This window comes from Manacus candei, unplaced genomic scaffold (assembly GCF_025592945.1).
Source record: "Manacus candei isolate 608988 ecotype Guabito, Panama unplaced genomic scaffold, ASM2559294v1 h1tg000005l, whole genome shotgun sequence".
NCBI lineage: Eukaryota > Metazoa > Chordata > Aves > Passeriformes > Pipridae > Manacus > Manacus candei.
Window position 1 is genome coordinate 2,596,133 of NW_026138053.1, and position 121,896 is coordinate 2,718,028.

The 121,896-nt window shown below is 44.6% G+C and overlaps 2 protein-coding genes across 8 annotated transcripts; both read right to left on the reverse strand.

Annotated features, from left to right (window-relative positions):
* Positions 1-54,899: 54,899 nt before the first annotated feature.
* On the reverse strand, positions 54,900-91,368 carry TMEM275 (transmembrane protein 275). 4 transcript variants are annotated; one of them, XM_051796147.1, is made up of 3 exons: positions 88,784-91,368; positions 77,687-77,800; positions 54,900-58,591 (listed from the first exon to the last, which is right to left on the reverse strand). In XM_051796147.1, the coding sequence occupies exon 3, from the start codon at positions 58,498-58,500 to the stop codon at positions 57,952-57,954; it is 549 nt and encodes a 182-aa protein (XP_051652107.1). In that variant the 5' UTR covers positions 58,501-58,591; positions 77,687-77,800; positions 88,784-91,368; the 3' UTR covers positions 54,900-57,951. The 4 variants fall into 4 exon arrangements, with proteins under 4 accessions (XP_051652107.1, XP_051652111.1, XP_051652093.1 ...); XM_051796151.1 differs by lacking the exons at positions 77,687-77,800; positions 88,784-91,368 and adding an exon at positions 63,960-64,131; XM_051796133.1 differs by lacking the exons at positions 77,687-77,800; positions 88,784-91,368 and adding an exon at positions 62,489-62,954.
* Positions 91,369-93,291: 1,923 nt separating this feature from the next.
* MKNK1 (MAPK interacting serine/threonine kinase 1) lies at positions 93,292-115,250 on the reverse strand. 4 transcript variants are annotated; one of them, XM_051795947.1, is made up of 14 exons: positions 114,925-115,244; positions 112,298-112,402; positions 111,980-112,041; positions 108,919-109,017; positions 107,984-108,081; positions 106,442-106,521; positions 104,925-104,998; positions 102,284-102,388; positions 99,267-99,322; positions 98,616-98,711; positions 97,462-97,656; positions 96,714-96,878; positions 96,055-96,098; positions 93,292-95,138 (listed from the first exon to the last, which is right to left on the reverse strand). In XM_051795947.1, the coding sequence occupies exons 4-14, from the start codon at positions 109,013-109,015 to the stop codon at positions 94,910-94,912; spliced, it is 1,239 nt and encodes a 412-aa protein (XP_051651907.1). In that variant the 5' UTR covers positions 109,016-109,017; positions 111,980-112,041; positions 112,298-112,402; positions 114,925-115,244; the 3' UTR covers positions 93,292-94,909. The 4 variants fall into 4 exon arrangements, with proteins under 4 accessions (XP_051651907.1, XP_051651915.1, XP_051651897.1 ...); XM_051795955.1 differs by lacking the exon at positions 111,980-112,041 and having other exon boundaries at positions 96,055-96,095; positions 114,925-115,250; XM_051795937.1 differs by lacking the exon at positions 111,980-112,041 and having other exon boundaries at positions 108,919-109,165.
* Between the last annotated feature and the right edge of the window lie 6,646 nt (positions 115,251-121,896).

Sequence of the window (121,896 nt, forward strand, 5' to 3'; positions counted from 1 at the left end):
CATGCCTTGGCTGAGCAGCTCAGTGCCCCTTCAAAGGACTCCCAAAGCCCCAAACAAAACACAACAGTGATGGTGCTGGTAGGGATCAGAGGGGGTGGTAGAAGACCTCATGGCTAGAACCTTTTATCCCCTTTATTTGTGTGTATGTCTTTCCTATGTCCCAGTGAATTCATAAACTGTTTTTAAAAGACCTGTAGGATGGAATAGAATGGAATAGAATAGAATAGAATAGAATTTTGGTTGAAAGGGAGCTACAATGATCATCTAGTCCAACTGCCCGACCACCTCAGGACTGACTAAAATTTAAAGCAAATCCTAGAGTTAAGGTTATCCTAGAGCTGAACATGTGGGTGCCTGTGGGTGGGAGACATTGGGTCAAATCCCCTCAGACAGGGGTGTAAATAAATACCTTGAGGGAGTGTAACAAGGCATGTGATGTTGTGTGATCAACCTTAGGGTTCTGAAATATTTACTGTAAAGCTTAATATTTTTTTCTTACAAAACATCAAGCTTTGGGCTTTTTTTGTTTGTGTGAGGTTGTTTTGGTTTGGGGTTTTTTTTGTTTGTTTGTTTGATTTAGTTTGTTGTTTCTTTTAAGAAGGAAAGCAGGACATTTTGTTAATGTGAGCGTCTCAGACTGCAGACTTCTGAGGGGAAAAGCAGATCAGGCAAATGCACATCTCAGCCTCTCTGTATCTCAGTTTCTTTACCTGTGAAAGGGGCACAAGATTGCTTAGACTGCCTCTTCCAACATGCCTCTGCACTGTAGGCTCCAACATGGATATAAAAGGTGTAAATTAAGACTCAGGTGTCTTATCCCTATGCAGCGGTATCAAAAATACTGTTCTGAGTGAGAAAAAATTGTACCACTGTAAGGAAAGTTTTATTTAGGACACTGCAGATCTGGATTTGCTGCCAGCAGCCTAAAACTAAGGAGAACTTGAAGCCAAAAAAAAAAAAAAATCCTTTCTGGTTTTATATCTCAATCAAGAAGAACTGTCCTTTTTAATTCAAACGCTGGGGTCTAGAGTTGTTTTCCCTGCAGATGCTGTGTTGTATTGGGAATATCAGGAGCTGCCAATTGCAATAACAGTTTCTAATTCCAAATTAATTCAGTGTAAATGAACTGTCAAGAGAAGATTGATTTGTTTTGGTAATTGCCCTGATGCAGGCTGCTGGGTGACAGCGGGAAAGAGCAAAGAAGGGAGCTTTGGCAGGTCTGGCTGAGCCTAAGGGTGGATTGAGGAGATGGAGACCTAGCTGCAAATATCATCTGTCAGGACCACTGCTGAGCCCGATGCTTTTTTCCAGCCTTCAACCATGTCTTCAGGAATGAAGCCGACTGCAAAATGCTCCTTGAGTTAAAGACAGTGGTGTGTTAAGCAATTAGGAAGGAGGGAAAAAACCAAGAGTCCCCCTCCACTGGAAGGGCTGCTCTTGCTTCAGCCTCCACCTCTGCTCCCCTGTTGTGCTGGTGGGCCACCAGCCCTCACCTCCTCCAGGGTGGCCAAGTGACAATCTCACTCTGCCTCATGGCTGGGAAGGGCTGAAAACGGGGGACTCGGTGCCATCTGAGGCACAGGGCTCCTGCTAGGGGCATGTCGTGCCACATGGGACGTTTCATTCTGCCCGAGACACATGGAGGAGGTTTGATTCCCTGAGTAGCTCCATGTGGATGTGTCCAGCCCCTTCCCAAGGGCTTCATCTGCAGCCGCAGCACGTGGAGTCCATCGGGACACAAACCAGCATCAGCACCACCCCAAGGCCATGCCAATGCTGTGGGGTCCACAGCACGAGCATCAGCTCCGGGTATAACCCAAAAAAATAATTTTAGCAGGAAAGTCAGTGTTACATTTCCGTCAGTGAGGGAAAAGGCTGAACAACCGCGGACATCAGGAAGCAACACTGTAGCTCAGAAGCAGACTTTGGAGGGTAGATGTATGGCATTAGCTAGTTCAGCAATGTGTAGGTGCTTTATAAGAAGCAATGATCATATGATTTTTAATTCGTATTACAGATAAATATATAAACTTTGTTAAAATTACTCCACAGATACAGCATTCAGGCTATTGCTACAGTCTGTAAAACAGCAAGGCAGGAAAACTCCCAGAGCAAATGACACAGTAAACTTCCAAATGTTAATGAAGTTGCTTGCTAAAGCACTGCCAAACAAACTAGCTTTTGCTTGCTGTATTTTTGGGGGTTGTTTTTGTGCTTAAATTCCCTGATCAATACAGGTGCTGTGTGACTGAATTGCTAATGGAGTCTGTAGATTAGTTTATCAATAGCATTTAAATACTTTTCACAGTTGCAGTAGATTTTGAATTATTTATTTGTTTCTGGTCAATTGCTTATGATCTCATTAGCATTTGTCTGTAAAGTGATACTAGACATGCTGGAATACTTTAAAGATTTCATGGCTCTGCAACTTTTTATGGGAGAAGGAGGTTTCAGAGCTTAAACTCACAAAATCCTACAAGAGTCCTTTTTAAGGTAGGGGATCTGCTAGCAGGAGGGGAGAACTCAATCTGCTTTTTGGGGAAAGGATGGATATAGGCTTGTGGATAGACACAGAACCTTTCATGGGTATACCTGGGATCCCACAGAAAGCCTAGAGACAAACTAGAACATGAACTGAAGCCTCTTGAATCCATTTCTCTAGTCTTCATAACAAATCCATCCATCTTCCAAATTAAAAGAGTCACAAATACACTAAACAATCTCATTTCATGTTATGTTATTCTGATTTGATGGAGGAGGGGCTACATTGTCCTGACAGACATTACATTTGTCTTTTAGTCTTTTGCTATGTCATGTGTGGACTCCACACAAAACTCATAACTAGCTGAATACATCTCAAAAGGAGAAGGGTTGTGCCTTAAAAACATACGAAGGATATAATTTTTAAGTATTATCAATGTACTTTGGGAAGGAGAGAGCATATTAAATGTGAAGCCAGGATAGACACCAATAGGAAGAGACAGTAGAAATGTCAATTGAAGAAGGTTGTGGAAGGAGGAGACTATTTAATCCTCAGTAGTGGCCTGTGATATCCCAGTATACATTCAGAAACAAGAAGAAAGCTGTTAGGAAGCTGTGGAACAAACCCAGGACTTTCTACCATGGGATGAAAGAGTAGCATATTACCCAGAAAGCCTGAAGCAAGACTGGGGAAAAAAAATCTCCTTCTGGGAATCACCCATGCCATGACTGCTCTCAGGTGGACAGTGGACTCTCACCACTCATCTCATGAGCCTGTTGAAATGAGAGAGCAGCTAAGGAGGTGTCATACTGTGAAGTGTAATGTACTGTGTTGTTTTACCATCCTCAGGCTTTGCTCTGTGTCTACTCCACTGCTCTGTGCAGGGGCAGATGTACTGCTCTTTCCCCAGATCTCCTCCCTTGCTTCTTTGACTTGGTGACAATTGACTGCAGCCAGGTCGTGTTATGAATCAAAGGTTCAAAAACCTCAAAGATCTTCCTCACCTCTTACAGACTCATCCACAGGACTTTTTCTGCTGGATTTACTGTCAGTCCCCTCACTTTCAGGTCTCATCACCTTGCTAACCCAGATGCAGTTTGGTGGCAACCAGTGACACCTCACAAAAATGAGGGCAGGGAGTCCCACTGAACCCGATGGGGAAGGGCTGGTGGAGCAGTCACAAGTAACTTGAATACTGTATGAGAAGTATGCTGTTGTTTTTGGCAGATACACACATTCTCCCCCCGAAAGGCTCTGGACACTGACTCAGCTGGATCTTATATATAACACTTTTTCCTTTCTTTCCTCTTTTGTCTTCTTTTCTTTCCCTTCTCTTTCTTTTTCTTTTTCAGTTCAGCCTAAATAATGATCTAGGACAGCACTGTCTCTTTAAAGGTGGCCTTTTTAAGTGCAACCTAATCTTCTTCTATCCACTTGGACCTTGGATTTAAAAAATTTCACCAATCCGGATTTCCAAATCCTTGCAGATTCTGAGGGGGCTTGTTTATGGAAGTATCCTTTAGAAAACGGCTTAGACTTTAAGATGAGGAAACGCAGGGAGCTAATGTGAAGATTTAGGACTTTCTAGGAAGCTTGCAGTGCCTAAGCCCTGCTTGCTTGAGCAGTCTGAAGGTCCTTTTGCAGACTAAGAGGGATTAATACCCCTTTAACCAGCAGGGCTATGCACACATTCATAAATATACCATCTCTCTCTAATCGCTTCGCTCCCTAATCCACAATGATTTCTTAGGAATTATCATTTTATCTCAGCTAAATAAGCACATTCCTTGTGCTTTCCTGTAGAAAAATAAAATCTTTCTGAAGCTTTTATTTTCAAAAGTGGTGCCATGAAAATCAAGCTTTTATTTAAGACCTTGAGTAAATAAAGGAAACTTTGTTTATTTGCTTCTCGAGCGAAGGGCAATCAGTCACATCCACCGAGCATCTGCCCGCTGATCCACCCACTCCCGGTCCAAATGACACCTCTGGAGTCAGGATCAGGCTTATTTGTTTGCCCAACATCTCATGAAGTGACAACACCTCTCTGAACGCACAAGAGTCAGGTGAAAAAGGTTTTTGCAAATTCCTGCTAATACCAATGTGGTGATCATTGGAAGAGACCATTTTTGAGAATCCCGTATAGTTTTTCATTTTTTTTATAGCTTTACATTGTTTTAATTTTTGCATTTAACTTGCCCAAGCTCAGCTACCTTACACAAGACTATCAGTCTTGATTTTAGGGAATGTCACCCTTTTTTTTGCAACATACTGCTCCCTGGGTTGTCATGCAGCAATATCCTGCTGGCTGTAAGCACAGCTGGTTGCATGGGGTTGATCTTGGGGCAGGGAGGAACTACAAGTAATAAGGAATCTGACTTCTAAAGGCATTTTAAACAAGAAAAGAAAATAGTTCTTTTTATTGCTAAGAATATTGCACAGAAGTGAGTATTTCTTTGGTAAATCATTCCCCACTTAGGCTTTGGTTTCTAAGATCACTTTCAAATCCAGAAATGAGTTCAGGCAAATTCCAGCTGAAGTGAAACACTCAGCTCTGGGAAAGGCTTTGAGTTTAATATAAAAAAAGCCTCTGAATTTCTTCTATTTCTAATTCTTACTCATTTTAGTTGAATTCTTGCCTTCTATCACAAAAAATACACATAACCTTGAGAATCAGTACAGCTGTGCTGCATGGGGAGCTCCAGCACCGATAGGTTTTAATGTTCACAGGTCAAAAGCATTGTAACAAAATATTTATTCTGGAGGATTTTACTTTTTAAATAGAATTAAGAGGGACAACATGAAAGATAGTTGTAGAAAAATGGAACTGTTTTGGAGCACTTCTGTTTGTTTAACGTAAATATTTAAAAAATAATTTGGGATGCGAATTAAAGAATACATCTCTTGCCTTAGTAGATCTAATAATGAAGAATTAGAGCTATCTCCAAGTATTTCCAGAGTTCAGAGGTATTTGAATCTGTGTTTTCTTTTATGACCCTCTCTACTGAGACCATTCAATTTAATAAGAAATGAAGTAGTGTGACAAATCTGCTGCAGCCTTTTATTACTTCCAGTCCCTATGGGTTTTATATTTTTTCTTGTTCCTTGCCCCCTCCCCATGCACTCAGTGGCCAGAATAGAAATACAGAAGCCATAACATGGAAGTATAGATGTCCTGCACTGAAATCTTTGTCCCACGGGGTGTGTTTGTAGTGAGCACCCCAGGCTGCTGTCCATGCTCCCCTCAGGGTGCTGAGGACTGACCCTGACCCACATCCTCCTGCATGGATGTGGAAGAGCCCCATTCCCTCTCTTTGTGCCAGGAGATCCTTCAGTATTTGCTGTGCCTGCAGCTGGGCTCAGTGTAGATCCACCTTTTGTCCACCCTTGCCTGCACATGGGGACCTGGATTTGTAGCTCATGTGAGCTCAGGGATGGGACTGGTTGAACTGAAACATTTTTGTGAATGAGTGTGACAGATACCAAATGAAATCTCCTCTCATCTCCTAACAAGCCCATCTTTTGTGGAGAGGTGCCTCCAGTTGCTTTTGGAGGGTGTTTTCTGAGCCATAGCTCTGCTGCCATGGCATCTGCCACTTTCTTTTACTGTAGCTGGCAGGTCTTCAAAGCAGCCAGACCTGCTGATATTCCTGGCTCTGGTTTTTAACCTGTGCTTGCCTACTGATCAGAGTGGGTTCCCCCACAGTATTAAAGGACTTGGAGCTCTTCTGCCACGAGGGTGTTTCCAGTGTTGTTTCCTGAAGTCTTCTCGCAACAACAAAAATATCCCCCGTGATCCAAAGGCTCAGTTAAACCTGACACTGATCCGACTTAAAGGAGATTTCTACCTGGCCAAGGCCCAGGCTTCACATCTTTCCATACAGTGCTCTGCTCTGATGCTCACTGAAAGCTTGAAAGTGGCTGGGAGGATTAGCTAATGGGTAATTTAAATGGGTCATTTCGTAAGAGATGGGTATGATAGGCAAGCTTGAAGCCTTGCTTAAACCCTGTGGCTTTGTCTTGTCTCTGTGTGTCTCTTTGTGCCCCTGCCATATGTCTCTTGGCTACTTTTTCTGTTCTCATCTTCCACCCCATCAATTGCAGAGCTCTCTTTCTTTGTATTCCCAGCCAGTCTCAGCTAAAGCCCATTTTTGTCAATGGAAGTCATAGACTAGGCCTTCAAACTCCATCTGACAATGAATCTGCCCCACATGGAAACAGAAAAAAGATAAGGCTAGGGAAAGGAGCTTTATATGTGCCTGGACATACATGCACAGATTTATTCTTTCTTTTCTTATCTTTGTGTTTCTCTTTTAGACTGAAAGATCTAAAGGGTAGGAAATTTGTGATAGCAAGCCTAGAAAAGTATATATAAAGGCTGCTAATGACAAGCATAGTTACTGCATACCCTTGACTCAATAATCCTCATTAGAGCTGGAAAACAAACATATTATGCCTTAAACTGTAAGAATGCCTTCTAATGGAATTTGAGGAATTAAAACACGGAACCAGGGTTTATCAGCCTGTTGCTAGGAGAGCCATGGTCTGTGTTTGCTTAGGGAATCATCATCAATAATCCCTTAATCTAATCGCAAAATATAGAAAGCTGCTGCACCAGACTGACCCTATTGGATGCAAGCAGTAAGCAACAGAAGAGAGTGACGGGGTTACCCAATAGCAGCTGTAGAGTTATGACTGTATCCAGGAGAAGGCCGTGTGTGCAAACACCTTGGCAGCGTACGAGGAGGTTTTTGTGTCAACGAATGGACCAAAGGGACCTCAACAGAACAACCAACCAAGCTGTAGTGTTTCCCTGGGAACAAAAGGATCTAAATACATGAGAATGGCCAAACGTCTGCTGGCAACAGTACTGATCCTATTTCTGGAAGTGACCAAGGGGGAGGGTACGGGGGAGAATGGGGGACACTTTTCCAGAATAGTCTCTAGCCTGTGGCACTTTGCTGTTTAGACCTAGAGAGCCAGCAGTGGTGTCTTGGAATGAAAACGTCTCCATTTTTGTTCATGAATTTGTTCAGTTGCCTTTTGAAGTAACACAAAATCTTAACATCCAAAGCATCACGTATTGAGGAGTTTCATAATGTATTTACAAGCTCTAATTGTGTTTAGCTGGGATCACCATTTGTTAGTGTCATTAGATTTTGTCTACATCTTGTACTGGAAGAGACAACAAACAAACATCCTTTGTTTACTGTCTCCCAGCTTCTTGCCACTTTGTAGAGGTACAAGTGCAGTTTCAGATGCCTTCCCAGGGGTACATGAGCACAAGGAACACAAAGAATTTCCCTGAATCTTACATAATTTTGTTTCCATCTCTTTGAAAGGCTTAAATAAAAAATGATGTAAAAATGGTGCAGTCATTTGAATTCACATTTGCAATAGTGCAAACCTTGGTGCATTTTGGTGTGTGGATGCAGTGCTGTTTGTGTGTGTGTGAAAGGAGAGGTAGCGGGGTGAAGCAGTAAATTGCCATTCAACCCATTCAACAGTTGACAGTGTTTTTTGGGCAGCCACAAAAAAGCCAAAGAGAACCTCCAAAACTTGCTGCACCAGTCAACAAACATTTCTGATAACCCCTTTTTGCTGATGAAGTCCTCTGAGGAACCATTCTGACAGCAAAGCTGGAGACTTCAGTTTCTTTTCGTATGCTGACAATCCAGAAAGGTGAAGGTTCTATTTCAAGGTGAGCACACTGGCCCTGGGTCAAATCTCTCATAAATCACTGTCTAACTCTTGTATCTCCCATCCAGTGCCTAGGATGAGCATTGTGATTTACTGCTTGACTCAGAACTCGATCCAAAGTCAATTGAAGTCAGGAGGTTGATGCCAAGAAGTTCAGCCCCTAAGGCTATTTAAGCAGGACTTATTGAAGGAGGGACTTTCAGACATGAACCTTCTGTTGCCTTTTTTCCCACTATTTTTTATTTTAGTCAGTGTCTCTATGTTTCTCACTTCCATCCCACCTCCTGGATTTCTGATCTCTACCATGACTCCAAAGTCTGCAAAGCAGTCAATGTCGAAGTTTTCCTTGTCCCATGAGAGAGAGGACAGTCTGGCAGGAAATGCCCACAGGAACAGGTGAAGCAGACATAGGGGCTATTCTCCTGTTGCTGAGGCTGACTTGAGCTGAATCTGGCCTAAGGAAGATCCAAGATTTCAATTTATATATTACATCCTGGATGCCTACATTTCCTACCAGGGTGAGGGAACTCATTATAGCCGTTGTCTTAAATATCCATCCTTCTCCCCACTGAGAGGTGATAAGGCCCACCCAGTCTCAGCCTACCACAGCCATACCTGTTACTGGGGTAATTCAAAATCCATTCTTCCATCTTGGGCCTGAGCCCAGACCCTCCAAGCCTCTGGGCTATAAATAAGACCTCAGCACTTCAGTGCCCTAGACAGCACTGGGAGATCATCCTGAGTGGGACAGCCATAGCAACAAAGACCTGGGAGCCTTTGATGATGTCCTTGGATAAAGCCAAACTGGTTTTCAAAGAATAGCCAGGATAAGTATGCAGAAAGGTATTGTCACCATGAAGGATTTGATGTTCTTTCTCAATGCCTTCAGCAACATCCTTGGCTTTAAGGAGAACCATGCATTTTGGTCCTACCAAAGGGTTGTGGTAGACCAGCAGTCTTGCTTCTTCCAGGGGAGAGACCTGGATGGGGTTTTAGGAATCTACCTGGATCTAATAGTCCTGGGAACCCCTGTTGCACTGAGAACTGTGAAGCTTGTTTAGAAGGTGAGATCACTGACTTGCCACTCACCTGTGTGGGGTCTGGGGTGTTTAATAATGTCTCAGCCTCTCTCCTGCAAGAGCTGCCAAACTCTTCCTGCTCTATCAGGCTACCTGTTTTCCAGAAACTTCCCAGCTGTCTAGGAAGAGGACCTCTTGGAGACCTCTGTTCAATGTGGTTGATGTTCCCAATGGATTCAGAAGAGATTTTGGGAAGGAAAAGCAGGAAGGAGCTGAGAAGAAGACAGATGGTTACACGCACACATACATTGGCTGATGGTATCGATCTCTTTTTTAGGAAATCGTGGAAAGTTGTGACTACAGCAACGCAAGAGGGCATCCATGGGCATCCCTCAAAACCCTCTGCACAGGCTGGTCCATGGCAGAAGGAGAGCTGGGGCAGGGATGAGCCCTGGTGGCCTCTGTTCTGGCCATATGGTTACAGCACTCCTGAATCTTGTCTAACAGTGATTTTCCTTAAATGCAATCCTTTAAGGTGTTAAATCTAGCTTTAACTTATTTGGCTGATCCAACTTAGATCAGATTATGTTTGTATTTATTGGGATTTATGGATGTATGATTGCCTCTGAGCCCATATGGACAGCTAATTTGTCAATTAGAGCAATGCTGATCATTGTGGAGGCATGGCAGAGGCTGTTAAGCACCATTATCGGTTTCAACCAGGTCTGACCTTGAGACACACATTTATTTTGTCTGACAACCTTTTATTCTCACTGCCGGATTACAGATGTGTAAATTGGGCTAAACCCTTGAATATTCATCTTAGGTATGTCAAAAAAAAAATAAAAAGAATTCAGAACTTGTTGGAGATGAAGGATATGACAGGGAGAGCTGTTGAGCTGCATGCAGAGAATGGGATCTGCTTAGATCTTTCTTTGTATTGTACTTATGGCACTTGGAAGGGTTTGGGACCAGCATGTCAGGATAGTGCCCTGGGAGTCTAATTAAAAACAATGGCCATTTTCCAAGCAGAAGGAGGTCAGCTCTGATTGCTAATTAAATGCCATTATTCCTATTTTATAGTAGCTATAGCAAGGGCAATTTTCCCCTAAATCAGAGGTAAAGGGTGTAGGTTGGTGATTTCAGCACCTGACAGAAACAGTGAATACCATTATGCCAGTGGCAGGTAGAAAGGCTGGGACAGTCCTGTCATTCTGGGAGGTGAGAATGCACTGTTGGCTCATGACCAGCCTTTCATCCATGAGAACCCCCAGGTCTTTCTCTGCAGGGCTGCTCTCAGTGACTCCTTCTCCCAGTCCATACTCATGCCTGGGATTGCCCAGAACCAGGGGCAGCACCTTACACTTGGAATTGTTGGACTTCATGAGATTCCCATGGGCCCACTTGTCAAGTTTGTCCAGGTGCCCCTGGGTGACATCCCATCCTTCAGGTGTGTCAACCACGCTGCTCAGCTGCTGAGGGTGCACTTAATCTCACTGTCTGTGTCATTGATAAAGATATCAAAGAGCCCTGGTGCCAATGCACAGCCCTGAGGGGCACCACTCATCACCAGCCTCCACCTGGACACAGAGCCATTGTCCTTCCTGATGCTGGGCTGGCTCTCTCAGAAGATGGGGCTGGCCTCAGGGGTGTGGTTAGAAGGCTGGGTGAGAGGAAAAGAAATTCCTGGTGTGAAGTCAGCCCTGCTCTTCTCCTGTCCCACCAGGCTGTTCAGATATACCGTGGTATAAGCTGAGTTGCATGTAAATGTGAATGTCAGATGTCTTGGGGCCAGCTGATCTATGTAGGTTAAATGGGTACTTGGGGTTTCGCCTCACCTAGCTATTTAGAAGTCTTGTGTCTAGGCATCTCCCATGACTGTGGGATAGGGTATCTGTTGGTGATAATGCCTGACAGAAGAGGAATGAATCATCATCTGCAGCTTCCGATATCCCCGTGAATTGAGAAGGAACTTTGACTACTGGCTTAAATGAAATGCCTAAACTGTAAACAGCTACCATCAAGTGAGATGAATGCTACTGTGGGTATGGGATGCAAATGTGGGCCTAGAGAGGGAAGCTAAGTGCTTCTTAACCAGCTTCCTTGCCTTCCTGTCAGGCTCCCACGACCACATTAGTCAGATACTTCATAAATCATGTGTCTGAAAGAGCAATTGTTCCACACACGTCTCAGTGATTCTGCACTTGTCACCTTGACCCTGGTGTTTTACAGAGAACAAAAATTATACCCACAGCTGTTAAAGGACAAGACAGGCACTAAGGAATAGGAATGCTTTAGCAATATGCCCACAGCCTTATTGGTTATAAGGGACTTCATCCTGTAGATGATTCAGAGGACTGAATTTGTCAATTTGCCATCAATACTGAATTATTTCTATTGCAATAATCAAGTCTAGAATCTAAATCGAGAGAGGTATTGTTTGTTGGCTGCTTTTTTTCTCTAAGAAAGTATAGATTTGGAGCGACCTGAGAAGTAGGAAATCATATCAGTTTTGCCAAACTGGTTAATAAACTGGAAAAAAGGGGAAGGCAGGAACATTTCACTTCAATCATTTGCAACTGGCCATTGTTCTCAATGAAACTCTTTTGTTTCTCTCTAACAGAGAAAGGGAAATGTCACTGATGCTGCTTTGCCTTGGGAGATCCATTGGATAGAGTCCCACAGCATGAACATCTTGGGTGGAAAAATTCAGTTCTAAAAATAGTAAGCATGAAAAATATTAACTCTTCAGAGTCAATGGTGTAGTTGCTTGTTTATCAAATGGGACGTGTAAACCCATTACGTAAAGTGTCTTTCATGGCCCATATGCTTTCTAAACTAATCAGCTTTGAATCCTGCTAAATCCCAGATTCAGATAACAAATGAAGAGCTCAGCTCACTGGAAGAAAGGCAGCCTCTCTCTGTTGGGTATTACAAAGAGTCAAAGGTCACCTATTCCCCATGTGGATCACCCAAAAAAAGAGATCATACTGATAACACCTATGCTTTTGCGTGCTAAGTAAGTATTAGTGAGAGAAATTCATGTCAAACACAACTAGAGGGCAAAGTTTTAGATTAAAACTCACATGGTGGCTTTGCACAGGATGGAAGATCATATCCTAAAAGAAGCTTTTGCCTTCCCAATCGTATTGTGATGGTATTTACAAGGCAGGGATGAGGATGCTATTGGCTGACATGCCAAACCAGCACAAACAACAGGCTTTTGGCTCTGACCAACTTTCTCCCGGCCTGCATTTGGGATGGGCATTCTGCTGGTCATCACAAAGTACAAGGCATTGCTCCCTTCCATGAGATGTGGATCCATGGGGAGGACATAGTGATTTGGAGAGGAGCTGGGGTTGCTCACAGCATTCCTGCTGTGCAGGCAGTGCCAGATGGGCCGTCCAGGAGACCTTTCTTGGTGCAGCTGCAAGTTGGCAGTGGGTTCAGTGGGAGTGGGATTGTTTGGACAGGCATTTTTGTAACTTTGACTCTGTTATGTTTCTGTTGTATTCCTACTGAAGTTAAGCCAAACCTGACCTTCAAATACAGGTTCTACAAACAATATTTGCCCCCCCCTGTAGATAGGTGTAAAGTTTGGTGAACAAGAGTGTGTTTGGGGCTATCTAACAGTGCAAGAAATCCTTCCTACCATCATTACATGGGCTACTGATGAAGTGGGTACAGAAGATAAGACAAGGTAAACTGGGATATTCCTCCAAAAAGTAGGCAAAAGAGACACTGAGACCTCCACACTCACTGGCTTTGTTAACACCTCTAGGAAATAGTGCTATCCCTAAAACAGACCTCTGCAAGAGGGTACAGTTCATTCCAATGGAAAAATGTCAGGGGTTATCTCCTTTCTAGCCCATGCTTTGTGCCCTCACAAAATTTGTCAGGTGTTGAGCCCATATGATCTGAAATTTCTGTAAGTGTCAAATAACTTTTTATCCCAGCTATTTCTCTCCCAAAATGCCTCTTTTGGATCACCACTCACCACTTACCTTCTTTTTTTTTTTTTTTCATTTCAAATCTGAAATGCTTACCTTCCTTTTTTGATTTTTATTCTTACTGTAAAAACTTTGCTTCTTTGCTGGCTGTCAATTCCTTAAAAAAATGCGAGTGTAAGCACAAAATTTTTAGTAACTGCAAAAATTGTTGATTGATCAACAGTTTTCACAGAGGATGGATCTATGCTTTTCCATAAGGCTGTCAAATTTATACTGACAAGGGTTCTGAAAGGTCTTTCCATGAAAATCTGTATCAGCAGATTGCTTGTCAGGAGTTAAAGAAAATCCAGCTAAGTTGCTTTCTCATGTTTGCTGTCCTATTGTCCAGTGTTTATCAAATCATTTGAAGTTTCACTATTTTTTTAAGGAGCTGAGCACAGGGTATCTCCTGGGGTGCTTGGATACCGGGTACCAAGCCCTGTCTTGTCTTAGTTCCTCCAGATCTCGTAAGCAAGAGCACCTCAGCTGTGCTGTATCTGGGCTCCTCCACCCCACAAAGATGGAATTAACCCATCAGCGAGGAAAACAGCCTGTAAAAGGAAATTAAAAGTCCAAGAAAAAAAAAAAAAGAAGAGGAAATCAGAAAAGATTTGATGTTTGAACCAATACTGAAGATAAGAAATTTTTACTTTCATTTATTTTTTATTCTAGGGAAGCGTCACATTGGATGAAAAAGAGGGTGGGTGAAAAGATATTTTTGACATTTCACTTTTTGGGGCTTTTCAATAATATGCAATAAATTGAAGAATAGAAGGCAGAAAAAAAGCCATCCCACCAAACTCTGTAACTACTTTTAGACTTCAGAATAAAACCAAATTAAAAATATTTAGGAGCTTGTGTTAAGGCATTTTTTTATTGGTGATGCTGTGAACCTTAATCTGTTTGGCTATTGAATTTTTAGTTTAGGGAAGGTCTGTTTTTAACTTTCCTAAATCATCCGGTAAACAAGGTGATGAGATGAAGACAATAAATTTAAAAACAAGAAAAGATTTAGTTAGGACACCTAATTAGGATTTCTAATCAGGAGTCATCAAGACCTATAATTAGCAGGGTTGTTCAGACTCATTGCTTTCTCTTTAATGGCCATAGGACATCCAAATGGTTTTAAATTATGTACCATGGGCTCCTAATCAGTTTATTGAACATCATAAATTGTTAAAAGGAGTTAATAGCTTGTGTTTCTTGGTAGAAAGTGCTAATACTCGAGGCAGAGAACTCATCAAAAGGACCTCGTTAGAGAGGGGAGGAGGGAGATTGCGTCTCAGTGTCTCATTTTGTTTTAGTAATTAGCTTTTACTGGATTATCCGATCCAAATCTTTATTCAGTTTACTCTGTCAAATCTAGTTTGCATTTTAAATGGAAAATTGACACGTAGAACAATTTGTCTCCTGACTGGGTTAACGGGTCCAGCTGGCAGGAGGCTGCTGCAGAGAGGGGGTTATTGCCCGTGGGGGGACCAGCCAGGGGCTTTCCCCAACAGTTGATGTCCTCCAGCCTTTGCCCTCCTCTCCTGCCCCAGCAGCTGAAAGGCATCCAGGTGTGAAATTACCACGATCCAGTCCCAGCTTACCCCTGAGAGCAGTCAGGGACCAGTGGCACAGGGAGCACACCAGCGTAAAGGCGTCATCTGGGAGCAGATCAGCTGGTTCTGAGCAGGTTTTTGTCTCTGACTGTGGGCCAGCACAAGCTGCTTTAGTAGAAGTTATAAGAGAGCTCCCAGTGGACAATAACAAAACATTCTCCCTGCAGGGAGAGCATTTCCTAAATTAACAGCAGGTCCCTGGTCCCTGGTGTGTGGGCATTAACATCCACCTTATCGGCTGTGACAGGATGCATTAAAATGCAGAGATTCCTACTGTATTCCTGGCTGTTGGTGTGGTTTCTGTGCACATGGTTTTGGCTGCCACAAGGTTTAAGGGTTCGGTGCAAAACATTAACTTCTAAATGTCATCATCATAAAGATGCTGCTGTGAGTCCAGTCCAGTTGATTCAGCACCAAGGAATAGTTCTTCCCTACAAAGGAATGAAAAGACACAAGTAGAAGCTTCAGATGTCAAAGCAAAGCCTCCCATTGCCACCCCAATGCACATTACATCACATAGTAGGGGTTCCAACTAATAACTACTTGACTAAAAGCTGGAGGAACAACCACTGCATTATTTCAATTTTCAGGAGTCCATTCCTGGGACTCTGATGGGTTTTGCCTTTCTCTTTTAACATTCCATGACAGCTTTACGACGTTTGATAAACCAGTGACTGACTTCCTTAGGCTAAGTGTGTATGACGTGGAGGCTGATGCTGGAATGACCAAGGTTTACAGTGCAAATTAATCAGGTTTACCTCCCCTGACTACTAGTGTTATTATTCACTTGTACGGAACAGGTCTGCAGCAGGGAAAACGAGACCCTGTGACTCCAGTGGGCCAAAGCCCCCTGTCCTGGCCTGAGTGGGGATCCTCTTAGTGCCCCTTCACTGAGTGGCAGCCACCTGGGGAGTTGTCTCAGCCCTGGTGAGGACTCGGTGACATAGCCAAAGTCACTTGGGGAAACCTCTGGCAGAGCAGGGACCCACGGCTTGCTTGTGTCTTACAGTGCCACCTTCTCCCACTGTGCTCCCTGCTTCCAGAGAGTAGGTCGGCTGCATTCCACAGGACACATGTCCCTGGCTCAGACATTGCTCCCCCTGCCAGCTTTAAGGAAGGCTACAGAGTCACCTGGGAATGAGACTGCAGCAAACACCATATCTCTTGCAAGCCTCTCTGAACCCATGGAACAAGACAAAAGATATTCATCCCCCTCTTCCTGCTCGAGAAGAAGGGCTGGGAAAGCGAGTCTTTCCATGCTAATGTCACACAATTACTTCTTAACTGCCAAAACAAATGGCAGAAACGGGGAAAGTGACACCAAATCAAAAATGTCACAGGTGATCGATTCATGTCATCTACCGTCGCCGCAGCCAAGGCTGGCGAGAGAGACACAGTGATAACACAACACTAATATTATATTACAGCCTTCACGGCGCCGGATGCCAAGTGATGAATATGTGTCACTTTATGTGTCGCTCACTCTCCGGGCCTGGGCGGGCGAGCATGGAAAATGGAGTGCTCAGGATTAATGATATCGAAAATGATAGAGAGGAGATTGAAAATTCCTTCCTTCCTGAACCATGCAGATTGAAATGTACCTCAGAGCTATCTCTTGCTGCCCTCCTCCTCCGCCCACTTTTTAAAGGTCTTTTCTGCGGCGTTTTGAAGAAGAAAGGAAAAAGGAAAAAAAAAATAAAGGAAAAAAAAAAGAAGAGAAAAGAAAACAAGAGACAAAAAGACAAGGGATGAAAAAGAAAAGACAGGAGATGAGAGAAGAAAAAAAAAGAAAAATGAAGAAAAGAAAAAATAAAACAGGAGAAGAAAAAAGAGAAGAGAAGAGAAGAGAAGAGAAGAGAAGAGAAGAGAAGAGAAGAGAAGAGAAGAGAAGAGAAGAGAAGAGAAGAGAAGAGAAGAGAAGAGAAGAGAAGAGAAGAGAAGAGAAGAGAAGAGAAGAGAAGAGAAGAGAAGAGAAGAGAAGAGAAGAGAAGAGAAGAGAAGAGAAGAGAAGAGAAGAGAAGAGAAGAGAAGAGAAAAAAGAAAAGAAGAAAAGAAAAGAAAAGAAAAGAAAAGAAAAGAAAAGAAAAGAAAAGAAAAGAAAAGAAAAGAAAAGAAAAGAAAAGAAAAGAAAAGAAAAGAAAAGAAAAGAAAAGAAAAGAAAAGAAAAGAAAAGAAAAGAAAAGAAAAGAGAAAAAAGAAAAAAGAAACATGAACAAGAATATAAATGAGAAGAGGAGAACTTTTTATAAAGCATGTTTTACTTGGAAATTTCTTCTTCTGCTCCTTATGGTTTTATTTGTGATCAAGATTCCATCTTCAGGTCTATGTCTATTCTCTCACATACAGATACAGCATGGAATATGTCCATGATTTTAGCCCAGGACCACCACTTCTCAGTTAAAGACTTGATGTAGGCAGAAGGTTGTGACTGGATGGAGGCCCTTGAATGATGTGCTGTGATTAGCAAGTAATCTTACTGAGCACTCTCAACAAAAACCCAGAGCATTCTAATGCTCATAACTTCTGTTCTGCAGCCTTCAGAAATTTCAGGTGAAAATCAGAGTCCCACAGTGCTGGTAATTTTCCACATCTAATGAGAAGAACTGATAACTGAGAAGATGGATCACAGCTTTAGGGATGAAGTGACCTGTCCAATGTCACAGGCAGAGCTGAGCTGACACTTGGCTCCTCCATTCATATTCACACGCTGTTTATGCATGAATGCTGCAAGGTGACCCATTCCCAAGGGCCCAGGGACTGCAGGCACTTCAGTGAGGCTGGAGAAGGTTACAGATGTAATCAGGATTAAACTCTGTCAGCCCGTGGAGGGATGGTTTCATGCAGACGCTCCCTTATCCTGGTCTCTGGCTGATGCTGGTTCTCTGAGCTGCAAGGCCACGTTGCAGTGCCTGGAGTTGTTAAATGAGGTGTTTGCAAGATTTGGCCAGAACCTGGCAAGATGTGGGGCCTGGAGGGAAGTTAACCAGGGACAATTCACCCTCTGTGTCGGATGGTGGCTGCTTGTAACCATCCTGGTTTTGAGGATTAAATTTACCTCCTCATGACTGTAGCCATACCAGCCCTGGAGCTTCGTTTTGGATTTATCCTGGATTTTGGCAAGCTTTGCTATAGAAGGCAAAGGAAGAAAAGAAAGTTTTTAACATCTTTTTTCGCTATACTTTTTCCTTTAACATTTTTTTTTTTTTAGCTCTCAGATACTTTTAATTGGGTCACCTCCCCAGGTGGGATGAGGGCTTATTCTTTCCTTCTAGCAACAGTGGAACCCATCTACTGCCTTACTGTGCCCTCACTTGATATTACACATGCTGCTCTTCCCGTGGAGCTTGGAGCTTTCTGTCTTTGAGGCATGGTTAATGGGGACAGAGCCTGTTTTGTTAAGCAACTGATGCCACAAAATGGAACAGCCTTTTTTTTTTCTTCCCCTTTCTTTCTTCTTAACCCATTACGACTCCTGAGGAAAATGTGTTTCACACAGAAAAGGGAATTAAAGCAAATAACAGACAGCTGAAATGGGATGCTGAATTTCTTAAGAGCATCATGTTAAAAAAATGCTGGGGTGGCTTCCTGCCACTGACTGCCAAACACCCGCCTGACTTTGTCATCAGCCTCTGCTGAAGAATGAGCACTAATAGCGAGTGATCTTGAGCACTCACAGCCACTACTTTCACACAGCAGAAGGCTGAGATTGGAGGAAGAAACGCAGAATCAACTGAGAGTACCTAATTAATTGGATTATAATTACATTTGGAAAGCAAAAAAGGTAATAGATCTGTTTGAATTATGATCATCACAGGCTCTTCGGGGACAGACTGTGTGGTGTGAATCACTTGTATGTGATCACCAGAGACACGAAGAATTAAGTGACTGCAAATATTTTAAATAAGAACATGTGCTCACTAGTGGGAATGTTGGCTGCCAGGCTTGGCTGGCACGAACATGTTTGCTTTGAGGTGGCAGTCACTGTTCTGTTATATTCTAATTTTTTTAAAGGACACCTGAGCCAAAAATTTTGCCTTTGGTGTGGTTCATCTGTGGAAGAAGGATCAAGCCCTGAAGACAAATGAAGGCCTGGAGATAAAAATGACATGTGGGTGCCTTCCTAAATTGTAACTCAAAGAGTCCACACACCATCATTGGACATGTATTTCTGTTTGTCTTTCCTGACTCTTTTGTCTTTTTATTGTTTCCGTGAGCTTGCAGTTCTGATTTCCCCAGCCTTGAATATACTTTTTCTGCACAAATCCTTCTGATAAAAACAAAAAAAAGGAAAATGGAAGAGAAAGAAAAGAGGCATTTCAGAGATACAGAGCAATAACAAAAGCCTGTAGAATTCCAGCAGAGAGTAACAGGGTGGTGGAAGTATTCGATAAGAGCCATAAATCTAATGAGATTGTAATGATATGCAAATTAACAGCACCATGAGCTAAATGGGTAAAGTTTCTTTATGGAGCATATTAAGAGGCATTTTGCCTAAGTGGAATGGTTGGGTGAACAATAAATGGTGAGCCACAATCTGCAAGTATTGGTTGACAACAATAATAAGAGAAATAAAACCAGACGAAGACAAGTATTATTCCTCCATTTAAAAGGACAGATGCTGCAAATGAAACTGTACTGCCCTCCTACAGAGGGAAACTGCAGCTATGCAGCCTTCATGAAATACCAGGGATTTCTGATTGCTCTTGTTCAAATTAATACTCACAGGAAACTTTTTGAAAACACAGTTTTGAGCCAGCATTTTTATATATACAGGAATGGACAAGAAAATGTGGAACTCCAGGCCAAATTGTTTTCTAGTGTAAATTAGGCAACCCCCATTAGCTCTACCAGTTTATGCTAGCTTTGGATCTGGATCCCAAACTGTACCTGCCAGCATCTGACTCTTGATAAATATTGAGTGGTCTCACTATGACATTTTAATTATAGCACTATGGATTTCAGGAGGAGGGGGGGCAAAAGAAGAGAAAGCGTTTATTTTTGGGTTTAAACTTAAAGGAAATAAAAATAAAAACAAAAACACAAAGGAAGAAAATAGCAGCTCCCCAGATCCCACAGGGATTTGGTGGAGATCAGCTAAATCTCCATCCAACTTTAACTGCCTTGCCATGTGCACTTACTCTGCAATTTTCTCATGGGATGGCTTGACATCTCTTAGCTCTGTCACTGGCCATACCAGAGCACGAAGTAATAGCCAAGGCTGTGCTAACAGGAAAGTCTCACAAGGGAGCTTTCTGCTTTCACAGCCATGAAGCAAAGAGTGGCCAAACCAGCACCAACCAGCGGCGCAGAGCTGGCTCAGTGTCTGAGAGGATGCAATGTCTGGCAGGGACATCAGCTCTGCATACCCCTCCAGGCAAGCCTGTCTGCCTACTAGAGGGTTGCACTGCTTACTGAGTCGGTTCTCCTCCTTGTCAGGTGGATGGATGCTCACCTGCAGGCAGAAGGCCGATTGCTGGTTTCATTTGTGACTATGCCAAGGTTAAATCCAAACTTCTTAAGTGACACAGGCCTTTTGAATGAACTTGTGAAAATCCTGCATATATCAAATGCTGCCTAACATACAGTTTTCCCAAACTTTCTCTCCGTTTGCAAACATAGATGTTTCACCAAAGCCTCCAGGACCTGGATCATCTCTCGATTCTAAATCTTAGCATTTACCTGTGATCCAAGAAAGACAACAAGATTGAAGTGTTTGAGGAATGTAGTTCAAAAGATCCATTTCAATCTAGGAGTTAAGCAACATGGTTTCTGCTCCTTGGTGCAATTTCTTTATAAAGCCCTTTCAGATCTATGGACGAAAAATAAGACTCATAGAAGCTAAAGCCAGAAGTGTTATAGCAGTGTAAATGTGGGTGCATGGCATTTCCCCTTCAGAGCTTACTAATAAAATAACCATCTCCATCTGTGGTCAAGTTTAATATCTGGCAAAATCCATTCTGTTCACCTCTATTTCACCATCTGGACTGCCCTGTCAATTATTAGCATTGTGCTCAATGGAGCTGCCACACAGCTCATTTTTGTGCTTACTAGCTTAGTAAATAAATGTGTCACACTAAACATCATGACTTCTAAGGGAGTTCGAAAATAAACGGACAAGCTAATAGGTGCAAAACTACATTAAAGCTACTGACCTCATCCCTCACAGACTGCAAAGCTGGTTGTTCTGTGAGGGACAGAAGGGATGGAGCCTCTTCCTCTGCCCCTCCCCATCTGAATGTTGGGGTCCCCCCTACCCTGAACTCAGTCCCTGTATCTCTAATGGTAGCCCCAAATCCTTTGTGTGCTGGCCCAGCACAAAGCTGCAGGTTATTTAGGAGTTGCTGGAGCCTTTGACTGCAGGATGTTTCATCCCAGCTGCTGAAGAGGATACTGAGCAGAGTGGCTGAGAGCTGAACTCGCTCTGAATTTCTCTCAGCAGCACTGGCTGGCTTTTGCTCTGCTAGAGGTCTCTGCACAGTGGTGGAATGTTTGCACCATCAAAATGGCCAGGGGCATCGAAGAGAGGCAGTGCAAGATGGATCAATACTGTGCTCATCCCATGGAGTAAGGTTAGGAGTCAAGTAGAAAGAGGGTCAGTTCTATGTGTCTTCTAAAATATTTTGAATTTGAGGAAGGGCCAGTGGTGAAGATGGGGCTGATGGGTTTGGGGTTTGTCGGCTGTTGGTTTTGATATTTTTTATCAGATGAATGAATCAGTCTTGTATAAGGGATACCCAGGCTGCCCATTCAGTGCATGGCCAGCATAGCCTGTAACTGCTGTATTTATTTGCACAATATCTGCTGGGCTCATTGTGTTGTGTGCAATAGAGTCACTGAGGAATAAAAGGGCCAAACCAGGAGCTCAGTATGCTCAATGCTTTGCTGAAGTGGGTTTTGTTAGTGAACATCTCCTACTTGATCATCTCCAAAGAGAAGATTGAACCAGTTGCACCAGAAGACAAGCACTGGGCTGTTGCACAACCCAAATATCCTTTATAATGCATGGAGTACCTTGCCTGTGGTTGGTCCCTGGTGCTCAGGGACGAGATAAGATCTGGCTCCATTCTCCTTCTCTGTTTTTGGGATGAAGGGAATGAGGTTAGTCCCTGATAGAGAAGCAAATCCAGTATACTTTTGTCCTACCCATTTATTCCTCTTTCCAGCCTTGGATTGAGGCAGTTTAATTCAAACAAATCAGAGAAATGTCACATGAGACTGGCTTGCAGAATGAGGGCAGCCTGTTTATGAGCTCAGCTGAGATTGCTGAAGAAAATAACTCCTTATCAGGCAGACAAAGTTAAAATTTGTACAATAAAAGATGCTACCTCTACCTGCAAGCCTCACCTTCTCTTTCTGCCTTCTTCACCAACACTCCACATTACACTCACACCCATGAATGCAGCAAGGGCAGCTTCATCTCTCAAAACCCAAAGATCTTCACAGTTAAATCCTCATGTCCCCTGAGCCCTTTTATGGCACCTGAGGTGGAGATCCCCCCATACAGATTTACCTCTCCATGCTGAGCCAGCATGAAGCCAATTCAGTGCTAAGTGCAATGTTTCCCCCATATGTTCTTGCAGATAGAGCAATATTATCCTGTATTAGGGAAATGGCTGACTATGTTGCTTGCAACATGCCAAAAGCCATAAGACTATATTGGTTTTCAGACCCCTGCTGTGTTGGCTTGGGCATTTTCTGTTCTCTTCTATCGGAGCACTCTGTTTTCGGCGGCGATGTCAGGACGTCAATGAGCCAATGAAAGAAATCTCCTTGGCATTTATCCTTTAGTATTTTTAGGCCCTTAATCTTGGGATGGGAAATCTAGTGCTGGAAAAGGGAAGTTAAAAAGATGGTTGACTGTCTTTATTCTTTTCCTGAGAATGTATGTGTGGTGTTTTTATGGACAGTGGCACTGACTGCAACTTAGGTCTTGTACAATCAATTAAAATGTCAGTGTGATGGGATCTCAGCTTGGGTATTTCTTGTACTCACTTTCAGCAGCATGTGATACGGGAGATGAATAGGGAAAAAACAAAAGCTGAATAACACTTACTCCTGAAGGTCCTTGGTAAAAAAGTTTTGGTCTTGTGTAAGTTTGCTGAGCTGGTGGGTAGCAGAAAACAGAGCCAGAGCCAGAGCCAGAGCAGGAGTCAAAGGTGAATTTACAGACAAATCACTACCTTGGCACTAGCAGGAAAATCAGACTTCCTCAGCAAGTCATTCATCAACAGGGAATATTCTGAATAAGCCAGATCTGGCCCTTGTTTGTGCTGAAATAACTCCAGGGTAGTGTCCTGACATCAGTGGAGTGATTCCAACTTCAAGATGTAACAAGCATTTCAGTGAAGTCAGGGAGCCAATTGCTTCAGGGTGAATTTAGGCAACTGAGACTTATTGCATGAAGGTCTGAAGCATTACCTGAGCTGGGTATTCCAACCCATAAGACCCCTCACACTGCTGATGTGGGCCATCCAGGGAACACTGCTGGGCTTACTGGTCTGCTAAAAGAGAACAAAGACTGGGAGGTGAACTCTAGCAGTATCTTGAATAATCGCTCCAGACAGGAACCCTCAAAGTCTCAGAAGTCTTCCAGAGACCATCCAGCCCAGGGTCCTGTCCAGAAACTAGACATTCACAGCAGGGACCCAGCAGGTTTTCCATCTCTCTGGTTCCTGCCATTCATGTCCAACTAATTAGTCCCAAAGGCAATACTTTCTTTAAGCCCACCCTATTTTATGGGTTCTGGGTTTATTCTCCACAAGTTGCAACATGCAACTCTTCCTTCCAGAGCTGACTTTAGCAATCCAGTCCATAGGAGCTGCCTAAGGACTTGTGCACACCAAACATGTGCAGCATCTGCCATTCCCTGTGGGACCCTCATAACCCGCTTTTACTTCTAGGATCAGCCAATTCCCCCCAAAATTTCAGCCACCAGTTCCCAGCGCTGTGTGACTTCTGCTCTGGTCTGTGATAGTTGCTATGAGAACATGGCCCAAAGAAAACAGACCTTTTCTCGCTTTGCAACCATGGTATTGCTTTTTTTCTTTTTGAATTTCATTTTGCATTTCCACTGACCTATACTTAAATAACTGTAGCTGGATAAAAACCCAGTGTGAAACACATTTTACTTCAGTGGGGGGATCGGTTCTCAGAAACTCCGTAACTTTTGAACAGCTACCCACCTGTCCCCTTCTTCTAAGTTTTCCCAACACGCTGCACTTTGTCATTTCCACAGTGTGAAAGCTTTTTCCCCATTCTTCCTGTTCTTGCTGGGTTTGGGGACTAGGTACAAATGCTTGTAAATGCTGCCTCCCACCTGAGATGAGGCATCAAAAAAATATTTAACATGTTCTACCAGCAACCCTGAGACACACAGGTGTCCTCTGCTCTATTTATTTCTCCCAAATTCCACCCTTTTTTGTCATTCACAAACAAAAATGTACACACCAAATCCCATCCTTCAGCATATCAACTCCTGAACACTGGAAAGCTTAGGTGAGATGCTGGGACAGAAAGTGAAATGACTTGTCTTCTTTATGTGCCCTCAAGGGAGGGGATAGGATTGGGAGGGACCATCCCAAAGGGTGAAATACAGAGGAAGGTGTTAGAAGAAAAAAAAATGAAGAGGAAAAACATAAAGAAGAAGAAAATAAGTCTTCTTGGTGGAACACAAATGGAGTTCTAGCTAGGTATCATTTGCTGAGGAAATTGCATTTCTATTTGGGAATAAATGAGTGTAAAACTTGTTTGAGGCCCAGGTAATAATAGAACAGGGGAGGAGGAAATTGAAATTTATGACTTTGCAAATGACTCCTGTAGAAAAGAGAGACGCACATCAGAGATGTCTTTTTATCCGACCCCCCCCCTTCCCTCCCTCCTTGTTTTCTCTTCTTCCCGCAGATGAGGAGGACAGGTCTGCAATAAAACAGGTCTAAGCTCTGCCGGCCCGGAGATGCTGCGGGGAGGGGGGTGGGAGGCGGAGGGGGGAGCGGGGGCGAGGGGACATTAGCACTTGCTGTAACATTGTCAGTGCCGATGTAAATGGACGTGCTACATAGTCAACAAGACACACTTGGCTGCCTGCAAGTGGGAAGTACTTAAATCTTGGCACTGATAAATGAAATATTTTTAAGGGAGCTAATCAGTGAAAATGGGGTTTCATCAGGCACTGACATGTCTCGCTTGCTTCAGCGAGTCCAAGAGAGAAAAATGATTGTGTGGCGCGGGCCGGAGCCAGCCGGAGATGGGGAGCGAGGGGAAGGGGGGTGAGAGGCGGCAGCTGAGGATGCTCGCGGGGCACAAGCCGTGGGGACCGGGCCCGGTGGCAACCCCGCCTCCGTGCACCCCCGGCCCCTGCCGGCCCCCCGGGCCGCACACCCCGCGCTCCACGCCGGCTCCGCTTCGCCCGGGCGTGATGGATGGCCTGGCACAGAACGGGCTCCGTGCAAATCCCCAATCTGCAGCCTGCTGGGCTCAGTTGGATCAGCAGCAGGCTAGCTGGTATTTCTGGATAAACACTAATAAATCTTCCTTTTCTCCGTGGCAAGTGGTGCTTCCTCTGCCTCCCCAGCCCCCCATCTTTCCTCTTCTCGCGCTGGTGTGAGGGGAGAGGGAGGAGAGGTGAATTCAGGGTGCAGGGATGGAAGCCAAGCCCTGAGATGGGCAGAGATCTGGCTGGGGAAAACCTCTGAAAGCCTCCCACAACCCCTGCTGCCTCCAGGTTTGCTGCTGGCTAGTGGGTAAGTGGGGCCTCGGTTTCACTGATAGATGTCATGATGGTCATCCATTTCCCAAAGTCTGAGTGAGCTGTGGGTGCAAAGAGGCTCCCGGGAATTTGGGTTTGGCCCTTAGTCTCTGGGGAGGGAGGGGGAACATGATACAGGGCTTGTGTTCAGCATTTTCAGCTCAGAGCTTCACAGTAGCTCTTGTCTTTGGTTCCATGGGTGTGCTGGGACTAGATGAGAGCCACATGGGCCAGTGTCTTGGGCAACAGAGAAATTAAATAATCTGAGAAAAGTGGCTCTGACCTGGCTCCTGAGCCAAACCCTGGTGTACACAACTCCATGGAGGTTCCCATGGGACTCAGCAGGTGACCACAGACATCCTATCAGGACAAGGAAGACTTTTCACCTATGTCAGCCAAAATCCAGATGCTGAAGCTGTCCCTGTTACCAAACTGCCTGTAAGTGCCCCCAAAATCCCCTGTGAACCAAGACACAATCAGTAAAAGTGGCAACTCCTACCATGTCCTCACTCTGTACCAGTAAGGGACATACCAGGATTTGTTCTCCTCTGAAAGGAAAGGTCCCTGCATGTGAAAATTATCACTGAATGAAATTGTTTCAGCAGACTAGCAGAGGGAAGATGGAGATAAAAAAAGATGGAGGAAAAAAAATAAAAAAAGAAAGAAAGCCTGGTGCTTACATCCTTTAGTCATAAAGATTCAAAGAAGGATTCCCTCAGTAATCAGGAAATGAAAATGTCCTTCAATTATGGAGCATTTTAAGACATGATTATTTCATGTGCATGCTATTAAGAAAATGACAGTGGAAAATTCATCATGAAATAAATTAATACTTAAACATTTTTGAAAGGTTCCCTGGTGTATTCTTACCCTCCTCCCCTTCTGACACAATAATGTGTTGTTTCTAAAGAAAATTTTGTTGGACTAGAGATGATAAAATACACAATGAAAAATACATTTGGGAAGCAAATTCATAACTACTTTTTTTTAAAGGATGCAGCTTAGCTGAAAATACGCAAAAATCAGAAAGACAATTTATTATTTTCTACTAGGGGAAAAGAGACTTTATTTTTTTTCCTACCCAAAGTCAACCATGCTGGTGTTTGAATAATGGCCTCCCAAACTTGCACAAACCCAACAATTTTGCCTATACTTGTCTTTTTTTTTTAATTCTACATCTCTCCACCCTGCCAATGCAGCAAATGCTAGACATCACATTACAGCATGAATTTATAATGACCATGGCTAAAGCTGATGCTCACTGGAAAATGCAGATAGCTGTAAAGAAGTGTTGGATTTGATCTGATTACAAGTGAATTGGTGCTGGGGAGAGATACAACAGTGTGGCATCAGATACTTCAGCTCTCCAAATATGTCTGTTCCAGAATCTGCTGAAGCCAATACAATTTTTTTTGTGTGGATTTCAATGGAGTTTGGCTTAGAGGGTGCCTTGTGGGAGCCACGTGGTACTGCACATATTTACCTCTTGGCTGAGCCTTGCTGGGATGGTTGGAGATTGCCCTACCCAAATGCCCACCCCAGCCAGCAGCAGAATGACATCTGTACCCACACACCAGATCATCAACCAGAGCTTGGTGTCTGGTCCAAGCTGGCAAAATAAGGTTGAACTGAGGTTCAGGAGCTTTAAGTTGAGATGGGAACCTCATAGAGGCTCTGTAGATAAGCCAAGAAGAAACTGAAGTTGCAATCTGAAAGTGGAGAATGTAGGAGGCCCAACTGTGCAACCTGCCCTTGTTGGTCTTCGGTGCAAATGGGATGTTCTGAGCTTGTGGGTGCAGCCAACAGGGCAAGCTGATATTTGTTCCTGTAATGGGAATATCATTTTCAGGAGACCTTGTCAAAGCTAAATGCTGGGCCGGACAAACCTTGCAGCTCCTTAGGACGTGGGGAAATTGTTTGAGGACTCCCAGGAAATATGAACTTCTCCTGTATGAACTACTCCCTGACACCCCAGCAGCATGCAGAGTCCTGCACAGCCAGAACACATTTTTGCAGGACAGCATGCGACATCCTACCTTGAATTTTATCTTAGCCGGTAGTCAGCTGAAAATACGAAACAATACAAATCCAGCAGTGAAATAAGTAGTGTTGCCCAGATCTGCTCCTGCTTAGAGCAAGCAGGTGGGGGGATCACCTTGTTTTGAACAGACAAGTACGTTTGCTGGACTTGATGGGAATTGGACTTGATGATCCTTAGGGGTCCCTTCCAGCCTGAGATATTCGATGATTCTATGATTATAAGCCTGTTCTGCCACCGTGCTTTTGTATTTGACTCGTATTACATGGTTGTGGAGTATCTATTTTTCTGTTCTATGGCTCATATTTTGAGGAAGGACCATAATTCATGAGGGGTGCCTGCCTAGATAACTCACAAGTGGGATATACATGGCTGTCTCTTACTAAACTACATTTTGCTGCTAACATGTATTATATTTGTATCATGCCAGAGGGGGTGTCTGCAGGTCTAAAAATGTTGGTTATAACAGCTACTCATGCTATTAGTATAGTTGTAGATATTATATGATTTATTGATGTGTTTTTATTTCCCACTGGTATGGTATAAATATATTTATTTCACAAAAGTGGCCAATAAATTTCCCTTATGAATCCTGTTATCTGCACCATTAACCATTGATCATTTTTATGAGGTCACAATTTAAGGTGTACATGAATTTACACCTTAATTTGTGACCCTTTCCAAAATAATACATAGCCACTTCTGAACTATTCACCTCACAAGAAGCACTGCTCATTTTGCTGCTTCCTACTGCACTCAATATTTGTTTCTCATCAGATAGTGTCCACGCATTGTGTGCCATTCAACTGTTTCATCCTCTCAACACACACAGGGAAGTGGATAAAACACCAATGAGATGAAACTTTCCTGTACCTAGCTCACTCTTTATGGCATTCTGGAATTCAACAGGACAGAATAAGGTGACAAAAAACAACACCTAACCCAAAGGCACACTTTAATCTTCCTGCTATAAAGATGGAGATTTCCTAACAGCGTCCGAAGAACAACAGGAATGCCAGAAATGCAGATGTTCCCAAGTAACCCTCTCTATTTTCTTGCTTTTCATTGTCTTATAAACAATCTTTAGGATGTTGGGCAGCATGGAACAATTGTCTCCTTGTGTCCTTCATCAGTTTGCTCTTCAATTAGTAAAAAGCATTGAAGCCAGGAGTATTGCATCTTTATTTGTTATCTCATTCCCATGTGCTCGTGTTTTAGAGTGAGAGTGCAGTTTGAACCTCTGGGTTAGATGAACCTCTGGGTTAGCAGAACCCCTCTGTTCTGCTGGTGACCTTCACTGCTGGTGTCCTTCTCTTCCTTCACTTCTTCACAGAGTGACTCAGTGCTTGCTTCACATACACTTAGTGGCCGTCTCCCAAGTGTTTTATTTTCAGGTCTGCTGTTCAACTCTGATCTGCCATTGGTGGGTCTTGTTTGTTCACTCCTCTCTGTGGGAATGCCTAGTCACAGCATTTGGGATGTTTTCCTGCTGCTACATGCCCAGTATGGCCAGAGTAGCACTCCCTGTCTCACCTCCAGAGCCGAGCTCTCAGCAAGCTCCTTTCTGAGTTACAGTGACTAATTCTTCGTAAGTCAAGAAAATTCTCTTTCTCCTTCCTTCCTTCCTTTTGTTTAACCCCTCCTCATCCCTGGAGCTGTGCTTCCTGATCTATGCCCAGCCATCCCCTTGCCTTGATGCATGTCCATTTTGTTTTTAGTTAATGCCTCTTCATCTCCTTCACAGTAGCTGAGCAGGGTCTCACGTAGGCTTGGCAAGTCCATCCCTTCTACTAGAAGTTGCCTGGACAGAATATTTAAATTGTTTGCTTGACCAGGCTGTGGGCACTGTACTAACAAGCAGTCCCAAATAAGCTCCAGAGTTCGAGCATGTTCCTGGGGTTGTACACTGGTGATCACACTTTGTGTGAAGGCAGCTGTGTAAAGCACGTGTTTATAGATAAGTCAGGCACAGTGTCCTCAATCAGTGTCAATGCAGCCCTTAGTGGCCTGGGTTGGAGAGAGGTGACAGCTTCAGATCTTGCCTCCACTATGTGTTGCCCTCTTTTCAGCCAACCTGTTTGTCCGTGTCCCACTTGGGGCCCAACTTGCCCACGGACATTTCATCAAACACTGCAGCAAAGAGTGTGACATTCTTCAACCAGCAATGGACATGGCATGCAAGATGTTGCCCCATGTCATGTGTCACTGTCAGAGAGGAAATATGGGAAAGCTTTCACATCCCATAGGTCCTGACTGTGATGCCAAGTGATCAGGAGTCCCACAGCCTTTTGAAATTGTAGGTGGGAGAGAACCTGAAAATGTTTGAGGGCAAATGTGTGCTGCAGCAGAGAGATTAGTCCTAGGTTTTAAACAACAGGTACAGCATGAGCCAGAGGCCTCCTTCCCCACGCCCCCTCCATAGCTCTCTTCTCACCCGGAGTTTGGCTGCACAGACTTTTTATTTGCACACAGTTGTCCTTAAAAATAATAAGTGACTATTTGCCTGTTCAAAGCCAGAAACAAGTTGACCAATTGCTGCTGTGTTTTACTTCAGGGTATCCATCTAAAGGCAGAGAGAGAATCAGTCTATAATGGTTTGCCTGGCTTGAAAACTCCATTTTGGGCCACGGAGAGTCATATTTCAGAGAGTATTGATCACAGTGCAGTTTGTGTTTCCTCACGTCCATGATCCTGTTTGCAGCCCTGTAAAATAATAACAGTACTCATGTCAGTAAGGTAATTACCATTGATCTAACACACTGTGACAAATTTTTCAGTCATGCCACTTGATTCATACTTAAAGTTATGGCACTGCTGACTGCTCCTTAAATAATTGAAGGATGCCTTTTGTAAATCAGCACACTCTTGCCAAAAAGTGGCAGTTTCTTCTTTGTTCCGGGCCTTGTTTCTTAGCTTCATCAGGGATTTTGAAATTAAACAGACAGCTTTCCACAGCCCACATAGTTCACACTTGGAGCAAATATCATCTGAGCTGGCAAATCACTTATGACACCTTTGTTCGAAAAAAGTGCAAAAAAAATAAGAAGAAAAAGGTTAAACTACAGGGAAGATCAGGGTCTCTCTGGTTGGGGGGGGGGGTTGCTAGCAGGTGGTAACAGCAAGAGAGACAAAGCCAAATTTGGTTGATTCAAAGCACCCACGAAAGCACTCGTCATCCTCCTGTGGCTGGGATTACCAAAGGCTGAAGAAGAGCAGGAGCAGGGCCATGTCAGCAGTGAAGTCAGTCCTGGTCTCCTGCTCCCAGATCCACTGACTGCCCATGCAGGAGAACTTTGCAGCCTCTCTTCTGAGGAAATTTGTTAGGGATCTGCACCTCCTCCAACCAACCTCCAACATGCTGAGGGGGGCACCACGTCTTCTTGGCCTGGGCTCTCCAGGCTGGTGTGCCCAGAAAATGTTTGAGCCTTTGACCTGCTTGTACTGTGGATATTAAACTCCTGCCTCTTGAGCTGCATTTGGGACATGGTAGCACTACTAGGCAAGTAATCAGAGTATGGTTCTGGGTGGTGGGAGCCATTGGCAGGTAACCATAAACCAGTTTTCCCCCTAGTGAAGTGTGGACACTCTTCAAGGTGAGCTTGGATCAGCTCACCACAGTTTTCATCAAACCATCCTCCTCCATTGTTAAGGAAGCCTTGGAATTAGTTTAAACTGGACGTCGAACACCATGAAGGAGGCATTTCTCACTGACAGTGATGCATAGATGTTTCCTTTGGCTCTGAAGTACCTTCTGGAAGAGCCTCTCTCACTTTCAAAAAAATATGAAGACGATTGAGGGAGATCATCTAGTTGCTTTCCAAAACTATTCCTCAGCAGGGCAATCCATAATGGACAAGTTTGCCTGTGGAGTAATCAATAAAATCTTCATGTCCCAGCAGACTGGCCCCAGCTACTAGACACTTTCCTCTCAGCCCTCCTATTTAGAGACCCTCCTTTGCAATGTGTAGAGGACTTTGCAGTTGACACAGGGGTTTGCAGCTCAGGTTCAAAACCAAACAAGGGAAGACTGAATTGTATCTCTGTCATTGCCACGGCTCAACTGCTGCTCCCTTTGCTTCCACTGATTAGGAAGAAATCCTTGACTGTGAGAGTGCTGAGGCCCTGGCACAGGTTTCCCAGAGAAGCTGTGGAAATGCTTCCCATGCCTGGAAGTGTTCAAGGCCAGGCTGGATGGGGCTCTGAGCAACCTGGTCTAGTGGAAGGTGTCCCTGCCCATGGCAGGGAGGTTGGAACGAGATCATCTGTAAGGTCCCTTTCAACCCAAACCATTCCATGACTCCATGAGTCTTGGTGGATTTGTGAGCCCTTTCACAGGACTCCTGTGTTCAGGGAGTGTGCAGATCTGCAGCAGCAATCATGGCATTACAGCCTTTGGAGAACAAATTGAATGAGCTGTCCTTCAAGAGAGCCTCGAGCCTGCCCCTTCGGCATTGTTGGGACACACAAAGCAATGATTCTGGCTTTGATCCACTCTGCTACCTGTAAAGTGTCCTCTTTTGTAAGCATTCTTGTACCTGCTTGAGATGAGGCCAGAACAAACAGAAAGCACCTTAAAGGAGCTTACTAAATAAGTCTGGGATTGAGCAAACAGCATATTCGAGGGGTCAAATTTAATTCCTTCCTTCCTTTTGTATTCAGATTAGAGGCCAAGGTAGATTTGTGGAAGCCAGGACTCCTCAGCTAATGCTGCTTTTGCACTTAACCTGCAATTTACCTGTCAGTAACAAATACATAAAAGGCCAGCTAAGCTCTTCAAACTTCCAAACAATTTACTGCACCATCAGATGGGCTCTTCAGCATCCAAGAGCACAACAGTCTGTTCACGTCTAAGAAAAACATCTGCTGCCTAAAAAAAGTCCTCCTCAAAAATGCATCTGGTGAAATAAATGTGCATATTTAAAGGAGTGGCATGTTTTAAGTCAGTCAAACCCCTCAAAAATAATAATAAAAAGCCTTCCAAAGAGACTACTTGCCAATGATGTATTGGCTTGGTTAAGAAGGGCTGTGTTTTCAGAGCGTCCTAAATTCCTCAACTCAAGTGCTGAGTGGAGGTTTATTAAGTGACCTGTCTGGATGTATATCAGCCTTGTCCCTAGTGGGGGTCCTGTGTTAAATTCCATCATTAAAACCTATTACCAAGCTATCAAAACCCGCTGTAATTCCATCTAATGACCTCATTTCCCTAAGCATAACTCCACACAAGGTTTGCTGATGCGGTGTTACCTCTTGGTGGGCCACAGCCCCTCAGCAGAGCAGGGGGTGGGGAGGGAGAGAGGGAGAAATCAATGTCTGCGGAGATGACAAGGCACACGGCCAGTGACTGGGGACCAAGAAACTATCCAATATCCCATTTCCTATCCAGTCTATTAGCAGCTGAAGTCAACCAGGGCTCCGGGTTTGATTGAAGGCTTAGCTGTGACCAGATAGAGGAGGAGAAGCCCAGGCAACATGGCCACCAGGCGAGGCTCCTTTCCAGCCAGCTGGAATCACTCCTAAAAGTCAGAGTGTATAAAAATGGATTATTGCATTAAAAGTTCAAAATGTTCTTTTTATTTCATTTTAATTTTTTTTCTCGGGGTGGACACAAGGAAAAAAAAGGGGAAAAAAAAAGCCTTTCCTTTCTTCCCCCCCCCTCAATCCCCCCTTCCACACACACCTCTACTTGCCATGAAATCATTTCGTAAATACAAAAAAGGCCCCTCAGGCTATTGGTGCCCAGACACTCATTTTTAGAGTGGATAATTGACTCCTTTCAGTTGATAATTCATAGCTTGCATATGCCAGCTAATACATCAGTGCCCAGAGACTCAGCGAGAGCCCCAAGCACAAATGGGAGAGGGGGAAAGGAAAAGAGGAAAAAAAAAAAAGAAAAAAAAAAAGAAATATTTCAGATGATAGATGAGTGCATTACGGCTTTATGAATGAATTATGTCCTGCAAATACCTTGAGCAGGAGAGACTGTCGGCCTGTATCTATACTAATCTGGGAGGAATTATGACGATTTTCACATTAAAAAGGGAAAAGGGAAAGAATTAATTGAGCAATTGGGCCATTAAAAATGTATGTCAGCATGTTCTGTATGTCCATTTTCCAATTTATCATATGCTAGGAAGCTTCCTCCCAGGGTGACTGCCATTTTTCTTCTCTTTCTTACGTTTGATCTTTTTTTTTTATTTATTGTGGGTTCCTGTCAAATGAAACTGGGTCAGAATAATTTTGACAAGATAAAGTTTGGGTATTTTTTGCAGGGAGGAGTCGTCTTTGTGCTCCGTGTCAAAGAAGAGGGGTGAGGGGACCCTGATGAACTTCTTTGCACCCCACAGCTCCGACAGACTGTGTTTCTGACTTAACAAAAAAGAAATTAATTCACCCTGTTTGTAGATTTTTATTCCTTTTCCACCTGAGAAAGTTTGAGATGAAGTTTGGCCATAGGTGGGCAGATGAACTTTTTATTTAAAAGGCTGTAGTTTGCCAGTGCTGGCTCACCTAAAAGCAGTAAGGGTAAGTGCCAGCACGTGCAAACACCTGCTCTGCTCACATGTGTGAAATGCCACACACCACTGCTCGAAAAATTCACCGACACAAACGATGCCCAGCTCCGGCATTTATCTGTGGATCATATCCATCGTTGGCCAAAAATGTGTTCTGGCTGGTTATAGTGTTCATATTCCACGTAAGCACCCTGTAGAAAGTGTTAATTATTTTCAGATCTGAGAAATAATTTAGTAGATAAAAAGAGTTTGCCAGTGGGGCAACATTTTTAGAATGAAATCAATATTAGGAACTTTTTTTCAACTCTGTGATTAGTAAGGTTGTTTAAATAGCTGAAATAAGAACAAAATTTTTTTTTCTGCTTTCGAATACGTAATATATTCCACTACATTGGCTCGAAATTTTAGTACCCTTAAAAAACAGATCTTAGAGACTAGCAAAAAAAAAAAAATCAGTAATTCGATGTTTAAAAAAAAAAAAAAAATCCTGTTTAAGACCTGCCAGCAAATTTCAAGCAGCCTGACCAACACATATTGTTTAACCTGTGTCTTCAATTTTCTAATCCAGGAATTATGCTTCACCTGAACTTCCTCTAATACAATTAGCGTGGTGTGTTTGCTGAAACATAATGCCTTTACAGAATAATGTTTTATGCTGCAAAGCATATCTTATCTCTTCACGCAAGCCACTCTACAGCAAATCATTTTATAATATGCAGAAAATTTTTGATGTTGTTTACATTCTCGTGTTTATGAGGTCTTTAATTGATTGTAAGCTGCTCTTTAAGTACTTAAAGGTGGTTCTTTAAATCCTGTTAATTTTTCTTGTCTTTGGGTGTTCTTTTTTCAGACTTGTTAAATATTTGTTCGTGCGATGGCTGAAACATGAGAGTGCTGGAGGAGAATTTCAGCAAATTATTGTGTTTGTATACAGGACCTTTATGAAGGATGTGTAGGTTTATTGTCTTACTTGAGGTGCAGCAGGCCCCTAAATTCCCCTTGATCACCATGTACCTGGGACTGGGAATTTTGCTGTGGGTTTGATTTACTTATTCTCTGCTCTTGTACACAGTGAAGAGGTAAGCACATCTCAGTGTAAATGTCACCCTCCTGGATATCAGAGCTTTTTTAGCAGCTGCTCCACTGTTCAGAAACTTTTGGGAGGTCTTAAACAGCCCCTGAGAGAAGACAGAGATGTATATAAAAGGAACGTGAAACAGATTTCTGCCTCTGCAAATCTTTCTGAGCCTTGAAAGATACCTGTGTTCCCTGAGACTCTGCACGTTTATACAGGGGGAAAAAGCAGGGACACCCACTGAGCAGCACCCAACAATCCTGTGCTCAGGGCACCGTGACAGAATCATCATCAGCTCTTGGTGCCACCTGATGAAGTGCCCAGTGCTCTCAGGCAGCCCCCAACTGCATTTATTCCACTCCTTGCATTCAGGTGGGAGCCCTCTTCTCCATCAGGGATGGTCCTGAAGAGCACGTATCCCTGTGGACAGTTTTGTCTTCAGCAAAATGGCTCTTTTTCCTCCAAAAAACATCCACAGCATTTTGGCCCTCAATCAAGGCTCAGAAAGAAACTAGGAGGGAGGATCAAAAGTTACACGTGTCCCCCCTGAGCCTAGGGCAGAAGACTCAGCACCGTGGCTGAATGTGAGATTTGGAATCCTACGTGGATGCAACCTGGAGGGGACCACTTGAATGACTGCTGGGAGAGGCAGGACACTTCTTGTGCCTCTGGGTTCCCTCCAGCACCATTCAGTCCAGCTTGGAGAGCTGAACTGCTCTAGGGACATGAGGCTAAACCACAGGGCAGGAGAGGGTTTGCACCCTTCTCTGAGAGGCTGGGGCCCTCCTGAGACAATGGGCTACAGCACAGGATCAGCAATGAGCCAGAGATACATTGCCCTCTACACACTTTGCCCGGCTCTTCTTGTCCTGGCCACTCCTGTCCTGCAGCACAGGAAGAATTTCACTGTGGTTTTTGCCCATTAGGGGGAAAATACCCAATAACATTCACTTCTTACTTCTGAGGATCTTCATTTTCTAAAAACTACATATCAGAAATTAATCACACAATGGGTCATCTCCACATTTTACCACTAAAGTGCTCTGAGGCCTGTTGCAGCACAGAATTTTTGGCCAGTCACCTTACCTTTCCATGCCTCTGTCCCCCAGCCAAAGGATGTGGGAACATGCTGCCTTCCCCACAAAACCTCTCTGAGCTGGTGATGGCTCCTTGCTCTGGCTCTGCAGAGTGAATTAACCCAGAAGGCCCTTCCACACCATGGCAACTGAACATAGTTCACCCAAAAACCAGCACATCAGTCTTGCTGATTGCACATGCCTTCTTCTGGAAACACACATCTCAGTAAAGGATTAATGACAGCCAGAATCCCATTAAGAAAGAAACACAAGTTCCCCAGCTTACTTAATATCAGGTTTCTTGCACCTGGGTCACTGAAGCAGGACATAACCTGCAGAATATAAAATGTCCTGTTATTGCCTTTGCCACTGACATGCACAGAGAGGTGTTGTGAAGAACAGACATTTATAATCCAGCCTCCCTCAGACGTGCTAAGGCACGCACAGACCTGAAGGTTGTACATAACCTTTGCAGCAAGGTTGCTGTTATGTTCTCCCTATGACTTAACAGCTCATGTTTCGGATGGAGATACAGAAATACGGATTTTTTTTCTTGATATTTCCCACTAAAAGACAGGAATGAGTATTTTGCTGGGCAACTCCATGAAAACCTTGCTCTTGAAGGTTGAAACATTGAAAACACCAATGCTGGTAAAGGTGTGAGCATGCAAGTGCAGGTGTGTGGCAGGGACTGTGCCATGCCCAAACAAACACGGAGCTCGAGGTGTGCTGAAGGCCATTTGTCTACGAAGGTTTAATGATTTTGACAATGTTTGTATTTTAGATAAAAGGAAAGTCATGACCTGTCCTACCTACAGAGAAACCCCGGGTGCCAGACAATCCCGTGGTTTTCAGCATCTTGCAGTGGGATTTGTGTGCCTCTAACCTCAAAGCTATTTCAGAGCAGACCAGGCATTGCTGAAAATGTTCCCCAAAATGCAGCCTGAGTAGGGGACAAGGGAGCGCCCTTCGGAGTCAAAGAGACTTGTCCCTGTCCTGCTTCCTGGAGGTGTTTACTTGGGAAAAATTCCCCTTCAGAGTAACTTAGTTTAGTATCAGATGATTTTATGCCTTTTGTCTGATGTATTTATCATTCTATGGTTACACCAAGCAAGAGAAAGGCTAAGTAAATATGGAGAAATAAGTCAATATGCTATCAGAATAGTAGTCTATTTCTTTTTTCCCCCCTGAGATTTAGAGATTAGAGTTTAGTAACAGACTGAAAAAATAGAAGCTACATGTTGCCTTTTGTTTTATTTAAAAACAACTTTTTTTGCTTAAAAAAGAAATCCTCTAATGTCACATTTTAAAGAGTATCTATAAGTAGTTTTAACTCTTGTCTCCCAGAAATATAGGATAGACTCTTTTAACCTACGTTGTAGAAACACAGAAATGACTGCACTTCCTGAGGAAAAAAGGTGGAAATTAAATAAAAGGTAGGATTTCTGGAGAAACACTTGCAATAGGAACAGCTTCTTGATGGAGTCAATAGCTACACCCTGACTCAAGTGAATCTGGGTCTTGCTGTTTCAATACCTGAGATGAATCCATCCAGCCACACAGTCCATCCAGCCACTCAGCAGGATTAAGAATCAATCAGACATTATTTGCTTACTTTTGGTCAAACCTCTATCACTAGCAGTGCCTCCTATTGCATTTCCATGGTGCTGCCACTGGGACAGAGCAGCAGCCTCAGTGTCCGTGTCGTGCTGAGGTGTTCAGAAGACTCCTGCATGCAGCTGTAAGAAAATGGGTCAGGGATGTGGCACCTCTCTGGAGCCAAGTCACCACTGAAAACCACCAGAAAAGCACCCGAATCCAATGCCATTTTCTCCACAGAGCTTTATATTGGGTCCTTTCTGTGGTGAGATTTTTTTTTTTTTTTTGAGAGAAGGATTTGTTATTATTAGTGATAATGAAATCAGCCATGCCCTTTTCTCCACCTGCCTTCCCCCAGATCTCTCTGTTTGGTTACCTGCCACTTCAGGGATCCCACACTCAAACTGTGCCGATAACTCGGGGGTGGGACCTTTCTTATTGAACAAGGAGGGAAAAGCAGCTTCCAGTGTCAGGAATTTCTTCCAGACGTTCAGCATCTGTATTTAAATTAAGAGGCTTAAAGCTCTCCTGAACTTTTCCAGGTTTTTAATTTTAGTTTAACTTCAGGAGTGAAGTTTTAAACCCAGAATATCATATCCGGAGTGCCATCTACCGCGTCTTCCAGGGACTGCCACGAAATCGTGTCTGGAGCTTGGAGGAGCACAGCTGTCGGGAGCAGTTTGCCTGGAATTCTGGATGCAGATGTTTGTGCGTAGGTAGGGATGGGAGAAACTCGAGTACCCCAGCGGGAAGCTCAGCCCCACACAACCAGTTGCTCACTCCCCCACAGTGGGATGGGAGAGAGAATGGGAAGGGTAGAAGTGAGAAAACTCATGTGTTGAGATAAAGACAGTTTAATAGCAAAAACTATCTGTGCAGGTAAAGCAAGACAAGGAATTAATTTGATACTTCCCACGTTCAGGCAGGTGTTCAGCCATCCCCAGGACAGCAGGGCTCCATGGCATGTAACGGTGACTTGGGAAGACAAACATCATCACTCCAAACATCCCCTCTTTCCTCCTTCTTCCCCCAGCTCTTATTGCTGAGCACAACATTGTGTGATCTGGGTTATCCCTGTGGTCAGCTGGGGTCAGCTGTCCTGTCTGTGTCCCCTCCCAACTCCTGGTGCACCCTCAGGCTCCTCACTGGTGAGTTGGTATGAGAAGCAGAGAAGTTCTTGTCTCTGTGTGAGCCCTGCTCAGTAAGAGCTAAAACATCCCCATAATCACCACAGTTTTGGTCACAAATCTACAACATGGCACCATACAAACCACTAGGAAGAAAATTGATTCTATCTGAGACAAAACCATCCCAGCTGAAGAGAAAAAAAAAAAAGTTTGTTCTTCTTGCATCTTGAAGTTAATGCAAATGTGTGGGGAAAAGTTATATTAGAAAAGCCTTTCAAAGTACTGAAAGATAAAATAACAGATTAACTTATCCTCAAGCCATTTTATTATGACCTGACACACAAAAAGTTATTAGATTGTTCCTGTCCTTTGCACATGTCTCTGTGGAGAGCAGCCCCCTTCAAAACTCCAGTGTTGGTGAAGTGAGATCATGTCTAAGGGGGAAGGCCAGGGCTCCTCCAGGCACTGCTGAATCTGTCACTCGTGGCCACAGCTTTCCTGTCCTCAAGAGGTGTCCAGGACACCACAGTGCTTCTGTCACAGTGACATCTTCATTCCCTCCCATAGAAAGCAGCTGTGAGACACCTCAGTGGGACCCTTTGGAGCTCAGGTTTTAACCTGCAGAGCCCAAGTTTGTCATTTGGGTCAGGTATTTCGGTAGCCAAATCTCGAGGTCTAGCCTTGGGGGATGCTCAGTGGGGCAGGAACTCTCTGGTATGTTATGTTAGGAGGCAGCACGACCACATTGCAAGATACATGATTGTATGATAAAAATGAAGACGGTCATGAATTCTATTACTGCTGAGAGATGCAGCAGATGTTGCACACCTGCCCCAGCCGTGGGTGAGCTGGCAGCCCTCAGCTCGCCAGGGTACAGGGCACGCACAACTTCAGGGAAGGCAAATCCCAGCTCCAGGTGAGGAAATGTGAGGAACTGTTCATACCAGCGGAACGAGCTCCACCTGCTGCCCAAATCCCTGCAAGCGGCAGGCAGAGCTGCAGCCTTTTGCCCGATTCCTCTCCAAAAGCAAAATCCTGTTGATTGGGGAGCAGAACCCGCTGCATCCCACAGCCTTTCTACAAAGAGGCTCCTGTAGCTTAATCCCAGCTTAATTCCTGGGCCAGACTGTGGTAACTGGGAGCCTATTGCCACCAGCATCCTCTGTCCCAGCCCCTGCTGACCCCAGCATCCTCCCAGGGGAGCCAGGGGTACACGACTCAGCCTGGCTTGGGCATAGCACTCCCTAGATTTTGACCTGGTGAGGGGTCACAGCACACTGGAATCATAACATGCTGGGGCCACAGCATGTCTGTCCACCTGCAGTCAAGTGAAATGTTTACCCTGTCTTCTTGTTGTTGTTCCCAACCAGAATTAATTGCAGCAGAAGGGCAAATTGCCTGTCTTTTGAATGATTTCTTGCTGTCAGATGCAGGCAGATCACATGGGCCTGTGTAGCTATGTGGGTCTCTGGCTTTGGCTAAAGGATTGGTGTAATCCCCATAAATTCATTAGCATTTATCAGCTCCCTGTTTGTGGCTATACTGCTCCCTCTCCCCCTTTCTTGCCCTTCTCCCTCCACGGAGCAAAGATTTATCGGTGAATTAAAGCCAGAGAGCTCCTGGCCGATGAGCTGGGGAAGGAGGATAATTCTATTACTTGTCAGAGCAGTTAAGGGGGAAGTTGTGTGCAATAACCACAGCTCAGAGCACAGGCTCCAGAAGTCCAAGCTTGTGAGATGGCATACGGGAAAAAAGTAGGGAAAAAAAAAAGGACCAGGCAGATGCAGTGGTGCCCAGGGCTGGGGTTTTCCTCAGTGGATGTCCTTGGCAAGGAGGCTCAGCAGCAACTCACCCATGCAACTCTTACCCCAACACTAGGATCCCTCTGCACAGCCATGGACTGCATTATCCTGTCACTCATGGTGCTGAGAAAGAGGGTACTCCTGCCGGGGGCAAAGCCTGCATTGAGGTGGGAAGGATTACCATGGCCAGACCCATGTTCCTGCTCCTCCTCATTACTGGCAGTAACAATTATGGGACAGAGCAGGGAACTGATCCAGCAGGAAACTAGCAATTTTGGAGGAGAAAAGGAGATCAGATGAGATTTTTCAGCCAGATCAGGTTTCTAGTATTGATAGAAAGAAGGGGTCAGCTATGACAGTGGAGGCAGGACCACTGTCGTGGCAGTGGGGTGGACTAAGACCAGCTGGGCTCATGCTGGTGACAAGAACCCATTTACATAATCCTTTACTTTTAACCGTGAACTCAGCAGCAAGCAAGTAATATTTGTGGTCAATAACTTCATTAGGGAACAAAAGACACCACAGTGCTCTGGCTGTCGCCAAATCATGAGCCCATCCTGTTTTGTGCAATATCTATATTTCCCCCAATGTTGTACTGTGCCAAAAATACACACCCAGACCCAGGACTGAAGGCTTGATGTGTAAATCTGAACTGAACATTCCTGCTCTTCTTTTTTCAATTGTACTTATTGCTAGTGACACCTACCATCTTCATCTGGTAGCACAGAAAATGAATACTGCCACCTTTCCTTGTGCTCTGCAGAGGATTTATATTTCCTACAGCTTTCCATGCCCAAGATGCTGCATCAGGTCTTAGCCAAGGTTACATTTTTCTCTGAGGGTCCCCCTTCAGCCCCGGGGCCTTTTCCATTACTGGGGCCATCACACCTCACAGCTGCAGCAAAGTTCTCTGGCTACTCTTCTTGGGGGTGTTGGGGTATGTGCTGCTCTTTATCAAGGGTGGGGAAGGATTCAAGGGATGAGGATGGAATATGGGAAATAAATGACCTCCAGGGCTGTTCTGTGAGTCTAGAAAGTCCCAGACATCCCTGAATTTGCATTGCTGTCAGCTAAATTGCCTCCAGAAAGATTCTTCAGGCAAGCATGCTTGGGCATCACTCGTTGCTCACCAGAGGTGTTTGCTGAGTTTAGGACTCACCTGCCTGATGGCAGCTCCTCATAGCCAGGGTCACAGAATCCCACTCCTGTGACCCAGGATGTTTCTGAGCACACACTGGCCCATCAAAATTTAAGAACAAAAATGCCAGTTTGGGATCTCTTCTGGTGTTTGCAAATTGTCAAGTCAGAGGCTTTGGTCTAGAGGCTCTGCCATGCTCGGAGAGATCAGTGTAATTGCAGGATGAGATCTGGTCATCTACCTTCAGCAATTGCTGCTGAAAGGCTGAGGGTATTTATTTCCCAAGGTCTTCTCTTGCAGCCTTTGGTATAAATTTCCTTCCATTTATTTGTTAAAGGCTCTGCTCCTGTGCTGTGTGTGGGCTGTCAGCAGTTGCCTTGGACATTTAGGTCAATCACAGATATTATTTCTGTCTCTGGAGCTGGCAGCTCTCATCCTGGGCCTTGAGCTTTGTGCCTTGCCTATAAATAAAACACCATTCATCCTCAGCAGAGTGGGAAGAGGCAGTGATGAGCTCTAAGTGATCTTTCACAGGGAGGGGAGCTCATTTTGAATAGCTCGACCCCTCAAAGAATTATGAAGCCCCCTATTAAGCATCCCTATTGCTTTAATAAGGAAGCCTGGTGAGAATTAGGGGATAAAAATAGGTGTTAGAGCTGCTGTGTGAGGCAACTTGTATTTGCAGCTGATCATCTGTGGCCTGAACAGAAGTCTGTGTGCAGGAGACTGGGAACAACTGGTGAACAAGGACAGGCAAAGGCAGAGCTTGAGGGGTGTAGGAACACTTGTGTTTGCTTTAGTCCTTGTAGGTGCTGGTTTAACATATGGCTGATGTTCCTGGAGGGAATTAGCCCCCAGAAGCAGGAATCTCAGTGATCCAAAGGCTTCTGGACCATGGATCAGGTCAGTCAATGTTGTTATTGCTGACAAACACCAGTTCTCAGACCCTGTCTGACAATGGGCTACTGAGCCTTTTCCTCTTCAGATGAGTATATTGACATTAAAAGAAATCCACAACAAAAAGCTTTTAAATAGAAGTCCTAACCAGGGGTGTCTTCTGGTGGACACTAGGTTGCTCAGCTCAGAGGTTTTTGGAGACAGCCTTTTTGGCTGTAGAGACAATAAATAGTTGTTAATTTGGGTGATCATCATTCTGCAGCCATTTCTTCTCTAATGGCCTATGAATGCAGATCTATGCACTGGTAAGTAGAAGAGGATGTAAGTAGGAGAGGGTGATTTTTCAAATTATTCTGGGTACAAACAAATTTGAAGCACTGACTCGTAAAGGGAAATGGGAAAAGCTTGCAAAACTGCTGAAATACACATCAGGCAGGCGTCTTTTACTGTAAATTATTCCTACCCCAAAGCAGCAGTGATTATAAGCTCTAGGTCTTTGTTTAATCTCTTACTTCTTTAAGAGTGCATGCATATTGTTTTGTCATTTATGGGAGTCATTTTGCAAAGTGGATCCAGGGTGTTTTCAACGGAGGTTTTACATTGCTGGTGATTGACTGAGCTGATTCCCTTCCAGAGACTCGTGTATCTCCCTGCTGCATATATTAGAGCTGAGCACTTTTTATTTCCTTGCAAGGGAAATGAGCTCTGACGAATGGGGATGAGATGAATATCACATTATTTGGGGGCTGAGACAAGGCCAGGGGCCAAAGAGAAGACATTTCTCTGGGTTTGCCCCAGTCTATATATTCTCACTCTTTTTTTTACAACCCCATGCTGTGTAAAAAATAAAAATACAGTTAAATAATATTCCAGGCACCCAGTGATTATTATATTAAGATGTGATGAATTGCAATGCTCAAAAAAAAATGACAGCCCTTTGCCACTGGATTTCCAACCACAACAGTGAGGTATGGGCCAAATTTTGGTGGGGGGACACTGAGAAGCTTCTGGGGCGGGGGGATTATCAAGCATTCTCTGTGCCTGAAGCTGGGTCGGCCGGTCCTGCTGCCACCCTCCATCTCAGCATCCCTCCTGTTCCCTGAGCTTTGCCCTTAGCCCAGATGAGCCCACTGCGGGGTCTGGTCTGCCAGGCTGCTCAGCACGGACCGACTCCCCCTGTCGTCCTCAGAAAGGCATAGATTTTCCTATGAGCTGCAATTCCTACTCATTGACAAATCCATCAGTGCGAGGCCTGGTTCTTTCTAACTCGTTTGCGTGTCCCCCCTAATTAGTCCATATTTAACCATTATTGTGGATAAAAGGCAGGGACATGTTGCAGTCATCCTCACAAATCATCTTTTGTCCAGATGGCCCACAAAGTACATTCTAAACTTCATTAACAGATTGCAACAATTAATTAACTGATGCGGGAATCACTTGGCTGGCCACCGAAGGCAGCTCCCCCAGGAGGGAGTGCAGCCAGGGAAGGACCTACAAAACTCATTCCCAGCTGCTGGCCAGGAAAGGGATCAGGATCAGCAGTACGAGACGTTTGCTATTGTTTTTTCAAATTTTAACTAGGTATTTTTTTCAATTTCTAAATCTGATTTTTGAAGGAAATGCTGACTGTTTTCTTGAAAGATTTATCCTTGTCTTTCCCAGACTGGGAACCATGTGGCTTGAAATAGATCTGCCTTTCAAACCTTGCCAACAATGGGGAGCAGTTCTCTCATGGCCTTGGATGTATCTCTAGCTCTGTGAAGTTGCGTGTCTTTTTTATGCTCCAAAGTAAGCAGATTATAAAAAAAATTTCTCAGTCTAAAGCTCAGTACCTATTGATAAATCTGTAATGAGTTTGTACTCTAGGCTATTAATTGCATTGCAGATGTTTAGCCATAGGATTCCAGTGCAGATGGAGATCGATAAATGTTGAGATTAAATGATCCAACTGTTTTGAAACCCAAATAATCACTGCTTGAGCTTGTTTAGTTTGGGCCGAGGACAAAAGTAAATTCCTTCCCTGTGGACATTTCTATAAAATATAGTTGACATAAGAAATGATGAGACTCTGGAAAACTAGATTGAGCCATAAATATTCATCTCTGCAGTGGATCCGAGAACAATAATTTAACTTTTTTTAATGCCCAGCTCTCAGAGTGCTTAACAAACTCTCTATTCTTGGCAATCCTCAGATGTTTAACAATTCAGAGCCCCTAATCCATAACTTGGGAGGGAAAAATGAAGATTTGGTTCAAATAAACCCCTGGCTGATGGAGTTAGAGGAGCTTCACTGTGGCATTTGCAATAAGCTAAAAAGAAGAGAAAAGGATGGAGAAAAGTGTCCCTGTCTGTAGGTATCTACAGCTACTCCAGATAAGCTCTCCTACCATTTTTTTCCTGCTTTTAAGTTACTGCTTCCTAGGACAAGCATCCTCTACTAGCATTTGCATGCCCTTGACAGCAGTTTCCACCTCTCTCTCCCTGGCTCTTTTCAGCCCATGGAACCATGGTAGACCCTCTCCTGCTGCTTAAACATGCTGTGCCCAAGGACAGGGGAAACCTTCCCTGGCCAGCTGCAGTCACAGGGGCACATAACATCCATTTACCTTCTGAAAGTGGTTTGCCCCAGCACCTAGAGTCCTAGTCATCCACCTCCTTCCTGTCTGGAATGGGAATTTTGCTCTATGAATGAGTCCTGGGAGCAGCCCAGTAGCGGGGGACCAGCACTGCTGAACTCAGCGTGTTTCTGTGCGGAGGCAGAGAATGGTTTTTAACCTGAACAGGGCAAACACTCAGGAGATGTGCTCTGTGTGCTCGATGGGGAGGGTTCTACAGCACATTTACTCTTTACCCCTAGAGGTGCTGCTTCTTCTCTCTGTTCCTCTGCCTTTTCCCATGTGGTCCCTCATCCTGCCCCTCGCAGGGATAATGCAACACAGTGGGGGGGGTCTCTTTGCTGAACTCTCCCTTGGTTTCCCCAGTACCTTTTCCCTTCATTTCTTGCTGGCAAAGAGCTCTGTTGTTGTTATAGCAACCTCAGCGCGGTTAAGTCTCTAGAGGCAAGGTTTATAGGGAGAGACAATATATTTTATTAGACCGCCTGATAAAGCTGAAAGAGAAATATAAAAGAGAAAGAAAAAAAAAAAAAAGGAGGGACGGAGCAGCTCTCTGGCTCCCAAGCTCATCACAGGTCCCCAGAGCTGTGAGTAGAGGGGAACAAAGCAGGTACAGAGGAGGAGGTAACGTGGGGATTTGTGGGCACCAGGCAGACCCGGTGCAGGTTTGGTCAGGCTGATGGGATGGCAGCCTGACAGCCCAGGAGTTTCAAGGGTGCTAATCTGGTTCTATCTGGTGGAAAGCAGTGACTCAGTGGGAAACAAAACTCATAGTCAATGTTGTCTCTTCCTGACAAACACTAGTACTGTGCTGGTTTGCCTTCACTGCCCCAGTACCTTCACACCATCTCCCAGGCACTGGTGGTGGCACTTGCTGCTGCAGAAGCCACTGCACCCAGTGCAGTCCTTCTGATAACTCCAGTCCTTCTGATTCTCTATGCTTTTAACCTCTGATGAAGATACTCAGAGCAAACCTTGGCACCACCCACCCTAAATGCTCCTCTCGGGGTACACACCCCACCTGATGTATTGAAGGCAGAAGAAAACACTTCAAGGAGCTAATCAGCAAGATAGTTCCTAGGTCACCTTCTGGTCTAATCCCCAGCCCCAGCCCAAATTCCAGACCCTCACCTGAGCCTGCTGCTTTCAACATTTCTTCCAGTGCATCTCCAGTAGCATCAAGTGTCTCCTTGCTCATATCCCACCTGATCTGCTCTGCTCACTCAGGATCTGAGCTCTGGCATCCATCAAAGACAAGCCACTGCTTTAAGGTGCCTCATCCCTCAAGCAGGCAGCGCTCCTGATGTTGGTGCACCCCCATCAATCAGTCTGGATAAAACCCACCTTCTATATAGCTGATGCTCAGCTGAATGGGATCTATTTCATATGCTGACTTCTGGGAAGTCTGTCATTCAGACTGACAGTTTTCAGTTAAATTTATGGCTTGATGATAATTTTATGTAAATAATGAACTGAGGGCAAAAAGCTTTGCAAGCAGTAACGTAAGAGCTCTTTTCTTCCTTCCTGGTGTTTCTAATCTTCAGTATTGCTCAACTGGCAAGTCACCTTTCATTTTGCATATTCTGTTCTGTTTAACAAGGCCCTTGTAATGTCCTGAACAGAAAAGCAGATCAGGCAATAACTCACAGCCTGTCTGCTGAAGAAAACACAAGCACTTAAAAGAAATGTAAATTAACTCAGCACTGAACAGGTGGCTCTGGGGAAGGATGGGCTTGCAAGTGGCCCAACAGAACGATGCAGGATGGAGTCAGCTCCCCTGAGCCAAAAAGAGAAGAAAGGTCTGTGGTGACTGATTTCTTCTTTGTAAGAGGAGGGGAAGTTGCACAACACTAGATAAGGTAGTGCAAGGCTTCCTTTATTTTAGTAGCTGCAGAAAAATTTGTTTTGACATGTTTGATGACCACAGGTGCTCAAGGATGTTCAAGAGTTGGATGAGGCTTTGAGCAGCCTGGTGTAGTGAAAGGCACCATAAACCCCATTTCAGGTTGGAAGAGACAACAGGCTTGCCTACATGACATGCAACAGAGTTATAGGTTCAGCCTTTTGTAGACACTGAAGTGCTTTTTAAAGCATCAAGGACTTTCACCTTAGTCACAGAAAGGGATTGAACGGATCACATGGAGGGATGATGCCGTATCCTAGATGGGAAGGTTGCAGTATTTCAGCACTGCATTTCCTTGTCCTGAGTGCTGCTGCATGCAGGCTGTATGGTGCTATTCTGTACTGCCACTGCCTAATTGGATCAAACTGGCTCTGATTACATTTAGGGACCTGATAAATAGCATATCTGAAAGCCACTCGCGCGTTACAGCCAAAGTGGCTCTTGCTGTAGGGAGTTAATTAAAGCCAAGGCTATAAAGCTCTTTTTGCTGCTCTGGAACTTGGCTTTTGGGGGCAGCTGGAGGCGTCAGTCTGAATGGAAGCAGTCCGAGGAGCCCACACAGACTTATTTCCATTTAGAAGCAGAGTTGTCGCTGCGGTTCCAATAAACCGTGAAGCTGAAATGTGAAGCCTTGCTCAGAGCTTGTCTAGAGCTCATCACCAAAGCAGGTTTGATTAGAATATGTTGCCTCCTTGACAATAACATATGCTAAGAGTCCTTGGTTTCCACTACATTTGTTCTGCAAGAGTTTCATTTCTCTGGGATATTGGACACTGAAGGGAAAGGCAAGGTCAGAAGATGATGAAGAACTGTGAGAGTCAAATCAGCTTGAGGTATTTTCGTGGCTCATTCATGTGAAATAAAAGGCCAGTTTAACCCTTCATTCCTTTCTTTTGGTGAATTCCCTTCACCCAAGGCTCCCTCACTCCATGACAGCACCGGATGCAGCATCAGAGGTTTGTGAATGTGAACTGGAATCACCACATACCCACCTGTGTTGCAACGTCTGTGCAGATGACACCTCAAATGAAAAACCACAGTTGGAACTGCTGTAGTGCAGGGGCAGATGGACATCAGTCCTGGATGGGGAAGAGCAAGGAGACTCTTAGGTCCTCCCTGGGTGCCAGGGTATGTGCAAGAGCCCCGTGGTAGGATGCACAGCCTCATGGAGGCCCTGGGGAAGGCTGTCCAGCCCTAGCCATGTCTTATCTGCCACAGCTCTGCCTCCATGGGACACACGAGTTGCTCACCACCCATCTCTGGTTGTGGGGATGGACTCTGTCCATCAGGCAATTCTCAGTGGCTTGATACAGATAAGTTTCAATCCCATCACCATCACATTCCTTCAGTTTTGCTTCCCACACAGTAAAAGAAGACAGATCACTGCTATTCTCACTCTAGACAGTCCATCAGCTCCTCTGGCTGACTCTTTGCTCTTATTAGCACAGACCCATGCTCATGAAAAACCAAGCACATTGAGTCTGTCCTCTTGCCTGACCAGACCCATGACACATCTGAGGGTCTGTAATTGCTGATCCAGGTGGCTGCTGCTCATCTCAGCAGATACCATCTTCCCACCTTCAGAAATGTGTTTTTTCACTCCTGGCCTCCAACTGAAACAAAAACCCTTTCCGCATAAGTAGGGAAACAATAAAATACAGAAGCCCTACACAAACCCACCCTGGCAGGCTGGACTGTATCACTGTTGATGAGAACTTTTGCTCTGCCATTTGCCTCGGGGACAATTACTAGCTCAGTAGAGCTACTCAGTGGGAGAGAAGTGATAAATCTTACAGAGTGAATACAACCTTGTAGCAGTCACCTGTCCTGCCTGAGAACATGGTCAGCAGCAACAGCACTGATACAGCTGGTGCCTGCTCCTTGCTGGGACTTGCTTTCTTGCCTTTGATAGGAACTTTCAGGAGCTGCCAGTTTGGTGTTACTCCATCAGCCCTGGCCCTGGGCTGAGCCTCCTGCAGGTACCGAGCAGAGGAAGGACAGATGACTGGGAGAGAGTTGATGTGCTTCTGTCACCACAGCTAAAAATCTGACTGGAAGCATGTCCTTGTGCCTCTGGGAAAAAGAGCATCTAGGTAAAAGGGAAGTCTGGTGGGTAAGTCACAACAAGATGCAGTGACTCTAAGCAGTGTGTTCTGCTCTGCCACCAAATCCTTAAGTGACCTCAGTGATATCACTTCATCTCCTAGTACATTCAGTTCCCTACCTCCAAAATGTGAATGTTCACTCCTTTCTCTCTTTTGCTTGTTTGTTTCTACTCAGACTTCCAGGTTTTGGTGGCAGCCACAGCTTCTTGCCATGCCTCATATATACACATCCTGACCTCTGGGACCCTACATCAATCCGGGCATTGATGTAGTAAAACCCGGAGTGCCTGTCTTTTACGTGCACTTAAAAATGTGAGGAGCAAGATGTACACCCTTACTCCTATTCACTCCCTCCACCTGCTGCTACGTGCTTGCCTGTGGGGAATAATAAGGCAAAACATTTCACACGGAATGGGCTTTCTCCTTTTCTCTCTTCGGCACTTTGCACCTGCTCACTAATGAATGTACACCATCCACACCGAATTGAACTTCGAATGCCTTTTCAGTGCCATAGCCTAGATAATAATTACTTTTATGACTCACTCGACTCCATGCTGCTGGAGCACCATTAGGAGAATTGACAGCACAAATAACAGAAACATTAAGCCTAATGATGTTGCGAGTGTTAGTCCTGATAAAGTGCTCCCAGTGTCACCAAAGAGGAGCTTTTCCCTTTAGCAGTTGTCCCTCCCAGGGGGGGTGTTTTCTTCCCATCCCTGGCATCACAGGAGGAATGTCAGCTTTGAGTTTTGACAGTAGGAGTGTGGGGTGGACACGTGTGCCACGTGTGCTCATGCAGCAATCATTCCCATCTCAGAATAGAATCATAGAATCATTAAAGATTAGGGTTGGAAGGGACATTAAACATAACCTAATTCCAACCCCACCCCCACGGGCAGGGATGCCATCCACTAGACCATATTGCTCAGGGTCCCATCCAACTTGGCCTTGAACAATTCCAGACATAAGGCATCCAGTTTCAAATTTTCAAGCATTGGCCAAATGCTCTGAAACACTTTTTCCCAGTGGCTCCACTCATCTTCTAGGCAGTAAGTTCCCCCACCCCATCCCCAGGACCCCCATTTATTCCCCATGAGGATGAGTAACTCCCTGGAAAGTCTGACCAGAAATGAGAAGCAGAAGACAGACGTACCTTCACTGCAGTGCTGCTGCAGTTACACCCAGTGTGCATCTCACTGCAATAATTTACTCTCATTTCCACTTTTCCACTAATTTATGATTCTCAGGACTGGAATTAATACTTCCCAAATTATCTTTAAATAGTATATCTAAGGATCATGAAGTTTTTTGAATGTGACAATGGACTTGATAGATTTAATAAGAGACTTTAGTTCACGCAGGGAGTTTCCCCCACTGTTATTCCCAGAAGTAAAACTGTCTCCGTGAAATAGGCATTTCCTTTTCTTTTAACAGGAAAATTCAATTTCTCTTCCCTTTTTCTTAGCCAGTTCCTCCTCTGTGCCTTCATTGCCACAAATTCCCTAATCTCGTTATTCTTGGGTGTTGGAAAAGCGTAATCATCTGAGCCATGAAATCGAAGACAACAGCATCACTTCCAGGGAGGTGACTTAAGTCAGAGGAATTAATTCTCCCAGCAGACAGCTCTTATTTAGAACAAACGTGATTTTCAGAACTGAAGCTATGTTTTTAATGAGGCTCTGTGAAAATACGTGTAGCCCAGAGCTGCTGGGAAATTCAGCGTTGTGCCAGAGAAATGCATCAAGTCAAGAAAACAACAGCCAAGAGGATTGTTCAGTCAGTTCATCCCTCAGTTCCCTGCAGAGAAAGCCTGTCTGTGTATTTCTCACCCTCAGAGATTGCTGCTCTGAACAAGGGGATCTACAGCCATCTACTGAGTGTCTGAATCTGGCCCACCCAAAAGGTGCATTTTGAAGTTTAATTGAGAAAAGAGAGGGTTTCCCTCCCTCTCCTTCAAAGGAAGCCAGCACGTGTGAGCAGGTGGATCTCCACACAATACAGAGTTAAGACATGGAAGTCCTTGCCCTGGGATGTTACAGATGTTGAGAGTTGTGGCTTTTTTCTTTCCTTGGGAAAAGCTGACACTGCCTTTTCCGCTCTGTGCCTCAAATTCCTTACTTGCCTGTTGTCTTTCTCTTTACCCAGAGCAGGGACTGCCCTACTTGCAGCTACATAGCAAAACACCAGGGGCATGGATGGGAGCGCTGGTCATCTCCGTGGTGTCAGACCACATTCAGAGTGATTTCCAGGGATTTATCGCCATGAGAATGGGTTTATCCAGCAAGGATGCACCAAAAATCTGCCTTAGTTTTGGAGCAGGTTGGTGTTTTCAGACGAAGCATAAGAAAGAAAAGCCATTTGTAGACCATCACTCAGGGTGAAGTTGGGAGGGCAGCCTTGGAGAGCTTTCCATGCTCTGCTGCCTGGGTTTATCTCCCCAGTCAAACAACTCTGCCACTCCCAGCTGCAGCTGTAATTGCCAGCCAAAGGTTCTTTTTCTCCAGTGAACTTGATGGCCCTGTGAAAGGTTCCCAGCCTGGAAACCAGTTCTGGTTGCTTATTTGCATAGCCAACCATGGGGTGCAGGCAGCGGCGATGTGCCCAGCCCTAAGGAAGCTGCAGAAGCCAGACCCTTTGGGTTTGCCAGCAGCATGTCCTTCCCACACATTGAATCTGTCTCTGATTGGAGAGTGCACAGACCCAGAGACAGTAAATGGGATAAAGCACCAGCCCCTGGCTGTGGGAGAAGGTCCTAATGACAGCATCATGTTTGCCTGGCTCAGCTGGAGATAAAAAGATGAACCATAGATCATACTGATTTCTCATGCTGAGGTAACAGAGAAGGATTTGTCTCCAAAAGAAGATTCTTGCCTGCCTACGTGCCAGCAAAAGAAATAATTTTTCTGTCAGACTTTATAACAAACTTTGTCAAATATCCATCTGGCACCAGGCCAGAGAGCTACGTATGACACTGTGTTCGCTGTCACAGCAGATGGATGTGAGAAACTCCAACAAAGGCTTCAGCAGGAGAGACCTACTGTGATGGTTTTGGGAGGGTACAGAGATCTCGAGGCATGGCTTATTAAAAGTGCTGTTGCAGAGAAATCTGGCTTTTTGGATTTGGTAGAAAACAGGGCTTCTGATAATGAACTGTGGTCCCAAAGCTGCCTTTGAATCTTGGTCCTGATGTAGAGACAGAGTTTAACAAGATCTTTTTTTAGGGGTGCCTGGAGGATTGAGTAATAGAGCAATTCTCAAGTGTTCAGATCGGAAATTTCATCTGCAACCCAGGAAGTTTATTTCCTGGCAAAAGCATCATGAGAACCAGTGTCTTCTCAGGACAGGCCAATTTCAAGAAATCAAAATTTCCAGATGACAGTAGGCTCCCAAGAAAAACTCCTGAGGACTCTGTATGCAAGGATGCCTTGAAAAACAATATTTGTCCTCCCAGGCCTGACACTCTCTGTGCTCTGAGAATTCAAAGCCGTGTCAGCATGTGCAGGTCCCACAGAGACAGACTAGGAGTGATTAGAAGTAGCAGGAGAACTGCTGATGGAAACAGCAAAATCTCTTCAGCACAAACTTTGTAAATGAGACTGAACAAAGCCATGGAAATGAGCCTGTTTGGAGCAATCCTTGCTGACCAACCCTGCTTGTCCAGCTGTCTCCTGCAGCCTGGTGGTTCACTGTGAGCCTGGGTGAACAGTGGTCTCCTCCCAGCAGTGGGGGCAGCTGGGACAGCAGAAGCCCCCTGATTGCAGGGAGTGAGTCTCAAAGATCTTTAAATTGGTTTTAAAATTTTAAAAAAATCAAGCTCCAGGCTTCCCTAGGAAGTGAGTGAGAGCAAACGGTGTAAGACAACACCAGGGAGATGCTCCATGTCCTTAGCCCATTTAGAGGGCTGTGCTGCTGCAGAGGATGAACATCTGCTGTGGCTTCACATCACCCTGGGGACATGACCAGGGTGTTGCCCTGAGGCCACTCCAAATGAGGAGCTCTTTGGGGTAATCCATCTGAAAGCCAGGAGTTTTAAACAAATATACAAACCTCTCCTAGAGGCTGTTGAGGTGGGGCTGCCAGAGGTGTCTGGACATCCCTTCCCTGGATGCTGCAAGCTCAGCTGAGCTGACAGCATCTGACAGTCGGAGAAAACCAGCCTTTCAGCCTCTAAGTTGAGCACATTTGCTATGGACTCACTGGAGACTAATGACATAAAAGCTCTTTTTTTTTTTTTTTTTATCAGAGGGACTTTGCAAATGGAAATTTCATGTTTTCATGGATGCTTTTGCTCTTTCATGGGTTTTTTTCCCTCTTCCAGGACTTATCCAGGGAAAAATGCCCAATTTCTTGCACAAGACAGACCTGGAAGGTTTGAACTTTGCTGTGGACTTGTGAGTCCTGCAAAAGAATGGCAGTTCAGGAGCATTCATGGAGCTCCTGAGCCAAAATCAGAGCAATAAGCCAGAGAGGGAAATGAGGGCTCCTCGGCAAGGGTGAGTATTTCACAGGAGGGAAGGATGGAAGGGGTCAGCCAGCTCAGCCTAAAGAAAGGAAAGCTCTAGGAAATCTGCAGCAAATCTAAAATGTTTCAGGGATAAAATTTTCCTGGAGGTAAAAAGGTATCTTGGTTAAAAGCCATTGTTGGTACAATGATAAAGGAAATAAACCAGCCACAGATAAATTTGGGCTGGAAATTAGAAAAAGTTAATTACATTTCATGTAATATTTCTGGTTTATTCTTCCAGATGGAGAGAGAAGCTCATGGTTCAGGTTAGTGTTGAGCAGCTGCTGTGGCAGGGATACTACAGGCTGCAAGTCCAGGAGGATGGCAATGGATGCTCTGTGCTTTTTTCTCTGGTCCCACTATTAAAAAAAGAAAAACCTCTCCAGGGAGTTCTTTCTAATGGCCAAAAAAATCCTTTCTGAAGGGAAAAGGTTTTCATTTTACACACATTGTCAGTGGAGCCTTCTTAGCCAGCTCATTTCCCAGGTCTTTAACCAGCCAGCCTGCCTGGAACGGAGAGATTTCCTCTCGTCTCAAATCACTTGGCTGCACATGGGAGAGAAGCCCTTCGATGAGGTGAATTTGCAAGGCTCTCAAATCCTCTTTATTCTCGCTGTGCTATCCTTCCTTGACTCATCTCCAAGAGACCGTGTTGGGCTAAGCCCAGAAGGAGCACAGAAAGGTGACAGCACCAATCCTAGACACACACAAGCACACACAGATACAGCTTCCACCCCTTCCCTGCACCATAAATTAAATACCATCTATACCCAGGACTGGGAAGGATCTGCTAAAGTAATCCAGTCCTCCATCACCAGAGACTGAATCAGAGCAGCCCACAATCCTCATCCACCTCAGACCAGAAACCTGCTTCTCCTGTGTTCCTGATAAACCAGAGAACCACAATTCACACCTGGTCTGTTCAGGTACCCAGGGGCAGTTAATGTACACATGCACAAAAAAAAAAGGCTGAATTTGGCTATTCCTGAGTTAGTCAAAGAAAGGATTGTGAGAGGAGGCAGTGGGACTAGTGTTTAGACAACCAGGACTTCAAGGAAAAGTGGCATTCAAGAGGCAACATGAACTCTTAGGGATGCTTTTTTCCTTGCAGGTACTTGCATTTCTAGGAAATCAAGCAGCAGAGCGAGGAGCACAAGGCAAAATGAATACAGACAGGATTGGGGCACACACAGTGTAGGCAAAAGGGAGAAGGTGGTTGTTAGACTGAAAAAGCAGGCAGGCCAAATGCTTTCTGAGTGCAATTATTTTAATGGGTCTGTCTTTTCCAAATTCCACATTGCACACACGGAAATAGCAATTTCAAAAAAAGACTCACACCAGAAACACTGACTTGGAGAACAAGAAACTCTCCCTATCTCCCAGTACACGAGGAGGCACAAGATTCACAACAACATTAGTAACAGCCGGTCAGAGAGTGGAGAGACAGACAGACAGACATGGAAATTCCAAAAGACAGAAAAAGGAAAAAGCAGGAAGGCAGCAGATGTTCTCATGCCCACCTGGCTCTGCAGGCAGGCAGCTGGGGTCATGGCCTGGCAGACAGACCCACTACACCAGGGGATCAGCATCTCACTCGTCCTACACCTCTGCTTGCCCAGGTTCCATCTCTGCTGGTTGTCATCTGTTAAGTCCCAAGGATTTCAGCTCCCAGAGCAACACCAGCTTTGTGGTGACCTGTATGGGCAGCACAGGACATGCCAGGTCCCAGGGCTGTGTCAGGACTCCCTGTATGGCAGTGGTTGTGATGCCACAATGCGAGTGAACCACACTAAACTCCTAACTGGCCCTCAAAGTTCTGCTTTTGTCCTCTTTCCTGCCCAAGGGGCCTTCGACTTGTATGGGATCAGCCATTGTATTATCCAGCACTGGAAGCATTTCACGGTGCAGCTGTGATAAGGAGTGATTCCAGTATGCACTCCAGACTTGGCTTTCAAGTCTTCAGTGAATAAAAAAAGGGAGCTGTGTGGTTACCACTTGATTTTACTAACTTTTTGGCTCCAAGTGCTCAAAGAAAAGTGCTGCAGTAACCATATTCATGTGGGAAACGCCTCTAAAGGACTTCCAAACTGTTGTCTGCTATTCCAAAAGGCAAGCTGGGAATCAAACCTACATCAGCAAGCTATTGCTACAGCACTCACGGGCAGACAAAAATCATGGGAGCCTTTTGCTCAGCACAGCAGTTCCTGCATGCCGATGGCAGGCGGTGCTGGAGGCAGAGCACACCCGTGAAAACAAGATCTAAAGGAAATCATGCAGAGATCAGATCGTGCAGGCTCACCCACCTTCAAGCAATCTCCAGACTCAGGTGTGCTAATACCAACCTTGCTGCTCATCTTTGAAGCAGCTTTAAGTGGAGCTGGGAGCAGGAGTTTTCCCTTTTGCACAGGCAGGGAGCTGAGCAGCAGCACAACTAAATGAGTTGCCCAGGACCTGGAGGCTGCACCAAACGTTTGAACCCACATCTTCCCAGGCCCACACAAACATCCTTCTCCCAAGCCTGCCTCTTCTCCTTCTAGCCAGTATAGACCAGCCCTGCTAAAATCACAGATGTAATTCCTTGTTGCAGAAGGAGCTGTTAAAGGCAGCAAACTGTTGCAGCACTCAGGGAGGACTCACATTAAGACTGAGTGTTTAGTCACTTTTCACAAAGGAGTTTTTCAATCCAACCTCAATCCAAGTTTCATGAAGGGGTCATCAGCTGCACAGTGGCTGCCCAGAGCAACCAGGACACCACATGCATGGGCTGCACAGCACCATGGCTCCCCTATGACCAAACTTGCCCTCACTTAACCCAGCACACCAGTCATGTGGCTCTCACAGCCTGGCCATGCAGAGCTCTGCTTGTGGCCCAGGGGGACCGTGGCCCTGTCACAACACAAATCCTTTGCAGCACTAATTCATCAGATTAGGGTCTTTCCAAGGCAGAGAGGGTGTCTTTGCTTGGAACAGCTCTTAATAAATTTCCTTCTGCAAGCTCATCCCATTGCTTTGCAAGCCCATGAACACACTGAGGATCCCATTTCCTGCAGCGAAGAGATCCACTCCTTGTAATGGATCTCCCAGTCACTTCAGGGAAGGAGATACACTCACCATCTTCCAGCACAGCTATACTGAAGCCCATACAGTTATCTACTCCCTGCCCCAAGGTGATATGTGTCCCAGGCCAGCCTTCCACAACTATATGGGAAGGAAGTTGCCTAGCACTCAGTACATAATCATTGCCCAAAAATTTCATTTGCAGATTCCTGTTAGTCTCTGGTTACTTCAGGATTCAGCCTGCCTGACCTTCCAAGATAAATACTTCGTGGAGTAGCACAGCTGCAGCTCAAACTCATTAACACAAGAGGAAAACACGAGCACTAATTGTGATCCTTGTGATTCCTTCTCTTGCAATGGGTGGCAAAATCACCCAAACGAAGGCAAGATGTTGCAAGGATTTTCAACAGAGGGGAGATTGTTTCACAATGCTTTTCCAATAGCAAACACATAGCTTTGTCCCTACTGTCAAAAAGTCTGGCACTAAAAATGCCCAAATCTTCTTGTGACTGAGTAGCATCAACCTGTAATTTACTGCATTCCTGCTTCTTTTATGTCCAAGAATTGCTTCACTTCTGAGAAGAAAGAGCTGTCATTTGTCAGTCCCATGTAGCCTCTCCTTCCAACCATCACATTTCCATGTTATACTAGACAAATTAATTCATTCCCCTCTTCCTACCTGCTCCCCAAAAAAGGCAGTGTATTTCCAGGAACTGAGAGTCAGCTTTTCATAGCAACATCATTATCAATTTTCTTTTAAAAACCATATAATGGGCATGTTTTGGCAAAAATCTGTATTTTTTTTTCAGCTGTTGCATCCTCCTCCCTTAAATTGGTTCAGAGAGACCTGACTGTCTACTGGCTTTTCACGAGCACCTTTCCCACACCTCTGACTGATGGTACATCAGGGTTTTCCAGCCCAGCCATTGCAGTGTTTGGCTGGCTGCTGACAAAAGCTCTGCCTGGGTTTAGGATGCAGCCAGGTCCCTGGGCAAGTTGAGCTGTATGGCCTCTCCTCCTGTGGTGTATTTGGCCACTGGCCCGTTGCCTTCCATGGTGAAGAGTTTGCAAGTCTTGGCGTTCTCATGAACCGGTGTGGACTTTTTGGAGGAGATGGGGGAATTTGTGGGGCTCAGCTGAACAGCAGTGGTATCCTGCACCGTGTGCTCACTAGTTTCAATTTCAAAGGCTGTGTTGCCAGGTTTGATGAGCCCAATGTTGGAACCTGGTTTGGATTTCCTGGCCCCATGAGCTGGGGGCCTCCGACTGCAGATGCAGCAGGCACCAAAGAATGTGAAAGCCACCACCAACAAGATGGGTCCAATGATGATGGGAGGGTTGTTCACGGGGAGGAAGGTCCCAAAGGCAAATGCTCCCACTAAAGTGATGTTGATCCCTGCTAGCATGATGCAAAGTCCACAAGCGCAGCAGAGAGCAGGGGAGGGGAGGCCCTGAGGTCGGGTCTTTTTCTGGATGGGTTTTTGGGACAAAGAGGCGCTGCTCTTTTCGCTGAACATGCTGAGATGAGTCTCAGAGGTCACTTCAGTCCTCACGGGGTGTATGCTGTGTTGAGAAGGCTATCTCTGGTCTCCTGCTGCCTGGGAATCCCTGGAGAGGAACAAAGAACCATGCAGCTGTCAGAGCAGTGAACCCAACACACCTTTCCCCCAGCAGTTTCTCCAGGTTTGCTGGTGCCAACAAGTAAGCACAAATCCAAGCCTGTTGTCAAGTTTGGGCTCCCCCTGACCGTGGTGGTCACATGCAGTCAGCATCAGGCTGGAGCACTGAGCCCAGTGTACTCAATGTCCTTTGCTATCCCTTTGGATGATGCCATCCACAGATACTGTGAATGACACACTGTCAGTCACAGAAGTCTATAAGAAAAGAATTCAAATGTGTGTGTTTTGTCAGCTGGACCATGCTTTCTGCCATGAATCACACCGTCTTCAGTGTGATCACAGGAGATCCCACAGAAAGGGACCAGGAACTTGTTTGCCTCAGCAACTGTAAAACCAAGCTTGCACAATGTTTGTGCACAAGCAACAGCAGCTCCTGGATGGAGGCTCATGGAAACTGAGATGATGAAGCTGAAAAAGAGCCTGTGTGTGGATCAGCCTAGGACCCAAGGCAGGAACACATAGCCCTGACTGACAGTAGCAGCTTCTCCATGGAGAAGGTTATTGGATGTGATAAGAGCTGGCTTTGTGTTTGCTGTACTTCGCTGGAAAGTCAAATTGCCAGAGGCCAAATTGTCAGCAGTTTGCTGGTGATGTCTTTGATTTTACAGGCAGGAGAGCATTTCTCTTCCCAGCCTGATGGCAAACAATAGCGGTCTGCTCTCTCCTACTCCCCTGCCTAGCTCCCGAGCTTCTTCCCCCCTCTGCTGTCAAATCCTTTCAAAAGTGTTGTCAGCAGAAAGCTGATACCACACAGTTTCTACTGCAGGAGCCAAGAATCACTGTTGTGCTATTACCAGTCTACACCTGCTAAATTAAAAAAAAAAAACCAACATCAAACCAAACAATAAACCATCACCCATCACCCTGAAACATGCCAGTGGGATCAGCCTGGCATTTTCAACATGTTTCCTAGGTTATAAAATTTTCCAGCATCTCCAGCTGAGGCAAAGCTCTCTGCTGCTTTATTGGGTGTCATATCTGATTTCCTTGGCTTGGGCTTTTGTTTAGACCTGAATAAGTGCAGCAGTGAACTTCAAGTGAAGTTCATATTCAGTGAGACATCAGCTGGAGCCAACAGGGACAGGTGTATGAAAAGATTAAATCCTTCCTCATCTAAGGATGCCTGACTGGGAAGGGGTCTCTTAGCGGGCAAAGATTTTCAGGAAATTAAGAGTGTCTGAGGGAGAAGGGGCATTTTCTCAATTAGCCAGGCTAACACATATGCATGTTTCCCTAGAAGAGTCCTTTTGTTCTGCCTGGGAACCCCGGCATGCTGATGTGAGCTGGAACCCTGGTTCTGCCTCCTTCAGCAGCCCTGGACCAGCAGCAAGATAACTTCTGGTTAAAGACACACACACACATACTGTTTGCAGACCAGCTCTTGTGAATGCCACTCTGAACCTTTTGCACACAGAGGCTGCAGACAGCCCAGTGTGGCCCTTCCTCCTACATTCTCTCACTGCAAAGTGCTCACCAGGGAACTGTGTGGCTTCTTGTGGTTAAATCACATCACAGATTCACTCTACCAGGTTTCTTGACTCCTCAGCCCTCACCCGCTTCCACTCTGAAAGATTTCCCCCTCCTGGGAGAGCCAGGCAGCTATCACAGCTGCTGGGATCCAGTGGGATGCACAAATAAGCTGGCATTCTCTACTCCTAGGCAAGACATCACCAGAGGTCAGGCTCCCACTGAGATTTTCAAGAGGAGCTTCAACCTGTTGCCCATTGGATCTCTCAGTAGTCACCTGTGATCACTGTAAAGAGACCATGCTGGTTTCTGGCTGCTTTCAAGGCTACAGTGATATCACCCAGCACAGCCCCTGGTAGCTTATTTTCTCTGCCTAGCAGTTTTTGTTCATCACTACAGAACCCTGAATGTAGGGGGTTAAGCTTGGGCAAAATCCTCACTGGACCTTGCCAGGCAGTAACAGGGGAGGAGGAGAAGAGGCTCATTCAAGCACCATGGACTATGATAAGTCAGGGTGGTCCATCCAAGGACAGTTCACCCCAGCAGGTAAAAGAGAACCACAGATCCACTCCAGAAGGATAAATGACATGAGAGGATGATCCAACTGAGTTCAGGATGGGTTCAGGCACCATTAGCTTCCCAGGCATTCATGGTTGCTTCCTAGAAGGAAAGGGGACCAGATCTACAGTACAGAAACAGGGATGTGTAATGTAAAGGACTGAGACCTCTCACACTGCAGCCTGACTGGAGGAGGCATTGGCTGCTCCTTGGACCCCCATAAGGCAGACAGAGAGTTGACAGGTTGTGCCAAGTGACTGGTCAGGAAACAGCCACTGCCTCCTGGCAAGTGACAAGGGAAGAAAGGAGTCAGGCTTGAGATCTCATTTAAACTGTGTGAGCAATTCTGGGGCTTATCACACCCTTTCTATGGCTGCATCACAGGTGTTCTGGCCATGCTATGTCCAAGCCAAAACTTCTTTCCTATCCTCCTTGCTTGGAGCAGCTACATGGGGTAACAGATCTTTCCCAACAGAAAGCAATGGACTCCCTGGAGATTCTAAGGGGAACCTCTTCCATGAGCTTGGGGAGAGAAGATCCTGGAAGACAGACATTGTCACAGGGTTGGGACATGACCTGCACACACACCACAGGGTAACCAACAGCACGGAGAAGACAGTATTTCTGGGCTGGGAACATTCAGAAAGTAGATCACTGTTTGCTGTTTTCTTGATCTCCATGGAAAACATCAGGGATTATACACAAGGGATTCCAGTTGGAAAACCAGATGACATGGGGATGAGAAAGTCAGCAGAGCAGTGGAGGATAAAGCAAAAAAACAAACCAAAGCCACAGAATGCCATATGCTATTCTCTACCTAATAAATCCCTGCAACAACACAAAGTCCATGTTTATTCTGATTGTCATGCACAGCAAAAGCATCTTTGCTCTCCTGTCATTTCCTAAAGCACAGGCTGATGCTGTGGGTAATAGGGTCAGGGTCCTTCTCCATTCCCATCTCAGCCACAAGAATAAACTGGTGTGGGTCAGCTGCCACTGCTGACCTACCTGAGGATCTCTGGTAGCTTTTACCTTTCACTTCAGCAAAATCAATGGCTTAAAAAATGACCAACTTTCCAGTCAAATTTTACTGCCCAAAATGAACAACTTCTGTTCCATCAGGATTGTAAAAAGTTCTCTTTGGGCTCTTTGTTTGAAACAGGTTCTTTTCTTATGGATTGAAGTGTAGGTTTCTTCTCCAAACAATATTTCAGCTTGAAATGCACTACTGCAAGCACTGCTATATAAGAATAAAAGCTGCATGTCCAAGCTAGCATGATGGAAATCCAGAGGCTATAGTGATTCCTTCCAGGGGAATATCCATCCCTCCCTATATTCTCAGGGGGGCAAAGAGAGACTTTCATCCATATCTCTGAGACTTCCTAGAGCTCGAAGGACATGCTGACATATTCATCCAGCATTTTAGGAGCATCTAAAGCCATACCAGCAGCATGTACAGCTAAGCACGTTTCCCTCTTAGTTGTCTTGAGGGGGATCAAGCTGTCATCCTTCCACACCATCTCATGGCAACAGCACAACCAAAATATTTGTCAGACCTCAGATAAGTCTCCTTCCTAGAGGTGTGATGGCACAGCAAAATAATGACAGTGATCAGCAAACAGAAATTGCAGTCAGGCAGCTACAACAACCTCCTGCACACAGGCAGACTCACAAACACACAGACACGTACCCTGTAGCTATCAGGAGAAGCACAAGAGTTTTTTTTCCCTGGGCAAAGTGCTGGGAAACTCTCCGGCAGGGCCAGAGAGAGCCTCGGTGTCTGGAAGGGGAGGACACTCACCTGGGCTGGAACGTGGAGCCAGGGAAGGCGATGGAGAAAAGTGTCCCCGGTCTCCCTTTCACCCTTCGGTCCGGGATGACAAAGCCATGGCTAGTCCCAGCAATGCCAGGGGTGGAAGCCCAGCTGTGAGCTGGGAGGAGAAGGATCTCACATCCCTCCTCCCCGCTCGTCACCGAGGTCCGGAAACTTTGCTGGGGTGTCAGGCGGGCAGTCCTCGAAAGAGCTCAGCAGGCTCTGTGCGAGCTCGGCTGCCTTCTCTCCACTTTCCTCCTTCCCCTCGGAGGATGATGTTGTTCTCCTTAGGCAGAAGGGGGTTTAGCCGCAGCATCTCTGCCCCGCCGCATCCTCTCCTGCCTCCTCCTCCTCCTCCTCCTCGAACGAACCCGCGGTGCCCAGCGAGGCTCAGCCCACCGCTCCCCGCTGTCCGGCACCGCTCACCCTCTCCCCGCTCCTTTTCCTTCTTCCTTTTCTACTTCAAGGCTGCAGCTCCCGCCCCCTTCAGCTCACAGAGGTGCCCGGAGCAGAACAGCCCCTTTTTTTTTGGTTTTTTTTGTTTGTTTTTTTTTTTCTCCTAGGGAGAGGAGAAACCCAGGAGCGCGTCTACGCCGAGGGTCAGCCCCAGCCGCCCTGCGGCGGCCCCGGGGCGGGGAACAGAGCGCGGCCGCCGCGGGGGAGAAGGGGAGACACCGCCAAATGCCAAGGAGCAGCATGTAGGCTCTCGATGCTGCAGCGAGGCACGGATCTCTCAAACACGAGTGGTCTGAAACGCACGTTATGAATAAAAAAAAAAAAAATACAACTGGCGTGCGGTGCCTTTGGATGCTGGAGGGATGCAGGAGGGATGCAGGAGGGATGCAGGAGGGAGTCTTTGCTGGGCGGCCGGCAGTGAGGGGTGCTGAGACAGGACCTCCAGAGGCGGAACCTCCAGGGTGTGGGGGGCTGGCAAATTAAAAGAAAACTGTCCCCAGATGCAAAACTGATGTTTAAAGTGGCAATCAGATCTCAGGTACACTCAAAGGCACTTACACTAAAAACATGTCTAATGCTAGACCCTGTTGCAAGCACAGTCAAAATCTTAACTCCCATATTAAGAAGCCAACCTCTGTCTGTTTGCAGAGTTGGTGACCACAGGAAACATAGCAAACTGCAACTTATGCACTGGATGGTGTGCAGATAATCCACCCACAGCTGAAGAGGTGCTGATAATCACATGTCCTCATCTGCTCTCCATGCCCACACTTGCTGTAACCAGCCTGGATGCTGCCAGCAACAGCTGAGCAGAGGCTCCTCTCCAATTTATTGCAGAAGAATCCTGTACAAACCAGGCTGGAGCTGACTGAACATCAATCATGCTCTCCTCTTTCTTAAATTACTGCTTTCATGATTGAGAGAGAGAAAAGGAGAATGGTAAAAAAGATGGTGAAAAACAAAGGTCAAAGAGAGAAATCACTGAAGGGAAATGAACACTTACTTCTCTCTATTCTCCAGGCACCACTCCAGCCTGAGTATTCTTAATACAGCATCCTCCTCTACTGCACCATACTGCATTTCACCTTGCAGGTCATCCTAGAAATTCAGGCAAAAACAAGCTTTTCAGAAAGAGGTTCATTCTCTGCCAAGGAAGACAACTCTGTTTTCTCCTTAGCTTAAGTAAAGCCAACGGCACACTGCATTGTTTGAGCAAGAGGGCAGGAGGGTGTTGGAAAAGCAGTGCTGATCAGATGCATTGACTGCCTGGGCTTATAGAAAGAAATAACTGGGTAATCTCATTTCAGATCTTTCCAGAGATGCAGTGTCTCCTCTAGGGATTCCCTGGACTCGTAACATGAAGTTCAAAATGGCTCAGTACTCAACCCTATCAGAGAAGTGAGGGGAGAGTGCACAATTGAAGATTTTCTAGAGAAATCACCCTCTGGCACATCTGAGAGAGACAACTGTACATGTGGCAGAACTGGTGTTTAGTGTTTGCTGACTGTTGCTGGGTAGAAACCGGAGTGGCTGAACTCATTCTTGGTGTAACTCCACAGAGCTCAACAGAAGCAGCTGAATAAGCCCTGTTTATGTAGGAACAGTGGATATCAGAGGGAAAGAGACCATCAGGGTCTTTGATTCGAGCCCACTGCTATCAAGTTGTATAATAGCATTCATAAAGCACTCAAGCTCCAAAGGGGGCCAATTAATACTGAATGACCTGTGAGTTGTTCCCTAATTGCTCAAAGCACTGATGAAGAAGGCTGCTTCTGCTTCTGTTTTGCTGTTGCATGTCTCTCCATCACACTTTCTGCTTAATGGTCCATAAACCCAATAAAAATGCTTTACTGAAACATTGCATATTTCGAGCTCCACTGAAACAATAATTCTGTGTTTCGCACATGTGGCCCTGACAACCTGGCAGACTGCATTCATGTGATTAAAACAACTGCTAATTCAAGAAGTAAAATTAAAGGCTAGATTTCCCACTGGTATAAATCAGAGCAGATTCATTTCCTTGCGGAGCTTTGATAGCTCATGAGCATTCATGATTTGCCAAGGGGGTTTTGCCAGACTGATGGCTTCTAGTTTTAAACTTGCCAGGCACTGGAAGCCCTGCCTTCTTCAGAGAAAAGATCCCAACTCTCAGCTGATTAGAAATTATATTCCTCTGGGAGAAGCTGTTTGTACCCTGCTTCTGCTGAATTCAGAAATTAGCTGAAGTCAGAAATTTTTGCATGTGAGGCAACATTGTCTGCCTGCCTTTTCCCACTGTCAGTTCCTGACTCTGGTTTCAGTACTAAGAAACCTGTCTCAAGCCCTCTTGCACCCACAAAGGCTGGGCTTCAGTGCCATCACCTCCTGGCCTGGAGCAGGTCAGGATGGTGACTACGACATATGAAGCCCTCATACAACACACTGGCTATGTGAGTTTTCTCTCTGCAAGGATAAGTGAAAAAGGTGGGAAGGGTGAGAATGATCCGTGGAGGTTTCAAAGGATTTTGTTTGGGACTCATACTCAAGTGAAGGCACACGAGCAGCATCCACACTCAGGAGAACAGCAGCATGCCAATGGCCCAATTCCTCAGCATGACAAGACCAAAATGCAGCAGCCCATGCTGCTGCCAACTGAACCATGCCCATCACACAAAAGTGTGTGGGAGACAGAGAATGCCTGGAAGTTTATAGCCCTTAATAAGATCATTAGACAAAGGTCACTGCAGAAATATCCCCCTGCAGATTTCCATGAGATCTCCAGAACTGGCACCTCTCTGTGAGTTTACAGTTTAATTGCCTCTTTAGGGAAGGAAATGCCAGACTGAATCTGTTGTTGCTCCAAACCAGCTCTGAATGCCACCATGTCTGTCTGAAAGTTTGCACTATGGCAGGATCCTCTCTGTCTCATGGTTCTGTGCTGTCTCTGGCACTTCAGAAGGGAAAAAAGGTCAGTTTCTGTAGCAATGTTTACATGTCTACAACATAAAGAAGAAGGCAAAAAAGAGATTAGTATTTGTCATTCCTAGAGGCAGCTGTGAATTTACAATGCAGGGGATTTAAACCCACGAAGGAGACACTTCCTTGTACAATGTGTAATTAAAATCACAGGACTCTACTGTGAAGAACACCAGTATTAATGTTCTCAGACCCAGAACACAGATAAAACTGGACTGTCAAACACAACAGACCAGTTGCAGCTTCTGGCTCACCATGTTATGACTGGGAATGACTAAGGAGGAAAGCTTGCTCTAGGTTTGCCACTGTCCTTCTAATCTAAGCCTCTGTTATTGAGAGCTGTTGAGGCAGAATAATAGGTAAGGTAGATTATTTTACCTAGTCCCATATGATTGTTCCCATATCAGGGTGAAACTTTTGGGTTTTTTCTGAATATAGACCCAAACTGGCTTTCCTTATCAGAGAGACCTGGCAGACACACTTCATGCCTAGTCTCACTCAGTACAACTGCAATATCCAATGTACTCAGTGCATCTCAGCAGGGATGATTCCTGCTTTTACTCTTCTCTTCCCAGGAGCTCTCTCACCATGAGCAACACTGTCTTCCTGACCTGAAGCATCAGGACCAGCTGTCCCGAGTTCCACCAGCAGATGTTCCCATGCCCATGGCTTCTCATGCTGTCCATCAACCCCCTTACAGCAGGGCTCAATCAGCTCCCAATTAATCATTTCAGCTGAAGACTGCAGGCAGAATACCTGTATTTGCTCACCAGGTTGCATCTCCTCAGGCTGCTGTAGCTCCTCACCATGTGCCTGAAATCAGAACAGGAAAGACTGGGAGACAGACTGAGAAAGGTATAAAGAGTTGCCTTCGTGCCATGCTGTGTGGGATTTGAGCCCTGAACAGATGGGAATCTCAACTGGACAGTCAGCAGGTACCATCAGCCTGACTTCCAGCATCACTAAAGCTTTGCTTCCACCCTCTGATCTGATGCTCTACTTCCAGAGCACTTTTGTGGTTTGTTATGGTTTTTAAAATGATCTGGAGATAATTTTTCCCCTCTGCACAAACAAACAAACAAAACAGGCTTTCAGAATTTCAAACAAGTTTCTCCTTCCTGTGACACCTTCTCAGAACACTGGAAAGTCATCAGACAGGAAACATCTGTGCAAGTGGCTGTCCTATTACAAAAAGAGTTCAGTAATTTTTTATGAAGCTTTCTCAAACAGGAGGAAATCAGCGGGTCAGTTATCAGCAAGGGGCAAATATTTTTAATTACCTTGCAGGGAGGATTATGTCTCCTCTGTTTAATTCTCAATGCTTCACTGACAACCTAATTAACAAGCAGCATCACTGGGAGAGCAGACCTGAAGTTATGTGGCTTTATTCTCCCAGGAGTCAAACACCCAGCTCACTTCCCTCTGTCATATCATGGATCTCTCTGCTGACCAGATCTCAACAAGATGTAGTTGATCTGGAAGAGACAAAACCACAGAGTGTGCCCATCAGCTGCTCTCCCTCGTGATTTCAAATGTGGTTCATCAGAGACTTCAGTGTTACATCTTCTTCTTTAAAAGAAGTGGCTGGTAGAGATTTAGTTGAAGGACTGTTGGCTCCTCATTAACTGAAATCAGAGTTTGGTTTGTGTATTGTAGTTTGTACGTAGTATGTTACACATTACACACTATTATAGTTTTACTTGTCTTTCCCTTCTTTTCCAGGGAGAATACACCAATACATGTGATCTGCATTGGAGCTGCCAAGGCAATGGAAGCAGCACCACAAGAGCCACTGATATTCATGAGAACAGAGTCGGGCCCCAAACATGAAACATTACAGGAACAAGGAACTGTCCTTCCAAGAGAATTTATGCTCTTCCTATCGGGAGTATGCCTTAGGTGAATTTGAGGACATTCCTGAGGATGGGATTTTAGTGGCATCACAAACCAGCAGTGGTGAACTGGAATTTTGATCATGAAGAAAAATGAAAATGATGGAATCTGAAAGGAAACAATAACCATATACCATGTCTTCTCTGAATCCAATTCTTGTGGCTGAGCCCTATACACGAGGAAGAGGCCAGCCAGCTGTGCCACCTTCTGACACTGGATGATGTACCACAGGAGTTCATCCCTCATCCCCATGGGGAAAAGCACCTACACGGTGATTTAGACCAACAGCATCTGTTTCCCAGTGGAAGCAGGCTAAGCTAGTTACTATGGGTGAAAAGATGAATTATAGCTTTCCAAATTCAACCTGTCCCTGGACATGGAGACCAATTCCCCTTTGGAACAGATCTGATGTTGCTTTGTGAGACAACAAAAAGAGACTTAATTTGTGCCTCTTATATCCACCTGGTGGTCAACCTGCAGCAGGCCAGACCACAAGAGATACTAATTACCAGCAGCACAAATCACATCACTCTTGCCAGTTTGGATTCCCGGAAAAGCTAGCTTTGAGGGATGTCAGACTCAACATCATGAACAGATGGTGTTTCTGTCTGAAGAGGAGACACGTCCTTGATCAGCCTGTCACTGCTTAGGGAGCTGATGCTTTTGTTTCACATCCAACAGTCTTCACCCAAGGACTGGGGCTTCACAAGGCAACACGAAGTCAACAAGGATGATTAAGACCTGGAAATACAGGCAGAAAAGCAATGTCAGGGTGATACAGTTCATGTCCCTTCAAAATATCTAAGAGCTCAGACACGGGTGTGATCTCTTGAAAGTTTTTGTGACTTGCAAAAACTTTCAGGCCCCTCATGGCTCATTCTGTAGTACTATGGTAGAACTCTTCAGAGAGTGAGTCCTTAACTCTCCAGAGCAGCAAAATAAGCAAGAATTAAGTGAAAATTCAAGGTCAGCACTGGAAGTCCTTCTGTGAAGGTCTGGAAACCTTTTCAGTGGGTATCCTATCTCCTCAACTGCAGGTTGCAGGAAAAAACCAGACCGTTCAGACCTTTCTGTGGCTTAGGCAGATCCCACAGAACTTCATGGAAGTTGTTGCAGTTACTTCAGCAAGCTTTGAATAAGGTCTGTAGGATGCTGCCTTGCAAATATTTACCCTCTGTAACACAGCAGATGTCTCTGGCCTCCACATGGGATATCAAGTTATAACATGGCATAGCACAGATCATTAATCACATCCTTAAATGAAGTGATTATAAGGTCATCACGTCAAACATTGCCTAGCACCATTGTGCCTTCACAAGTTTTATTTTACACAGAGCCTGGGGAAGCATCTGTTTAAAACACTTGACTCCAACTCATTAGCTCTGCCACAAAGCCTCTCTACTAATACACTTAATCTTTCTGCCTCTCTGTTCCTCCACTGCCCTCCCAGCACTGTCACTGGACACAGTGAGCAGCTTCTCCTCTCCCTCAAAGTACCTGCTGTCAGGATGGATTCAGTTCTCAGATGCCACAGACCAGAAGTCCTCCTGTGTTTGCCTGTAGCAGACACAGAGAAGCACACCCCCCTCACCAGACCCCATAACTACCCACTGGTCCCGTAGGGAGCAGCTGCTTCTCACAGGTTTGAGATTAGCTGCATGTGGTAGACCAGGATCTTTTTGCCTTCAAAACAGGATCCAGAGAAGGAAAAGAAATCCCGTGTGCCATGAGAACTATGGCAGCTCATACATGATTAATTCAGCACGCTTTGGAAAAAGATCCTCAGCAGAAAGCAGCAGTATGGTCATATAACCCTTGCAGAGTTTTATTTACAGTAGCTGAAGAGAGAGACAAAGAACCCCAAGTCAAACAAGCTGCACCTCCTGCAAAGAGCAGTCACCAGTGTTTGCCCTCACTGACAAACTGAACTTTTTCTTTTAAGCAACTGGCACAAAACAGAAGTTCCTATTCCACCACACCATTTACAGACTGATGGGATCCATAAACAGGTAAATTAGGAAACAAATCTCTCTCCTCCAGCACACACCATTTCAGAGACATGCCAGCAGGTGTTGGTGTCAGTGGGTTCAGAGCAGTGGGACCTGGGTGAGCACCAGCAGGCTGTGCTGCTGGGTGAGCACCAGCAGATACAGGGAAGCACTACTCACATACTCAGGCTGAGAGAATAACTGTTGGGGCAGGGCAAGAACCAGACAGAGACACCTTTCTGTTGACATGGTTTAGTGATTAATTCTGTAACTCACTGAAATTGCACTATTTTCCTTTCCCACCCCACATGCAGACATTGCAGGCAGGGAAAAGCTGCCTTGAGCATCAGTGAGACCCTGTTAACTCCTCACCCAGAGATGCAAATGAGGTAAGAATTAAACACAAGGCACTCAGCTATCATCACTACCAGGGTAATGGGAAATTCTGATTAAATCTGACATCCTCTTTAGCAAGAAGCGTAGAGCGAAGAAATCATAAAGTGCTATTGAAAGCAGATGTTGCTTTACAGGAGGACTTTTCCACAAATGTGGTCAGAGCTGGACATCCCTTCCCTCATCACCTTTCAGTATGCTTTTTGTAACACTAACATTTCACCCCTTCCACAGAGATCAGGGACTAAATGTGCGTTTATGTGCCAGGTGCTACATAAACACACAGACGTGAGGGATTTCTGTCTGAGAGAGGACAGGGGAATGGTGATACACACATTTGTCAGAGCAGGAAACTGCGGTGGAGAGGCTTTTCAGAGTTTGTGCAACGTCCAGAGACACAGCATAACTGCAAAGATGCTGTGAACATTCCCATCCCATCCCATCCCATCCCACCACCCAGGGGACTCAGCTTCTCTAAGGTCTGCAGAAGATAGGGGTTTCACTCTTTTTCTCACTAAATCATTTGTAAAAAGAGAGTAAGGACACTTAACCTGTCTGTGCGAGGAGTTGCTGTTTGTGTATTCCTTGGGCAGCAGAAGTGGTGTCTAGAATCACTCACCACCATTTTAAGCAAATTGGAAAAAATAGTCTGCATATCCAACATCCTGAAGATCAAACTGTGCAACAAACAAAGCAGCATCTGAGGCTGAGGGTAAGAAACTGCAGCTGGGAGAGAAGCCTGGCCAGCGCTGGCTTGGCTGGGGGAGGTGGTTATTGCTACAGCAAACTGCTGGGGAATGATCTGCAGGACCTAATGAAGCCAGGGTGGGTTTGCAACAATTTTCTCATGCCCAGCAAGTGAGAGATTGCCCTGAAAATACTGCAGTGTGTTTGGATATGGGATGAATTCACCAGCTGTTTTCTGAAAAGCCTGAGATGCTGCAAACTTGATTAAGGAAGAGAAGGAAAAATAAATAAACCCAACTAATGGAAACAACTTGGATGACTGTTTCTGTGACTATTTAAAAGGAGTGAAATTGCCTCCTCTGAACACAAGGTTCCCCCTCATCTTTACACATGCTCTCTAATTGATCATTAATTTATCTAAAAAAGGACAGGGGGTTATAGAAGCATTCCCTTGGCTTTCTGGTCAGATGAGAACTGAATGTTCCCTCCCTCCTCAGAGACAGGGATGGGGATCTGAGCTTCTGCTTAGCATTCATTTTCAGTTCTGATCTGCAGTCCCTGCCCAGCCAGCACAGAATTTACCTCCACCGAAGAAACCCCCTTCCTAATGACTGTTGCTGGTTTCCATGCAGACTTGCTTTTCTCATCTCTTTTCAGGATCTGACTCTGCACACTCCCATCCCCTTCCAGTTACGGACTGAACTGTGTTAGCAGCACCATGCAGTAATTTTTCCATGGGATCACCAGGCTGGGAGCAAACACAGAGCCGGCTCTAGACATTCAGCTAATGAGGGGCACCTCATTAAGTACCTCGGAGAGAGCTTTCAGCTGATGTGTTTTCCTTTGCACTCAAGATGGGCCCGGAGCACACACATGGAATGCTCACAACTGCTACCTCATTAAGTGCAGTAACTCAACGACTTGCCGAATCTGATGGTCTGTAAATAATTAAGCATGTCCCTTACTGCTCCTTGCTGCTCCCTTAGCCAGTTTTCTAGCCATCTCCTTGCTGTCATCTTTCCTCCAATGAAATTATTGGGGGGACTCATTGTATGTGCCCCCAGCCTTCCCCCTCTGCTGCTGCAGCTGCCAGGCTGCCTACAAGAGAAGTCGGCACTGCTTTGTCAGGGAAGAAGCTCATCAGATGGTCTCCAGCATCTTCTCCAGGGCCTCCATCCTCCTTAAAAGCCTCACCTTACCAAGGGCACCACGTCTTCTCTGCCTCCAGGCTTTTACCACCAGCTTGCCCACGAGGAAGCTGATCCCTTATCTATGCCAGGCACTGCTCAGGGCATCTGCAGGCACAGAAAGATCACAGTCTCACTTGGGTGTTTGTCACGTTTAACCCCATTTTATAAAATTGGAGGCAAACACTCCCCCCATCCCTAACTCACCAGGGAGGAATCTTCTCTTGGCTCCTCTCTATGTTCAAATGGGTGCAATTTGATGCTGGGTGGATTGAAAGTGCACTGGTACTTCCCTGTGAGATTTTCTGCTCACTGCTGGGGCTTGTACAACACCTACTCATCTCAGTGGGAAATGGTATATGCTTCATAGAAGGAGCAAGAAGCCAAAGTACTGAGTATGTGCATTTCTCAAGCAGTTCTGTATCCAACTACAGCTTATTCGTGACTCAATAACATGGTGATCTTGGCTTCTTGGAGAGATGGATTAAATCAATGATTAATTTAAAGTAATTTATACCTTTTATAACCATTCAAGCTTATTTCCCAGGCCTGAGACCTGTAAGCCACCCTGGATCAATGCCTGGAAATCTGCGAGTAGTATTTCAGGTGTACCTGTAGCACAGCAACAGCCTCACTGCTAAGGAGACAGTTCAGCCCCTGGCTCAGCCAGAGCGCTGTTTTCTGGCATTTTGGGTCAAGTTTACTCATTTGCTCCCTCCAGGGATGATCCAGCAGGTCTGGGGATGTACAAGTGCAGAACATGCAGAGATGTTTTTCTCATCTAACTCACCCCTGTGGTTCCTCTGTAGCTGCTCCTGTACAGCCTCAGTCCACTCTCATCAGGGAGCCAAGGTCCACAGCTCCCCACAGGCAAACACCCAAGGGGATCTGGAGCAGCCCAGAGGTCAAGAGGCACTTTCAAACTCAAACCTTCCCTGTGTTTATCATGCAACAGAGTTCTGGTTGTTTTTTTCCTGATGAGGAGATTTTACTCAGCTCCTGGTGATAACCACACCACCCACAACACAGAGCAGAGACTCCTGCACCAGACTGGGACTGAGAAAAGGTTGTTGTGACTTAGGAAACAAGGAGATGTGCTTTTTTTCTTCCTACCTCTGCCCTGAATCCCACATGGCACCTTTGGAAGGACACGATCTCTCTGCACCTTGCTCACCCCTTCTGCAACACATGGCTAATTGTGTTTGAGCCTCTCAGTCTCCCTGGTTCATCTGCTCAGCCATAAACTCTCCTGTTCTGCACCTTGCTCCAAGTCTGCAGCCATCTGAATGGCCAGAGGAACAGAAACAGCTGCAGAGGGACTGAACCGATGATGACCTGGTTTTATAGACAACATAAAGTTGACTCTAATACCCTTGAGTGGCAGAAGTGTCTGTGTGGGGAGGGAGGAGCAGAAGAACTGACTGCAGGAGAAGTAAAAATTAAGAAAATTAATGCAATACAATTTCCCCAGATAGCACTTGACTGGCTAGTTATATCACAAGTGGTGGGTTTGTTAGAAAGCATTCATAAAACCTGCAGTATAATCCAGGAGAATTCATAGGAAACATTACACAGGAATTTATGGGTTTGCTGCAAAGTTTTATACTCCCAGTACTGAGGCTCAGTTCCAGAACACAGACTCTGGGGTGGGAGGGAAGCTCTCTCTGCTCTCCAAAACAGGCAGGAGGAGAAAAATGGGGGAGAGAAGCCTCTTTAGGAGTGGTGGGAACCTTTGTGGGACTTAGTATTATGCCAGTAATGTACCAGGGCATTTGAATTGGTTGTTGGTCCCTCCAAGGCAGAGAGAACTGCCCCACACGTTGATTCAGGTTTTGATCTGGCCTTTTCATTTGCCAGAGCAGAAGTGAAATGGGTATTTTATTTTAGCCCTCCCAGCTGTACCCCCAGTCCTTGTGAGAGCAGGAGGCAGGACAGAGGAAGGGCAAGAGGCAGGACACAGGAAGGACAGGAACAGGACTCTCTCTGCACAGAACAGACATGAACAGATAAACAAAAGCAAAGCAGGGAGACAAACAAACACACACATGAACAGCACCATGTGAGCCTCACTTCTGAAGGAAACCTGGCCAAAAAAATAATTGAGACCTATTCAGATCCTTGCCAGCTGGATCCAGCAATAGGCATGTGCATCTGCACAGGCATTTCAGAGCTCTTCTTCTGTGACTACCCAACTACAGGTTCATAGCAATGAGCAAATTTACTGTGCTGGGGATGGGAGGAGGGAGAGGTGATGCTCCAAGCCTCTGCCTCATTGTGCAGTGAGCAGGGGTCACCCAGGAGCCTGCCCACACCGCAGCTGCATCCAGCCCCACCAGGTATCCAGCTGAAATCCCTCTGCAGCAAGGTGGAGGGAAGGGAAGGAAGTCAATGTAAAGGATGGAAAAAAACAGCAGTAATCAGCCAAGAATTAAATACCCTGAGAAAGTGCCAGCAGCCACCCCTTTTGCTTGTTATCATTCCTTTTCATTTGCTTTTAATTGGCTTAACCTATAATTTGTTAAACAGGCTGCCCAGCAGGTATAATCTCAGAGCTGACAGCTATGCAGGTGTTGCTTCTAGCCTGGAGTAGAGAGAAACATATTAACATCAAGACTGGGGCACAGCCAGGAAAACTGCTGATTCCACTGAGAAAATACTAAACATAAACGGTGTCCTGCTTCCTGCTGCTAGCAGGGGCACGAAAAATCACAATGCAGACAGGACACTGCTCAGACCAAAGATGAAACATGACAGGAACAATGCAGGGACACACACAGGAGACCCATCTGGAACCCAGAAGGGCCAACCCACACCAGAAGAATCCCAGTTTTTCAAGGCAGGGAGCTCTTTGCTCTGCATTTGCAGGGCAGCCCTGGATAACGTGGTTCCTTGGGTGGAGATGTGAGTAGCAGAGCCAGGCAGAACTGATCAGAAGCCTTTCAAACCCTTGTTTGCACAAAGAAAACCATACAAGGTTTCATCCAGAACGTCATAGGCCCCATGAATCTAAACTGATTTTCCTGCAAAGACTGGATGCCTGCTTTCCTCCTAGACAATCAAGGACTGGCACCAGGTCCCAGAGGCTGCTGTCACGTGGATTAAGCAGGACAGAGCTCCCAGCTTTCCAGCAGAGACCTTGGAGCCTGGAGACGGATACAGAGATCCCACTGAACCATCAATCCCTAAAAAGCTACTAAAGGAAACCAGAGTCAATACAAACCCCACAGACATTCCAGAGAAGGTACCAGGCCTGAGAGCATTGAGCTCACACAAAAACTTGACCCCAAATTGGTCTTCTATCCTGCAGAAGAAACCCAGATTTTTATGCTTACTTTAGACACTCAAGGACAGCTGCAATCCCCAAACATAAGTAACAGAAGCTATTTGGCTGCTTAGATATTTTTTGATGGGAGGAAAGTGGTATGGCGAGACCAGAACACCCATCGGTTCATTTGGAAAAGGAATCCACAATAAGGTATCAGCTTCTGCGATCTGCTAAAGCTTTATTTTCCCCACCAAGTGCTTGTGGACACCCAGTGAATGTTATGGGTTAGACACCCACTGCCTGGGGGTAATTCATTTCAGTGTGAAGGACAGATTGACTTCAGGCCAGTTTGTAAAATGAGCCCAAGCTCCCACTTTCCCCTCTTTGCTTTCGCTTTCTGTAAAATTCCCTTGGCTAGGCAGCACCACTGCAGGCAAGTTGTATTTTAGACCCTCTTGAAGACATTCTATCTAGCTATTTTTGGAGTGCAGTTCTGTGTCTCCAGCACCACTGGCCCCAACTCCCCCACTGCATTCACACCCCCAGTCCTGCTGTGTGAGGCAGTCACACAGGTCCTCTAGGTCCAGCTGAGGACATAAACAGTATGTCAGAAGCAATTTCTGTCAAACAACACACAGCTCAGCTCACCCACGGGTGAACCCACAGAAAGCAAAGGAGTAAAGGCAACACGTGGCCCATCTGCAAGCTCTTTACCCAAACCATGCTCCTGTAATGTTCCCATAGGCCAGGTACTGCCAGCTGAAATCCCCAAGGCTGGCACCCTGAACATGTGTGAGAAATGTTGTTTGTCTCCTCCTTCTCCCTAATTTTCAGTGACAAAAGACAGTTTTGTGGCCAGCAGTTTCCATCAGCTCCAGCCAAAACAATCCCTTTGGTTGTAGGTGTGAGGATGGGGCAGTCGGTTCTGGCATTAACCAAGACCACCCCACCTCATCCTGCCAGACCTGAGCTCCCAGAGGCTCATCACCCTTTTGTCTTTGCATGATTCTCTCCTCTCTTCCCCACCCACAGTCTCCTTGAACCCTACACTGGTCTCGTTCCTCTGCTTCACATGTAGTCACCACCATCCTGGGCCTCTGGGGCTGTGGGAGCAGAGCAGGGCTGACTGAGGAAATGTGCCATAAGGCAGAGGAAGACTTTGTGACTAGTTTTGGTGAAAATCTGCCACTAGAAAGCAGAAGAAGATGGCAGTGGCTATTCATCACCCGCTGCGCTGAACCCTTTGGTCACTGGTTCAGAAGGCAGGAACTCTTCCCAAGACTGCAGCTGACACATCCGGCCCAGAAAGCTCTAACTTTGAAAGCAATTATTTCAGGATGAAGATGAGCTGTTGTTTCTCTCTGTAAGTCTTGTGAGAGCAGTGTGACCCAGTGTTTTTCACCCTCTCTCCTCCTGCTTTCATCCGTCATAGGAAACAAACATCAGCTCTGAGGCCAGACAACTTCCACTCAGGTTTCACCACCAACTAATTATTGCAAAGGGGTAGGAAATTGAAACCTGTCTAGGATCATACCAGACCTGGGCTAGGAAAATTCTCAAGTTCACCCTCTGTAGCTAAACCGCCTCTTACAAGCTGAACAAGAAAGATTATTAAAGATAATTGTTATTGCAGTTTTGAGGCAACTGAGACAGCTTGTACTGGGAAGAACAACACATTGTGCCTGAGAATACCCTTTGTAATCATTGGATTACATTTGCTCAGAAAGGCATCAGGCTGAAAGATGGAAAGGCTCAAATCTTTGGGCCATCAAACAGCAGCAAAACAAAGAGGGAACTGAATGTCACTGGAAATGGGGAAGATTAGGCAGAGCAATACAGAGTGTGGCTGCACTAAGTCTTTTAGACAGTGCTAAACCAATGCTGCTAGAGGAGTTGAAGCAAGGGGCTGCAGCGGTGAGGGATAACATGTAGGACAACAAAAACATCTTGCTAACTGCTCCCTTGCTTCTGATGGGCAAGGCCAGCATCTGTGTCCCTCATTCAGGCCTTACAAGTCCACTGGGGTGGGCATGACCACTGTGGTCAATGCAACTGCATCTGCTCTTTGGGACACGATTCAGTCTGTACAAAAGGTGCTGACAGGTAGTTTAGATGTGCCACTGGACCTCCTTTTGGGCCTCTTTTACATGCTGAGATGAAGTGGCTTGCGTTGGGTCTCACCACGAGGCTGTAGCAGGGCTGAGGACTAACCCTTCTCCCTCTCCGACACCATACTGATAAAGCCTTTGTCCTCATTTTCTCTCTGTGTACCAAACCATATACCAACTGATCTATCTGAATCTGCAGCTTGTAAACATGTAGAAAAGTACAAGTATTGATCCCATGAATGCACCAAGCTTACCTCGGGGCAGCAGGGAAGTCTTCTCAAAGCCCTTTTTACAGTCTCGAAATATATGATTTCCAATCTTCTTCCTTAGGACACAAGCTGGGAGGCAGCTGAAGAGGTTTCCTCATTCTAGTGAGACAAAGATGAAGTACCAATACAAGGTCAGGTGCTGAACACAGAAGGCAAACACAAGCATTGCTGACCTGCACATGGCACACACATCTTCCTTCCTGCATCAGCTTTTGCTAATTTTACAAATGACATTTTACTAAAGACAGATTAGTTCAGGTTTTACTAGAACTGGCCCCTCCACTTGTTTCAACTTTTGCATTAAGCATCAAGATGGTCAGAGCAGAAGAGGACGAGGTTCCCTAATAGCTCATAAGCCTCCAGCCAGTTTGGAAGAGAGTTTGTCTTCTTTCAAGTTTTTAAGAAAATAGGCTGCTAAGCAGAGGTGGAGAAATGCTCTTGCTGAAGAAAGGGCAACATTGGCTACTGTCAATTCAATCTAGATAGAAAACAAGAAGGTCTAGGCCAGGGCAGATTGAAGCTGCTCTGCAAATGCTCAGTGCTAAGACAGCCAAGCCACTTGCATCCATATGAGACACGAGCTGGCACAGCTACCTCTGAATTCCCTCCAGTCTACACCCCATGACAGCTCCTGTTGGTAATAGGCCATAAGCAGAAGAGACAATACTTTCTGCAGCCTCCACAAGGAGACATCCAGAACTCTGCATCATTGTGAGAGTCCTTAACAGCCCACAAATAGAGCACTTGTGTTAAGAGACAGCTCCCACTTACACTGCCAGCAGCTGCCCTCTCCTACCCGTGGCAAGAGCACTGTGGAATAAAGGACCTTGCCCCTTCAGAGTTGGTGCCTTGTTTTAGCTATAAGCATTGAGGCCTTGGTGACTGGAAAGGAGGAAAAAAGAACAAAAAACAGTGAGAGCCTTATGAAACCTACAGCAATGCTCCCCATGAGATACTCTTGGGGTTTGAGCTGAGCAGGATGGGCTGAAAGGAGGAGAAATAGCAAGATCAATAAACAGTACAGCTCATCCCTGAAGGCAGAGGGGTTCTCCACAGTCCAAGACTCATCTCAAACCATATAGAGGAGCACAACTTTAGTACTGACATTGCTTTGTTACAAAGTGAAAACGTGACAGTTCCATAGTATTAGGTTATGTGGAGACACAGGGTAAGGTCCTGAAGACTGGATGTCTCAAATAAAATGAGGAGACAGAGGATTAATTATCCTATTTCCTTTCTTGAAACTGGAGGTAAAATGAGGCACGAAGCAGTTCCCAGGATGGGCATCTGCGTGCATGGCTCAAGTTAGGGGTGCTAAAGAGAGAGCAAACATGTGCTTCATGCATCAAAATCTCTGGGGACACAATCTAAAGAAAAGGAATATTGCTTTCAGTGGCTGACTTTTTAAAACAGATTGGGCATTTTATTACATTTCAGAAGTCACAGCACGTGTGTTCTCGCGCTGTACAGACTTGGCCCCTGTCAGGCCTCCAGCTTCTGTCTGGAAACAAAACAATGGGGAAAAATCTGCATTCCTCTCTGGAAACGTTCCCACAAACAGCAGCACAACTTTAATTAATATAATTAGCACCCATAATATATTCTGTTCTTACAGCTGTGACAACACAGGCACCTCGATCTATACCAGGGCCTCTCTGGTGTGAGCTGGGACGTTCTGTCCTTTTTCAGCATGTGACGCCACTGCCACAAAGGAAGTTCTTCCTAATGGGTTTTCCAGGGGAAAATCACGACGATGGATGATTTGATGTTTCACAAGAGCCTGTGGTTCCCTGTCCCAACTTTAAACAGCCTTGTTAGATCGCATCCTAACCACGCTGCTGAGAAGCCCCAAGCTGTTTCCAGCTCCCTGAAGGGGACATGTGGGTGCCATAGTCTGCATCCCTGGAAAAGGCTGCGAGAAACCCTGAGCTGGGCTTCCAGCTGGGGAGACTGAGATGTGCTGTCAGGCAAGTTCACAAGTTGCTAGACAGATCAGCAGAGAGAGATTGATTTTTACAAGCAAGCCAGATAGAGAGGTTAAGGTGGCATTAAATGTATTTTCCACTTCCCCTTTGCAAAACACCCTGCCAAGGTCTGTGGGTTGTTCAGTCTATGACTGAATTGATACCTAATGCCCCTAAGGATAGCAGGTTTCTCTGGAAGTGGGGGTTTTAAACACATTTGTTTGGGCGACAGAGACAAAAATTGGCAGGGAACAATGGATAGGAAATGTTGTGGGAGAGGGAGAGGCAACTCCCCGGACCTTCCCTTCTCACCTTTTCATTACCAGCAGGCTCACAACTGTGCCCTTTGCACTGCAAGATGTAACTTTGGGAACTGCGACAGCTCTGGAATAAATTCTGAGAAAGGACCGAGGATGCAGATTGAAAGACAACATGAATATGTGCCCAATGGGCAAGAACCAAAAAAACCTATTATCCCTGTGGAGTGCACAGACACGCAGCAGCAATCATTAAATGCAGTCAATTGTATTATCTCTTGATGTGTTCTTCTCCTGTGGACCTGACAATTTGTCTCATTCTACACCTTCAAACATCCGATAGCTGAGAGATGCAACAAGTGAGATCTCGCACCACAAGATATCATTAGTCTGACTACATCCACTCAAGGCTGTTTATTTTGCCTCAGTACAAAGCAGAACCATTTAAAACCTTGATGTACAGTCATGAGAACAAGTGAACCAAGAGCCCAGCATACCTGACAGTTCCCTTCTTTCATGCACTCTGCTAATTCATGACCACTGATGTTCTGTGACAATTCTCCCCCTCATTAACAATTACTTATTAGCCATATAATTAACTCAGCCTCCTCACTGATGCTCTGTGAGAATCTGGCTCTTCCCTTCCCCAGGGGGCAAATACACCTCTCACAGCCTCACTTTGCCCCAGACCAGAATTTTTTCATCCTCCTCCTTCTTTTTTTTTTTTTTTAAAGAAAATAATTGAAATGAAAACAATACTGTTTCTACCAAGAGATGGTGGCAGCAGCTCTGTAGCTTTTATGAATTACAAAATATTGAAGAGAATAAGCCTGCTGAGAGGGAACAGGGAGATATCACTTGCTGTCATCAGGGGACCTCCTGGGAAGAGCTGAACCCTGAGTGTCCCAAAAATTAAGAGTGTAAATTGATATGTGCTCCTTTGCTTCACAGAATCTGCGTCATATGAGGCAGGGGTAGCTGTTACCATGGTAACTAATCTAATCTTTATTTTAATTTTGTTGTAGTCAGATCACAACAGATAGGAAATAACTATGCTGAGAATTGGAGCAATTGTATGTGCAAACACATGCACAGAAAACGTGTAATTGCATACATGGCTGTAAGTAAATGTAAAAAAAATGTTTTAAAATGGGGACTACACTTTTTAAGGAAATAGAACCAAATTTGACTCAGTCTTGGAGACACACAGAACAGAGACAGCTCTATGCACAGACATTGTGTTCAGTGTAACTGAGCCTATCACCGTCCCAGGGAAAAGGACAATGTACAACTTCTATACCTTCTCTTTGGAGAAATACCTTATCTCATCCAAAACTGCCTGTCAGCTCATTCTCCTTCCTATGAAGAGAAGAAACACAGGAAACTCTCGGTTGTGTCCTAGTACAAAAGCCCTGATATGATCCCTTAAGCATGATCCCAGGGATCCAGGTATCTGGGTGGTGTCCTGGTTTCAGCTGGGATAGAGTTGATTTTCTTCCTAGTAGCTGATATAGTGCTGTGGTTTGGATTTAATGCAAGAATAAATTTAATAACACACTGATGTTCTAGTTGTTGCTAAGCACTGTTTACACTAAGTCAAGGCCTTTTCTGCTTTCCCTTCCACCCCCACCATGAGTGGGCTGAGGGTTCATGAGAAGTTTGGAGGGGACACAGCCAGGACAGCTGACCCCAGCTGACCAGAGGGACATTCCATACCACATGGTGTCATGTGCAGCATATAAAGCTGGGGGAAAAAGAAGGAAGGGCTGATGTTTGGAGTGATGACATTTGTCTTCCCAAGTCACCACTACACGTGATGGGCCCGGCTCTCATGGGGATGGCTGAACACCTGTCTGCCCCTGGGATGTGCTGAATGGATTCCTTGTTTTTCTTTGCTTGTGTTCACAGCTTTTGCTTTGCCCATTAAACTGTTTTTATCTCAACCCATGAGTTTCCTCACTTCTACTGTTCCAATTCTCTCTCCCATCCCACAGCGGGGGAGTGAGTGAGTGGCTGTGTAGGGCTGAGCTTCCCTCTAGGGCTAAGCCATGACAGTGGCCCCCAGTTAGGTACCACCTTAGGCCACTGTCACCACCACAGGCTTTCAAAATGACAAGCCAGATCCTCTCCTCCTCTGAACTGAGATAGTTTTCTTGACATCGTCAACAAAGCTCAACTATTTTACATCAACTTTGTTTTGTCAAAGAGTCCTTTTACAATGACTCTTGTATTGCTGTTTCCTTTTGCCTGGAGAGCAGGATTTTCCATGAAGAGATCCCAGACAGAACACCAAACTCTGACACTTCTGCCACCAATCCAAATGTAGAAGGCGGCTTGCAAACCTAGTAGCTTAAGGACACAGCACACAGCAAAACTCACCACCAACAGGACCCACCCTGAAATATCCTGCATCAAGAGCAACATCAGCTAAAATTCAGCCTGTCTTCTGAGCCATGAGGCTAGAGGAGGGTTGTGTCATGAGTGAATCAGACAGGAAGGAAACAGGGAATAAGAGGTCTTCTTTAAGTTTCATAGAGACAACAAACATCTCCGCCCTTTGCTGACTGCACAGCACACACGGAGTCCTTTAGCTGCTGATTGCCAAAGGCTGGGGGTTGCCAGCAGGGAAAGTACAGTAATTGCATGTCTTCTTTCAACATCTCCTGACCACTGACAGAAAAAGGATCCAGTTACACAGGATTTAGCTTGGCCCAAAACAGCCCTTCTAATTCTCAGCAAGAAGCCAAGATGTTCCAATCTCCAGTTTAGAGGGTGATGGGATTACCAGCCTTCCCTTCAACTATTACCAAACCAGACCCCTGCCTTGAGGGCCAAATCTCTCGTTAGTGTAGGAGGAGGCAAGTCAAGACTGTGGAATAATAGATTCCCTAAAGAAGAAGTTTTGCTTTGAGGCAGTGACTTAATTTGGGCAAATGAGAGAGGTGTTTAGAGAGAGATGGATGTTTGTGCCTGGAACAAGAACAAGCAGAGGAAGTAGCTCAGTAAATGATATGGGTTTGGGTATTTTTAGTAATGTAATGCAGCAGTAAGAAGAAAACAAAGAAGAAAGAGCAGGAAACAACAAAAATCAGTTCAGCTTCAGCCAAGTACAATGGGATCACACCTGTGCACCAGTGCAAGCTCCTGGTCACCACCTTTGTGGGCAGGCTAGAATAAACCCATTCCTATGATCCCACTGTCCCACAGAAAGCCCAAGTCCGGGACTGGACTGAGCACACTCAATCCCATGGGTTTTAATCACACCCCACTAAGACATGTCCCTCTTCATCCATCTGCTCCTGGTTGCTGCTGGGAACCCTCCCATCACCTCTGATTGCAAAAACAGCAGCTGTAATTAATACTGTGGAGACACTTTCAAATGCTCATCTTGGCAGCCATCTGGCTTCACATCACACATATCCCTGCTAGGCAAAGCAGAAGGGTATTTTATCTCCTGCCACTAATAGCTGAAGGATGGACTAAGACACAAGCAAGACTGATGTGAAACAAGAGATAGATTATAACCAAGCAAAAGGCAGAGAGAGGGTACTCAGCAATACATCCATGCAAACAAAAGGGGAGCTATCTTCCAGAAGCAACAACTGTGAGTTTGCATTCCCTGGGGGCCCATTTTGAACAATGCTCCATGAGCTTTCAATCATTTGTTTTGTCTGCTTTCCCTAGTTTTTCCTACCATCATCATTTTTGCTCATCTCAGTTTCTTTTCTCCAGGCTTTGAGTGCAAACAAACACAAGAAGTCAGGTCCTTAACAGCTCTAATTTGATGCAGTTCCCTGGATGTCCTGATTTAACTCAGCCTGGTGTCTTCAAAGGACCCTTTAATAGCAATTACAGGCCAGATGAGTGAGATTTTAATTTTGAATTAAGCCAGGCTAGCTCAATTCAGAAGTGCCAAATTTTACCCAGCTGTGCCATTCAGCTCAGAGTTCTGCACTGTGTGTAAATGCTGGCAACATAACAGGAAAGAAATGAGAAAACACACTTCCTGAGATTAGAACAATCTCTCAGAACCATGTTTGTGCAGTACCTGGTATAATAGGGACCTTTGCCGCATGCGAGGATTTTAGATGTACATTTTAAGTTCATATGTGAGATAAAAGTCTCTATCAAAGTAAGCATTCCATCCTACAACCACCAGTGAAAATTTTGCCCCAAGACCTAAGATGAGTATCTTCCCTGCGGAAGATCCCTGCAGGAAACATCACGCAGTTAAGATAACAATGTTGAACTCGGATGCAGCAGTAATTTTAGTTCAGCTGCAGAATTTCACTGGGCAGCAATTTGAGATGAGGCAAATTCAGATCTCAGGCATGCTGCTGGCTTGAGGGAGGACTTGTCTGAGCCACATCAGCTTGCATTTCTGCCTGATTCCTAAGTTATGGCAGTCATTTTCTTGCAAAGGAGATGAGGGACCTTGCAAATGTCCTCTGAAGTGGGACTCTTCAGGCACTCAAAGCTGCTGAACCCTGTTCTGGCAAGCAGAGGTGGGGATCCAGGAAAGGACAAATTCAAAGAGGACCAAGGACCAAAAATGTTCATCTGAAACCTATCAATGTGAATCTTGATCTGAACAAACTCAAGCCAATGTTATCTTAATGCCATTTTAAGGGGGATTAACCAATGTGCAAACAGGCATCATGTGTTTATTTTTTTTAAATCCCATCTGTGTCACATGGACCGTAAAACATCCAGCTTTTAAAAAAATCAATAAAGTTGGAAAAGAAAAAAAAAACAAACCTGCTTTCTATACAAACTTCTATTCACAAAAACATGGCAAGAAAGAGAGCTGCCAACTGCTACACCTACACTCATCCTCTGAATTAGGTCTCTTCAGCAAGTTAACATCCTTTCTCCCATCCAGCTTTCCTGCTTGCAGATATTGAGATAGAATGAGGTTGCAAAGAGATTTCTATTACCATCACTTCCTTCCATGCACACTTCCCTTTCCCACTTTGTTTTCCAGTGCAGGGCTTGGGTTTCTTTTATTCTGTTTATTTTTTTCTTCCTTGCCCACTTAAGTTAAGAAAACAACATTTTGTTCTGTATTTCCACGGCTCTTCCATGGTGATTTGTTAACAATGTTGGGTTTGCAGTCAAACGACTGGAAAGATAAAAAGTTGCCAAGCTGCTTCCCTCATTAGGGAACACAGCTCGCACAGCCTATCAGCTGAATTATTCAACAGAAGAAAAAACACTCGACAAAAACAAACAAACAAACAAAAAAAAACCCTGCAAGAGTAGGGAGGGAAGGGAAGCTCGTGGACTTTGGAGCTGTCATAAAAGTTTGGCAGCATTCCTCAAAACTCATTTTGGGATTAAACCCATCTGAGGAACTCCGGCAAGGCTGAACGGCTGTGTGGCAGCAGACAGAAGCCGGCATTCATAATTCAGACATTGGACTGTATTGTTGCTGTCTTCAACTGATAATGATGGAGCCCAAGGGGAGAATATTTCCAAAACCATAATGTAAGGGATCCGTTTATGTGCAGTTTGTGAGTAACTGGTGATGCTGGAAATCTTCCATATCCAGCCACAGGCTTTAACAACTCACCCTGACGACTCACAGTAATAGTTTGTGTGTGTGTGTGTTCTTGTTGTGTAATAAATACTGTGTAATTCAGAAGAGCTTAACCACCCATGAGAGTGTTGCCTTGCACGTGCCAATGGCAAGAGGAGCTGATGTGTGGCAGCTTGTGCCATAACAAAGCTATGAAGTGGACCAAAAACTCTGATGGGAAAGTCAGGATTGCCCAGCATCTTTTCTCGTGTAGCCTGAAAAAAAAGAAAGTATTTGTTTCAGGCACAAAGTAAGGCAGGATGGTCAAGATCTTGAAGTTCCTCATACTGCTGGGGAACTGCATTCAAGTGAGTAAAACTAGGATCTTAGTCTTAACTCCTGAGGGAGATGACTAAGGACACAGACCCTGGTGAGAGGTTTCCTCCATCTGAGCTAAAACAGAGTTGGTATCTTGGAGATGCCTCCAGATTATGGACAAAGTCCTCCACTAGAGAAGTCAAAACATAGACTGGATGGCACAGAAGAGCATGGACAACTGTCCATACTCCAGAAGCAGCATGGACAGGGAAGAAGGGGGATCCTTGAAGCACAAACAGGGCCTGTGATTTAGATATCAACTGGTAATCAAAAGCAGGAGAAATTTGGACTTGTCAAAGCAAAAATACACAAAAATTGGGAAGAAAACAAGAAAAAATCACGAGATCTCTGTCTTTTCTTGAAGCTGGATATTATTTCCTGTGCTAAAGTAAAAGGCATTGAGTTAAGCTATAGGGATCTGTTTATTTTAATTGGTGTGTGATATTAGGAAGGTAAAACCAAATCTGGAAATTCAGGAAGCACATCCTTTAGTTACTGCAGAGCCTGAAAGAGCAATGCTACATATGCAGCAGGTTACCACCCACTCACTCGTTCCCAGGCAGGTTCTTTCTTTCACTCAGAAACATTGTACAAATAGATTTTTGTATATTTTTGTGAAGAGATTGGTCATACACACATTTTGTGTAAAAGTAATTTCAGTGATGTTAGCCCCTGAGAGGAATCTGCACAGAAGCCAGAATTTTTGTGCCATGGTTGTGCTGACAGGACAGGATCTAACAATTGAAGTGAAAGCAGGAACAATGGAATTCATCAAGCAATTAAATCATTTTTGCTGATGACCCAGACAGAAAGAGAAGTCAGGCAGTGAGGTCTGCTGATGACACTGAGCCCTCACTTAGAAGAGGAGCAGAATATCACAAGCATGATGCTGAGCACCTCAGTAATGCAGCAGGGCTGAGAGTCAATAGGAGACAGCATCACTATTAGGGAGCAATTAGAATTTTTTGCTGTGAAGACTTGACCTCTGGTCTCTTGTTCCCAGAGGAGAGGAAGGACTGGGTATGCTGAAGCAAGATAGTGGCTGCAAATACCAAGACACCAGAGGAATCTTAATGCAATTGGGTGAGGGATTTCTGTGGAGCGGGGAGGGATGAGGGCAGCTCGTAAGGCAGTGACTGGAACTGGAAGGGGGGGGGTTCCCCCATGAAGGGCTCAGTGTATTTACCTGGACATGCAACGGCTGAGAAGGAATGTGATAACAAGGAATAACTAGAAAAGTAGAGATATTTACACTGGAAGACGAGGTTCATTGCATGAACCAAGGGGGCAGAGAGCGGTTGCTGATGGGTTCAGATGTTCCCTTCAGGCTCTCCTCCAATCTTTACAATAGCCCAAACCTTTCATGGCATCTGTACATGGCTTTGAAGGTGGGAAAGGCAAGTAGCCCTGACTTCCAACACACGAACTGAGTTAGAGCGCTTACATCACTTCCAGCCCTACGGAGAAGGGAAGGGAAGCTACGAGACACAGGCTGAACAGATGGAGCAACTCTTTCTGGAGTAGCTCTACTGCCAGCTTAGTATCTTCCCCAGAGACCTCTTGGAATCATTATCCTTTGGGATAACATGTGTGGAAGGGAAGCACACCACATATTAACAGGATCACTTTCAGATGACAGTGTTTGGTGTATGTTTGCAATGCCACACTGATGACAGCTGATATTTCCAAATCAAGACGACCAGTCCAAGTTGCAAACTGATTCCCTAAAAATCATCCTCATTCACCCCAGTTTTTTAAAATCAAAAGCAAATTGGCCAAAATGGATTCAAATACTTGGTTGAGACTTCTGTAAATTTCTCCACAGAATCAACAAGGCAGAAGAGAAACTGTTAGAGCTGAGGAATGTATGGTTTTGCTATTGATTAAAGTAAAGGCCTTGCTGCTTCCCAGACCTTGGGCAATGCTTTTGGCAGTAGGGAGTGTGCTGACATGGTTCAACAAAAGGTAATTAATCAGAAGCCAGTGTAATTGAACACTCCCATTGCTGCTCAATTAATCTGATCACTTCCCTTATAAATTCACAATCCCAGCCTGTGGCTGCAGCAGACCTTATTTATATGCCAGTGAGGTTTCCAGTTTGGATCAGACAGACTGTTCTGGCATTTCCAGACCGAGCCCTAGGGCTGTGTTCATGCCACTAGCACAGATATCACTGCTGGCTTCCTGCAATACATCTGCAGGGGGAAATCAGATGCTCCAGCAGCACATTTGGTGAGAATAGCAGGATGAAGGCTTGCAAAACTGCCCAAGTGGTTTAGACCTAAAATGAAAAGAAGTGGGATAGCCAAACCTCATAGGGCCCTCATGGTGTTTTCTTCAGGAGATAGTGCCTGTTACACTTTCAAGTAAAACTAGAAGTGAATGGCTCAGAATGGGGCGGTTTTACAGCTGCCCCTTCCTGCACTGCAACAGAGCTGAGAGCAGGTGTAGAGATGGGAGGGGACGCACCCTGCTCTGATGAAATACTACAGTGGTTTTGCGGGGCATGGATAGCACTGTGAGACAGTTTAAGGCAGGTCATGAGGACAGCTGCATCCAGCTGATCCTGGAAGGACATTTGGGGGATAAATGGAGTCTTCTCTAGTCAAGGGTGACACAATCCTTTCACAAAACATGGCAAAAGGCATGTTCCGGGTGGCCTCCACTCAGCTTGGAGAGCATTGGCAGGCTGCTGCAAACACAGCTTGAAAACACCCAAACTGGGTTAAGAGTTCTCTGTAGAGCAGCAAGGATATGAGACAGCTCAATATAAGGGGAAACCAGCCAGTGTGGGACCAACACTTGTTGAAGTCAGCTGGAAGCTTTGTCCCAGCGCTCGGTGCTTAGGATGAGCACGGAAAGCATTTGCTCCACAAAAGTTTTTTGCAGCAGGGATATACATTTTTGTCTGAAAACAGCATGTTCCCATGGATAATGTCACACAGAAACAAAACACAATACTCACTTGAGAGTTATCAAAAGGACTCCACTCATGGATCATCCCAGCAGTGCTGAGTTCTGCCCATCCCTCTCCAGCAGTGCTTCGTCTCAGTCCCAATGCAACCTCTCGCTTTCATTTAGCTCCTCTCTGCTAGAGAAGAAAAGCCAATCTGCTTCATGCACCACCACCATAAGTCCCTGTCAGTGTCACCAATAAAATCCCTTGGCAAAGGTTTGTGACAAGCAGGACCATCCACACAGGTCTCCAGCAAACAGCTACTTCTGCTCGCATAACTAAAGGATATTGCAGTTCTTGCATCCCCAAAGCCAACACGTAGAACCCCCAAAAGTCATTTTAATTTCTAATACCAAACAGCTGGCACAGCAGCCACATCCAACTGTACTGGTCAAGCCAGCTCCCAATAAGCCATGCAAAACATTTGTGCAGACGCACAAATATACCCTTCTCTGCTCCCAGCAAGTCTTTAAAGCTGGAACAGTTTATATTGGGATTAATCCTGTAACCCAGCTCTCTGACTGAAGAGGACAGGACTTGACCCTTCCCACATTCCCTTTTCACCAGCCTTTGTCAGTCTGTGTCTGCTCTCCTCCCACATGTAGCTCCACGAGTTGTTTCTCCATTTCATTCCACAGCAGGCTGCAGAGGCCATGCCAGTCTGCAGGAGCCTCCCCTGGATAAGCAAGCGGATCTAGAGCTGCTGCAAGAATATCTGGATGAAGAATAGGAAATAGGATGAAGAAATAGAAACAAGGGAATGAAAAAAGGAGTAGGAAATGAGGCAACTTTTCTTTCCCCATAAGGAGCCTGGAGCTAGGTGCAGGCATTATGATTCCTAAGGCAGCTGACAAGAAAAAGTGTCTGAGGTCCAGAGTGATGGTTTTGGGTAAGGGAACAATGGGGGAACTGAGATTCACACACATACACATATACAGGGGTGCCCTAGAACTGGCCACAGGATTTTAATTGGATGGGGTGCCAGGTGGGCCATGAGATTTGTTCTGGGTTGAACAGAAAGCATAAACATAAAGCATCTGACTCCCAGCTCCTCTGTACGCTCTGCCACTCAAGGGTCCTTGCCCTCACTCTGCTTCTTGCTTAGCAAAACATTTCAGGAGGCCCAATTCCCCCTTCCCTCCCACTCCAGGCTGAATCAGAGCAAAGTTGCTGAACTGGGGCTGCTTGTCACCCTGCCAAACTTTGCTAACCAATCTTGGTGCGAAAGCAGCTGTGACAGGCAGCAGCAGAAAATCTAATGTCAAATTGATCAGCTGGAAGGGAACCAGCAAAACACTGGTACTCTGGCTCACAACCACTGGATGAGTCAATTCCCTCCACTCAGCATTACAGATGTTTGACTGGGTGCAGGGTCCAATTCCCCAAACCAGCCCCTGCCAGCCAGTCCCCACAAAACAATCTAAAGATGAAGCATTTCTTTTAGAATTTGTTTTTTTTTTCCCCAGTGGAAGGGAATTTGTGTCTCAGTGACATCTCCCTCCAGACTCAAAACAGCTTTTTTTTTTTTTGCAAACAATGCCAGTGAAATGCCACCATCATTTTCACAACTTTTTTTGTTTTCTTCCCAGAGAAGTGCATTTCTGTGCCTGGAGCATTTCAAATGTGCTGATGGAATCTAGCAGGGGTAGCCAAACACACACATCACATGGAAAACACAATCAAGGAAGGAAAGAAGGGTATAAGCAAATATTTCTTCAGGATTGTCAGGCCTTTCAGTTACCATGGCAGTACGTTTCCATGGAAGCCAAATTTGAAGCCTGTTGCTGCCACTGGAGTGGCCCAAAGAAAATTATTAGTTTTGAAAATTAACAAAGCTACTCACTACCTTGAAAGCCAGCCCACCCACAGCCCTCAAGAAAACAAAGGCATCTTTGCATCCCTGTAAAGGATTCAATAAACACACAGGGAAGGAAGAGAGAGCAGAAAAAAATACCACACAGTGAAAAATAGGAGCTTCCTTTTATGCAGCCAACAACGCAGAAACCACACTGGTAAGCACAAGGTTGAATGCACTTGGTGAAATATTGCACATAAAGGTCAGCAAATTCCTACAGAGCATCCTGTGTCACTGGCTCCCGAGGGGACAGAATGGGGGGTGCTTTGAGACTAGTGCTGCTTGGTTGCCATTTGTTTGAAATTATTTCCCCCTTAACCATGCTGATGGCTCTCCCTTGATTTGCTCATCCACCTTCCAGGAAAACCTTCAGGAGGGGAAGCAGAATTTTCCTGGGGATTGCCTTAATCAACATTAAAGATCAGCTTAGCTCCTTTGATGCTCCCTTTCCCAGTCAGAGTATCTTTTTGAATTCTTGAGTTGCCTTTTGCCTCACTGACCCTGCTTCCTCACCAAAAAGTCATTTTCTACAGCCCCTGTCATTTTTCAGAAGCCAGGGAGCCCACCTAAGCCGCCTGGTGTACTTTATCACCTGTATCTGAAAAAACATGGCACACCCTAACCCTTTCCAAAGGGGAGGTATTGGGGTTCAGTTTTGAAGTAGTCATGTTCCACAGGTTGCCAAACAAGGGATATGCAGGCAACACGGGCAAAGCCAGCACTACCTCAGAAGGACAGATCACAGAGTCTCTGATTTATGACTTTCTGCCTAGAAGCAACCACCTCTTCCTCACTAACATGCAAAGAGCATCATGAAGGCCTTCCAAATTAGGTCTTCTGGGAATAACACACCTGAGGAAAGCTGAATTCTCATTGAAAGTTAAAGATCAGATGGGATATAGGCACCTCTTAGACCATCAGCTCAATCTGACTTCTCATTTTTCAGTCAAAGAAAGATCTAAGACCTGCCTCCCCGAAACATCACTCTTGTACCACTGCTATAAAGTCTGCGGTGCTCTCTGCTACCTCTCTTGCCCAGGAGGAAGGAAAAGCAGATCCTTTTAAAGCACACTTCAAACAAAAGCATTTGATGTGAATGTAGCAGATTTCCTTTGAAAGAAAGTTGAGTACAACTAAAAGACCTGCCACCTGGTTTGAGATTCCTGCTCTGTTCAGGTTTCACTCAAGCCATAAGCTGTACAGGGCACTGGGGAGTGCTGCATCCCACCTCTCCAGCTAAACAACCTTCCCCACCCAAACCCCATCATAAAACTCTCAGCCACAGACCTCCAAAGAAACAAGAAAACTGCTCTGCAAGAGGGAGTCTAAACTAGACTACACATGAGAGCAGAACAATTGGCTTAAGGCAATGCCTCCTCCCTGTGTGGGAAGGTTTTCTCAGTTCCCAGCGTTGTGCAGCTCTGGCAAAACTACCGCTACCCACTGCTTGCCTCCATCTGTGCCAGAGGTTATTGCCCTGCAGAAGGAAAAGCACGTCCAGATTTTAGATCTTTAGCCAAGTCTGACATCGTAGCTTCAAGTCCTGAACAGATGAGTTTGCAAGGATGTACCAGTGGGGAGTGAGGATGCTCTAATACAGACAGTGTGGGGAGGCAGCTGCTGGCAGCTGAGAGCAGCACAAGGGGCAGATGTGGCCCTGAGTCCTCAGCTAAAAGGTTTGTCAGAACCATCAGGCAAAGTTTAACTATTTAGTGCAAGTCCTGCTGGGCACCTCCAGCTTCACACCATTTCTCAAAATCCTTTGCACTGTACCCATCCAACAGCTGAAGTGTTCTCATGCAGGAGGAGGCTGCAAGCCCAGAGCACTTGCTCACCTAGACTGCACCTCCCTCTGCTGAAGGCAATGGCATGAACATCCCTGAACTGAGGTTTTCTTTGGACATTTCACTCTCTCCTCCCATGGTCAGTTTTGAAAGGGGAAAGCAAATCTGGCTAGCAAGCCAGCTTCCTCCTCACTGTGGAGGACACATATATTGGATTCACTTTCCATGTTGGACTGTGGGGAGAGGGACAGGAAAGGACTGACTGTCTGGACCAACAGCTCACCCAGGAATACAGGAACACCAGCAGCTTCAGTCTTTGGTCCTTAACTTGTTCCCTGGGGCTACTTCTACCACCAATGAGAGGTAGTAGGCACAGAGCAGAGTCTGCAAAGGAGCACTTACCAGTGCTTGAATAAACCCACAAGACACTGACATCCCTGGGCAAGCAGTCCCTTTTTCCCACTTCCATGCTAATGGTGCTGCTGAGACTTCTGCAGTCTCAAAGGCTTCAGGCCTCCATCCAAGAGTACTTTGCATCGTACCACTGCTCCTGGCCAAGCTTCAGGATTTTTGCTCCATGCAGAAATCAAAGGGAAGAACATGAAATGTAACAGTGCAGATAAGTTCCTGAACTCAGTTAGCTCATCTCTTTTGAAGGTAAAAAGGATCACAGGTTCCCTTTCAGCCCCCTCCATGCAGTCACAGCTTCATTTTACCATCGGAGACCAGAGACTGACAAATCAATAGAAGAGGGAGGTATGATTAGTCTTCAGAGACTTAAATTGTCTTAAATCCAATGTCACACAGAGAAATAATTACCTTTTTTTCTGTGGAACCAAAAATTAAGAGGAAAAAACCACACGAAACTGCCAAATGTGTTAAATACATAACTTAGAGCATTTTAATAAAAAAAGCAAAATACATTTCATAATTTTTCGACTGGCACAATGTATAAAAACTTTTAAATAACAACGTTAATATTAGTCACAAAATACAGCCTGTTGTATAAAAATAGCCATATGCACACTGATAAAAGATAATGTAAAACCACTCTGAATAGGCCATGCAAAGACATTCAGCTTTGACCTTTCAATTTCCAAGTGCTTGTTGCATCTGCTACTTTATTCCTTCTCATTCTGCTTGGGGGGGGTTTGTGCTGGCACCTGGGAGCCTCCTCCTCACCTCTCTGCACAAAAAGCCCTGGCAAAGGGTTTCAGAAAGGGCTGGCAAGTTAAGGTGCATCATGTCGGGCATCTTAGTGGCCCAGTTTTCACAGCTTATGTTTTAGAAAGTGCTCAACATCCACATCCTTCTCCATGGACACCTCCCCTTGGTCACTCAAAATCTTCAGCTTTTCAGCCAGAACCCTTCCAAATTGTTCCTGACTCCCAGTGCACCACAGTCCTAAAACTGGGAGCACAAATCCAGACACCCAGCCTGAGATCACTGCAGGAAGCAGAACGCAACGGCTGCAGCAACGTTTTTGTACAGATGTACCACTGCATTTGGCATTTCTAAATTATTCACACACCAAAATTCACTGAACTCTGTCCATTCACATTAGGAAGCCCAGGCAGGACACATAAAAGGTCACCAAGAAATACAAGTTTACAGAAAGGAAAGTATAACTTAGGATAGCCTTAATATAATAAAACCCCACATGAATATTAAAAAACCCACCTAATAGTAAATGTAAACTGTTACATAAACAGTCTGTTATACTGTGGTTATCAGAATTAAGAATGTAACTGTTTGACGGGGACATAATGAACAACAAACCCCAGAAAATGAAAAAAGAGATGATATGGAGCACATTTTAGTTAAGAGCAAAGAGATAGATAAAAACCCCACTCCTCCCAGTTTTCACTCCACATGCTGACACACAGTCAATCAACAACATAAAAAACTACTCCGTCTTCTTCATCTCTAGAAGCCTGAGCAATCCTTGCATCTTTACAGTATCATACTCATGCAATTTAAGCCCAGTAAAGGTAATGCAGACAGAGATCCACCTGGTCACCACCTTCGTTTCCTGAGTCTACAGAAAGAGAGAGGGGCACTGTTGGTTGAAAACAGTCCCTGCTGCTGACAGGAACAGCAGCACCTTCAGGATGTGCCATCAAGGAGAGCAGCCATTGGCAGGGAGAGGCTTGATGCTCTGCTAGGCAAAGCATTTTATTTCCTGATGTTTTCAAGTTTGCATTTTAAAGTGTGCTCTTCTAAGAAGAAAATGAGGAAAACTTAGTCATTTATCACCTCAGATAATACAGCAGCAAACCCATCTTCTGCAGTTTAAAAAGATCAGTTAAATTATCTTAATGCACTAAATCTGACAGGCAAAAAACATTCCCATAAAAAGCTGTCCCCTTAAAGTTACAAGTCACACCACAAGAGCGAGCTTCTAATCAAAGTGTCAGGAGCGGAGAAGCTTTTACCAACGCTGAAAATCCAAATAAGAACACAGACTGATCTTGCCCTCTGCAGCAGGAGAGGAGTTCAGAAGGCTTTATGAGGAACTGGCTGGAAGTCACTGTTTTTGGTGGCGTGTGCCATTGCCCTGCGCTTGGCGAGGCGGGACTTGGAGGGAGGGGAGAGTTTCATGGAGCACACGGCGTGGGTGACGCCGTCCTGCTCCGCGCTGAGCTCGCTCTCGTGCTGAGACAGCTGGCGGTTCAGGGCTATGGCCTCTGCAGCAAAGAGGGTCAGGTCTTTTGTGCTGCTGTTCCTGCCAAGGGAAAAGGAGGAAGCAGTTACAGCACAGGCCCAAGTCACTTCACCTGGTTACTCTCACACCAGAATAGCCGTTTCCCAGCAGGTTTGTTTCTCCTGTGGAAACATCGAACACAGCAGGCAAAATGACCACTTAATATTTGCATCTATCCTCACTGAGAGGAACAGCAATACAAGACAAACACTCTGGGGTTTTGGAAACAGCCACAGTTCCAGTCCTCCTTCTGCCAAGGACTTCCAATGTAAAACCCAGGAAGCCACCTGAGATGTCGTGATTAATTTCTATGTGTTATCCAAGGATGGGCTTATGGGGCAACACTGTTGTCATTCTTCAGAGGACTGCAGGACCACTACAACTACACCTGTGGCTTGAGGAAATACATTTCTGACGGGAAGAACCACCTAGAATCACAAATGGCAGACATTGAAATAGAGATGTGTGACTCAGGCTCCCTGGCAAACAGAATCTGCCATCAAATCACTTCAAATGAGGCTTGTCCTGCTCACAGTTATGGATGCTGTGATTACCACCAAGTACAATGAAAGTCGGATCCAAGTCTGTTTATGATGGTTATTCACCCATCAGAAAGTCTCTTTGGATAACACACGCCTTTATGCCTTTTTCTCCCCCTCCTGGGCAGCAAACTGCCAAAAGCATCATTATTTCCTGTCTAAGATTCACACTGCACTGCAGGAATCCCCTCTAATGCTTTCCCCACAAACAAGCAAGATTAGATCATAAAGAAAATTCCGAGCTTCAATATTTCTGATGCTCTTAACAAAATTACTGCTGCACATTTGGGAAGTTCCATTCTCAATCAGGGATATTAACCCCCGATTTGTCAACTCCTAGCTCTCATCCATTCTTTCAGTAATTATTCCTGACCAAATTTACAGAAAATGAATCTCACCTTTGAAGAACTTGTGGGGTAGGCAATCCCCTTTCAGGAGCCTGCTAGAAGAAGCAGTTAAGAAAAGTTACTTACATATTAGAAAGCTTTCCCAAGAGAGTGACAAATCAGGTAATTCCCCAAATCTTTACAACTAACAGATATTGCACATAAATTAATTTACCATGGGCTTACAAATCCCTGTTTGTTTAAAAAACGTATTTCATAATCTGTTTCCCCTCACAAGATGATTTCACAGCTTGCAGGTACAAGACTACAGCTTTAGAAGCCCTCCAGAGGGTCTATTCCTTCTTTCCTGAACAGGAAACTGAAGCAAAAGAGGACACTGCTGTTCTTATAAAACTGTATCTACCAGCATTCTGCATTCCTGTATTAAAGAGTAACATAATAATCTGTGTACTGCAAAGCTTGGTATTCACAAGAAATCCATTTAAAATGCACAAAGCAATAATTAAGAAAACCCAAACCAAACACTTAAAGGTTGACAGACTCAACCAAATATTTGCCACATGGAAAGAATAAAGCCGCTGTGTATCATTTAATTAATCAAGATACAAGCACTAAAACACACAATGGATCTATTAGAAGTTCAGAGAACAGCTTGTTTGTCACTTTGCAAGAAGAATAACACTTAAAATAAGATGAAGGGGAATACGTACTCCTTGAACCCACGAATGTTGCAAGACTTGAGCAGCACTAAGTCGTTCTTTGGCATCACAAACCAGCAGCTTTGAGATGAGATCTTTGGCCTCAGAGGATATATGCGACCAGTCCTTGTCAGGAAATTCATACTTGCCTTCCTGGATGCTCTCAAAAAGCTTGTTCTAGTGATGGAAAATTTTTTTTAATTGAAATACAACGTAACCAGAAGACTCCTCAGATGGAGGGTGCAAACTGAAACCATCGTCTCCTTATGGAGGCAATGGAGAGCGACAGGCAGCTCCACAATGATTCAGAGCATCCTAAGATGGACACAATACACTGTGTGCTGAAAACACCTTCCCCCTCCTGATCTCCCTCATAAGAGGGCAACTGAAGTACTCAGGTTTTAGAAAGAATAAGTTCAGGCCCTGCATGCTGACTCTCCTGGGGCTCAACCTTCATCAACCATAAACCAGATCAAGGATTACAGAACACAGGAGGGTTGCAGGGTGGGGGAGAGGATGAGGAGAAGCTCTGAGATCTCACAACAGGAGGAAAGAGAGGCAGTTGCCCGACTTTACTTTGGAAAATGACATCCCTCAGCTTCTATATTACCACCCTCACTTGTCAGTGACAGATCACGTCCCAGATAACTGCCTGGGTCACAGACACAGCTCTCCATTGCTGCCGTTATGGCAAGTCTTACACCCTATGCTCACAGGCAAACTCTGCTCTCCCCACATGCCCAGGACATGCACATTTCACCTGGCAAACTCTGCAGACTTCTCCTCTGTCCCAGCCACAGTCTGTGCCGCAGTTGCCCACAAAAGGGGGGTAACCACTGAGCATGATGTACAGGATCACTCCCAGGCTCCACAGATCACACCGCTTATCATAGAACGTGGCCTCCTCCATGAACACTTCCACCACTTCAGGTGCCATGTATTCTGCAGACCCACACTAGGAAACCGAATTCAAGCAACTTTTCAAAGGGAGGGTCACATCGAAACAAGACTCAGGTTTATCATTCTCTCTTTATTCCAACTGGACTGGTCTAAAAGCAGAATCAGTCATCAGAGACTACTGAAGTTTACTGCTACCTTTCACTGCTGGTCTGATTTTGTTAAGCCAAGTCCCAGTTGATGCATTCCTGCTAAGGAGTTGCCAAGAGCTTTGAAACATTTTGTGAGCACAGGAAAAAATTAACACATTTCAGGTGCAAATGTGTTTGCAGAGACCTAACAGAAGGCAAAGGAGTTCCTACTGTTCTTTAGCAGCATCATTACCTGTTCCATATGACTAGGATCCTCTAATACAAGGTCAAAATATTAATTTACATCTTTCAGGTTTTTAGATCTTCTCCATTAGTTATCAGAATTTCCAGAAAGTAAACAAGTGTATCACGGGCAGTGATTTCTGTAAGACTCCTGAACACTGTCAGATTTTTCTTTCACAGTAATGATAAAAGCATAGGACTGTAGTTTTTCAAACTAAAGTGTATTATAAAGGCACACACTGATTATAGAGCTTGCATTCCCCTTAGCTCATGGGTCTGAGCTACAGAACCCAAACATGGGGAAATGAACACAAACCTAGGGTTCAAACTCTGTCCATAAGCACACAAAAAGTGTGCATGAAAAGCTTCCTCATTTGATTGTGTAAGGGATGAGCAGGACCAACGTGTCCCTTGTTGGCCAACAGGAGAATTAATAAGGTGAGCTCCTGTGCTTCTGTATATTTGTTCTATGACTGGGAAAGCAAGACAGTATTTATCACATGTACACACTCACTTGAAATGAACTATCTACCACTGGGTGTAGTGGCAGTAAGCCCTTTGGAAGCTCTCCTCTGGAGGTAAGAAAAATTGGTTTATTGTAGAACAAAACCAAAAAAGCACAAAGCCACAGCAGGCCTCTCACCGGCGTTGTTAATTCAGGAGTAGTTATTGGAGTACATGCACTGTTCAGCTTCACCCCACTACCAAGATCGAAGTCACATATTTTTACTGGTGATATCTAAAAGACAAAACAATAACAGGTCAGGAAGACTGTTATTAATGCAATATATATGAATATCCCATGTAGAAAGTGGAAGATCCTAGGACAGAACACAAGTATCTAATGAAACCCAGTCTCTCACAGCTATCTTCCACTCATTCCATTCACCTCCTCTGCCCACACTGCCAGCATCTGATCCTGCTGCATTATTTTTTTATTTGGTTAGGCAAGTGCCAGTACACACCAGGGCACTTTGGGAACTGGTCAAATAATGTGACCAGCTGCCCTGCAAATGTTGCTTGTCCATGTGGGCAGTGGCTCAGAACAGATGAGGTGATATGCTGTAATTGCCATGACCCCTCTAAGGCCAGTTGGCTTTTTATCTCTCAGCCAGATGTTGACATTTTCACAGCTCAAAGAAGAATTTAGTCTCTTTTAAGCTTCAGTTCTGTTACATTTCGTTGACGTTCAATAATGAGTTCGAAAGTTTTCAAGAAGAGAAAGACACAAGGACTGTTTTTGGAAACCAAGTTAAAAAAAACACAGCAGAAGGTTAAGAGACCAGAGCAGCACCTTTTCTGGAGATTCACACAGGATGTTTTCAGGCTTCAGGTCCCTGTGAGCAATACCTAAACAGAGAGTACAAATGTATATCAGAGAGGATACTCTGCTGTTTTATTTCTCACAACTTCTCTTTACTAGAAGGTGGCCTGGGAAGTATTCTAGGTCTGAGCATGCTACACACACCTGCCCTCTTAAATATAATAATTTAATTGTATCTGTTAAAAGTCACTGTTGTATCCTGCTATACCTTTATCATACTTAACTGCACATGAGAGTCTGTCAAGCAAATAAGAACCTGCTAACACTGGAACTTCTTGGCTTAGCCCAAATTAATTATGTTAATTAAAACCAGATTATTAAGATGACTAACCTGTAGGAAAGTTTACTTGTTTACACAGTTTAATCAAAAGATTTTTGTGCCTTTTACATTAAAGTCCTTCTTTCCAGATGGATCAACTGGTGGTTTGCTGAACTCCTACCAGCACAGACAATATTTGAGACATTTTGCCCCACAAAAAAACCCCCCGAGTTCCCAGATGAAAATATCCCTTTGACATACACACTCACTGCTGAAGGAAAAGAAAAATTAAAGGTTCAGTTGGAGATGAAGAAGAAAAGCTAAAAGTAAACAACCAAAGGGCCTCCTCATTCATCTGCTATCAGAATAGGCAAACCTAAGAGGGAAGCACAAAGTTATCCATGTAATTCACATGCAAAGGTGGTTCTGTGTTGTCAAAGCAGTTCTTCAAATGCCTAAACACACAATTTCTGGTAGTTCTCCATTTAAGTGGAAGGTAGAAAATGAGAGGCAAAAAAAATCAAATCAAATGAGCAACTTGGCTGTAATTTAACTGCACTCTAGCCTTGATTTAAAAAATTACACTCCAAGCACACCTCATACTACTTCAGAGTACGAGAAAGAAAATCTCATCAAACTCTAGGTGAGGGAGTTCTTAATGTCTTTTCTTGAGCACAGTCCACAAGACATGACTTCAAACATAACAGGAAAGGAATTGGAGCGTTCCTAATGACGCAGCTCACGTTGCTCCGGCACAGAAGACGGCAAAATGAATCCATCAAGATGGCCTGTGCTGACATTTACAGCAACAAGGCTGACAAAACTCCCCAACAGTTGGCTTGGCTTGCCAAAAACATCTTTTTGTATCGTTGTGTGAATTCAAATGCCCGATTATGTAACATTTTATTTCGCTGCTGCACGCAGCACTGAGAAAACAACTGCCTTCAAACACTCCTCCAGCGGATTATTAGCAATAAAGCACACACGTCCCAAGTGGGTGTAAGGCAGCATTATCATCCAGCTGAGTTTTAAACTACCCCTGGCAAAAGAATTAGTTGTCCTCGCTCAATTTTTTTTTTTTTAAAGCATTTAGCTGTAGCACTTCACCATTAAGCTGTGCAATAAAGCTGCTTTAATTTCCTGTTTACTTCAGTGTTCTGTGTGCTACTTACTAATTATTTTAATGTCACACGGAAGAACCATAACGAGAACAAGAAAATGAAAGGGGACGTTGCTGTAGCCCATTCTGCAAGCCATGTCCCCTCTGCCCCACTTCACAGCAAAAAACAAGAAGGCAGATTGCTGCTCTACAGCCATTTTAATGAATCACTCTTGTCTTGTCTGGGGAAAGGGGAATTAAAACTAAAACCTGAGAGAGAACTACAGAAAGGTATTAGCTGAGTCAATGTTAAACTTCCTTGAACAGGGTACCTGGACTTTCAGCTATTAAGAAACCCTAACACATCCAATAAGAATTTCTCTATAGGTTCAGCCTAAGTTTGATGTTCCTTATCTGCCCCATATCTCAAAGTCAAAATCTTCTAAACAGAGGTATTCAAAGAGTACCTTCTCTGAAGATTTAAAGCTGAGTTATCACATAGACAGGCTATGAAGATTACCAAAAATCTTAGTCCAAACTAAGGTTGATTTCACATTCAAACTAACTTCTCCTAACAGTCACAACATGTGACAAGATCCATATTTCTCAGGTTTACCACTTTATTCCCTATGCATTGCTACACTTTTCTTCTAAATGGGTTCAACCTGCTGAGGTACCAGTGCTGTGATTCCAACTTAGCACATAAGCAGTCCTGTGACATACAAGCACAGACTGCAACTGAACATTCATGGAACTGGGGCCAGTATTAAATAACTTAGGCAGCAAATGCAGATCTGCTGAGATCTACCTGTCTAATCAGAATGGCAAAATACAGGAGGAGAAAAAAAATGTATCAAAACAAATAGCCAATAAACATAGTCTCCAACTACATGCCATTCTACTCAGAGGGAGTCACTGTGACATTAAGTGAAGCTGCAAGGCCAAATAATCATGACATAGGAAAGGCTTCAAAGGGATCCATCACACCGAACACAAACATATACTCTGGGATGACCATAACACACAGGAATTTTGAAATGAAACAAAAGTACTCTCAAGTAGAAAAAGCAGGAGGAAAACACTTTAACATGAAAAAACCTTCTACAAACAGAATTGCTTTTAAATCTAAGCAAATTCCAAACGAAATGAGGACAGCTTCAAACAAGGACTATGGGGTTCACTGTAGGTCTCTCAATTTAACAGTGGGGGGGTCTAAATGTGGAGACCAAAAGCTACTGTAAACAAATGGGTCTTGTAACCAGCAGAAGGTCTGAATAAATACAGCAAAGTATCTCTGTAAACCTGAAAGAGGAGGAAATTAAAAAGAACATTAGCTCCCTTTTGAATAACCTTTACATGGTGGCTTAGGTTACAAGAACAAGCAAACAAACTCAACCCTAATATTAATTCTCCCTGGATGCTGATTTAACTTTTCTTTTTGAAAAGCCTATACCATCCTAACACAGGCAATTACTTAAAATACCACATTATGAAAATAATATTATAGAGTAAAACAGCTTAAGTCATCTGGCATTGCTGCTAGCAAAGGCTGACTACTTACAGGTAAATGTGCTTCATAACCTAAGTGTACAATACCAACTAGTAAGGAGGGAGGCAGCCTCCTCTTACCTTTTGTATGAAGAAAATCCAGAGCAGAGGCAATGTCTCTCACCACTTTGCTGGCTTCTCGCTCGTTGAAGTGCTTCCTCTTCTGTATATGGGCCAGGATTGAACCTGTCAGAGCAACAGGTGAATGGGAAAACCTCAGCATGAATCCTGAACTAGTTCCAAGTATCACAGAGCCATAACCTCATTTCTCATATTTTGTAACAGCCTTTCGCAGCAGGCAACTTCTGAGGACCAAACAGGGGAATGACTAAGAAGAAAAAGGTCCAACTGAGCAGCTTCAACACTTAAGTGTGCTAGAACACAATTTTGAAACAGTGTGGCTCTCTAGTAGAAGCACAGCATGAGAGGTAATCATTTTTTACTGCCCCAGCACATGACTGGTCTGTTTTCCACACACTGGGACAGTAGAGACTTGCCAATAGTCCTAGTAAAACTCAAACATCAGCTAAGGAGGTACATGAGCACTTCAGCAAAACCCAACCTACCCCAGGTCACGGGTGGCCATGCTCAGTCAAACTCTCCTCATTTTGTCACCATTGAAACCCTGCCCTGAAAGTCAAGTACACACATTTTGTGCCTCAACAGCATCAAACTAAAAAGAGATTCAGCCTTTAAATACACATTCAAATTTCCCACTGACATCAAGGCAAGGCTCACACACTGACTTAAGGGAAAATTTGCCCAAGGATATGAAATCTGACAAAGGACATCTCTAATTGGAACACAGTGAAGGGCTGGTAGCTTGCAGGCAGAGCCCCACTGGTGTCTCTTTAACAAAGAATAAAGGGAGGTTTGATTCCTTATCTGCCTTAAGTGAATTCATTCAATCTTCTCAAAAGATTAAAAATGTCTTTAAAAAACTGATTATGTGTAGCCCACAGAGATCCAAGACCCCTAAATAGCCTTACTACTGCCTTTCATTTTCTTACTGAGAGAGGTATTTTGTAAAAGCAATCAGGCAGAGAAATTCAAGAAGTAACTGCCACTTATTATTAGCCCCAGTACATGAAACATTTTCTCTCTCAGGTGATTTCATTTTTATTCTTGGGTTCTAGATGTGGAAGAAAATATCCCATTGGGTAATTCCTATTCTTATAACATCAATGCTACTGCCACTCCTCCTCAGCAAGGATTCAGAAAGGAAAAGGAAAGACAGTCAAAAAGAAGAGAGATGACTACTGTGTCAGATGGGCGGAGGAAGGCCCCTTTACATCTGGTTATTAGATTTCAAATATAAAAAGTTTCCCTTGCCAAAAAAACCCACTTTCTTTTTTGCTAAAGATTTCTTAAAGTACAGACTTCAAAGGGTTTTTCTGGTACAGTTGTTCTTTGAACCTTTAGAAAGCAGTAACAGTTTTTCAATGTTTCCATCCCTGTGGAAAAGACCCCACACTTTGCAGGAAACAATCCTGAGCCACCTGAAGTGCTCATTTCACTCAGCAGGTTTATTTCAAATTACCTTTGTGAATAGACCTGATGTCCAAACTCTCTCAGATAAGAATTATATCAATATCAATGGAAACATATTCTACTGACTTTATATTCAGCCCACATAGAGAATTCTCACAAAGAAAGAATAGCAGGGCACTCCTGCCACGGTTGTTCCCACCTCTCCAGCATTCAGAGAAAACATTACATAGCACTTCCCAAAACACATTTTAGAGGGAAAAAAAGGGGGGGGAACACTTTAAAGTCATACAAGTTCAGTATAATCAGCTGGATTTTAACTCTTTCAGTTATAAAATGCTGTCAGACAAGGACATTAAAGGGATTCTGCATATCATAGAGAACTGAACTCAGATAAAAGCAGAGCAGAACTCCTTCGGTTACCAAAGCTACAGGAAGGCAAAGTTGAAAATGAAAAGCCCAAATTATGCTCTAACACTGTAAGTAACACCAGTCTTACTCCTTTAAAAACAGTTCTCCATCTATGCAGAAAGAATTTTTATTTGTTGCACAGTTTGCTACTGAAAACCTTCTTGACCAGAGACAATAGACGATGTTCTCAGGACAGAACTGCACTCCTTTAGAAGCTCTGTTTTTCTTTGAAGGGTTGGCCATGCTTAACTCATGGTCTTGCACAGCCATGCAATTAGTGGGTACTGTAATTATACTCAATGCAGACAAATGTGAGAAAGTCCATGAAGTGCTTGATGCAGGTTTCTCATTCCCCAGGTGAGTGTTAAGTGCTGGAGCTCAGTGACCACTCTTGCTCAGGTGATGGGCCCTCAAACACCCACAAGCACAATTACAGCAACCCCAGGGAGGAGCAAGATGATTTTCCTAACAGTGCTCCACGAGTTTCAGCAAAAGGAGTCAATTCTACATGAAGGGAAAATGCATAATACCTGACATACTATGTGTCTCCCCTTGCCTGAAGGGTCTGGTACCTACTAACCATATTTCAAACCTTCCACTTTACCAGAGCTGACATTTCCATCACTTAACTACAGAAAGGGATTGCAAATGCATGACCAGACCCATCAATATTCAAGAGTAACCACACTTTGAGCTTCGTATAATGTTTCCTCTACTTCTTGTCTTCAAATTCTCAAGCATTTTAAAAAAAGCTCTTTACTTGCTTCTCTAAAACACTGAGACAAACAGGACTAAAATGATTCAATGAACAAAGGCACAGTACCTCCTCGCAGCTTCTCAAAGACAAGGTAGTATCTTGTGTCATCTTCAAAAAATTCTATTAACTCCAAAATGTTCCTTGAAAAAAAAAAGAAACAACAACAAAAAAAAGGGAAATAGAAGAAACAAGCAGTGAGTGCACACACAGAAATAAAGAGTTTCAGCATGGATAATTAGGAAGTGCCAGAAGTAATCAAAAATAAAAGTTCTAGTTAAACAAGTTGCTTTGGTTGCCCACGGCATTAAAACCACATTTCCAACTCACACTGAAATTTAAGTGCAGGAAACAGGCCAAACACCAAAATCAGACAGGATTGTGAGATTCTGCTGCTGCTCAATTGACAGGAAGATAATTGGTAATAGGTTGTATTTAATAATTTAAAACATTACATTTGTGTCGAAGGCAGTGATAAAAAAAATAAAAATTATATTGGCATTCTTTCTCTCTGGAAATCACAAAGCAAAACACACAGGGCTCAAAGGAGACAGGCATCTGCCAACAGGTTATTAAATCCAGCACCTTAGTTGCCATTTTTAGACTAACTCCTGTTCAGCTCACGTAAAGTCTTTGCAGCACAAACATCCCATGTTTCCTTGAGAATGTCAAACGTGTAAGTCAGAATTTTCTACACTTAATAGTACATACAAAACCCAAATTCTGCATGTGTTTTACATGAGCTTTACATCAGTTATGTAGTGGATAACCATATGCTCTTAACCTCACAAGAGAACAGACATAATCTGCTCCTCTACAGCCCAACAAAAACCCATGAGTTTGGTAAACAAGTTTGGTTTTAAATTATTTCTGTACGTTATGTTATGAATTTGTCAAAAAAGGCTCAATTAAGCTGCACAATTGTAATACAGATAACAGCTGTTGTATACATTCTAGATTAACAGCCACACCTAAAAGTAGCTTCAGAATTGGCTTAAACTCATCACAGAGCTCTCAGAGCACGCTGCCAGTGCCTGCACAGTTTTACCCACTCCTCAGACACGAGTAGCAGCTTTAAAGTTGCTTCATCCTGTGGCTACATGAAGTCAGCACACATCAAAATGAGAACCAAATTAGCTTTTGGCTGATCTAAGAGTTCCAGTGCAAAGGCAGAAAGGCTGACACAGAGAGAAGGATGAGCCACACATTAGGGAAAGGTATGGCAAGACCTCCTTTCAAAAGCAGCTGCTATCAGGTCAGCTTTTGCTGATGGTGAAATCGCAGGGGAGAGAGTCAAAATGTTAATTCCTCATTTGGACAAAAGCCACTCATCACTGAGACACATCCAGGCTACACTGACCTGGCTGCTAATTGAGTTATATAAATTTTAATCTGTAAATAGTTGCCCTAAATTCCACAGGTAAAAGAAGGGAAAATTCTTATTTTGAATAGGTCAAGTCTAAATTTCAATCGTTTTTAAGGAGACCACTGCAAAGGTTCTAACCACGCCACACATAAGAGGCTTAAAAATTAGAAAAAAAAATAATTAAGATACTTTAAAGAAACAAAGACAGAACTACACTTACTTGTTACCCTGACACTGGTATAGCGTTTCTATTTCACGAAAAACCCGACTCCGACTATGCCCAGCATTTTTTTCAATGATCTGTGAAAAGAGTTAAGATCTCATATTTGAAAAATGACTGCAGGAACTATGCATGTAGCTCTGGAATTAGGTAACTGCTCCAAGGTTTGGATCTCAGGTATGCCCACCAGAGATAAATAGTCCACTTTTGTTTGTTTAATTTCTCAACTGGTGTTTATTTACAGAGCAGGGTAGAGTCAGCAGAGCTCTGGAAGGCATTCGAATGACAAGAGAAATCGGGACAGGAAGAGAAGAAAGGAACTAAATTCACATGTTACACAGCCACTGACCAGTTACCACAAGCTTTTTCTTGCATCATTTTAACTCTGCAATGTGCAGAACAGGATATCCTTTTGAGTTCTAATAAAAATAGATTCGAGTCACATCAGACACTGAACAGCCAGAAAAGAAGAGATTTGTCATTATAAGCATTTAAGCAAAAGGTACCAAATTCACTACAAAACAAGAGTTTGGTTGATAGTGCAAACTTTATGGAGACCCAATAATAGAGCTAAATGTATTAAAGAAAACATACATTCAGTCTCAGAGCCCTTCAGAAGTCACCTTCCTTCACACAGTCCTCAGGCTGAAAGGGGACAAGAACGAGGGCTTTCCACAGAGGCCAAGACTGAATGATTGCTACGTAAACTGAAAGCTCGTGACATTACCACAAGTATCACCACCATCTACATCCAGTATCAGTGTCTTATTTTTACACCCTGACTTCTCTGGTGCAGAACAGGCAACCATTCACTGATACTTCATGGGACTTGGTATTTGATCACATCAAATTCAGAATGCAGTGGTTTGTTTATTTCAGACTTGCAACTTCAACAATTTTATGAAGTACAGACAAAATTATAGCATCTATAGAACCATACTTTTAAAGGCAATTAAAATGTTGTGCCTATGGTTTTTGAATAATATTGAACATAAAGCTTCCCTACTGCTATTATTTGTGTTTGTAATTAAATGGGGGACTCAGGATAACCACAAATCTGTAAGTGAGCCCCAACACTTAACAAAATGATATTACAGAAGACTCACCTCTATCTAAAATTAAGAGGCAGCTTTACATGAAGTAGTGGCAGTAACTGATGCTCTCTAAACTCAGAGCAGCACCAAAAAGCTTGCATTATTTGGTAGGCCATGCTGTACAATGACTCACCCTCTCCTTTCATAAGAAGAGATAAAGGTGGGACTAAAACCAAAGGAAAAAGGAAAGCTTGCCCTGAGATCACACATCACACAGTGATTTACTGTTTGTGACTTCTGTCTGCAGCTGTACAACAGTTCACTCTGGAGGCACAACACTTAAGATGACAGGTTATCTCAACAGTTATAAAAACAGGCTCATTTCAAGCATTAAAAATTTCCTAAAAGGTTTTGCTATTACCCACTCTGTTACAGGTTTTCACTGAGATATGAGGAGGGAGAAGACATGTTACAGACAGAAGTGATGCTGCTTTTACTCTGTACTTACTTTCACTGCATATTCCTTCCCTGTTTGGAGGCTGACAGCACCCTGAACTTTAGCATATGCTCCCTCACCAAGCAGCTCAGCAGTCAGCTTGTACAAGTCTGCCAAAGAAAGCCAGCAGAAAGGACACATTTCAGGGAATAATGTCAAGACAAGCTATTTATCTGATAAGCATCCTTCAGATTTATGCAGTATTAAAGTAGGTATGCCAGTCCTAACTATGCTTAATTTTTCACTTCCCTCTTTCAAATTCCAGAAAAATTAAAATTAAACTTCATTCCAGCATCAAAATTGCAAGTCTGTTCATACAAGAAACGTTTAATATCTCAGCAATTGCTAGGACCTCAGCCAGTTTCCCTGTCTTTATGTAAAACTCAGAAAGAATTTTTTTCAGGTGGAAAACATTTCATTCCTTGATCAGAAACATGCCTATCATACAAAATCTATTTGCAGAGATAGTGTTTTAAGTACAACTTAAATCTGAACATTTAAACCTAGAAGAATTTAAGGTTTAAACCTAGAGGGCTGCTACCAGCTTTATTTGCAATGTACCTGGACAATGCTACTTGCCCAGCAAGAAGTTTTATACTGATCAGTTTTGTCTAACTGAATTATATTTTACTTACAATGCATCACATTATTTGTGCTCACAACAATTCAATCATTTTGACATCGGCACTGTTCCTACCCATAAAACCCCACGCAAACAAACAAAAAAAACCCCAACAAACAAAACCACCCAAACCCACATCAAATTTCACCACTAAGAGGGAAAAAAAAAAAAAAAGAGACTGAAAGCCAGAAGATGGGGGATAAGGAAAAACAGAAGTGTCAGCTCAGAATGTTTGCCAAAAAGCAATGTTTAGCTAACAAAACTGAGGAAAATAGCAGAGGCAAAGCAGACCACTACAATTTAAAGCTTATAAATTGCCACCAACCTTCAAACTTCCCAGGGACGTGATCTGTGGCTCTGGTTCTTTTTTTCTTTTTCCTTTTCCCACTGTCTGTTATGGGGACAGGCTGACTGCTGACCATCTCTGGCAGAACATAGAGGTGACTTTAACAATCTATTACTTTAGGAGAAAAAGCACATGCTCTCGTGTGTTTATTTTCTTATCTATCCAAAAGTTTCTCTGCTTGTCTTCATCACAGGCTGACACCTCCCCTCTAAATATCAGAGGAAACCTAAAAAGACAATTTGGGTGCTAATTAATAGTTCTGGGGAGGTTTGACGAACTAATGTAAAACCAGGAGGAAACAACAATGCATCTGTACTGAAACCTCCTCTCCCAGCACAGTAAGACAAAGCACAGGAATAATCGCATCAACAACCACCACGAACTACCCACAACAGAACACATGCCCTGATACCAGACAGGATTTACAGCCCTCCCAAGGGCATTGGTCTCTGAGCTATTTTATGCTTTCAGAAATACATTTTTTTCTAATCAGCTTAAGAAAATGAGCCTTCAAAACAGCAGGAAGGTGTGGGGAGGTTTCAAACCACACAGAGAAAACACAACCACAGGAGTTAACAGGTCAGAGGAGCAATCTAGGTCAGTTCATGCTGCCAAATGGCCAGAAAGAAAACCATTTCTCACAGAACCATAATGTGCATTTCTAAACCACAGATCAGTGGATAATTTACACTCCAAAGCAAGCAGTGTTTATGGCATCTAGATAATTTTTTTCCCCCTACATTACTAGCTGCAGATACTACAAGAGCTTAGTCAGAGATAACAATTCACTGATGGAAGATAATAAAGCAAAAAAAAAAAACAAACCCCATATTGTTATTGAAGGCCTAAATAAAAACATTGCCATACACTTTGTATAGGTAACCAATCTCCAGAAAGGCTAAATGATTCCACACTACTCTCACACGAGCACTTCACCACACCAGTCACATCCTGCCAAGTTGGCCCTAAGAGTTTAAAAATCTCAGCTCTAAATCTTCAAGGCAGTAGCGAAGTGCTGCTAAGACATTTCACAGCCAGGAGGATTTCTGAGTGAATTCAGTATTAAAGATCTCATACTACAGAAAAAACAAAATCCTTAGAAATAGTGTAATTATGAGAACACTGGTAATGAAAGAAGAGCAAGCCCTAAAAACAAGAATGACAAAAACACTTCATCAATTCTCTTTTAAGAGACTGTGAACAGCAGGTTTTCCACCTTTCACTGTTTCTAAAGTGCTCTAAGTAAAACAGTAAAACACAGGAGAAACTTCATGGCAGAAAACATTACACAACAATCTACCAATCCATGAAATACTTTTTCTTTACTCTGTTGCATTTTTCTTGTCAATATCTGTCAGGAACAGCTACAGTGAGTGTCACTTGGAGCTCACATGCCAGAAAATTTAAGACAAACGTATTTTGAAAGTCCTTTCCCCTTGACAACAGTAAACCCTCATTTGCAAGTCTTAGGCAGAATGTGTTCAGAAATCATCATGATGGATGTCATATGTGACTTCTTAAACACAGTAATATAAAAGCACGTTTTCCCAACTTCTGAAGAAACAGCTTCTTTTTAACTCAAACTGACACACATATAGCTTCAAATTTTAACACAAAAAGAAGGCTAGCATTACAGAGCTCTCCTCTTTTTCAGTTCAGCCTGCCTTAGAAGTTATTCAGAACTGGGATTGAAATGACACATGAAGCTGCTCAGAGATAGGGCTGTTCTGCTTGAAGGAGCTGATGGATTTCCACAAGGTGTCAAACAAGTCATTTTAATGACCTGACTTTCTCCAAGTCACACCTTGACAGGTTCTATTCTATTTCAAGTATCACGGTTTCAGAGCTTGTAATAGACTAAAAATTAGCAAAAAACCAGCATGTGAATCCTGTGTCTTAGAACAGCTGACATATTTTTTCACAACTGACTCCTGCATTCTGCCAGTTGGCTATGATATTTACAGTCAGCTGTATAACAGCTCACTACATTATTTCAATTCTCTTTAGTCTGACTCAATTCCTGAATTACAGAGAACTGCTTCCCTGAAACCAGGAAGTTTACTACTCTTGCATACAGAAACCAAATTACTGAAAAGTTAATGTTTTTAACCTACAGTCTTGGCCAAATTTGCTATCTGACTAAAGATATGAAATGTCTGCTGTATTACATTTTTATTGTTCTGGTCTGCTACTTCACATCACTGTGTAGTTCACTTCTGCCAACACAGTTTTTCCTTTAAAGGTATCACAGCTTCCCTCTCATTACTCACTTTATTACAATGAACAAGTACTTAAGCAACAGCTGGCAGTACAAGAAAATGTCCTCAGCACAGCCAAACTCTTTAGAGATTTTTCAAGCTTTCAAAGAAATGCTTTTTTTTTTTCCATGACTGTATAACCAAAGAGTTTCTGGTGACACTGAAAGACACTGTGCCCCAACCATCCAAGCAATGCTGAGGTGCTTTGCACACTGCAGGAGTACTGCTGGTGACAAGGACGCTGTGGGCTCTGAAGCAGCTCACCCTGCCAGACAGAGAGCTCAGAGACTGGATGAACTGCTCTGGAGGGAAACGGCCCATGGGCACGAGAGGTCCAAGATGAATGTCTAACTGTTGTCACTTTACAAGCACTGAACACCTGCTCCCACCAAAACCACCTTGCCCACCCACTTTAAAATCCACTGTGGATGAGTTGCAGGGAGGTAGGAGAAGAACACTACTTGGTGTTCAGAGAAAACTACCAAAATCTTTGATAAAAAGCATTTCTTACATCCCTCTTGACCATAGCCATCAGACTGTTCTCCAAGAACTGACTGGCTGACTTGCAGTCTGACAAGAGCTGAAGAAAAAGGGAACTGTTCAAATTCTGATCTGTTCTTCTCCAGTCAGTTTAGGACTATTGCTCACAGTGTAACGCAACCCAGCAAAATCCACACTGTAAGCAAAAAGAGAACAAGTTTCTGTCTTAGCTGCAGTTTTGTTGAAGGCCTGAATTTTATTATCATCATTGTAACTCACTGTTGAGGCAATATTTAACATACACATTATTCAGAGGCTGTGTGGGAAGGCAGTTACTGCCTTTCCCTCTTGCTGGAAAGAAGACCTGCAAACAAAGCCAAGAGAAGAAGAAAAGGAACAATTACCACACGTTTCCATTCATCCAGACCTCAAATCATCTTTCATCTTGCTTCCTAACGCTCCAGATACACACATGCCAAAATCCACTACCCAGATGTGACTCCCCTCTCACTCTAACCTGCTTCCTAAAGGAAGCAAAAGTATATTTGGAAGACAAGCACACACGTACAGGAAGCACTTGGAGAACACAGTACAGGTGCCTTTTTCTATTAAGATGATACCTTGCTTGTGTGTCTGAATTCAATGGAAGAAAGCAGTTTAAGCAGAGTCTGGGTATTACCACCCACTTCAAAACTTGGTCTTGCCTGAGCCAGGTTGTTCTGCACCTGAAAAGAAACACAGCCACACATTCAGAAATCACATAAACATCATTATATACGCTCAGGTCTCAAGACATGGCAAGGACCTGTTGTGCTGGGCTTCACATGAGCACACAGCAGGGGCACACCCCTGCATTAAAGACCTTACAACTTTAAAGTATAGTGTTATTTCCAGCACTCCCCTAATTTCAACTGTCTTGCAAAAGCAGTGAAGGGATTTACTGTGTTCACTAGTTCCTGTTGTTGTACCATTGGAGAACCAAATGATTTTAGATATAAGTTACAGAATTACTCTTAATGGACAAGAATTATCATAGTCCTAACCCAGATCAACACTCTGCCAAGACAGAGCACAATGACTGCAGCCATAAAGGTATCAAGTGAAAGCATATCTTGAAATTGGTCTTAAAGGTATCCAAACAGGGTCCAACAGACTAGGAGCACGAGAAAGTATTTTCCACAGCTGAAATCAAACCCCTTGATTCCAAACACATGATCCTCACATTTCAAATGTAAAAATGCCTGCTCAGAACTCAAAAAAGTTAAGCCACTTTAAAGTTTCAGACATCCAGAGTTTGGGACAAAGAAGTAAAATGGAAATAGACTTCAGTCTAATTTTCCTCCCGACTCAGTGTCTTGCATTGTTCTTGGACCCTCCCTTCTCCATCAACACTTTGATTTCTGTAGATGTGGCTCATAATGAAACAGAACTCACTCATATTACAAAAACTGGCCAGTTGCAGGAAGCTCAGAACAACCCAAGCTACCTTTACTAAGTAACTACATAGTGATTGATTGTGCTTGTAAAAGTTACACATCAGGAGAGATACAATTTGAAGAGGACGAATGCCCAATTCTTTATGACAGTCCTGTGTCAAATCAAGAGACAGATTTTACACTTATTGTGTATTGCATTAAGTATATTGATTTCAAATGTAAGAAGTGAGTACCCTTACTTCACCTTTGCACTGCTTTGCCACAATTCATCCTTAGCTGTCAGAGTCACCTTCTCATCCCACCTAAATTAAAACTTTTAGTTTCATTTAAGCTGAATTCTCCATGAAGGGAGAGGAACTTAAAACCATTCCAACATCTTCTCAGTAATATACAGGAGCATCAGCATTTTAAAATGAACACCTGAAATTCTTCTCCATGATTACTACTAGGGAAGCAGGGAGAACATTAGTGGAGAGGAGAGCACACAGCACTCCCTTCCCTCTCCTGTAGGAGAAAACAGCATATTTTAACACACATGCTGTGCACATGAGATCTTCTCCTGAAGGCCTGCCTATATTTCCCCAGGCACACATGCCTTTCTTTAAAATCATTAGCTATCATTCAGAAAGAACTGTTATCATCCCCACTTAAAAGACAAGGGCAAACAACAGAAGTGTCCTGACCCAGCTATGAGTTAACAAGCAAGGGTAACAAATTAGAACTGAAGGTGGCTTAAAATCACCCTGTGATCTTTTTAATTGTCCTTGTTCAAGGACAACATGCCTCCAAGACAGCCACATGGATGAGAGGATATAACAGGGTGTATTTCACTGGGCTATCAAACAAATGAGTGGTGAGCCTTGTCAGGAACAACATGGAATAACAACTGATTATTGCATGAAAAACCATCTTCCACAGCCAGTAGAGTGAAACAGGATATTTAATGCTACTGACCACTGGCAGACAGTTCATAGTTAAGTTTCCAGCACAGTGCAGCAGGAACTTGGCAGCAAAATCATTTTAAACTCCATCACACATATTCCAAAGGAGAAAACTTCTTGCAATAGTAGTTTGACTGAAGTACTTAAAACTTCAACAACTCCCAGAGCACTTTTAAATTCAGGAGATACACAATTTAAGTTAAGTTCTGAGAGCCACTTACTAAACAGCAAGCTGCTTACTCTCTTCTATGTCTGACAACAATACCTCTTAGAAGACTGTCTCTCAATTAGCTCCTCTAACCCCACACAACTTCCTTGCTGGTCTAAACCAAAGAGAAAAACTTCTCAGAAGACAACTTTTAATTTCATACAGATGCAAGATAAGCATTTCCTGCTCTTGCTCCACACCCCATAAACGATCCCTCAGATAATCACATTTGTCACTGGGAAAAAAGCTACACAACATACACCCATATTAGCAAGCAGCCTTGTCTAGAGAAGTTAATCTAACTAAAGCGTTTGTGAAGTTTAAAGTACGACTGATTTTTCTTTGTTTTCCCTTCCTCTGGACTTTCAACTCTAAAATTAATAGTCATTAAACTCCACTGCATTGTCTCATTTGATGTCACATAAAATTTATACCAGTGTTTTAACATTTGTTACCAGGAAGGTACTGAAAGGTGAGAGAAAATTCCTCACGGCTGTAAACACCTTTTTGAAAGCATTAGGGACTACAGATAGAGCATTCATATCATGAAATAATGTCACAGAATCATTTTAGTTGGAAGACCTTTGAGATCACCATCAAGAAACTTTCAAGTGTCAAGGGCACCCAAACCTGGGAGGCTGCCAATGCCAAAAACCAAATACCTTTAGCAACAGAAGAGGTTCAGCTCTGCAAGTGTGTTCTGCCTTGCTTCCATCCAGCACCGGGAAGGTACGAAGAGGAGCTATGTTTTGGGTAGGAAAACAACAAAAAAAAAAAGTTATCAGAATATACACCAGTCTTTCTGAGCTCATTGTGAGACATAAAATCGCGCACGGTAAGGAGGCTTTTAGAAGCCGTAAGGCTCATAAGAGGGAAAACAAACAAACAAACAAAAAAAAAAAAAACAAAAAGAGAAACAAAACAAAACAAAAAAATCACAACAAACAACCCCGGCGGGTTATTTGTAAACAAACCCGACACCTCACAACCAAGTGCCAGCAGTGGCGGGGTTCTGGCTGCCGCGGGCACCGCTGATGCCAGCAGGGCTGTCCCTGCCTCAGAAGGTCACCCTGCCCAGGCTACCACACACCGCGAACTGCGCCCCACGCAGACCTCCCGTGTCCCCCGGGGGCTCACGCGTCTCGCTGTTTTATTACAGAACGAAAAACACGCGAACTAAAAGACTTCTCGGGGCGGTCACATCCAGGAGCGCGTCCCTGCACCCCTGCCCGCTCTCCTCCCTCTCCGGCGGAGAGCAGCTGCCGCAGCAGCGCACAGACTCGCCGCTCTTTATTTAAAAAAGCGCTGTGCGCGAAACGCGGCAGTTTAAACCTTCGGGGAATAACTAAATAACACTCGGGGAGAGCCCTCAGACCCGAAGCCGCCGGCCGGAGGGGGGGGCGCTGAGGTATTTCACCGCCCTCCAGCCGCCCCTACACCGGCACTGCCCCGGCAGCCTGGGCGAGCCCGGCGGCTCCTGCGGGCACAGAGCGCTCCGTTCGCTCGCTCCCCCCCCTGCCCTGCCCTCACCTCCGCGGCGGCCGCCGGGTCCCTCGGCGGGGCGGCGCCGCTCGCCCCCGCCCGGCGCGCGCGTGTGCTTGTGTGGGGAGCGGCGGGAGCGCGCGTGCGCGCGGCACCGCCCCCCCCGCCCCGGGAGCGCGCCCGGCGGCCGGCGCGCTGCCCGCTGTGCGCGTGCGCGGGGGGCGGGGCCGCACCTCCTCTGCGGGGGCGTTGGTGGGCGGGGCACCGGGGCGGGGCGGGGCACCGGGGCGGGGCGGGGCACCGGGGCGGGGCGGGGCACCGGGGCGGGGCGGGGCACCGGGGCGGGGCGGGGCACCGGGGCGGGGCGGGGCCCCGGGGGCGGCTCCGGCGGGTTGGGGTCTCCTCCTTTTTGGGATCGTGGCGTCGGTTTGGTTGGAAAAGACCTCTTGAGGTCATCGAGTCCAGCCTACGAGCGATGCCACCGTGCCAACCAGTCCAGCCTCTCCTTAAACACCTCCAGGGACGGTGACTCCACCACCTCCCTGGCCAGCCCGTTCTGATGTCTAATCAGCCCTTCTGTGAAGAAGTTCCTCCCAATGTTCAACCTACACCTGCCCTGGGGCAGCCTATGTCCCTTTGTCCTGCCACTGGTTGCTTGGAGAAGAGACCAACGCTCGCCTGGCTGCAACCTCCTTTCAGGGAGTTGTAGATAGAAAAATGATCTCCCCTGGCTCAAACAGCTACATAAGAGAGGCAGCAGCGTAAAAGCAGCACGGCAAAGACAAACATTCTACTCAAACGCTTTAAAAAATATTTTAAAATAATTACTACCGAATCAGGCTTTTAATTTTGCCAGGTTTATCCCTTTTCAGATTGGTTGTATTGCCTGCCAATATCTGTCTGGAAAAACCATCAGGTTCTTTTCCCCGCAGAGGCACAAGGCACCTGCTCTGCACACGAGCTTCAAGAGAAAAAGGGCTCACTAATAGCAGAAACCTTGCTTTGGAGTTTGCAGATGAGCCCTTCTTTCAGTTTTACAAAGAGAAGCACTGATCCAGGTGTTAAAAAGGCTCAAGAAGAGGCAGTTGTCAGTAGTATTTCCCACCATAAAGCTGAGCAGGAAGGTGGATTCATTTGTGCAGAAGATGGCAAGAAATAGCTCTTTTCCATATCAACTCAGATTGACATTTTATAAGGTTATTCTCAGTTTGGGTGGCATTTCAGTTCTCTGCTCATTTTAGTAGAATAAATGAAAATATGTAAACTTGGTAAATTTGCACTTTGTATTAAAAAGAAAAAAAGAGCAGATCGAAATCAAGTCCAAGAAGAACTCCTGTGAGACACTACTCCCTACCTTGTTTGTGATATAGTATCTTTTCCATAAGGATTTTGAACATCCATGGAGATACTAGCTCTGCTGGGAAGGGGGACGTTGATGTGTAGAGACTACAAGCGTTGCTACACTGTGTGGCAATGTGGGAAACTTTGAAACGGAACCTGAATATGCCTGTAAAAAAATCAAAGTAAATTGCAAGTTACCAAGTTACCAAGACTTCAAAAGTCACATATAGATGCTCTAACTCATTTTAGTTTGCATTTGCGAAGATCTGGGAATTTGCACACAGTGTTAACCCATTTCAGCTGAGAGATGGGAACTGCCAAATGGCAAAGAGCCTGTAGGACTACAGATGGCAAAGGGATATAGCTCTTTCCACCCACAGCACACCAGAAACCATCTTCAAGTTGCCATAAAGCAAGAACAAATTCTTTTAGCTACACTGGCCCAAATCTTTCAACTCTGCTGCCACATTTAGGGTCAATAACTTGTTGATATTTTTGGGGTGTTTTTCCCCCAAAGCTGTTCAATTCTGCTAGTGTTGGCTCTTGTGTGACTGGCTCAAGTTGAAACAAACTTCAGCCTAGTTGATGAATTACAGCTTTAACCCATGAGCATCCCAGCACTGTATAGTTTCTGTCTGGACATGCGGCTTAGTACCCACAACTCTCAAAGCCACGAGCTCAGCAAATCTAAGGCAAGTTAAGACATATGCTACCTGCTCTTGCTGCCTTCTCTGCCAAGGGGCCAGGAAGATGCACCCCAGTTTGAGAGCTGCCCATTCCTCACTTGGGTTCAAAGGAAACAGCTCAGAAGCAGAGACAGCTGAAGCCCACAGGTCACAGAACAGGATGAAAATCAGTGGTATCTTTGTGGTATCCTTTCCCAGGATTAAAGCATGCTTTGTTCTCTCCACCAGCTTGGCAGCAGTATAAACAGCAGAAGCACTGAAGCCTAGTTTCCTAGGGATGCACTTGTGTGTGTGTTGGTGCAGTGCTCTGATGTCCAACAAGGTGCAAGCCCAGGTGAGTATTTCCCCACAGCAAAACCCCTCCCAGCAGCTGTTCCCCACATCAATCTCTGGTAGCCCATCGAGGTCGAGGACACTCCTGTTTCCCTCTCCCCTCAGGGAGGGCATTAGTTGTCTTTGTGCTCCACTACCTGCCCACCTGTTTCCACAACCTTTTATCCTTGAAGGGTTCAAGACTTATGCCTGCACATCTTCCCTTCTTCTGTTCCACCTGAATAGAAGTAAAGGGTAGACTGCAAGAGTAGCTCAAATCCATGCCACCACATTCAGACTCTCAACATCTAGGCCTGTATCAGTTCAGGGGAGGTCATCCCAAGCTCTGGTAGAGTGTTTTCAAATTGAATTCATCATGATTTTTAATTCCCACCCATTGCTCCTTGAATCACCTTTCTACACTTGGTTAAATGGCTCTTACACAACACAGCATCTTCTGCCTGTCAAAGCAAGCTCTGTTCTCAAAGCAAGGTGTATACACTTGAGTTGTTGTTTTTCTGTCCCTTTTGTTACTTGCAAGATAACCCAGCTGCACAGAGGGCAGCTTAACCCACTTAACCAGAGGGCAAATCTTGTTTCAATCTAGTCTGTTATAGAGCAGGAGGGGAGAAAAAAAAGTATTTTGTTCTTCATTTTGTAGTTTTTAGTAGAATAGGCATGGTATTTCTAGGAAATGTTTATGCTAATATTTCAGTCCCATGAAAAATGAAGAAGAAAGCACCTCCTCAAACAGTATAATTGGTTTATTAACTACAATAAGTAATTCTTCCACATGACTTTTACTTTTATTTTTTAATAGCTTTGCAAGTACTCGTCTGCTTTTTACCCATGCATCAGAGAAGAGGAGCCATCTGTCCTGGCCATTAGGCAAAATAAGAAGTAATTACCAAAGCCAGTTTTGATTTAGCAGTGTCACAAATGGATCACAGTACTTTGGCCTCTGTTTTACTACTGAAATTATTTCAAGCCTTGGCTAGAATTATTCTGCTCTTATCTGCCCACAGCCAAGCACCTGAATCTATATTTAAGCACCTGCAATCTAGTCTGCTTTTCAGGACACACAGCATGTCCTGTTCCCTCTGTTGTTCAAGGAATTTGTACAGGCTCAGTTTCTCTGAAAATTTAGGCAATTAAACCCAGAGAGAGGCTTATGCAATCACATTTTCCAGGATCAAGCATCTGTGTCATTCTTTTGTGAATGTCCCTTTTCCACCCCCAGTCCATGCCCTAAAAACTAGCCAAAAAAAGAGATAAAGCACTGTTTCTTGCAGAAAACCTTATGATTAATTATCAGTAGCATGGGATATCTCTACCTCTAGAGACCATGTTTCAATGTTCTGTCTGGCAAAGTTGTTCAGAGCAGGGGACAGGGAAAAATTCTCAAAATGGACATTAAAATTTTCCATGTGGATGTGAACACAGGCTGAAAGCTGCTTTTCCTGTAGCCAAATCCATGAGGAGTACTTGCACCTTCACACAGTGCCATCCCACTGCCTACTGGGATAGAGATCCTGGACTGACTCTGTTTAATGGAGAGCCTGGGTAACAGGGGACCTGGAAAACATGTGGCCTTCTGGAGACCCACAAACCAAACCTTCTGCAAACAAGCAGAAAAATGCTTGTGTCCACTGTGCAAGCTGATCATTAGAGGCTGTTACTGTGCACCCCTGAACTGCCCCATATACCCCAAACAGCTTCTCAGCAGCAGCAGTGACTTCTACCAGTCCAGACTGCATTTCATCCTCAACAGTTCCTCACTGGACAACAGGCGTGAGATCTGGTGATGTTTACACATGGTGTTTGGATGATATATTCTTATTAGAATGAACAGGGCAAAGCTGTCTCACCCCCTTGGGTTCCTGGGGATATTACTCAGATGAGTAACCTCTCTGGCCAAAGTTCTGGATGCTGCAGTTTTATCCTATGGCACTGTGCATGCTACATCTATCTGAGCTGTCTAGAGGTTTAGGCAGTATTTGTACATGGATAAAAGTCTTGGGGATGGGCAACACTTCAGGAAGTCCATCTGTCAAGAGAGGGTTGATATCTTCATCCTACCCAACTGGGTTCCTCAGACATGAGAGATGTTGCTGTACAAGTGATCAGAACAGAAGAGGGAGGCTCTCAGTCTTTCCTCATGTGCTTGTGCAGGAGAAGAGAATTCTTTAATCCTCCTATTGCTATGGGCTGGTTACAAGATCGTAAGTTACAGACATAAGTGTCTCTGAGTTGTAATGAATTTGGAAATTATAGCACAAAAAGGGTGTCTTGGGGAGAAAATTGTTGTAACTGCTACAAACAAAAGTGGGAAGATTATTTTCCCTCTGAGTGGCGACATTTTCAAATGCAGAATCCCATTTTCATTTCACTGCATTCCTGATCTACTTAGATGTTTATTTTTGCACCAGAGAGCAGTAATATCGAGCAGGTTGCAAAGTCAAGCAAGAAAGACTTAGATGAGATGCTGGGGCTCCTGCTTCCAGCACAAACAAAATATTATCTATGTTCCTAAGGAAGCCAGTTATGAATTCCATGAGCAATCCAAGGACTGAAAGGAAAACAAGTCCTCAGAAATGAGCACAGTCACCAAACCAGCAGAACATTTCCCACAGCATTACAAAACAAGACCTTCTGTAACATTATCTCCACCTATATGCATCTACCAGAACCAGCACATCTTCCCTGCTGTTTCAACCAGGCTGGGACTGAGACCTTGTGTAAATCTCAGTTCTTATTCCCCACGGTGCACGTAAGAGTGGAGAATTCTGGCACTGCCTGAACTCTGCAAGATGAGTAGGACTGTCCCCAAGGGAGGGAGACCATGAGTGCAGTGCTGGTCCTGCCCTCCAGCCCAGGGTGTCTACAGCAGTTTGCCCTGAGACTGCCAGCTCTCACATATGCTCACCTGACAGCCACATGAACGGATGGTAAAATGCATACCTCGCTCTGTCATTAGAGCATAGCCCAAAGCAGTTGGTAACTGGCCTAGTGGATAATAAATATGAAATTATAACAAAGAGGTCTGCCCCAGTATGGCAAACCCCGTGTGCTACAGCTTCATTAAAGTTAATAGTAAAATTGCTGCTGGAGGATTACCCAAATGGTGGTGAACCTTCTCCTTCCAAAACAGGCTGAAGAGTCACACAAGTTGAAGAATCCTGAAAATATGGATCCTCTTTCACGCCCTCACAATTATTGTTCCTGGCAGGATGATGCTGAATGCATACCACCACTTGCTGAACATGGAGCAACCTGTGCCCAGCAGCCAGCACCTGGACACAACTGCTCTGCAAGAGAAGCCCTACAATCCAGGGTTCCTACAAAGTCCCAAAATTCCTTCAAGTTTTCACCAAAACACATGATATGTGAGAACAAGTGCCGAATACTTTACAGAAGCAGCAATTGTGAAGCTGCTGTACTCCCTTAGTATCCCACGGGTATCATCTGAACAGTGCTATCCCAGTTATCCTTGTTGCTGCCGAAGAACCTGTGGCTGGCCCAGCTGGAGAAAGGCTGAGTGAGCTCAGACATTGGAAGAGACTGGAGATGCCAGGGCAATCAAAGTGTGGCCAGCAGTGAGTGATTACACAGGCAGTGAGTCCTTCCCCATGGATGTCAGCAGCAGACGACATCGCGGGCATCTCCAAAGCATCAAAGTAAGGTGCCTCACTGGAGATGAATGGATTGTGTTCCACTGAAACCTTCAAGAAATTTGCAGGCAGGCCATGCTTTTATTTCCCTCACAGCCACCTCTATAGAAAGCAACTCTTGTGTAAAAAACCTCATTTGCTG

Coding starts and splice junctions, on each gene's coding strand:
- TMEM275 (XM_051796147.1), bottom strand. CDS start 58,500: ATGTTCAGCGAAAAGAGCAGCGCCTCTTTGTCCCAAAAACCCATCCAG.
- MKNK1 (XM_051795937.1), bottom strand. CDS start 109,015: ATGGTCAGCAGTCAGCCTGTCCCCATAACAGACAGTGGGAAAAGGAAA. Junction 99,323..102,283: donor GGATTTTCTTCATACAAAAG/GTAAGAGGAGGC, acceptor CTCTCTGTTTAG/GTATTGCTCACAGGGACCTG. Junction 95,139..96,054: donor ACCCCACAAGTTCTTCAAAG/GTGAGATTCATT, acceptor TTCCCTTGGCAG/GAACAGCAGCACAAAAGACC.